The sequence below is a fragment of the Acinonyx jubatus genome, chromosome F2 (assembly GCF_027475565.1).
Source record: "Acinonyx jubatus isolate Ajub_Pintada_27869175 chromosome F2, VMU_Ajub_asm_v1.0, whole genome shotgun sequence".
Taxonomy (NCBI): domain Eukaryota; kingdom Metazoa; phylum Chordata; class Mammalia; order Carnivora; family Felidae; genus Acinonyx; species Acinonyx jubatus.
This window is the reverse complement of record NC_069394.1, coordinates 41,042,184-41,186,362: the sequence shown is the minus strand read 5'-3', so window position 1 is coordinate 41,186,362 and position 144,179 is coordinate 41,042,184. Positions and strand designations below refer to the sequence as shown.

Sequence of the window (144,179 nt, the reverse complement as noted above, 5' to 3'; positions counted from 1 at the left end):
TGGGTGGCTCAGTCGGTTAAGCAACTGACTTGGCCTCAAGTCAGTTGCTTGGGCTCAGGTCATGATCTTATGGTTTGTGAGTTTGAGCCCTCCGTTGGGCTCTATGCTGACAGCTCAGAGTCTGGATCCTGCTTTGGATTCTGTGTCTCCCTCTCTCTGACCCTCATCTGCTCTCTCTCTCTCTTGAAAATAAATAAACATTAAAAAAATTAAGATTTTCAGGTTTTTTAAAAATTAATTTATTTATTTTGAGAGACTGTGTGTGACTGAGGGATGGGCAGTAAGAGATAGAGAGAGAGAGAGAGAGAGAGAGAGAGAGAGAGAGAGAGAAAGAGTCCCAAGTAGGCTCTGGCCTATCAGCACAGAGCCCAATGTGGGGCTTGAACCCATGAACCGTGAGATCACAACCTGAGTTGAAGTCAAGAGTCAGATGCTTAACCGACTGAGCCACCCAGGTGCCCCAAGATTTTGAGTTTTAAATTTAACACTTGTGGGTGCCTGGGTGGCTCAGTCAGCTGAATGTCCAACTGTTGATTTTGGCTCAGGTCATGATCTCACAGTTTGTGAGTTTGAGCTCCACATCAGGCTTTATGCTAACAGCACAGAACCTGCTTGGGATTCTCTCTCTCCCTCTCTCTCTGCCCCTCCCTCCTGCTCTCTCTCTCACAATAAATAAACATTAAAAAATAATAAATTTAACACTTGTATTTTAAGTTACATCAAATAGCTGCTGCCTGAAGATAAAAATAATGGTTGGGCTATGAAACTATTCTGAATAGGGAGATCTCCCCATAGATTTTTTTTTTTTTTTAGTCTTTAATGAACTTTATTTTTTGAAGTGTTTTAGGTTCATAGAAACATTGAGTAGAAAGTACAGAGTTCCCATGTGTGCCCTCTCCCCACCACTCACAGTCTTCCCCATAGTAATCATGGGGCATCAGAGTGATACCTTTGTTATAATCAATGAGCCTACATTGGCTTTTTATTTTTTTAACTATACTATTTGCAAATATAAATTTTTCTGTAAAGTGGTCGTCCTGTCATCCCTGTGTTCCAGGAGCCCTCCTGAAGACACCCTTTATCTGGCATGTTAGGATAAGGTATCAGGTCAGTGGGGCCCAGCTGTGCATTAACTTTCATTAACTATTCAAGATGCGGGAGTTCCTTGGAATTGGAAGGACTGGTAAGAATAGTACACCCAGTGTGTCCTGTGTGACTGCCTCTTTTCTTGTCTCTTCTACTTCGTGAAGTTCTTTAAGGGCCTCAAAATGCAAAGGGCTCGCACCCAACCATGGGGTGAGAGACAAAGCCAGCTTCAGAGAAGCCAGGGTTTACGCTGAAGGGACGTGGGCAGAATCTGCCAACAAATAATAACACGAAGCCATTCAGACCGAGTTCTAGTGGGAGTGGTGAATAAGTAACGAGCATCCCCACCAGCCCTCTTCGTTCTGCCTGAGAGCACAGAATAAACGGTGCCCGGGTGGGCCGCTCCCCAACCTCCAGTGACTGTTTCCTCGGCTGGCTGCCCCAGCGCCTCTTCCCTTGCCAGCCTGCAGGCACAAGTTTGGGGAGCCAGGCAGGAAGATTTGGCTAAGCATTAATTTTCAAGTCAAGCTCTGCCCAGATTAAAGAGGGGACGAGGAGACAATAGTACGTGGCTCTGTGTCTGGATGGTTAGCACAGTTTTTTAAAGTTTATTTATTTTGAGAGAGAGAGAGAGAGAGAGAGAGAGAGAGAGAGAGAATGAGCAGGGGAAGGGCAGAGAGAGAAGGAGACAGAGGATCCGAAGTGGGCTCCAAACTGACAATGGACAGCCTGATGCAGAGCTTGAACTCATGATCCCTGAGACCATGACCTGAGCTGAAGTCAGACGTTTAACCAACTGAGCCACCCAGGTGTCCCTGGATGGTGAGCATATTTGATGCTGATTTCTTTTTTTACAAGGTCACCACACTTCAGTTGCAGAAATTATAATTTCTTCTCCCCAAACTACCGGGTGTCTTAAAAATTAATAGAAGTGGAATTTGAACCCAGGATGTGAAAGTGACTCAAGAACAAGTTCCCCGAGAGCCTTTTTTTTTTAAGTTCACTTATTTATTTATTTAGAAAGTGAGAGAGAGAGAGAGAGAGAGTGTGTGTGTGTATGTGTGCACGCACTAGTGCATGAGCAGAGAAAGGAGCAGAGAAAGAGGGAGAGAGAATCCCAAGCAGGTTCTGCTCTGTCAGTGAAGAGACAGATGAGGGGCTTGATCCCATGACTCGAGATCACGACCTGAGCCAACATCAAGAGTTGGTGGATCAACTGACTGAGCCACCCAGGCGTCCCCCAGAGAGCCTTCTGATAATCTTTGTCCATTAATTTACTAGAAGAGTAGAAAAACATCATAAAAGCAAAGGGTAAAGAGGAAATTTTTGTTTTTTCCAAAGTTTTCCATCTTAATGTCTATTGTCAAATGTTACATTTGTCGAGAAATGCATTATAACCTCATTTAAAAAATAATCTGAGAGGCGCCTGGTGGCTCAGTCAGTTGAGCATCCGATATCAGCTTGGGTCATGATCTTGCGGTTCGAGGGTTCAAGTCCCACATCGGGCTCTGTGCTGACAGCTCAGAGCCTGGAGCCTGCTTCGGATTCTGTGTCTTCCTCTCTCTGCCCCTCCCCTGCTCATGCTCTGTGTGTCTCTCTCTCAAAAATGAATAAACATTAAAAAAATTTTTTTTAAATAATCTGCTTAGTGAGCAATTCTCTTGGAGTAAATTGAATGACTTTTAGAGATGTCTAAAAAGACAGACTGGCAAGGACAGTGTTCTTGAAGGTCTGGTGTTGCTTTGTACTCAACCAGCAGAATAAAGCCCTGGCAGAAGATACCTCACCTTCTCTCTTTCACTTAGGCAAATTGGCTATCTGGTTCCCAGGACTTGGGAACCCCCGCCCCCATTTGGGGCTTAAATTATGGTGCCTGATCTACGAGCTCATCTAACCATGGATGTGAAGGGTTTGACTGAAAAGTTGATTTAAATGTAGGTTACCAAACTTCCCTGGTGCTACAAAAGCTCATAATTTGTTTAGTCCTTACATTCAGGGAAACTCTTTTAACAAGCCTCATTTCACGTTTACACACAATAGATGATCTTGGCTGTAAAGACAGGAAGCCCCTGTTCAGGCACCCTGCCTGTGTGGGGGGAGGGGTGGTTTGTCCAGCATAGGCCCTCTCTTTGGAAAACCCTCCTATTCTCTAACTACCAGGATCTGCTTTTTTCCCCATCAGCTTTCTCAGCTTTCTCTTACGATCCTTTATCTATGTTTAACTATGGCAGTAAATGGCTGTTAAATGTTAAACATGAATATATAAAGCTGTACCCTCACTCCAGTCTTTCCTACTCTTTTCCTGGTTATTTTTTTTCTTCCTTAGCATCTACTACCATCTAACACACTATTTATTTTGTTTACACACTGTGTTGTCCCTCTTGCAGAAGTTCAGCTTTATGAGGCCAGGGCTTTCTGTTTTGTTTATTGTGTTATCTCCAGCACTCGAAACAGTGCCTGGCACATAGTAAATGCTCAATAAATATTTGTGATGAACAAATAATGGCAGGCCATATCGCTCAAGCTCTGTTCACACCTCTTAGATCAGTGTCACTCAGAGTTGCTAAATATGAGACGAGAGGGGATATGGTTGTCATCACGGTCAGCTTCCTGGGTGTGCTCTGTGCAGTCGCATAGACCTGTGCTCAGAAGGGTCCTGTGCTGGATTTAACGCTCTGCTGTCACTGTGCCAAAATTCCTAATAACTGTTTTCTTTGAACTTCTGCTTCATAAGTGAAGTCCAGCGGGACAATGGAGGATGCACGTGAGAGACAGACTTACACAATATGAGGGTTCAATGCCATTCCTCACCATCCCATTTACATATAATGTTCATGATGCCCTCGGAGCACAGCGTTCTGGTGGACCCACGATGTACAGGAGTTCAGTGAGACTCAAGCAGGTGCCAGATTGGTAGGTGATCTCTGCCTGGGTGAGCGGGAGCTCTAACAGCCTGGGGGACTGTACATTTTTGTTTGAATCAGGACTTGCTTTGAACACATAAAGAAGGCGAGAAACACTAGTGAACAAAGGACTCTTATCGTATCCTTTGGCATTTCTGTTGGTACTCCGTTTTGTATTAAGTGAAATAATATTAGCTGAGTTAGTTTTGTACAACATTTCCACTGTTAAAAATGAAATACATATGCAAGTACCAACTCTGAAATAGAAACTTTGTAAAATGCTCTTATATTTGCGTTTAAAACTGGCATTGCACAATATAAAGATGAACAGTATAATTCATTCTAGTACTTTTCTTTTTAAAGTTTATTTTTTTTGAGAGAGAGAGAGCAAGCGAGCGTGTGCAAGCAGGGGAGGGGCAGAGAGACGGGGGTGAGGGAGAGAGAATCCCAAGCAGACTCCGTGCTGTCAGCCCAGAGCCTGAAGCAGAGCTCGATCCCACAAACTGTGAGACCATGACCTGAGTCGACCATGATCCAGCCGGGTTAACTGACTGAGCCACCCAGGCGCCCTAATTCATGCTAATACTTTAAAAGTTTACTTTTCCTTTGCTATTAACAATATTAAATAGCAAATTTAAAACACCCATGGAAGAAAGGGAAAAGTTTTATATTTCAGTACCTTTAACAGCACTTTTCCCTTGCTTTTTGAACAAGGGGCCCCAGAATTGGGGCCCACAAATTACGTGGCCGGATCTGTTTGTCATGGCTGCAGTTGAGCACTTCAATCCACACTGTCAAATTCTGGGACTATGTTTCTAAAATAAAATTGTAAGGACAGGAAGCCCAACTTACCAACAGATTGCATTCTACTTTATTTTATAAGCCAGCTGCTTGGAACTTGGCATGTATTTTCTCATAGGAACACTGTTTTGAAGAGTGGTCAGTCTGCCGAGCTAGCTCTCAAAAACCTACTGAAGCAGTAATACGGCAGATTGCTTTAGTATATTTGAATTATTGGATTAATGTAGCTGAAGACTATTAGTGCTGTTTGCCAAGTATTGCCCTGCAGGTTTGCACTGAACAGTTGGGTGGGAATTCTGGTTGGTTCTAGCCGTTAAGCTGTGAGTACTGACATGTGCCACTCAGGGCATGAGCATTTAATGGACAGGGTGAGGCCCTCTGAGGTGCTTTTTCCCGTCTGTTATAGTGACTGGCGATATTCCAGGGATGACTACTCCATCAGCCTGGGGCCCGGTGAGGGGATAACATGGAACAGAGCCCAGTTCCATGGCATGGAGCATTACCAGAGCATAACCTGACCTACTCTGATCGATAAAATCATTAATCAGAGTTCTTTGATTGCAAGCACTAGAAACCAATTACAGCTAATTAAGGCATAAAGGGATGTGTTAGATCCTGGGGCAGCTCAGAGGCTTGAAGAAACATCCAGGTCTTAGGCGGCAGAGCATCTCGAGGACTCTCAGTTATTTATGGGCACATACCAACATAATTCAGCTCCTGTGGTACTCCCCACAAGAATCAGATTTCAGGAAGAAAGGGCTGCATTGGTTTAGTCTGGGTCTGCCCCTCCGCCAGCCAGGAAGAGGGACCATAATGGACAGGCCTAGTAAGGACTGCCCCTAAAGAAACAAGGAGATGTTTGTTTCCAAAAGCAACAGATGTCCATCATAACCCCACATGGCCACTGTTGGAGCAGCCTTGGGGGATGGGTGGAGAGGAAAGAAATGTGCCTGGAACACTATTTCATAGGTTGGGGTCTGTAGTTTGGGGATGCTGAGACATGCTTCATGTCTGAACATCACCGTGGCTGCTATGGGCTTTCCTAGCTTTGAGGCCAGTGCTTCTCAACCCTGGCTGCACACCTGGCAGGGTTGGGAGGTAGGGTGGGGAGAGGAGAAGGTTCTGTAAAAATAACCAATGCCCAGGGACTTCTCCCTGAGGTTATGATTTAACTGTCTTGTGAGCCTGGACATCAGTTTATTGACAGCTCCCCCGGTTAAGCGAACATGTAACCAGGATTACAGAGTGGATCTTCTTTGAACCCTTAACCTGGCCAAGCCCCACCATAAACACTTGGCCACTACCTCCCAGGGGTAGGAGGGCTATGTGTGGGGGTGTTCCTCTCTCATGGGTTTATTGTCTGAAAAGTAGTCAAGCTGCTTATTCTTTCTCTAGAAGCTCAAGATAAGTTTTCTGCAGTGTCTTAGTCCCCCTTTATTTACCAAGTGAAATTTTAGGCTTGTTGCTGGAAAAAATATACTGAGCTACTCAGTACTCAGAGGAGGTGGAGAACAACCAGGAAGATTGGGCTGGAATTCCTTCATCCTTCTGTTATTTCTTCCCCTGCTGGGGCTGCCTGGTGACCCCTCTAGGGCTTCTCCTACCCCCAGTCCCTGCCTGGAAAGAAAAAGGAACAGATAAAAATACTTCAGCTGTATATCCCCAGGCCACAACTAAGTGGTGAAGTCACACCTCTGGCCCCTGGTTGCAAAGTCTTGCCAAGGTGCATGGATTCCTTCAGTGGCCTGAGCCAACCTCCCTTTGGCTGGAGCATGAGACACCCTGGGAGCAGGGACTTGTTTTATTTTTGAATTGCAATTATCATGAGATCAATCACTGCTGCATCGCTTCCTCTCTTTTATCTTGACTTAGTGTGTCTCATGTTGGTTCCACTGTCCCCTGTCATCCAGCAGAGTGCTGAGGAAGAAGTGGCCACCCAGCTTTGGGAGTCATTCCAGAGTGTGAGGCTCATAGTTCCTTGCAAGTTGTAGGTGGAGGCATGTGTGGGCACAACCACTTGGCAGAGGGCCTCTGTTGTGGGAAGGAGGAAGTGATAACTCTAGACCCTTCCGTGTGACTTAGGGTGCCACCTGGCACCAGCCGGCTGGAGAGGATGACAAGGAAAGCATCATCCTTTGGGTAGGAAGGAGTCACCCTCCAGGGGCTTACTGGTCACAGCAGCAGCCTGTGCTGCTCCTGTGGATACACTTGGGTATATGCCCAGTGTCCCTGGCATTTTCCCTTTGCTTGTTTGGCCTCTTGGGGACATTCTTAAAATATATTCATGAACCCTGAGGAAGTCGCACTCAGTCTGCTTTTCTTTTTCTTTTTTAATTTTTTTTCAAATTTATTTATTTATTTATTTTGAGAGGGGAGGAGCAGAGAGAGAGGGAGAGAAGAGGAGGGAGGAAGGGTGAGAGGGAGAGAGGGAGAGAGACAGAGAGAGAGACAGAGAGAGAGAGAAAATGAATCCCAAGCAGGCTTTGCCCTGTCAGTGCAGAGCTTGACACGGGGCTCTAACTCAGGAACTTTGAGATCATGACCTGAGCCAAAACCAAGAGTCAGATGCTTCACCAACTAAGCCACCCAGGCACCCCATCAGTCTGTTTTTCTTTTATTACATGAGGGGGATGCCCTCTGTTATTAAAATTCTGAGTTCCTGTACATTTTCTTAGAATCATTCCATTTCAGCAGTAGAAGGATGTTTGACATCATCTGATTCTCCCAAGGGAAATTTTCACCAGAAAAAGTTTGAAAACTCTATCTAGAAATCTCAGAATCAGCAGTGTAGGTCTTAACAGGGAAGTGGTATGGTATAGAAATAGATCTTTGATGAGGAGTAGCCAGGCTTCTGACTCCCATGCTGACTGTTGACCTTAGGCACTATCTCTGTGTTAACTTACCTATGACCTAGGAGAGGTGGGCAATCTGGTGGTGAAGGACATGGGCTTTGGAGTCAGACCTGCATGGGGTTAAGATTTGCTTCAACCAGTTATGAATATGAGTAACTTGCACGAGTAACTTGACTTTGTCCAGGCCTCAGTTCCCTCATTTGTATCAAGAGGACTTAAGAATTTGTGCAAATTGGGGGCATCTGGGTGGCTCAGTCGGTTAAGCATCCGACTTTGGCTCAGGTCATGACCTCGTGGTTTTTGAGTTCAAGCCCCACATCAGGCCCTGTGCTGACAGTCTCCCTCTCTCTCTGCCCCTTTCATGCTCATGCTCTGTCTCTGTCTCTCAATAATAAACATTAAGAAAAAAGAAGAAGGAATTTGTGCAAATTTGCATTTACTTAACTTCCTTAACTCTTCAGTTCCCTTGGCTGTAAACTGGGGGTAATAATTGTGCTTAACCTCAGGGTGTTGTTGGGAGGATTAAATGATACAAGGTTTTTGATACTTAGGCCAGTCCTGGCACCTAGTGGTCCCTGGCAAAATTAAAGCTGTTTACATCAGGAATGAGGGTATCTGCCTTGTCTTCATTGTAGGTGGTTTTTTTGGATCAAATTAAGCATTGTTTTCAAAAGCACTGGGAAACCTGGAGATGGACATACATACAAGAGGATTGTTTGGAAACACTGTTTTACTGTCTCTTTAAGGCTAAAATGTTTGCTTTCTGAAGGAGCATGACTTCCACTCAATATTCCGTTTGTTTTTCATGAACAATTTTGTGAGATATCATAAAAAATGTGAAATCAATAGTTTCTAAAAGCTTGTTTTTGAGAGCTTAAAAGGCAAGCTAGATTTCCAGGACATGCTCTATTAGTTCATTCCGTTCTATATTGTATTTTTAGCCAATCTATTTCTATTTATCTCTGTCTCTCTGTCTCTGTTTCTGTCTCCGCCCCCCCCCCCCCCACTTTTTTCCTCTTTCCCTCTCTTCCTCTCCCTCTGTATTTCTTTCTGTCTCTCCTGACTCTCATATAAATGCCCACAGGCATCTCTCATCTTAAAAAATTAAGAAAAGCATCAGCAAGGGGCACCTGGGTGGCTCAGTCGGTTAAGTGTCCAACTTTTGATTTCGGCTCAGGTCATGATCTCATGGTTTGTGAGCTCAAGCCCTGCTTTAGGCTCTGTGCTGACAGCTCGGAGTCTGCTTGGCCTGCTTGGGATTCTCTCTTCCCCCCCCCCCCCTCTGCCTCTCATCCCCCACTCTAAATAAATAAACTGAAAAAAAAAAAAGCATCAGCAAATAAAATCCTCCCTTTTTTCCCTCTCCATCTACGGCCCCATCTCTTCACATCCCTTCTGTCCAAATACCTGGGGAGATAATGGAGACTTTTTATTCCCTTATCAGTTCTATCCGAGGACATTACAGCTTTTCACATTGTACTATTTCTAAAATTGTGCTGTATCTTATGTGTGTTCCAATAAAATGTTTTTTATAGATGCTGAAATTTGAATTTCCCATAATTTTCACTTGTCATAAAGAGTTATTCTTTCAATTTTTTAAAACCATTTATTGATGTAGAAACTATTTTGGGCCCCTGGGCCAATCAGGAGCAGGAATTCAGCCCTAGTTTGCCAACCCTGGGGCTTTTAAACCTGTCAAAAGAAATTTGCCAGCCAGGCAGAGGACAAGCTCTATCATGAGTGTCTTAGCATCTGTACATATGAGAACTTGGACTGACGCATCTGCTTATCAGATGTGCACTTCACTGACTTATTTACTTAGATGGTACCTCACATGACTGAATTTTAACTTTAGATTCTTAATTATTACTTCACATCTTCAGAAAGATCACACAATGACATGGCATTGAAATGAAAGTTCAGAAGATGGCTTGTGCATGCCAGGTGATGGAAATGAAACAGTAGAAATGGCCAAGTCCCTCAGAATACATCCCCAAATTTTCAAAATTCCGAAAAGTTAGAGTAATGGACACTTTGTCAAAAACTTCTGGTTTGGCTTTCAGGTGAAGCCATTTAATTTCCATAATGTGGAATCCCATGAAAGAAAGCAGAAACACCAAGGGGACCTAGAAAATGCAAGCAATTCTATGATTTATCCACAGACCTTGAATTTATACTCTTAATTTTATAGGGATTATAGAAGTCAAAGTCACAAGTCCTGGTTATGGAAGGTGGGATGCCTTTGCATAATCTTGCAAAACTGCCAATGGCCAAAAATAATTTCCAAGGCTCTTCAGATGTTGAATACAAAGCAGGCTTTGACTTAATTATAACATAATATAATATAATATAATATAATATAATATAATATATCATTAATATAATGAAGAAAGTGACATGTTGGTATTTTGACCAATGTATGCTATTGATAGTTGAAAAATTTATGTAATTTAAGCAGAATTAGAGTGAGGGGAGCGGTGCCTAGGAAGAAATATACGGAGGAGCTCACTTTCGGGGTCTGGCACAAGTGAGAGTGAGTGCCTCCTTATATTTTGTGTCCTATGTACCTCACTTGTTCCACCCTAGATTGGCCCTGAGTTTAAATATAGCTTATTATTTCTTCCTCAATAGCTGAGAAATCCATGGTGTATCTTACAGTCCATGGTGCCTTAGAATCAAGGAAGCACAGTGGTTGAGGTTCTCCCAAGGGGCCGGGGTTCTGTACCTGCCTCCTTATGGGGCCTCCTTGGCCTGGCTGCCTTGATGTATCTTTTCAGCCTGGGAGGCCAGTAGGCGCCCTAACTCTGTGTTCTCATCACACCCTGTGTTTATTGTTCTATGGGTTCTGATCTCAATGTAATTGTGTTCTCAAAATCTGTCTCCCCTCTAGACTATGAGCTCTTTGGGAAGAAAAACTCTTCGTCTCTTTATTTTGCCATGGTCGATAGCCGTGTCTGGCAATAGTCAGCGAATGCCAGGGCTGTGAGTGCATAAAGAAAACTGTTGAATGAGTAAACATTTTTCATGATAGAGGTCAAATAACGTTTAATGCTTGGAAGACACAGAGAATGCAAAATCTGACCTCGCAGAGCAAGTTGTTTTTGAAAATAATCTTCTTTAGTCTGGCCAACTTGAAATTATATCATGACCCTGCATTGGAAAATCTGAACTTTGACCTTTTCAGGTGATGAATATGCATTATGATCTACCAACTCAGAGCAATGACCAAACTCTTGGCCTCCAAATGCTGTTGAGGGAGACAAGGGCAGCTTGAGATCAAGATTTGAGTAGTGGTGGTGTTATACCTTCTGTACGTGGCCCAGTGGCAGAGTTGGTAAGCTATGACATTCTTTGGGGATGGAAAGTAAAATGAACTTCTTTGCTGGCGGAACTACTAATTTTTCTACTCTAACAGTTTGTATAGTCCCCTGGTGGCCTGATAAAATGTCCTCAGGGGCTAGGGGACCCTGCTGGGCCAAGCCCTGCCCTTGCCTTCAGTCTAGAGCTAACCTGATCATCCAGATAAAGAGAATACATTTTTTTACTTTTTAAGACTCACACCTCCAGCAATTTTTTTTTTTTAACAGCTCAAGAAAGTTAGTCAAAATGGGTGCAGTACTTGAGAATCTTTGGAAGAAAGATGCCAGTATCTACATACTAGTGCATAATATAAGGCTGCAGGTATACTGTATAAGTCTGCAAGCTGTTTAAAATCCCTCTTGTCCCGGAATGCCTGGGTGGCCGAATTGGTTGAACACCTAACTCTTGATTTTGGCTCAGGTCATGATCTCATAGTTCGTGGGTTCCAGCCCTGTGTCAGGCTTTGCGCTGACAATGCAGAGCCCGCTTGGGATTCTCTCTCTCTCTCTCTCTCTCTCTCTTTCTCTGCCCCTCCCCCACTCACTCTCTCTGTCTCTCTCTCTCCAAATAAAGAAATAAACTTATAAAAATTAAAATAATAATAATAAAATCCCTCTTGTCCCATTAAAGTGAAGATGCTAACTTCCTAAAGGAAGCAGGACTTCCTAATTTTGCTGAGATCCCTAGACAAATTGTCTGATTTATATAAAAAGGCATAACTTATACCTGACTCCAGTTTCCAAAATGTGACATTCAGAGCTGATAGCCTTCTCTGACCTACCCTCTCTTAATAGCCACAGAATCTCCTGTCCATTTTGTCCTGAGAATACTTTATATCTGTTTATATTGGCTTCTTCTAATTTGAGAAGTCCTGAGTTGGTAGCACTTACAAAAGTAATTATGTAAGCATGTATATTTATATTTTTTGGTCAGCAGGGTAGAGGCCTGGACAGAAATGGGGAGGTGCTGATGGCTGGAGAGATTCACAGCAAGAGAGAGAAGATAAAAATCCTATCTCATTCCCCCTTCTAGAGATAACTGCTGGCAGAATGCCATTCAATCTCTTTTAAAGGCATGTATTTAGAACATTTTGTTATAAAAATAATACCCAATTAGCATAGAAAATGAAGGGAAAAACCCTGTAATCCCAGCATTTAGATAACCACTGTTACCATTATGCTGCCCTTTGTTTTTCTGCCCTGGATATGAAGGCAAACACTGAACATGCATTACAGCTTTTGTGTTTTCCCAAACAAAAAGCAGAGCACAAACTTTAATTGTTCAAGACAGAAACGATAGCACACAGCATATGCACACATATCCCACATTTCAAACTTATTTATAAACGTGGATGAAAAATATCAAATAAAATATTAGCAATAGAATATAACTTAAGAAATGTACTATGGCCAGGTGAAGTTCATCCAGGAGTGCAGAGATAACAATATTAGGAAATCTATTAATATAACTAGTCTTATATAAAAACTTCTTATGATCGTGATACTGAAAAGTCATATAAAAATTTATAATGTGATTTGTAAAAAATCTCAAACTGAATTATGCTTAATTAGACAGTCCTGTTAAAGTCAGAAAAAGAGGGGTGCCTGGGTGTCTCAGTGGGTTGAGCATCCCAACTTGGGCGCAGGTCATGATCTCATGGTTCATGAGTTCGAGTCCTGTGTAGTGCTCTGTGCTGTCAGCTCAGAGCCTGGAGCCTGCTTCCGATTCTGTGTCTCCCTCTCTCTCTGCCCCTCCCCTGCTCATGTTCTGTCTCTCTCTGTCAAAAATAAGTAAACATTCAAAAAAAAATTTTTTTTAAGTCAGAAAAGACATGTGTCACTGTCATCTCCTTGTTAAAAAGCGCTTGTCAACACAACGAACAAGATTGCTAAACAAGATGTCTAACTATTGGAGGTAAGGAGGCAAAATAATCTCCGTTTGAAGATGATGTGATTGCCTACTGTGAGAATCATTAAAATATTTTTTTGGAAGTAACACTCAACAAATGGTGGCCATCAGTACTAGTAATAAAACTATTGGGGTTTTTTTGGTGGTGGTGGGGATTAAAAGAAGTAATGGATATAAAGAGTTGTCACAATGCCTGGCGCATACTTATACCAATACATGAATACACTAGTATGTTGGTTAGTACATACACACTATTTACTGTCATCACAGCATTGTTATTATTTGTGTAGCATTCAAGCATTCCATGTATGATCTTAAACCACTGGGGTGCAAAGGCATCAGTTATGAACTGTGGGCAGGTGCCACTGGGGCATCCCTGCCTGCCTGTGTAGTGTTGCCCACAGGGACCCAGGTGAACTTGGTCTATGTGCCTGGGCTCCACTCTAAGAACTGAGTCTCCTGCCTGGGACCTGTCTTCTCTGACTATAATACTGTGGGACCCCCCCTCCCACTGCCCCCTATGGCTCAGGCCAGCCATAACCCTTTCTCACCCTGCAAACCCCAACCCACTAAAAAGTAGGGTGAGAGATCAAGGGCTGGAGGTTCCAGTACCACCCAATTTTCCTGAGCTGTGGTACATGAAGCAAATCAGGTTACTTCCCAAAGTATCCCTTTTCTCATCTGTACAATAAGGTCAATGTAACTTAATCATCGATTCCTCTCAGGGCTGAATGCGGATCAAATGAGAGAATATAGAGACAACTTCTGGTGTGCAGTAGGCCTTTGACTAGGGTCACTTGATAGAATATAGGACACCCAGTTAAATTTGAATTTCAGATAGACAGCAAATGAATTTTTTAGTATAAGTATATCCCAAATACTCATAGGATACACTTATACTAAAAAAATATTGGCTGTTTATCTGAAATTCAACTTTAACTGGGAATCCTATACTTTGATTTGCTAAGTGGCACCCTTACCCCCTAACAGATGTCAGTTCCCTTTCCTTCTTACCATCTGGAAGCATGATTTTGTAACTCTGGCTGCCTCCCAGGTCACTGTGAGGATCTCATTAATTCCCATGAATGGATTCAACCAACAAAGCATTGTTGGGCTGGTACAGAAAGGTTTGTGAAGGGAAAGGAATACAGATTAACCAGGTTTCTGGCTTGGGCATTATGAAATGCCCTGAGAAAAGTTAAGTGCCATTCAAACATGAGCCGTTGGTTATTGTAGTGACTTTCATTTTTTTTTGCAGGCCTCCTTTTGTTTATTTTATTTTTTATTTTTACTTTTTTAAAATAAGCTTCACACTCAACACAGAGCCCAACACAGGGTCTGAACTTGAAGTCAAGTTCTGAGCTGAGATCAAGAGTCAGACGCTGCTTAACCGACTAAGCAACCCAGGTGCCCCTACAGGCCTCCTTATTTTTTAAGTATTTTTTAATGTTTATTAATTTTTGAGAGAGAGAGAGACAGAGTGTGAGCAGGGGAGGGGCAGAGAGAGAGGGAGACACAGAATCGGAAGCAGGCTCCAGGCTCTGAGCTTTCAGCACAGAGCCCAACATGGGGATCGAACCCACGAACTGTGAGATCATGCACTGAGCTGAAGTCAGACACTTAACCAGTGGAGCCACCCAGGTGCCCCTGCAGGCCTCCTTTTAAACTGGAAACTCCAAAAGAATGGCATTTGATCTCTTTCAGGAGCTTAATGTGGTATCTTCCACCTCCCCTGGATCCCTAGGAAGCCTGACATCAGTGCAGAGGGAGGGCTCGGGTCATCAGAAGGTCAGGGGAGAAGCTGGGATTAGCACCTCCAGGCTAGTAAAGCCGCACCCCTCCAGCACCCCCTCCCTAGCTCTGCTCACACCTGTCCATGAGTCAGCACTTTATTCTAGGCCCTCTGAATGCATGAACCCTTCTGCCTGTCCCACGGTAGAGATTCCTTTCTGGGCTCTTGAGAACGATAAAATCAAAGAGCAGATTTTTGCCCTGGGCCACAACTTCAGATGTCCCCTGGGTGCTGTGTCGGCTACATCCCCTTCGCAGGGAGAGGCACAGTGGAGCCCAGGCCTTGTGCTGTCCACTCAACACCTCCCCAGTCCTGGTGGCCTGCTGAAGCCAAAAAAAAGGCCTCCCCGTGTGGCCAGGTCCCTGTTGGGTAGGTAAAGTGATGAGCCACCTACCAGCGTCAGAGGACAGGGCGGATAAGTGCAGTGGACTTTCCTTCTGCCTTTTGGGGGTGCTTGGGGTGTGGGTGAGGCAAAACCGGTCAGTCATTTTAGGGAGGGAAGCACACCAAGCTGGGAGCTCTGCACGGACCTGTATTGGGTCAGATGACTTGCAGGGAGCAGCTCTCGCCCAGGGGAGAACAGAGCCCTGTAGACTAGTGCTGAGCTCTTGTGCACATACCATAACCCCATATGAGCACTTCTTTGTGCCCAGTTCCTTGTGCAAATTAGGTACGATGAACTGCCAGCTTCACCGGGTTGTGTGAGAAGGAACCAAAGCACTTAGTCTAGCACCTCGCTAATAAGACAAGGAAAAGCAACTCTGCAGTTCAGTTTAAGTGGTTTTCCCTGAGTAAGCTGAAAAGATTCCCCCATACCCTGCTTTCTACAGGTGTCCTAGGGGATGGATGTCCTAGGAGACAGGTTCTTTCCGATCCCTCCAACTACCTCTGGGAAGTGGTGTATGTGTTGTATCCGTGTTCAGTATGGAGGGGGTGATTATCTCACGGGCTCATGGCAAAACCACCTAATTCTTATACCTGTCTCTTCAGGTATGAAAACCTGTCCCTTCAGAATGCCAACCGGAAAGACAATGCCAAAGGAATTTTGTCACACCCAAGATGGGCCATTGATGGATTTAATGTGTCTCTGTCCTTAGTCCCAGGTGGGTTTGCATCTATGTGATGCAGGAACTAAATGGTAAATACTGCTCCCAGTTTGTACACTCACCAACATATAGACATGGAGAGAAGGTAGACCGATCTTAGATGTGGAAAGAAGGAAGATAACACTTACTGGGTGCAAATGAGTGCTAGGTGTTCTGCAAACATCACTTCATTTAATCTTCATAAAATTCCATATCATAAATAGGTCTTTAGTACAGTATTTTGTTTCTAAATTTGTTTTGAGAGATAGAAAGAGAGAGCAAGTGGGGGAAGGGCAGAGAGAGAGAGAGGGAGAGAAAGAATCCCAAGCAGGCTCTGACCTGTCAGCACAGAGTCCAATGTGGGGCTTGATCCCACAAACTGTGGGATCATGACTGGAGCTGAGATAAGAGCTAGATGCTTCACTGACTGAGTCATCCAGGCACCCCTAATGGGTTTATTTTATTTTATTTATTTTATTTTTTATAATGTTCATTAATTTATTTTTGAGAGACAGTAAGCATGAGCAGGGGAGGGGCAGAGAGAGAGAGAGGGAGACAGAGAATCCGAAGCAGGCTCTGTGCTGTCAACACAGAGCCCAATGCAGGGCTTGAACTCATGAACTGTGATATCATGACCTGAGCTGAAACCAAAGAGTCTGAAGCTTACCTGACTGAGCCACCCAGGTGCCCCTAATATATTATTTGTTTAAGTTTACTTATTTATTTTTCAGAGAAAGAAAAAGAGCAGTGTGAGCTGGGGCAGGACAGAAAGAGAGGGAGAGAGAGAATCCCAAGCAGGCTCTGCTCTGACAGCTGCCCAGGTGCCCCTACCATAAATAGGTCTTATTAGTTTATAGAAGTGAGCTCCCGGGGCACCTGGATGGCTCAGTCAGTTGAGCATCCAACTCTTGGTTTTGGCTCAGGTCATGATCTTGTGGTTCATGGGATCAAGCCCTGCACTGGGCTCTGCGTTGATGGTGTGGAGTCAGCTTGGGATTCTCTCCCTTCCCCTCTCTCTCTGCCCCTCCCCCACTCGTTCTCTCTCTCTCTCTCTCTCTCTCTCTCTCTCTCTCTCTCTCTCTCAAAATAAATAAATAAAACAACAAAAAAAATGAAGCGAACTCCCAGAGTTTAAGCAGCAATGTCACATAACTTGTAAACACAACTTGTAAGTGAGAAGCCAGGATTCAACCCACTAAGGTGATTATGGCACACTCTCCCACTGAATCCAGGGCAGCCTCGGTACCCTTCCAAATACAGTGGGTGGCTGTTTACATGCAGGATGGGCATGTGGACCAAGACCATGAGCCATTCTAGTGCTATCCAAGCTGCTTTCAGATTGGTCACTATAAGCTATTTGGGCCAGCTCAGGTGAATCTTAGGGCCCAGCCTCCCCTGAAGAATACTGGTGCTGGGCTCAGGAAGGCAGCACCAGGTATGTAACAGGCTTCCTGTGAAAGTTTATCTTTGATGTGGACCATTTTTTCATTAGCAATGCATACCTTCAAGTCAATCATTGCCCTCTCCTCTGTTGAAACATCAGTACCAGTAAAATACCAGTAAAAAAATACCAGTCAAACATCTGGGATTAGGTGATAGCTGTACTTTCCTGTGAATTTATACTCTAGCTCACTTTTTTCTTTGTCTGGATGGATACGCTAGAGTTTTCTGGCTCTCTGGGATATTGGTTAAATCCCAAGTCTTAGAATAATAAGTGACTCCCACCCCTACCACTTTCACCTCTGCCAACACACATGTATTTTTAAGAGAGGTGCTAGACCATCCATGAAGAGCTTGCTAAGAAGTATCCAAACTGGTCCTGCAACTTCTGATCTTGGCACATCACCCACCTCCAGCCTAGTTCCAAGAAAAGGCTAAAGATTGTTTAGAGAGTCAAGGGTTTCTTTAATCAGAAAGAATGTGCAGGCCACTTGATGGTACTCCGTTAAATTGTTTCTTCGGAGTGGCATACACTTCTAGAATTTGTTGGGGCCTGGGCTGGAATGTTTCCTTGGGGTCCAATGTGACCTGACACCTTGGGTGGTAGCCAGGCTTGAAGGACTTGAAAGTACCCCACCCCAATTTCTGCCTGTTCAGGAGAGGAGAACCCAGCAGAAAGTACCTCTTGGGTTATACCTTCAAGCAGGCACTGAGGAATTTTTGTAGAAAGTTGGCTGGAGAGGGCATCACCCATGTTGCCTGGATCAGAAAATGCGGCAGCACTGGAGATCCCCCGATGGATCAGAGAGCCCACTAAAATACAAGAGAAAGGAAAACTTCCAAATTCATTCTATGAGGCCAGTATCACCCTCATACTAAAACCACATAAAAATACCACAAGCAAAGAGAACCATAGGCCAATATCTCTCATGAATATGCATGCAAAAATCCTCAACAATATATTAGCAGACTGAATCCAGCAATAGATCAAAAAAAAAAAATCATACATCACAATCAAGTGGGATTTATTCCTGGGATGTAAGAGGGGTTCAATACTCACAAAATGATCAATGTGATATGTCACATCAATAAATGAAAGGATAAAAACCATATCATCATTTCAATAGATGCAGAAAAAGCATTCAACAAAGTACAACATTCATTCATGATAAAAACCCTCAACAAAGTAAGTCTAGAGGGAACATACCACAACATAATAAAGGCCTTACATGAAAAACCCATGTCCAACATCATATTCAATGGTGAAAAACTGAGAGCTTTTCCCCTAAGGTCAGGAACAAAACAAAGATGTCCACTCTCACCACTTTTATTCAACATAGTCCTGGAAGTCCTAGCCACAGCAATTAGGCAACATAAAGAAATAAAAGGCATCCAAATTGGTAAGGAAGAAGTAAAACTCTTACTGTTTGCAAATGACATGGTACTATATATAGAAAACCCCAAAGACTCCACCAAAAAACTACTACAACTGATAAATGAATTCAGAAAGTCACAGGATGTAGAATCAATGCGCAGAAATATGTTGCATTCCCATACACTAATAAAGAAGCAGCGGAAAGTGAAATTAAGAAATCAATCCCATTTATAATTGCACCCAAAACAATGAGATACCTAGGAATAAACTTAACCAAAAATGTGAAAGACCTGTACTCTGAAAACTATAAAACACTGATGAAAGAAATTCAAGACGACACAAAGAAATGGAAAAACATTCCATGCTCGTGGGTTGGAAGAACAAATATTATTAAAATGTCTTTACTACCCAAAGCAATGTACACATTTAATGCAATCCCTATCAAAATACCAATGGCACTTTTTACAAAACTAGAACAATCTTAAAATCTGTATGGAACCACAAAAGACCTCGAATAGCTAAAACAATGTTGAAAAAGAAAAAACAAAACTAGAGGAATCACAATTTCTGACTTCAAGTTATATTACAAAGTGGTAGTAATTAAAACAGCATGGTATTGGCATAAAAATACACATAAACAGAAAACCTAGAAATAAACCCACAATTATATGGCCAATTAATCTTTGAAAAGGAGGAATAAATATACAGTGGGAAAAAGACAGTCTTCAACAAATGGTATTGGAAAAACTGGACAGCCATATGCAAAAGGAAGACACTGGACCACCTTCTTTTACCGTACATGAAAATAAACTGACAATGAATGAAAGACCTAAATGTGAGGCCTGAAACCATAAAAATCCTTGAAGAGAGCACAGGCAGTAATGTCTCTGACATCAGCCATAGCAACATTTTCCTAGCTATGTCTCCTGAGGCAAGGGGAATAAAAGCAAAAATAAACTATTAGGACTACATCAAAATAAAAAGTTTCTGCACAGCAAAGGAAACAATCAACAAAACTAAAAAGGCAACCCACTGAATGGGAGAAGATATTTGCAAATGACATATCCGATAAAGGGTTAATATCCAACATATATAAAGAACTGATACAACCTAATACCCAAAAAACAAATAATCCAATTTAAAAATGGGCAGAAGACACGAACAGACATTTATCCAAAGCAGACATACAGACGGCCAACAGACCCGTGAAAATATGCTCAATATCACTCATCATCAGGGGAATGCAAATCAAAACTACAATGAGATATCACCTCACACCTGTCAGAATGGCTACAATCAAAAACACAAGAAACAATGAGTATTGGTGAGGATGTGAAGAAGGAACCCTTGTGCACTGTTGGTGGGAATGCAAATTGGTGCAGCCATATTGGTGGAAAACAATATGGAGATTCCTCAGAAAGTTAAAAATAGAACTTCCTTATCATCCAGTAATCACAATCCTGGGTATTTACCCCCAAAATACAAAAATACCAATTCAAAGGGATACATGCACCACTGTTTATTGCAGCATGACTTACAATAGCCAAATTATGGAAGCAGCCCAAGTGTCCATCTATAGATGAACAGATAAAGAAGATGTGGTATATATATACAATGGAATATCATTCAGCCATAAAAAAGAATGAAATCTTGCCATTTGCAACAACATGGATGGAGCTAGAGAGTGTTATGCTAAGCAAAATAAGTCAGTCAGTAAAAGACAAATACCAAATGATCTCATTCATATGTGGAATTTAAGAAGCAAAACAAATGAGCAAAAGAAAAAAAGAGAAACAAACTAAGAAACAGAGTCATAACTATAAAGAAAAAACTGAGGAGGAGGTGGGTGGAAGATCGGTGAAATAGGGGATGGAGATTAAAGAATTCACTTCTCATGATGAAAAAAATAATTAAAAGAAAAAATATTGCAGAAATAAAAAAAAAAGCATAGGATTGTATCTGACAGAATCTGAGACACGTGCCTTCATCCAAGTTGCAAGAAAGGCTGGAATCTGATTTGAGTTTTCTAGGTTCTACATTGTAGAGGTGAAACGCACAGGTCTGAAGTTTCCCCAAACATAGCAAGGGTATTTGACAGGAGCTGAGACATCAGTAAAAGTGACTGATATTTGAAACACATGGTATACGAAGTCACAGAGTCGTGGCTATGCAGACAGTTCTCGGGTTGGGTAGATCTGGGTTCATTAGGTAGATGTTAATTTAGTTGCTGCTAGCAGCTGTAAGACCTTAAGCAAGCCACTCTCACAGCCTCAGTGATCGAGCCTATCTCCTTGGGTAAATATGAGAGTAAGTTAATTTCCTGGATACAGAAACGTATAATACAATATCGTGTCTATCTAAAAGGCACCCAATAAATGGTAGCCATTAATATTGGGCTCTGCCATTGACACGTTTTTCCCTAAAGGGTCAAAGGGAAGCTGAGGCACAAGGAGACCAAGGGACTTAAATAAAATTTGAGCAAGAACTAACATTAGGACGTGCTTCTGAGCTCACTGATTCTGGATCCAGCTCCTATCCCAGTTCCTGAGCTCCATCACCTCTGTGTGCAATCCAAAGGTGGCAGAGGTAGTGAAGAACTCAAAGACCCAGTAAAATTGGTTATTTTGGGGTGGGAAGGTTTAAGGTAAGTTTCACTTATTTTCTGTATTCTTTTCTCTGTTGTTTGAAAATTTCCTAATGAGTACAGGGTATTAAAAATTATTTTTAAGAAGTTAAAAAAAATAAAGAACTCAATAAAGATCCCCTTGAAGGATAGGGAAAGAGTCTTCCTGTAGACAACCACTAAATAACAGACCCCAGAAGATATCCACATGCTAACCTCAAAAAGAACTTTGCAGAAGTGATTAGGCTGAGAGTCTTGAAATGGAGAAATTATCCTGAATTACCCAAGTGGACCCAATGCAATCACAAGGGTTGCTACTAAAGTGAAGACGTAAGGATGGAAGCAGAAGTCAGAGAGGAGACAAGATGCTCTGCAGCTGGTTCTGAGTATGGGGGGGGGGGCGGGGGGGAAGGGAGGGGGGGTGGTACGGGTGGATGGGGGATGCTGTCTACATGCTAAGGAATGCCGGTGGCCTCCAGAAACTGAAAGAGTCAAGGAACCATATTCTCCTCTGGAGCCTTCAGAAGGAATGCAGCTCTGCCAACCCATTTTAGACTTCTGACCTGCAGAACCATGAGAAAATAGATGTGTGTTGTTTTAAGCCTCCAAGTTTGTGGTGGTTTGTTACAGCAGCAATGGGAAACTCATACACCTTCCATGACTTGGAGGCACTTAGCAGCCAGAGTATAGTTTCCAAATGAAACACAAGATGCCCAGATATGGCATGCCACTTTCTGTTACCAAAAAATTATTCCTTGTTTATCTGACATTCACATTTAACTGGGCATCTGGGTTTTTTTCCTTGCTGATTTTGGCCAGAGGGGAGTAGAAAGCCCTTTAATTAAAAGGACATTTTGCTCCTTTTAGAAATGTCTCTTCTCATTTCTCCTCCTTGCCCCAAACCCAGAGAGCCTGAAAGCAGGTGGTGAATGTGACAGAGGAGTAGAAATACTCAAAGGAAGAGAGAAAGAAGAGATGATAGCCCTTCTCATGGCAGGTTTCTGTGTCTGGGTCAGGTGTGGGGGTGGAAGATGGGGTGGGGGATGAAGGTGAAGGAATAAACTGGCTGAGACCTTCAAGATCTCACTGAGATTGGCTTGGCACTTTAAATCCCTGAAAATAAGGATCATTGGTTAATATCTGAAAATGGCCAAAATGTTTTGGGATCTTCCTAAGATACAGTCCCCCAGTGGGGAAGAGGGAACCAAGAGCACAGATTTGAAAGCCAGGGGAGGGAGAAAAAGTGAAGGTGATAGCCACTTGCCCAATGAGTCTGGCCTAGTCAGCAACCCCGTTCTGACCCCTTTACCCAATCACTGCTCTCCCTCTGCTGAATTGCACTTCTCACTTCTGGGAAGAGTGACACCCACATCTTACCAGGCTATAATTTTACTAGATTACTTTTCTTCCTGTGCCAGGAAGGAGGACAGGACACCGCAGTGAGGGGACCTCAGAGTCCTCAGAGGGGACAGCAGAGGTGCCAGAAAGAACCTCAGAAGTAAGGAGGGCCCATGTGGACTCGATCTCTTGGGAACTGGCTGTTTCTTGAGACTGGGCCTAAGCAGCTTTGGTGAACCAGTCCCAAATCCTATCATCAAAAAGGAAAATATGGTGAGGTTGCAGACTTATGTGCCTGGAGTTTGCTGGACAGGTCCTGTGAAAATTTCCCAAAACAGGGATCTCGCCAGATTTCCATGTGACAACAAAAGCGTTGGCTGCAGGGAACTACTTAGGACATTTCTCTATACCTGGGTTTTCTTGACCTAAGCAGATGTGAAGGGCTGCTGTCTGACTCACCCTTCATTTGACCTATTTTTGAAATGACTTCTTTACAAAAACCTGGAGATAAGTGCAGAGAATTACACATTTATAATCCTAGTATAGACAGGATTGTCTAACCCTCTCATTTTAGCTGCTCCCTGTCCTGCCAGTGGTAGGTGAATGCTGACCAAATGTTGGCAAGAGTCTAATGGCCTAAGCTATTTGCTCTAGCAGTAATTACCAGGAAGGTGAGGGTGGGATAGGAGATGGGGAGTGGGGGAAGGGCATACCAAGTGCCAGAGAGACAGGCTGGGGGAGGCTGTGAGGGCCCAGAAGTTCATTTGTAGTTCTGCCTTTGCTTCACAGTACCCCAGGAACCTCTCAAGTGGGTCACCAATGAGGTATCAGCACAATAGGGTGCTGGCTTGGTATGGTGAGAAGAGCTGGGACTTCAAATTCAAATCTGGGTTTGGATGTTTTTCTACCATTTTACTTGCCACACAATGTTGGCTTTCACCCCATCTTCCAGAACCTATTTCCTTGCCTAATAAATGGGTATAGTGATCTACCTTTCTTGCCTCTCAGATTTCATGTAAGAGTAAATAAATATCACCTGGGAAATGGGGTTATATACTGCAAAGTGCTCTCCAAAATTTACTGAAAGCACTTGAAGCACTTTAAACGGGGTTTCTGAAAAATTTCCCCTTTCATGGGTTGAAACGGGAGGTGGGTCTGAGTTAGAATTAACTCATTAAATGATGGCTGATGCTAACATGGTTTGGATGGGTTCAGCCAGCCTGAGACCCTCTAGTCGGCCCAGACTCCCTCCCACCTGACTCCCCTTCAGGGTTTTGGTGTGGGAGCCCAGTGGTTCCCAGGTCACTCTGGGCAATAACTAGAACCCCCACTAGTAATACTGAGAGCTGCTGGTCTAGTTCCCCTGAGAAAGTCTCTATTCCCATCTCTGTGCCCACAGACCAGAAGGAGGGAATGGTAGTAAAAGGTAGTAAAGCCGACAGCACCTTGCTGCGTTCTGCTATGGCCACCTGCTGGCTGCCTAGCGGCCACTGAACACGGAAACTTGAGGGGATGTTAGTGGTGGCTTTGGGTTCAGTTCAAATTCAATGACATGCTTGTTCCTACTGCTGAGAGCAGCTACCTATAAGGTCATGTATGAGCCTTTTCTAATGCAGAGTAGGGGATTCTATCACTCTCCTAAGGCTCCCTTAGGCTCCATCTCTGAAAAGAGAAGATGCGATATGGTGGCTGAGTCACATGCTTTAACTCTGGCTTGTTTCCTTGGAGATCTGACTTGTCACCATTGGAACCCTAGGCAGGGGTGGAGCTGGCCTCCTCTGCATCTGTTCTCCTCGACAACTGGTGTTAGCAGAATGTGTGGTTTCTAAAAACTTCCCAGGTCTAGCTAGGCCAGTTTAGACAATGCCAGGAATCTGCAATTAGGCCAGCAGTCTGGTCAGGGAATACACAGGCCCTGGAGGGCACGAGGTGAGGCGGGAGAAGGGGAGGCCCAGCCTTAGAAACCTTAGACACACTTCCTGCTGGGCTCTGCTACCTGTCCAAGCGGTGGCCAGCCTGGACCTGCAAATGAGCCGTTCTGGGGAGGTAGGAAATGGGGAGGTCAGCTGCACTGAGGAGCAGGGCCAGGGCAAGTTACATTTACTGACAAAAGCACCTCTCTACAGACTCAGAGAAGAGTCTTCTAGGATGGAGAAGCACCTTTGCTGTTGTCCAACATGCAAAACTGTAAAGCTGTTCTTATCTTTGTCTTTCACTGTGATCGTTAGCTGAAAACATCCCTAGCACCTGAACAGTATCAACGTAGTGTACTGGTTATTTAAAGATGCAAGGTTTAGACCCAGACTGCCTGGATTCAAACCCTAACTTTTCCCCTTACTTGCTGGGTGACTTTGGGCAAGTAACGTAACCTATCTGTGTCTCAGTTTTCTCATAGGGAAAATGGGGCTAACAATAGTATCAACCTCACAGGATTGCTGTGAAGGGGAAAAATGAGTTAATACATGTAAAGTGTTTAGAACAAGGATTTCTGGCACAAGATAAACACTCAAGGAGTGTGAGCTATTCTTGTTTTGTGTCCTTATCTCAAGAGTAGCACATTTCCCCTTTTCTTTTGGTTTGCCTGGCTCAGCTGGAAAATAAGTTTCAACTGTGTGTCAATCAATTGGTTGTAGCTACCTGGACAGTTGTGTTGAGAAGGATTCTGAGGCTGCATCCAATCTCAGCAAGGGGGAATTATAAGTGCCTCATTAGCAAGGTCAGCCACGGGTGAGGAGATAGGAAGTGGTGGCATGGGTGCCATATAGTTTCCTGTTCTGGGACTTATGTTTAAGGTGTTTTCCCTACCTCTGTCTCAGTCCTTCCTGCCTTTGCTTTTGCAAAGCACACTGGTTCTTGGGTGGGCTTTCCTGCCAATAGTCGCTCTGTAGAATCTGGAGTCCATTTCTAATAGCGACCTTCCAAGATTATTTTCTTTGGAGAAAGCAAAGCCCACGTGGCCTGGTATTGAGGATAATTCTAGCCTAGTGGGGCACCTGCAGTTTCCTCTGTGTGCAGACCATGGGGGTTCCTAGAGAAACCAGGAAGCTCTTCACCGATTAGTCTTCTGTGACCTCCATGGTTCTGGATTCCAAATACCAATGATTAGCACAGGAACTTCCTCATGGCCTTGCCTTGACAATCATTGATTTGTTAATCTCTGCAGGACCTTGTGCTGAATTATGTCTATTTCCATTCAGTGGTCAGTCTTCCTGCCTTAACACTGAAGGACCATTGTGGTGAGGTCATCTGGTGGCATCTCTGTTTGTACCTTTTTGTTTGCAAATGTGCCTTTCTGCCAGTTTTTGTGAGCTGTTCTATGTCTTAAACCAAAGAGAGCCAAATTTGAATTCCTTACTCTACCAATTACTAGCATTATAATTTGAATAAGTTGCTTAAATTCTCTAAGCCTCAATGGAACATGTTATGCTGAGTGAAATAAGTCAGGCAGAGAAAGGTAGATACCATATGTTTTCACTCATATGAGTGAAACTGAGAAACTCAACAGAAGGCCAGGGGGGAGGGGAAGGGGGGAAAAAAGTTACAGAGAAGGAAGGAGGCAAACCATAAGAGACTGTTAAATACTGAGAACAAACTGAGGGTTGATGGGGGGTGGGGAAAAGGGGAAAGTGGGTGATGGGCATTGAGGAGGGCACCTGTTGGGATGGGCACTGGGTGTTGTATGGAAACCAATCTGACAATAAATTTCATAAAAAAACAAAACAAAAACAACAACAGAAAACAAAAACATGAGCAAGCAAAGATGATAACACCTGGAACAGATATGAGCCATCCTAACTGAATCAAGCCCAAATTTCTGACCCACAGAATTGTGAATAAATAAATGGTTGTTGTCTTTAAAAAAAAAAAATTCTTGGGGCGCCTGGGTGGCGCAGTCGGTTAAGCGTCCGACTTCAGCCAGGTCACGATCTCGCAGTCTGTGAGTTCGAGCCCCTCGTCAGGCTCTGGGCTGATGGCTCAGAGCCTGGAGCCTGTTTCCGATTCTGTGTCTCCCTCTCTCTCTGCCCCTCCCCCGTTCATGCTCTGTCTCTCTCTGTCCCCCAAAAAATAAATAAACGTTGAAAAAAAAAATTCTCTAAGCCTCACTCTCCTTGTCTATAAAATGGGAATAACACACCCACCTGAGCAACTTGTACTGAGGCCTAAATGGATAGTGTATTGCAAGCATTTGGCATGGGCCTTGCCCAGATTAAGTGTGTCAAAAGCAGTAGCCATTATTTATTTTTTAAATGTTTATTTATTTTGAGAGAGAGAGAGAGCATGCGAGCAGGGGAGGGGCAGAGAGAGAGGGAGAGAGAAAACTCCAAGCAAGCTCCAAGCTGTCAGCACAGAGCCGGACGTGGGGCTCGATCTCAGGAACTGTGAGATCATGACCTGAGCCAAAATCAAGAATCAGGTGCTTATCTGACTGAGCCACCTAGGCACCCAGTGGCCATTATTTTCTTAACCAGAAAGCTCATCTTCATTAAGTGATATAATATAAAAATAATGACAATGTGATAATGTCAATTTGTATGACACACATTTATCATGCCTAGCCCAGAGCACATACATGCTCAATGTATATTAGCTGTTGTTGTTGTTGTTGTTGTTATTATCATTATTGACATAAGATCTATTTCAGCAGCTATGAAGGGTAACATTATCATCCAAGCCCCTGACCAGGATTCTTAATTTGGGGCCCATGGACCCCTTGATCGTCTGTGGGTAGAATTCATGGGGTCTATGACCTTGGATAGGAAAAAATTTTGACCTTTTCCTTTCACTAACCTCTAACTACAATTTAGAATCACCTTCAATTGTGAATGTAAGCGACAGAATACAATAGTGGTAACAAAACCTGTGACCTTGAAAGAAACACAAGTCTACATTTCTTCATAGTTGTTGCAGATAACTTGAAAGATGGGCCACTCGTGTCACTACTTCAAAACTAGGTATTAAATCTGCTACTAGAACTTGTCCTTTAACATGTTAATAAAGAAGCACATGTTTTGATACTTTGATTCCAACCTGAACTGGTTTTCTTTGAATATTTTTATATTTCATTTTATGCATTTAAGAACATCATCCTGGAAAAGGTCCACAGGCTTCTCCAGAAACCAGGTGAGTTAGTCCATGGCACAAAAATGGGTAAGAACTTAGAATGTGGAGGCAGCCCCTAAGATCACCCTCACTTCTGATGCCACTTGCAAGTCTGAGGGTCCCCAAGTTCACCCTCATTTTTGATAAGTTACTAGAAGGACTTACAGAATTTACTGAAAACTCTTATGGTTACAGTGTATTACAATGAAAGGAACTGGCCAAGGGAAGAGACCAGTGGAGCAGAAAGTTCAAGAGTGGAGTTTCTGGCTCTCCTTTCCCAGGGGAGTCATGGATAGCACCAATTTTTCCTGGCGACAATGTGTGACAATACTCTTGGAGGACTGCCAACCATGGAAGCTCACCTGAAGTTTGGTGTCTACAGTTTTTATTGAGGCTCAGTCAGAGAGCCATTCTGTACCACCCACTTGGCTGAACTTGAATCTCTTAGCCATTCTGGAGGTTAAGCTAATACCATGTGGCCAAAGCCCCCTCCATAAATCACATTGTGTGGTCCAAGGCCCCCAGGGAAACCCTGATCAGGCAGGACATTCCAAGGGCTTAGGGATACCTCAAAGGAGCCTAGGACTAAGGCCAGACATCTCTTTGGGTTAGGTTAATTCTTTATGACTCAGTGGTCCACTTGGGGAACTCTGGAGCTGTAAGCTTGGAAGTGGGTAATGAGGAAGGGGGTGAAGAATCAGCTAACACGTAGCTACTGAAACATAATTTAGAGGAAGATTTTTTTTTTTTTTTGTACCCTGCAAAGACAATGTAGAATTCATTGTTTGCAGAGGAAACTGAATAATGCCAATGATTAAAAATGTCACTGGGCCTTGGCTCCACACCTAATGCTTTTCCAAGTGCACTTCCATCTGTTGTCTTGTTTAGTCCTCAAAGGAGATGGAAAGAAGAGGGATTGTTAAATCTCTAAGATGCAGGAGGCCCAGGAGGTTGGGGCAGAATGAGGACCATCGCAGCCTCCTCCCTTGCCCTGCACTGCCCATTGCCTCTGCTCAGGTTATGCAGACAGAGCCCTGTGGCCAAGAAGATCAGCAAATATTTTGCAGAATCAGGTATCTGGTAATGCCAGGGTGATGCAAGGAGCAGAACCAGTTTGGGAGATGGCGTGTTTTGGAGTATACCACACGGGGTGATTACATGAGGTCACTGCCCGCCCGGTATAGCCAGCTTACGTGCAAGAAAGCACGCATTTGCAGGAGCATGGAGTCTCCTGGGCCAGACGTGTTCTGACTCATCTAAAGCAAGTCCAGAGTCGTGACCTCACTCCGAAGTTTGCTGTAAATTACATGCAGTCAATTTCAATGTGTTAACATTGAAAAGTCATTCTTTCAGGGCCCTTTCCACGGTATCTACCCAGGGTTAGGCCATTTCTATGGGCCTGTTGGTGTCTGGGGCCCACCTGCTCTGCAAGAGACTTCATTCTCTGAAGGGGGGAACGCAGTGGGCATGGGCCTCCTCTGACCAGCATTGTCCCCACTGGGACAGGAGGCTTTCGGGAATGCAGCTAGGATCTGGAGAGCTTTGTGTTTTCCCTGAAGAGCACATCTGTTCTCATAAGTATACTTGTATATAATTTGTCAAGTAATTGCCACTATTTTATAGAGGCCTAAGTGTTTTCTTTTTAAGTTACCTTTAAATAGGATCATTTAGCGGGTGCTGGGGTGGCTCAGTTTAGCATCCGACTTCGGCTCAGGTCATGATCTCACAGTTCGTGGGTTCGAGCCCCACATCAGGCTCACTGCTGTCAGTACAGAGCCTGGAGACTGCTTTGGATCCTCTGTCTCCCTCTCTGCCCCTTCCTCCATCTCTCTCTGTCTCTCTCTCTCTCTCTCAAAAATAAATAAACATTAAAAAAAAAGCTTTAGGGGCACCCGGGTGGCTCAGTCATTTAAGCATCTGACTTCAGCTCAGGTCATGATCTCTCAGTTTGTGGCTTCGAGGCCTGGGTTGGGCTCTGTGCTGATGGCTCAGTGTCTGCCCCTCCCTGCTCACGTTCTGTCTCTGTCTCTGCCCCCCCTCCAATAAACAAAAAAAAGTTTTAAAAAGGATTGTGTAAAATGACCATTCTCTCCTCTTCTGTGATGCTGCCGTAATTCTGAGCATGCTCTTTCCGAAGATCAACTGCATGCCTTTGGGTGCTCTGCTCACAGCTGGACTGCAGCTCTGTGGGGCAAGGCCTGCTCTGTCCTGTTCACAGCTGCCATTTCAGCACCTACAGCAGTGCTTGGCGTATAGTAGGCATTTGGTAAATGTTGACTGGAAAATAGAAATGGATCCTGTGAGGTCACTTGCTGTATTAACTTCCTGTGGCTCCTGTAACAAATTACCAGAAACTGGGCAGCTTTAAACAGCAGAGATTTGTTCTCTCACAACTCTGGAGGCCATAAGGGCTAAGTCAGTATCACTGGGCTGAAATCGAGGCCGCACTCCCTCTGGAGGCTCTACTGGAGAATTTGCTCCTTGTTTCTTCTAAGCCTCTGGTGGCTGCTACATTCCTTGGCTTGTGGCCACATTATTCCAGTCTCTGCCTCTTCTCTTCTAAGTGTGTGAAATGTCCCTGTGCCTCCCTCTTATAAGGATACATGTGATTGCATTTGGGGTCTGCCAGGAAATCCAGGATAATCTCCCCATCTCAAGATGTTTACTCATACCTGCAAAATTCCTCCCACCCACGCCCATCCCTGCCCTTTCCCGTATAAGGTAACACTCACAGGTTCCAGGATTAGGAAATAGAAATGTTTTGGGACCATCGTTCAGCTGACCATACCCACAAAGGGGATGTAAGCATGGAGAAGGCTGGGCAGTTTCTCTACCCAGGAGTCTGATGGGGGTGGGGGGAGGGGCACATGCTCCTAAACACTGCTAATTCAGACCAAGGATGGACAGAGGACTCTGGTTCATGAGGAGCCATGATGTGCATATGTTTAGGGACCTATATGACTACAGAAAAGGTAAGGACAGGAAAAACTGTCTTTTCTTGCCCTCAAAGTCTGAACTGTCAGCTGACCCATACTTGCTCTCCCCAGCAAGTTTCCCCAACTTGACCCTCAGGAGGCAGAAGCAGAAAATGCAACCCTTCCCACCACCCATCCTCAGGAGGGCCCTGGTCCTAGGGCTCCCTGGGGGGTTCCTATGAGGGACCTGCCTCTTTCTGATTTGCACAGGTAGTCACCTTCCTGATGGCCACAGCCTCAAGGCTCCTCTGTTCCATGGGTCGGTGGATGAGGGGTGGATGGAAGAAACAGATAAGAAAGTAGGTCATAATTTGGGAAGCCCAGATAAAGAAAGGTCAGATAAAGAGGACTGTACCTCAAGCTGGCTAGCTAAACCCACAGAGTTTTGCTTTATGTGCTCTCTGGGACCTGCAGATATGACTGCCACCCTCCCTCCCCAGACAGATTGTGAAAAAGACTGCCTGAATTTAGCACTCTACTCCACACCACCCTCCTACTGGACATCCCTGCCTCCAGTGATTCTGAATAATTCTGCAAACTGTTGTTCTAGGGGCCTGCATAACTGGGATCTCTTATTCTCCATTCTCCTGATTTTCTCTAAAATTGCCTTAATCTTGGCTTAGTCGGTTAAGCATCTGACTCTTGGTTTGTACTCAGGTCATGATCTCAAGGTTTGTGAGTTCAAGCCCCACGGTCAATCATCTGTGCTGATAGCTCAGAGCCTGCTTGGGATTCTCTCTCTCTCTCTCTCTCTCTCTCTCTCTCTCTCTCTCTCTCTCTTTCTGCCTCTCCCTTACTTGCACTGTATCTCTCTCTGCAAAATAAGTTAATTAATTTAAAAAATTAAAAAAAATAAAATTGCCTTAATCTTACTGTTGCTTTGCCTGGCTGCCCAGAGCAAATCCCCAAGTAAAGGTGAGAATAAGGGAGAGTATAACTCCAGGATCTCTTTGCTCAGGTCCCTTCTAGCACCCAGTCAGAGGGAGCTGGAGTGAGGGTAAGGTGGGCAAAGACTCACATTTTCTTTCTTGCAGGGGCTCCACAGTTCTCCGCCTGGATGGACCACCCTCTCTGGGCTCCTGGGAGCATTGCCTCTGATGAGCTCCGGGCAAAGTCTCCATCTGTCTTTACATAGCTGCCTTTTATCTGATTTGCCCCCTGTGGGCACTCAGAGCCACTGTGGGCCTCAGGCAGAGTCCTGCGTGGAGAATGAGGTGGACTCAAGTGTGCTTCTGCCCTGGATGGCTGAGTTTTTCCAGACAGGCTCTGGGTCTCTGTCTGCTGTTTAAAGCGGGACAGAGTGAAACAGGCTGATCAGTAAGTACTTCCCAGTAGTGCTACTCAGCCTCTGTAGTATTAAGATTGGCTCGAGGACCCAGGCTGGATCTTGAAGTCCAGGTTTTATTCTGCCTGTATCTGTAGCCTTCTTTCATAAGCAGGGATGAACACATTTAGTGGCACATGGCTCTGTGTCTGTCTGAATTTGTAGCCATTGCATTTTATTTGTACTAGGACCAGCCTAGGCCTTGCATTTTCAGAGAAGGGGGACCAGGCTCTCTGGGCACACTCAAGTGGGGCCAGGCTGGGCAGTGGAGCTGAGGAAGAAGGCATGGTTGGAAGCTGCCTGCATCCTCCCTTCTGCATACCCTTGCTGGGTGGGGAGAAAAGCCTGAAGGGTTAGGCCAGGAGGTGGCTGCTGTAACAAACTACTCAGAATGAGGGAGCTTAAACAACAGAAACTTACTTCTCACCATTCTGGAGGCCTGGAAGTCTGAGATCAGGGTGCCAGCACAGTCAGGGTCTGGTACAGGCTCTCTTCCTGACTCATAGATGGTCTCCTTTCCCTGTGTCCTTACATGGTGCAGAGAGATCATCTCTCCTGTCTCTTCTTATGAGGGCACTAATCCCACTTACGGAGGCTGTACCCTCATGACCTTGTCTGAACCTAATCACCTCCCTCAGTGCCCCCTCCAGATGCCACCACACTGGGCATTAGGCATCCACATATGAATTGGGGGATGGGGGGGACACAAACATAGCACTATTCTTGAGGGGTAGTGATGTCAGCATCACTCCTGCTGCCCATGGAACCAGGTACCTGCTGCAAGTCTGGGCGTGGACACAAGGGTGGGTCCAAGGGAGCTTCTACCCCCCAACCCCTTCCCTGGGGATAAGCTTGCCTGGACAAAGAGCCTCCTAGCTTACACATGACCCATTTGTCATGTCCATTCTCTCTCCACCTGCCTGAAATCCCCCAAGCTGCCCCCTGAGTGATGTGTCCTGCAGAAGGAAAAGGTGAAGGTCGGTTAGACCTGGAGTCTGCCCTCTGTACACTCTTCCCAGTAGGGAAGACCACCAGGTGAGCCTGGTGTGGGGGATCCAGCAAGAGAAGCCTGTACAAGATTTAGACTTGACAGCTCAATATTTCTTTTCTTTTAATTAAAAAAATGTTTAATGTTTATTTATTTTGAAAGGGAACGAGAGGAAGAGGCACAAAGAGAGAGGATCCCAAGAAGGCTCTGGGCTGTCATTGCAGACTCCAACGCAGGGCTGGAACCCATGAGCCATGAGATCATGATCTGAGCTGAGATCAAGTGTTGGATGCTTAACTGACTGAGCCACCCGGGCGCCCTGACATCTCTATGTGTCTGATGTGCTATGTTCATTCTTACCTCAAGGCTTTGACATGTGCTGTTTTCTCTGCCCGAACTACTCTCTCCCCTTCAACTGGTGAGCTCCAACTTATCTTTTGAATGCCCATGAAAACCTTCCCTGAGGCCCTTTTCTTCCTTATTTCACTTCCCTTTGACATCTCCTAGCTTTGTTTCCTTTTCCTCTCCCTCCTATAGGGCAGGAACTGTGTCATTCCTGTTCCTTGCTGCACCCTAGTGCCCAGCTGATGGTAAGTGCTCAGTAAATATCTGTTGGGCCATTGAAGAAAGCTGTTGCAAAGAAGAGGCATTGGTTAGTTTTATTAGAAAGGGATGAGGGATGGCTTTCTGGAGAAGGTGATGAGTAAGCAGGAGTTTGCTGGATGTTGCAGTGGGAACAGCATGTGCAAAGGTCCAGTGACATATGGAAGGTCAATGTTGTTAGGATGCAGAGTGAGGGGACAATGGGTGAGATGAAGGTACAGCAGAGTCCTGCTCATGGAAGACCCAGTGGGCCTATTCAGAAGCTGTATGGATAAGAAGGGGGACGACGTGATTGCTCTGTGAGGTGGATCGAAGGCTCCCCGACTGGACCTAGGGGGTGGCATCGTGGCACACAGGAGAGAGACCATGAGGCCTGAACCCAAGCAGTAGCTGTGAGGATGGGGAGGATGAACGCGTTTGAGCTATCAGGCTCGTGCCTAATCTGATGTAGTAGAAGGAGTAGCAGAGAGTGGTAGGTGAGTCCACTAACCCAAACCACAGGCATGAGAAGAAGAACAACTTTGAGGAAGTTGGGGAGAGAAGATCTAAATCGCTTCTCCTTTAGAAACGTTCAGTTTGGGAATTCCTTGGGACTGGAGGTAGCAAACAGTTTTGTATTTGGATCTAGAACCCAAGAGACCGTTCAGAGCGGAGGGTAGATATTTGGATTCCTGGGCATTTGTGTGGAAATTGAAATCACAGGGATGAATGAGACTGCTGGAGAAAGGGTGTAGAGCAGAACCAGAAGAGGTCTGGGCATAAAACCCTCAGGGAAGTGAACATTCAAGGGACCCTCAGAAAAGGGGACTGAGGAAGGGACACCAAGAAAGAGTGGCAGAGCAGCAGGAGAACCAGGAAGGGGAGTGTCACGGAATGTGCTGCAGGGACTCTGAGTTGTCTGAGCAACACAAATCCCTCTGTCCTCCTTGACATAAGCACGTGGAGCTTCCTGTTCCAGAGAGTGGATCATGATAGTGGAAGCCAGTAGTGGTAATTGCATTCCCTCTGTCAATGCTTAGCTTAGAAATAACGTGTGTGATCCATTCTGACCAATGAAAGATGGGCTGAAGAGTTCTAATGGTTTTCTGGGAAACGTTTTCTATTCTTAAGACAGAAGCGAGGATGAAATGCTTCTGTTTTCCCACTGAACTTTGGGGAGTCTGCATGTCCAGGCTGCATGCCTGGAGCAGTTGCAGTTCTGTGACCATAAGGATCAACAGCTTAGGGATCAAGTCGATACATCAAAGCCGACAGAGAGGAGAAATGAGAACTGTGGTCTTTGATGACACTAGCAATCTACCATAACAGCCATCCCTGGAATATACTCTTCCACCGAACCCTTTCCTATGTGATATAATAAATTGTATTTTTGTTTTAGCCAGTTTGGCCCAGGTTTTCTGTTACTTTCTTTTTTTAAAAAATTTTTTTAACGTTTATTTATTTTTGACAGAGAGAGAGAGAGAGACAGACCATGACTGGGGGAGGGGTAGAGAGAGAGGGAGACAGAATCTGAACCAGGCTCCAGGCTCTGAGCTGTCAGCACAGAGCCCGATGTAGGGCTCAAACCCACGAACTGTGAGATCACGACCTGAGCCAAAGTCGGACGCTTAACCAACTGAGCCACTCAGGCACCCCTGTGACTTTCTATTACAGTAAACCAAGGAAGAAAAATATCTCAGGAGAATTGCACTCTTCAGAAATTCGTTATAAAAAAAAAATCAAATAGTGTTGATTAGATTTGGCAATATGGTGGTACATTCAGTAGAGAGATGGGCTAGAAGGCTGACTGAAGAGACTGAGGGTGAATGTGACCTGTGGAAGTGAAGACCAGATGTTCAGACAATTCCTTTAAGAATCTTGGTTGAGATAGGATAATGGAAAAGTACCTAGTCAGAAGACCTCCATTTTTATTCAGTTAAGGTTAGGCTTTGCTGTGATAACAAGCAAACACCAAATTTCAGTGGCTCAACATACACATGTTTTGTATTTTGCTTTTGTTTTTTCCACTTGCATGAAGTCCTCTGTGGATCAGATGGCTCCTTCCTAGAGACGATTCTGGCATCTGGGTTGTTTTTGTATTGCAGTCATGACATCTCAGAGTGAGATCTTCCCTGCCTTATCCTGCTGGTGACACTTGGCACTTTGGATCTGAGGCCATTGGCCAGACTGGTCACAGACTAGACCCTCAAATATATCTATCTCTTAATCCTTGGAACCTGTGACTGTCACCTTATGTGGCAAAAAAAGGACTTTGCCATAATCCAGATGTGACTAAATTAAAATTAATCCAGATGTGGGTAAGGATGTCAAGATGGGAAGGTTATCCTGGATTACCCAGGTGGGTCCTAAATGCAATCACATGTATTCTTATAAGAGAGAGGAAGAGAAAGATTTAACACAGAGAGAAGAGGGGGTACCTGACTGGCTTATTCAGCAGAACTTGTAACTCTTGATCTCAGGGTCGTAAGTTCAAGCCCCACATTGGGTGCGGAGGCTACTTAAAAAAAATAATTAATTAAAAAAAAAAGAACAAAAAGCAGAAGAGGAGAAGGCGATGTGAGCACAGGTACAGAGATTGAAGTGATGTGGCCACAAGCCAAAGAATGCCCACAGCCACCGGAAGGTGGAAGAGGCAAGGAATGGATTCTTCCCTTCCCTAGAGCCTCTGGAGAGTGTGTGCCCTCCCCCACCCTCCTAATTCCTTGGTTTCAGCCCAGAGATACTGATTTCAGACTTCTGGCTTCCAGAACGGTGAGAGAACAAATTTCTATTGTTTCTAGTGAGCCAATTTACAGTGATTTGTTATGGCAGCCAAATGAAACTTATATACCAGGTTCTAGGGATGGCCCAGGAACACCTCAGTCTGCACTCCTCTGACCTTTCCCATCTGGGAGGTCAAGAAGGGTTTCCTGTGGGCTCAGTCGGTTAGGCGACCGACTTTGGCTCAGGTCATGATCTCACGGTTCGTGAGTTAAAGCCCCGCATCAGGCTCTGTGCTGACAGCCTGCTTTGGATTCTGTGTCTCCCTCTCTCTCTGCCCTTCCTCTGCTCACACACTGTCTCTCTCTCTCTCTCAAAAATAAATAGACATTAAAAAGTTTGTTGAGGAGTGCCTGGGTGGCTCAGTTGGTTGAGTGTCCGACTTTGGCTCAGGTCATGATCTCGCAGTCCGTGAGTTCGAGCCCCGCGTCGGGCTCCGTGCTGACAGCTCAGAGCCTGGAGCCTGTTTCAGATTCTGTGTCTCCCTCTCTCTCTACCCCTCCCCCACTCATGCTCTGTCTCTCTCTCTGTCAAAAATAAATAAACGTAAAAAAAATTAAAAAAAGAAGGGTTTCCTATGGTTCCCTGTGCCCATAGTAGAACTGGAAGAAGAGGCGAAGCCACACTGGTGTTGGACTGAAAGAAGAACTTTAGAATAATGGTCTATAGACACCCAAGAATCCTTCTTATGCACCTGCTATGGGGCAGACCTGCTGAGCATACAGATATAATAAGACTTGGAAGTGGGTGTGGTGGATTCCTGTTGTGGATTGAATCCTGTTGGATTCCAGGCTGAGGCTGGTCTGTCCTGAGGCTGGGCTATGGGCTGGAGCTGTTGGAGCACAGGATTTCCCAGGCCCATCCTACTGGCCTTGCCAAGGGGTCAGGCGCCTGGGCCGGAAGGGACTGGAATCTGAAATGTCCTCCACCCTGAAGCAGATGTGAGGAGGGTGCTGGTCCCAAGGACACATGTTTGGCTCAAGTTTCTCTGGGAGTCGGGACAAGAGCGGCAGAGTCCTGCCTGACCTGCAAGGAAGTTCACGGGGTGAAGTGTGGAGCTGCCAAACCCTAGGGGGCCTGGGAGGCCTGCAGCCCAGGTGTGGCATGCAGGGGCTGGACACAGGCATCCAGAGGTCTGCCAGCCATGGGAGATCACAGTGGCTCTGTCCAGGGACAGAGAAGGGGCTCGACTGGAGCTGTGGTCTGCGGTGACTTTTGTGTCTGCTTGGTCTGACAGAAGGGATGGGTGTCCCTGGAGGACAGAGGGGCCTCCGGGCCTTTCTACCACTGATGGGACTCTAAGCAACCCTAACCTTGGCCCTGAGGGTTTCTGGACCTCAGCTTTCATGTGACACTTCACCCTGGAGATGGGAATGTATGTAAGGCCATCCATGGGCATACTGGACTGGACTGGACTCTACCTACCTGACTCCCTGAGTCAACTGACTGGGGGATGTGACATCTTTTAATCAACTTTATGGAAGAAGCAGAGCTCAGGAAGAGGGAGTGGTCCTATCAAATCAGGGAGTGAAAGGAAGTTAGCCAGGAATGGGAGCTGGGGATGCTGGTCAGCACGCAGCAACCAGAACATGCCAGCACTTTCCGAAAAGAGAACCCCCTCAGATGGAGAAGTCAGTGTTCCATTCATTTTTCTGAGAGGAGCACTTTGAGAATCTGACATGATGAAGACAGTGGCAGCCTCTGTGACGCTTTGTGGCTCTCTCTTTCTTCTCTCCATTTCTCTTTCTTCCCTTCCCGTCTCTCCTCTCCTGGCTCCTCGTTTCTCCCTCTGTCCCTTGTTTTGTCTTCATATGTCTGCCTGACTCTTCCTGTATCTCTTTCTGTCCACCGCTGGGGTCTGTGTCTGTGATACAGACACACCCAGATCACTTTATTCAGATCACTTCCGCTAAAGGGGCAGGATGTCACAGGAAGCACCTGTGCTCTGACTCTGCCCAAGCACTTTTTCCTCTCATTTATACTTCCTCATTCATCCTTTCTTTTACAAACACTTGCTCACAGTGTCATCTGTGACTTTCTGGTCCCCTCACATATCTTCATCTATTTTTATTACCAAACAGCCAGAAATCTTGCTGGTGTCCTCCAACCCCCAACCCTTTGTCCTGGACCAGCCTGGCAGAGAAGTCTCAGCTACTCGGGGCCCAGGTTGGGTCAGGAGCCTGCGGGGGTGCTGGGCAGCAGGCAGGCATGTCCAGAAAGGTGTGGCTCCTCACCTTGATTCCTGGCAAGCTACTCAGATAGGAAGAGGAGAATACAGCCTCCCCTCAGCTCTTAACCCCCTGGAGCTGCCCCCTCCTGAAGCCCAGGAGCCCTTGCAGAGCAGAAGAGCACCTAGGTGAAGGCTACGGAGCTTCTCATTAGCACACGATGTAGAGCTGGGATGCTAGACCTCTGGTACAGTCACATAATCCCTCAGAGCCTCAGTATTTTTAATCTGGAAAATGGGCATTTTATTATCCCAGGTGCCTTGATGTATAAAGTCACTTAATTCTACCACAACCTTATGAGTAGGTGCTATCATTACCTCTGTTTCACAGGTGAGAAGACAGGGTGCAGAGAAGTTAGTCTACTTGTCTAAGTTTGCACAGCTGGTGAACAGCTGAGCTGCAATTCAAACCCAGCAGTCTCTCACCCTTATGAGTGAGTGTTTTCTTGATGGCCTGGGAAATATTCTTCTTTTCCTATACTTTGATGGCTGGGAAGAACAATGATGGTGCCCCTTTCCTGGTACCTCTGAGAAACTATTTACAGGCCTGGCTCTATGGACAAATGCTCAGGGAGAGGTGACCCAGTCTGCAGAAGTGATTGTCCAGGTCCTGAGGACATGTGGCCATCTCTGCCTTGGCTTTTCGGGGTTTTGGGGGGATCACTGGAAGGAAGAGAGGGGCTACTCCAGGGTTTCAGGAACCATCTGTGTTTTTCAGCAAGGTCTCTTCAGGCTTTTTTACCACAATACATTTATTTTTGGAGAATTACTATTCCCAGCTTGGCCCACCAGGCCTCTTTGTCAGCCACATTACTTTTGTTTCTGTGTAAATGTGTTGTGAATTGACTTTGCTGCTTCTAACTTTGCTTCTCTTCTAAAAACAGTATTCGTGTGGGAAGCAATGTGTATTCACTCACTTCTTCAACAAACATGATTTCTGTGTATAGGACATCGTGGTGATTGTTCTGGGGACATCAAAGATGAAACTGGGACAAACTGTAAGAGACTTAAATACAGAGAACAAACTGAGGGTTGCTGAAGGGTAGGTGGGGAGAGGGTGGGCTAAATGGGTGATGGGCATTAAGAAGGGCACTTGTGATGAGCACTGGGTGTTATATGTAAATGATGAATCACTAGATTCTACTGCTGAAACCAAGATTATACTATATGTTAATTAACTTGGATTTAAATAAAATTAAAAATAAAAAAGATGAAATCAGTGTGGCCTTTGCCCTCAAGAATCTTACAGCCCACTAGCAACAATAAAACATGTGGAGAGATCTCTATAAAGGCGCATGGATGCTGTATGGGCATTGCCTCCAAAGTCACAACAGGACTTCAGACAGAGCTCTCAGGGAAGCTTCCACAGAGGAGACCATACATAAATAAGTTATGGTGCAGAGACTCCAAAACAGTGTTGTCTACATAAGGTCAATCCTAAGATATAATTTTATTTCCTCCCCCTATAACTGTACAGATGTAGGTGGCAGTCTAGGCTGGTGCGACAGCTCAGCTCCACAAGGCCATTCAGGAACCCCGTTCTGCTCTATCCCATTGCTTTGCTCCACCGTCCTATTGGTCATTGTCTTCATCTACCTGGTTAAAGCGTGGTCATTGACACATCAATGTTCCACTTGTGGGAAGGGTGAAGAGAGGATGGAGGAACATGCAATAGATGCTTTGAAGCACATACCCAGAAGTGGCTCCCATATCCTGGTGGTGAGAACTTGGTCATTATGCCACATATAGTTACAAAGGAGGCTGGGAAATGTAGTCTATAGTCAAGTGGACAGCCAGAATATGGAAGAAAGGGATAATAGGGGGATAATCTCTATTACAACAATGTGGGCCTTGACCTGTAGATAGGATATGTTAGGTAGAACTCAGAGGGGGAGGATATTCCAGGCAGAGACAATGGCAGAGGTGTGGGAAGGTGCAGGATGGATCTGGGGGCAAGTGAGTATTAAACATAATTAGAGTTTAGGGTTTACACAGAAGAGGCTGTGACCCACCTGTGGATGGGGCTGGGGCAGGCTTCACCCCTTTAACAGGGATGGTTCCCATAGAAGGTGACCCTTGTCACCTGCTATCCCAAAACGAATCATCTTTGATCAACCACACAGAATGTGTGCACTTTTGGCCTGACTCCCGAAATTTAGTCTTGAACTGACAGTGATCTAGATCTTATCAAAATCTTGGCTGTGCAAGGATGTGCAACTTTCAACGGCGATTATTGTGTTAGATGCTGATGTCCATATAGTACAAATTCTATGAAGAACTACATTAGCAGAGTTGTCTAGCAAAAGACCTTCCCTGTGTTAAGCCCTTGGAAGAAATGGCCACATGAAGGAAATTTTAGTATATTTTGATAAAAAAAATTAAAGATGTTGCCCACTATTTTGTTCATTATATAATATGGTATTTTTCTTTGTATGAGAACCAATCGGTTGTCAATCGTAGTTCAACAGAACTGGAAAAAAACAAAATTAAATGTATTTATAGAGACCCTATGTACATATCACAGATCATATTCAGGATTTTTTTTGTTAAGCTTTTGATCTTTGGCATTGGAATCCATGCATTTTAATAATGATGTTTTTGTTTTAGCTCATACCTTGTTTTTTGTCTTGCTTTTCCAAAACGGCTATGCTGTCTCTCAGAGTTTTCATGATTTCTGGATTTCTGTGTGCTTTACTAAACAAAGGAATTTTTTTCCATGCAGAGATATTTCTCCTTCCAATACGAAATGCTAAAAACAAACAAACATCATGAAAAAATAATCAACCAGTTATCTCTCTTAATATCGCGCTGCTCTGTCCTTGGCATTCAACACTTCAACAAATGTTTATTAAGGCACTGAGTGTATTGGCAGGTACTGTGCCAGGTGCTAGAAATATAGAGAAAAGACACAGTCCCAAACTTCAGGGAACTCACAGTCTGGGGCAGGGTGCAGGGGTGTGTGGCTGTGGAATACACAAATAATAAGTATTTATGATATAATCATAAATTGCAAGAGATAAAGGACAAGATGGAAGTGAGCCGGAGAGGGAAGGCTGAAGAGGCCTTTGACAGGGCTGAGTCTGGAAGGTTGAATGAGGATTAATAATGTGAGGAATGAATAAAAGAATGTTCACAGCAAGAGGAACAGCTTATGCAAAGGCATGGAGAAATGGGAGTGGGTGGGGCAGAGGTGGCTGAGGAACTGCAGGGCTCTGGCTCAGGGGGCCCCGGGAGCTTGGCTGGGGAGCTAGCCAGGGCTGTCCACGTGGGCCTCACAGCCATGCTGAGGAGACTCGTCTCAGGCCCAAAGGTTCTGTGCAGTCCTGGCACGTGATTGGATCTGTGCCTTAGAAACATCAGCCTTGTCAACATAAACCGGGCAGGGAAGAGACTGAGAAGGGAAGCTGTTGCATTATTTCAGGTGGGAAATGATGTGGCTTTAAATGTGTGAAAACAAGGTAGACATAAAGAGGCAGAGAAAGATCTGGCAAATATTAAGAAAGAAGAAGCTATGGCATTCGGTGACTGATTTGGAGAAAAGGAGTGGTGCCTGTTAGATATCTGGATGGGGTGGTTGCTCACACAGATGAAATTACAGTAGGAAGAGCAGGTGAAGGGTGGAAGATGTGGAGTTTGACCATGGCCGCTTTGAGATTGTGTCAGGCAGTCACATATGCAGGAGGAAGATAGAGGTATAGGACTTACAAATGTGCGGGTGCTGGTTGAAGACAGGAGTATGTTTAAACCTGGTGAACATTGAATGGCATACCTGATGTATTGTGAGACACTTTCATTCAAAAAAAAAAAAAAAAAAAAAGCTTATGGCCTGCCTCTTTTAGCCCTCTGCATAAGCCTGCAAGGAAGGATTTATTTACTGATACCTGGCCTTGCTGGAGAAAGGATTTAAGTCTGTAGGTATTGTTATCAGTATGATTTTTAAAAAATGTTTGTTTTGAGAGAGAGAGAGATAGAGAGTGAGCAGAGGAGGTACAGAGTGAGAGAGAGAGGAGAGAGAGAATCCCAAGCAGACTTTGCACTGTCAGCCCAGAGCTCGAGGTAGTGCTCTAAATCATGAACCATGAGTTCGTGACCTGAGCCAAAACCAAGAGTCGGACATTTAACCGACTGAGCCACCCAGGCGCCCCTATCAGTCTGATTTTACAGTGAGATGCAGAGAAGTGCAATGAGCTGCTCAAGGTCAGACGGCACATGAGGTAGCAGAGGGGGATTTGGAGCAGGTCTTTTGCAGCCTGGTCTTTATCACAACTGCTTTTCATGATGTGGGTGAACTTTAAGCAGGAGGTGCTTAGATTGGGGTAGAAGGTGATGCTCACAGGAGGTTGTACAAGTCGGTGGGATGAGGGCAACCTGACCATGGCCTTGACTCACTTTCATGTACTGGGTTCTGCTTCTGGTACACCCTGGGCAAGACTCGGTGCAACAATCTGGTAATCTTCAGAAAAGGTCTGATACTCATTTTACTATCCTTGTTGGAGTAGGAGGCTTTCTGCCTCTTAATCCTCCACATCCCCTGCCATCCCAGCTGCTGGAGGGGAGGCCTGCAATGGGCCAAAACTGACACCAGGGCAGTCATGACTCTGGCAAAAGGGGTGGTTCACTAGCACCAGCTTTGAAAAGGTTTGCACAAGGGGGTGGGAGGTGGGAAACAAAGTAGGAGGGGGCATTTAATCACTGACATTTATTTAGCACAAGCCTGGTGCAGTGGGTTGAACTGTTTCCTACTCCCTAAAAATATGTCCAAGTCCTACCCTCTGGTACCTGTGAATGTATCCCTATTTGGAAAAGGGGTCTTTGCAGATGCAATTAAGTTAATAAGCGTGAGATGAGATCATCCTGGATTTGGGGTGGGTACTAAACCCAGTAACTGGGGTCCTCATAAGAGAAAGGTCAGGGAGGTCTAACCCAGGAAGATGGCCATGTGAGGCTAGAGGCAGAGACTGGAATCCCACTGGGGCCACTGAGAGCTGGAACAGGTGAGGAAGGATTCATCTAAGAGCATTTAGAGGAAAACGGTCCTACCAACCCCTGAATTTTGACCCAGTGAGACTAATTTCAGACTTCTGGCTTCCAAAACTGTGAGACAATAAATTTCTGCTGTTGTAAGCCACCCAGTTTGTGGTAATTAGTTGTAGTAGCCCCGGGAAAGTAATACAGCTGGCAAACACGTGGCAGGCAAGTGCCTCCTATGCCTGAGGCAGACATCACTAATCACTCTCTGCATTCTTTCCCATGGAAACCCACACCACCATCCTGTCCAGCTGCTGCCGCATGACTGGAGCTGGCAAGCCCCATGAAAACTATTGGCACCCTTGATTCAGTGCCTACCCCTGGGGAGGCACTGGTAGTTCAGGAAAGGGTCTGGCAGAACCACTATCCTCAAGAGGCTCAGAATCTTGGCCTGCATGAGGGTGTGGGGGTATCACCTCTGCAGCATTAACAGCTCTTGTTAGTGTTTGAACATCTGTTCAGGCCCACCTGGACTCTGTTCAGCAGCTGGGCCTCGTCCAGATCCCTGGCTGTCCAGCTGTAGCTCAGCAGACTGAGTCATGGCTTCACCTCTGCAAAGTGAATCAGTCACCTACAAAGCATTAAGCAGTGAAAACCACCACTTGAGACAATATGATAAATAAAATGCACCAATGCCTAGATTAAGGGTGATGAAATTCCCAAGGAAGCCTCCTAAATTCTTTCAGGAGCCATGGAAAGAGACAGCACAGAGGAGATGTGACCTGGGAGGTGGGTCTTGAAACAGTAGAAATTAACTAGGTTTGGAGAAAGGGACAAGACATCATTAAGGGTGCAGTCTCCCCTACCCATCACAGGGGTGCACTTCTTATCCTCTGTCAAGGGCTCTGATTGCCCGCTTAGTGCATTTTTTTCTTCCTTCTTTCCTTCTTCCCTTCCTTCCCTCCTTCTTTCCTTTCTCCCCTTCCTCCCCCCCCCCTTTTTTAAAATATAGCCCCCTCTGATTATTTCCATCAGAATCACTGGCTTATAAAAAAAGGCAGATTCCTTGGTTGCATCCCAGATGATGAGGGAGCATAAGGCAAGCTGAGGACAAAGCACAAGCTAACACACGCCCCCTCAACACTGTTGGGATGTATGTGATATTCTTCAGGCACTTCTGACTGCCCAAGAACCAAGTCAAAGAAAGAAAACAAATGGTTAACTGATAGAGAGCACAGTCATGTAAGACCTGAGTCTCCATCAGTTTATAAATATCTTAGCAAATTACAAGGAAAAGACAATCTTATTAATAGCCTAATATCCGGAAACCTATAGCCCCAACATCACCTTCCTTTCCATAGTGATGTGGAGAACAAAGACAAGAAGGAAATAGAGATCCAGCAACTCCCTACTCTTTTTTTTTTTAAGTTTAGTTATTTATTTTTTGAGAGAGAGAGAGAGCGCGTATGAGAGGGGGAGAGGCAGAGAGAGAGAGAGAATCTCAAACAAGTTCTGCACTGCCAGCATGAGGCTCAAATTCACAAATCATGAGATCATTACCTGAGCCAAAATCAAGAGTAAGATACTTAACCGACTGAGCCACCCTGGTACCCCTAGGAATTCCCTACTGTCTTAATGTTGATGCTTTGCTGGAGGGAAGGGCAGCCTTCACTCTACAATAGTGAAGCCTACAGTAATCTGTGTCTTTAGCATTGGAAAATCCCTTTAGAAACTTTGTCTTGACTTTCTCTCCCCCAACTCCATAGTATGTAAATCACTCTTCACAACTCCTGTGCAGCTCTTCCTGCCCACAGGTCCTGTCCCTGTGCTCTAATAAATTCACCTTTTTCTGCACCAAAGATGTCTCAAGAATTCTTTCTTGGCCTTTGCTCCGGACTCCACCAAAACCTCATTACCAGACATTAAGTGTTACAATCTCTAAGGATAGGATTTAGGTATCTGCATTTTTAACCTTCTCGCCAGATTATTTGGATACATCATCAGCTAGGAATTATTGACTCTACAGGTACTTCCAACATGGCCCACCATTGCTGGACTGATACAAAGCAAGTGTGTGGGCTTTGGGGCGGAGCCCCATTCTCTCCTTGGGAAACTGATAATGGAATATGGAGACTTCTTGGTTCAGAAGAACCCTGAGCTGTGGGCAAGCCTGGGCAGGCTGAGTGCAGGGGTTTAGTGGTTATAAGGTGGCTAGCCTGGGATTCAGTGGGAAAGGCTTTGCTACTTATTCCCTGGTTGGTCTTAAGCAAACTGTTTAACTTCTATCTCAATTTTCTCATCTGTCAAGTGGGGCTACCAATAGAACCAACCTCAAAGTTGTTGAGAGGACTAATGAGGGCATGTAGGCAGTGCCTCACCTGATGAGCTATACAGCTGAATAAAGCAGAATTTTTGTGTTTGTTTTTAAATAATGGTGATGAATAAAACTAAGTTATAGCCTATCTAGAAGAGAAAAAACTAGATTAAAATCACCATTACAAAGCGCAGTTGACATTTAGCTGTTTAGGAGCTAATGATCAAGTTGGTGAAAATAGGGTCAAGTATGCCTGAGGGTAAGCAATGATTCTCAATAGAGTGCACCTCAAACCCACTGTGTTCAAAAACATCAGTCTAACCTCGTCCCTGCCACCCCCATCCTGTTGAACTGTAATCTCTAGTGAGGAGGTATCTGCATTTAGAGAAAGAAAAAGAAAGACTTCCTATGATAAGAATCAAGTGAGAGCACTTGTAGAAATTACATGTTTCCCGACCTCTCCTGGAGAGTTTGCTTCAGGGCATTGGGGATGGGTTGTGGAATTTGCATTTTTTAAACCCGGGCTTCTGTTTAAAGCAAGTTTGACCTTCTCTAGCAGAGAGAATTTTGGTGTCATCTGACTAGTCTGGAGTCTCTTCCTTTACTACCCACATTGTGATGGTCCCACCCCCAGCCAGGACTCCAGCAACACTGTTTGTTGAGTGGAGACCTAAGAGTTGTCTGGAGGTTACAAATCAAAAACCTAAGTGCACGTATGTGTTTATAGAAACTAGTGCACATTCACACACACTTAGGAAAACTACCTAAGGAAACTACCTTAGGAAAACTACCTTTTTCTACCTACATTAGAAAAAGGAATTGGCTAAAATCATTGAATTAGGGCACAGAGACTGTGCTCAGATGAATATTATGTCTAATAAATGAAAACAAAAGGATGAAGAGATATTCTTATGGATAGTTGGGGAGAATTTGGGTCTCAGTCCTGAATGGAGGCTCTTGCCACTGAAACCCAATAGTCTCCACTTCTGTCACCTACCAAGATAGTGCAGCTTCACAGACTGTTCCCACCTGGGAATTCTGGGAGGGCTAACACCTGTGTGCTTTATGCCTAGAAAATACTAGAACCAGTCCTGCTAATGGTGGAACAAGGAAAGTCTTCCTAGCCAACCTCTCAGTGAGACATGAGCCAGGAGAGGGTAAGGCTCTTGCTCCCTTCCTCCCCATTGTAGAGGCCACTTTTAGGAAACAGGCTTGAGCAATAGAAACTAGCGAAGCAAAAGGGCCAACAGTGACCACTGAGCTGAATGCAAACAGGCTCACTGAGTGACCCACCTTGAAATAGCCATAGGCCCTAACTAACCAATGGGCTACTTATAACTAGGCACAGACCCTAAGATTACCAAAAAATGAAAATTCCATACGTCCCCATACTTCCTCACTCTGTCCTAAAACTGTGGCCCCTCACCACCGACTCGTGGCAGACGGTCTCTCCTTTGCTGTCCTGCCTGCTGCTCCCGTGCAGTGTATTCACTAAACTTCTATCTCTTTTGTTCTGCCTTGGGTGAATTCTTTTACAGCCTGAACCCCCCCCTCTGGCAGGCCCCTACCCACCTGACTGGAGCTTCCTACACCCACCTCTAAGGAACACTCTTCCCTGGGGAGCTATATGTGCGATTCCTCAGGCACTCCTGGCTGCCCAAGAACAAAGGAAAGGGGAAAACAACTGGTTGAAACTAATGGTCTTCATCAGTTTACTACCTTACTTATTTACTATCTTACTGTTATTGCTTTGCTAGAGGGAAAAACAACCTCACCTTGACAATAGCTAGGTCTCCAGTAATCTGTAAACCCTCTTTAGCATATGGAAATCCCTTTCAGAAACTTCCTCTTGACTTTACCTCCCCCAGCTCTACAGTATTTAAGCAACCACTCCTCACCGCACCTCCCCCGCCCCCCCCCCCGCCCCCCCGCGGTTCTCACTGCTCACAGGTCCTGTCCTCCGTGCTTTAATAAAATCACTTTTTTGCACCAAAGACATCCTCAAGAATTCTTTCTTGGCCGTTGGTTCTGAACCCCAAAGCCTCTTCAGTAGGGCTCGTAGTATCTGCATTTCACACATGAGAAAACTGAAGCACAGTTTCAGGAAACTGCCCAAAGTCACTCAGCTGGTAAATGGCTGGCCACAGTTCAGCCTCAGGTTCTAAACTTTGTTGCACATTGGAAACATCTGGAGAGCCTTGTAATTCACTGGTGCCTGGTTCCTGTCCCTGGAGGTTCTAATTTTATTGATTTGGGGTGTGGCCTGAGCATCAGACTTTTTTTGGTTTTGTTTATAGCACACCAGGTGATTTTTAAATTTTATTTTATTTTAGGATACAAGTGGGGTAGAGGGGCAGAGAGAGAGAGAGAGACAGAGACAGAGACAGAGAATCATAAGCAGGCCCACACTCAGCACGGAGCCCCACATGGGGCTTGATCCCACCACCCTGGGATCATGACCTGAGCAGAAATTAAGAGCCGGCCCCTCAACTGACTGAGCTGCCCAGGTGCCCCTATAGCACACCAGGTGATTCTAATAAGAACCTATCTCCAGAGTCTAAGGTCTACAAGATCAAGGCTGTTCACTCCTTGCAGGCACCACGCCCATGGCTTGGGCAGCTGTTACTGATAGTATGGCTGAATTCCTCCATTTGGGGTGAATACAGGGAAGAATACGAGTTTCAGGACAGTGACCATGTTTGCAGGCTCTGCATTATTTGTCAGGCTTTGTTTGATCCTTGACCTTTGTTAGCATCCCCTCCCCACAGCTGAAGACCATGATCTCACCCTGAAGTCCAGCCCCACTCTACCCCAAGCCCTCGGCCCTAGTCTGGGCCCTAGGTGGGGCGGGCAACTCTTCAGTTCAAGAGTGTGTATCAACAACAAGAATTCGTGATTGTTAACCCACCTAACCGTGTGCTAAGTTCCTATGAGCAGCTTCTGGACTCTGTCCCTGGTCTGCCCTTATAACCTAGTTAAGGCAACTGTGTATCTGCCCAGCTTCCTGCAAATGAATTCTGTGTTCCCTTATACATATGTGGCCTTTGCATTTCACCTAGCAAGAAGCAGGTCTCTCTTCAGCCTTTGACCCCATAGCTGGCCCCTTTACAATTACAGTCCTGAGTCCCTATCCTGTCTCCATTCCTGAGTGGATCTCCCTCTGTCTACTTTTGTGCTGGCTTCCTTCGGAGTCCTGGCAGGCAGCTGCCTAGGAAGTGGTCCTTTTTTTTTTTTTTTTTAATGTTTATTTTTGAGAGAGAGAGAGAGAGAGAGAGAGAGACAGAGCACAAACAGGGGAGGGGTGGAGAGAGAGAGAGGGAGACACAGAATCTGAAGCAGACTCCAGGCTCTGAGCTGTCAGCACAGAACCTGATGTGGGGCTCAAACTCACTGTGAGATCATGACTTGAGCCGAAGTTGGACGCTCAACCTACTGAGCCACCCAGGTGCCCCTGAAATGGTCCTCTTAAAGACCCACACATTTGCCCAGGATTTACATTTTCAATTGTTTATCAATCTGCCCTTCAAAAATAGAGATGTAGAGCCCTCTAAAGTTAGTATGGAAATTAAGTTAGAAACACATGATGAAATACTCGAGAAGACCAAGTGGGAAAGGAGCCTCAGAAAATGGTGACCCACCTCAGGACTTCTCTGCCCAGAGTGGGGTGGGGGACTCCTCCCCACCCCAACCCCATGCCTGGACTGGCCCTGGCTGCAGGAGGGGCAGTTTCCCTACCCAGCCCTCCAAACTCAAGGTGGCTTCCTGCCCACCTTTACCATTAGAAGGCAGCTGCTGCAAGGAAACTGAGTCTCTAAATTTGACATGTTCAGCAGGAAACTGGCTGAACTCAATTGAAAAATGTGAGACCCGGCGCACCTGGGTGGCTCAGTAGGTTGAGCATCTGACTTCAGCTCAGGTCATGATCTCTCCGTCTGTGAGTTCGAGCTCCGCGTTGGGCTCTGTGCTGACAGCTCAGAGCCTGGAGCCTGCTTTGGATTCTGTGTCTCCCTCTCTCCCTGCCCCTCCCCGGCTCATGCTCTGTCTCTCTCTGTCTCTCTCTCTCTCTCTCTCTCTCTCTCTCTCTGTCAAAAATGAATAAACATTAAAAAAATTAGAAAAGAAAAATGTGAGACCCTTGACTCTCATTGTTACTCTTTGTCCTGAATATGGACCCTCTTGTGGTCAACCACATGATGCTCCGACAGGCCAGCTCTTCGTCTTCTCACTGCTGAGCTCCCTCTCTCGGCTTTCAGGTTTGACTTTTAGAAACACTTCCTTAATGACACCCCACCCCCTCATGGCTTCTAGCTCTTTGCAGAACCTCCCTCCCCCTCCTCCTCACTTCAGCTAAGGAACACAACTGCCTAGAGCTCTTGTGAGTGGAGGCTGTTTGTTCTCACACCTCCGATTTACATTAGGCCTCGAAGCCACTGTTGACATTCTTGTAACTTCTTATTGCTGTTTATAGGCAAATAAGGTTCCGTCCTTTGAGAACTATGCCATCCTCCTACACCATCTGTAATATTTAGGCTTAGTTCTTCTGCTGACAGAAAACTAAAGTAGCAGTGTCTCAAACACATAAGACTTTATTTTTTAAGTTAGAGAAGTCTCAAAGGTAGATAGCCCAGAGCAATTAAGTTGGCTTCGTGAGGTCCTCAGGGAACCGATCTTCTTCCTGCTCACTTCTCTGCCATTCCTAGTTTGAGACCCTGGTCCTCATGGCCCAAGACACAGCTCAAGCTTCAGTTGTTACACAGGACTTCCAGGTTGGCCACGGAGGGAAGGAGATAAGAAGGCTTATAGAAGTACCAGAGAGCGGTCACCTGGCCACCCCAAGATGCCAGCTAGGTTGGGAAATGTGCTTTTAAAGAGCCTGGGTGATGGTGGTTCCAGCCAAAAATCAAACTCCTTATTGCAGAGGAAGAAAGGTCAGGTGGGTATTTGGCAGCAACTTTCAGTCTCTTCCATGCTCTTCTCTGTCATCCTTGTTGTGTCCTCCAGCTACTGCTTGGTTCTTCTTCACAAGCTCTGAGGACTTTAGTGCTTGCATCATCCTGGGAGACCTCAGCACCCCTGTCAACGACCGACTCTTTGACCTTCCTGTGCCAACAATCATTACCTCCATCCAGCCTGTCATCCCCATGGCCAAAGCGTGGAGCTAGTTGCCCCACCTCAGAGAGGGGTGGGGTGTTGTCTGACCACAACCGCTTATCCTTCAAGCTCCCTCCTCCCTCCTACTGAGGGATTCTGTTCCGAGACCTCCTTAGATCTTGAGTTCCTTGACTCCTGAATTTAGCATCCTCAGTTCACTCCCCAGGGCACATGATGTCCTGCCCGTCTCTTCCCCACACCCCCAGCTCCCTCCCTCCCTGACTAAACCAGCCCATGCCTCTATCTGCAAAGCCCACTCCTACAGATGCCATACAGTCCAGACTCATGGTGTCCAATGGCAGCTGCCTCCACACACTACTTTTAATGTCTCTTATGTGGACTTTGTCAGCTCCTTCTCCCAATTCTCTCTGCAGAGATTTCAAACCCTAATGCCTCCCTTAAGCCCTCCCTGCCCTCCAGTAATGACCCTGCTTCTGCTTTAGCAAAAGGGTCCTCCACCTCCTTCCCCCCGCTTGCAAGCTTCTTCAGTTTAGCCTTTTCCTTCTGCCCCCACCTCCAAGGAGGATGGGTCTCCTCACTGTGCCAAGGTTGAACCAGCTACAGGCAGTTATGCTTCTACTCTTCCTTTGAGTAGCCCCTCAATTCTTCTGTTCCTTCAACCTGTCTTCCTTGGCTTCTTCCTGCCTGAATAAGAATATGAAAAAGCCCTCGTGGGGGCTCCTGGCTGGCTCAGTCGGTTATGATCTCGCGGTTCATGGGTTTGAGCCTGGCATGGGGCCCTGTGCTGACAGCTCAGAACCTGGAGCCTGCTTTGGATTCTGTGTCTCTCTCTGTCTTTCCTTGGCTCATGTTCTCTGTCTCTCTCTCAAAATAAATAAACACTGAAAAAAAAAGCCCTCATGGATCTCACTCAATTGGCCTATAGAGATCCTTTCAGCCCAGTTTGCAGAAGAGTTGCCTACCTTCCCTTTCTCCACTTTCTCACCCCCTTCAGACTTCCACTCTTTCCTGCCTGGCTCCTACTCTTACTATTTGCTGGAAACTGGGCCAAGGTGCCTTTTCTTGGTGAGTCCCCTGGGGCAGGACTATCAGCCACTCCCTCCCTCCTTGGAAGTTCTCAGTCCCCTCACAGCTTTCCTGGCAACACCTTCTCTAGTTACCCTTTAAGGATCTCCTGTGTCAACTCCTTTTCCTCTGGCGTAGATAGGAGTAATTCATACACCCTGTGATATGGAGACTGCCCCCATGGCCTGAACCACATCACAAATCTAAATCAGCCCAACTGATGGAAATGCCTCACTGTTAAGAAAAGCTAACATGGACCAATCACAATCCTCGAACTCAGCTTTAGCTTACCTTTCCCTAGAAAATCGGACCCGATGGCCTTATAGGGAAATTCCTGACTTTGGCAATCATACCCTGTTCCCCAGTTGCTGCTTCTAAAGCTCTATATAACTTGCTATTGCCCAAACATCTCTCTGGAAGAGCGCTCCACTGCTTAAGGGGCACTGTATTCCCCATTCCACGGATTGTTTTCCCTTGCACAAAGGGCATCAGGCTCCTATTTTTGTCACCTGACAGAGTCTTGAGACGGTTGGGTTCTCCCCCCTGTTCCTCAGGCCCACTGCTCTTCTCAGGGTCCATATCCCCTGTGATCTCCTTCTTAACCGCATCCTGGCAGGACTCTCTGGTTTGAACTGAACTAAGTCCCCTGGCTCTCAGACATGTTTGGGCATGTCTGGGGGCCAGTTGGATGGGATTGGCTCAGGTCTGTTGAGTAGTGGACTAGAGGTCTCCTGGGGGAAAAACACGTTTAATGTTTCAACTTCCTCCATTGCAGATCAACAGATTGATCACAGAGTTAATCCAGTACACACTAACACTCATCTAGACACTGGTGGAGGGCACTGGGGGCTGGTCAGCAGGGAACAAAAAAGACAAAATCTTGTCTTCATGGACACAGGCATAAACAGCAAAATAAGGAAGATACATTGTGAGAAGTGCTAAGGAGAATAATCACACAAGGTGAAGGGATAGGAAGGGATAGGTGAAAGGATCGGAAGTGTGTGTGTACGTGTGTGTGTGTGTGTGTGTGTGTGTGTGTGTGTGTGTGTGTCGGCATTTGATATAGCATACTGAGATGGTGAGCCAAGACTGAAGGGGCAATGTGTGGCTGTATGAAGGGAGAGTATTCCAGGTGGAGGGAACAGGAAGTGTGAACGTCCTGAGAGGACAGAAAAGGTCCTTTGCTTGAGGACCAAAGGGAGCCAAGTGAATAAGGAAGAGCAGCTTAGAGATCAGGTCAGAACATTATGAGATGTGTGTGTGTGCGCGTGGCGGTGGGGCAGAAGGGGGCTGTGTTCAGGGCTTTGTAAAGACTTGGGTTTTATTTTGAGGTGGGAGGACAGGGGAGCTACATGGTCTGATGGGTTTAAAAGTTCACTCAGTTCCGTGTTAGGAATGGGTTAAAGGGCAGAAACAGGAAGACTAGTGAGGAGGCTGTTGCAATAATCCAAGTAAGACATAATGGTGTCTGGGTCTGGGCTGAGAACAATGGAGGTGGTTAAGTGGTTAGAATTTGGGTAGGCTTTGAGAGTAGTGCCAACAGAATTTGCTAATGGTGGACCCATAGACGATATTTAAGAATGAACGATCCAGACTCTGGGTTACTGATTATGGCCCACATGGACTATGCCTTTGGATTACACCATGTGAATGGGGTTAGGGATTTTTTTTTTCCCCTGAAGCAAATTGATGTTTCCAACATCGATCATTGTGGAAAGGTGCCAATCCTGGGGTGGGAAGGAAGCCAGGCTTGGACTGGGACCAGGCTGTGGAGATGCTAGGAGCATTCCTAGTGATGGTGGTGGTGGTTTAGGTGTTGGTGGCAGTGTGCGCTGAGTTAGTCCTGACCTAGGTGGGACCTGGCCTGCTAAGGGACTAGGGTATAATTGGGTTCTGTTGGTTTTCAGAGTAGCCACTTATAACAATGGTCATACTTGATTTGCTTGTTGCACATTTGTTCCTTTTTTTTCTTTCTTTTTTCTCTTTTTCTTTTGGTTTTTGTTTTTGTTTGAGAGGGAGAGAGAGAGAGAGAGAGCACGTGAGCAGGCATATGTTCTAGCGGGGGAGGGGCAGGGAAGAGAATTTGAAAATGGCTCTGCACCTAGCGCTAGAGCTCACAGCAGGCCTTGTTCTCAAGACTGTGAGATCATGACCTGAGCTGAAATCAAGAGTTGGATGCTTAACTGACTGAACCACCTAGGAGCCCCTCATTGGTTCCTTTTCATTGTAGACATCAGTGCCCTGGATGGAGGACACTGGCTCCAGCTGGGTCACGGCTAGTGTCATGGCTCTTAGAGAGCACTGGGCCCTAGGCATGGCTGAGCCCAGGTGGCCCTCAGTGAGCAGAACAGGGCGGGGGATGGGGGGAAACCATGGATACCATGTGGCAGCAGAGGACTAGTTCATGAAGTAAGTTCATGTAACATACACCTTCTTCACACAGCCAGAGGTCCCCAGATTTCCCTGGGATGTGTGTGAGAGGGGCTGGACTTTCCTAGGAGCAGGAGGAGATCCAGGCACAGAAAGACCATATTGGGTGACTCACTGTCATGCTATTTTCCATGCCAGGCTTCTGTTGTCTGGGAAATGTGCCTTCTCCTAGCTGGCTGACTCCTGGTCTCTGGGTCCAGGCTTGCTTTCTCTCCTGGTATCCATACCTCCCGGGCATCTTGGCTCTGGATATTCAGGAGCTCAAACCCAACATGTCCCATAGTGAGCTCTTCTTCCTCTGCCAACCTCTCTCTGTCCTTTCAGTCTCCAGAACAATACCATCACCCAGCCAGCTGCTGGCCAGACCCTGGAGTGAAACTTGACTCCCTCTTTCCTTTTGTCTGTCACACCCAATTAATCATCTGGCTCTATGTGCCACCTCCCAAACACCTCGATTCCCTCTCCTTGTTTCCATCCTTGCTGCCCGGGCAGAGTTCTAGGGTGACCCCTGGCAGATTACCCTCCCACCCTCCTCACTCCACAGTGCCCAGAGTGAACTTCCTAGTCTTCCTAGTGCTATCACCACCCTGCTCACCATTTTTCAGTGGCTCCCCATCACCTTCAGGGATGAAGCTCTCCCTCACTGCACACCATATGAGGCCTTTGAACACTACTGGGATGGGGTGGGCTGGAGTGGGGGCAGTTATTCCCAAGGTCTTCTGTTTCTATAGACTGGAAGGAGTTTCAGACTCCCCAGAGGGAATGGTTTAGAAGACTTACAGCCCTCCCCTCTGTTCTTCTGGGGCTGGGGTTGGGCCATTTGTTGACTTGGGAGAAAAACAACACTTTCAGCCAGGTATCTTCCCTTTCCTGTCCTGCAGAAAGGTGCATGTGGGCATGTTTTCCAATGTTTGTTGACTGAGGTGGGCTTTGCTTTGGGAAGGGGGAGGCCTGTGGTTTGGGGTGGGAGGAATTCACTTTATGGAGGACCCTTAGAAAGCCTACTCATTCCAGAGTGCTATTTATTATTCCCCTAAAACCCTTGCTAAATTAGGCACTCTCAAACCCTCATGCTTCAGCCTCTGCCCTTCCCTCCCTGAAAGGTCCTGTCCCTCTTCACTGTGAATTTCTTTCTTGTGTGTAATCTCACTCAGGTTCGGCATGAGCTGTGGTGGTCACCCCCAACCCCTTTCTCCAGGCCAACTCCAGGATCCTTCCTCTTGTTTCCACCATACTTTGTTAATCCTTCCATCCTTACAAGTTCCTAATTCTACTGCAATGTCTGTATGTCTAATGCAAGTTTTTAAAATTTCTTTGTTACCTCTTTTTCATCTTTGTAGCTCTTGTTCCTAGCACAAGCAAGGTCTGGCATGTTGTATTTTGCTTGGTAAAAGTTTGCTGAATAATTTAGTTCAATATTTGGTATAAATTATGTTCTAGGCAATCTAAGCATTGGGATACAAGAATGAATAAGATGGGGGCCCCTGGAGGTGTATGGTTCAGTGGAAAAAGCACCCATACTTGCAATTAAATAATTATCAAATACGCTAAATCCTAAACCAAATCTATGAAAGATGCAGTTCCTATATGGTTAAGTACTGGATCTGGAGTTATGACCCAGGTTTTTCTTTCTTTTTTTTTAAGTTTACGTATTTGTTTTTAAGAGGGAGAGCACAAGAACAAGAGCGTGCACACAGGGGATGGGCAGAGAGAGAGGGAGACACAGAATCTGAAGCAGGCTCCATAAGCACAAAGCCCAACAGGGGGCTCAAACCCAGGAACCACGAGATCATGACCTGAGCCAAAGTCAGATGCTTAACTGAGCTACCCAGGTGCCCCAGGACTCAGATTTAAATCCTAGCTCCACAATCTCTGTTTTCACAGCTGTGAAATGGGAGCAACAGTACCTCTCTCAATAGACTAAGGATAAAAGGAGATAAAATATGCAGAAACATCCTGAGGGGTTCCTGGGCCCATAACAGATGTCCAGTTAGAGTTTGCAGAATTGTCTCTGCTGCATGATGTGGGAGCCTAGTGTTGGGCAGACTTCATGGAGGAGTGACACTGGCACTGGTCTCAGAGACAGCGCTCTAAGTTGCATTTCTAGAGAGAAGTGTCTCTGTGAGGGGGGCTGTCACTCTGTGAAGCCTCAGGCAAGGCAGTTTCCAGGGGAGAAGTGAGTGCACAGGAACAGTAATGAGATCTGGGGTAATGTGTCCCCAGTCTGCCTCTGAAGTTGCTGAGTTAGGCCCAGGCCCAAAGGGCTCTGTTTTGCTCCGAGGGAACTTGTGGCTGAAGGGACAGGCCTGGGCAGGGCCGGGTGAAGGGACTTTGTGCCCAGTTGTTTCCTGGGAGCAGCTCAAAGTCCTGCCCTGCTAGGCCCCTCCCCTTCCTCCCACCCCTGCAGGCAGCAGCCTCCTCCCTCCCCATCACCCCGGGAGCCTCAGCCCAGATTCCTAAAGTGAGTTCCAGCTAGGATTTATGGTGGGGATGTTTTTGGCCTGGGTTTTTGCCTGGGTTTTTTTTTTTTGTTTTTTTGTTTTTGTTTTTTTGTTTTTTTGGTTTTTTGGTTTTTTTTTGATCCAGCCCCCGAAGCAAAGAATTCCTGACTGGAAAGGTGGTTTCAGCCCGGGGTGAAATCCCAGTTCTTTGAGTTTGTAGCCTCGAGCGAGTGCCTGGTTAAGCCCAGGCGCTAGTCTGTAAAATGGAGAGACTACCACCAACCTCCCAGGATTGTTACCAGAATTAAGTAAGAAAAGCTGTGTTTTCTTACTTTGCACAAAGACCTTCATACCGAACATTTATTATTCTCAGGGGTCATTTGTGAGAGTGAAAGAAATGAACTAGAGACTCACCTCTGATCTAATCAAGCTTGGAGTTGCACAGAAATCAGTTTCCCAAACGTTCATGCCATCCAGAGATCTGCACTATGGATTCTGATCCTGCAGGCCTGGGGTGGGAGCTGTATGTCTGTTTTTCTAACAAACTCCCAGCTAACAAGGGCTTCTCACCTCCTTCAGGGTTCTCTACCCTCTTCTCCTCATTGGCCTGGCTGTCTCCAGCCTTCCCCAACGCCCAAGTGGGCCACTCATGGTTGCCAGACAAATCTTACTGAGGCGAAGGAGGAAATTTCTGATGTACAGCCATGAACGATGGCAGAATTAGGGCATCTTTGTCTCAGGAGTGGATGGGCTTTTATCTAGCAAAACATTTCGGAGGCTGCTTGGGCGTGGGAGGTGAATCACCCAAGGCTTGTTTTTAAGGAGACCTTAAGTGGTGTGAGGCAGAGCAAGAAACGTGGCTATTTTTTTTTAATGTTTTATTTTTGGGAGGGGGGTGCGGACAGAGGATCTGAAGTGGGCTCTGTGCTGATAGCGGAGAGCCTGATGCAGGGCTGGAACTCATGAACCTCAAGATTATGACCTGAGCCGGAGTCAGATGCTTAGCCAACCAAGTTGCCCAGGTACCCTGAAAGGTGGCTATTTCAAATGTGACCTTTCTCCAAGTGGGGGATGGTTGCTGTTAGGCTTTTTGCTGGGACTCAGTTTCTCTGAGAAAAAGGCTGAACAGGTTTCTGGAATTCCTGGATGATTGGCAGTGAGGAAAACCTGTTCTAGGAGAAAGGCCAGATGCAAGGCCCAGAGTCAAATCTTTCTGCCCCCTCCCTGTTGAACTCCAGTGCCTCTCGGTGGGAGGAGGAGGAGAAAGCTTGGTTTAGTTCCTTAGCCTTTTAGAAACGATGATCACATAGGCATTCACACAGATCAAGGCCTGCATTAAAAAGCTGGCGGATGTGGGGCGCCTGGGTGGTGCAGTCGGTTAAGCGTCCGACTTCAGCCAGGTCACCATCTCGCGGTCCGTGAGTTCGAGCCCCGCGTCGGGCTCTGGGCTGATGGCTCAGAGCCTGGAGCCTGTTTCCGATTCTGTGTCTCCCTCTCTCTCTGCCCCTCCCCCGTTCATGCTCTGTCTCTCTCTGTCCCAAAAATAAACAAAAAACGTTGAAAAAAAAATTAAAAAAAAAAAAGCTGGCGGCCGTATCCACAGTGTGCTTGGAGATACTCTGGAGAAAAGAAGAAAATGGGCAGACAGGTGCTGGGGAATAGCGTAGGTGTCTCTGTGGTGTGGTTCCCAGCATTGCCAGGTTCTGGATCCCACACAGGCCTTCCCCTCAGCTGGGACGACTTCCCTGTTTTCTGGTATCTGTAGTGTCACCTAACAAGAAGAACTGTGCTGCCTTCACATAGTTCAAATGTCAAGAAATATAAAATTGAGATTTAGTAAACTGCACAACACTGAAGGAGGAGTTGTGCCTGGGCAAGGAGGGGGGTGGCGCCTGGAGTTGTAGCCAAAGATTCCGCCACCAGGGGTTGGAGTGGTTGATTTCTAAGGTCAGATTCTAAGAGCAGATCCGGAGGAACGTAATTTTCTAGCTGACGAATGAGAAAATGCAGATGGCAATTACTGCATATAAACTGCATTCAGGACACTGGGGCCCCTGTGAAGCTTTATGCACTTTTTTGGTCTCCTTGTATAAAAGAGATGATTGGCGTGAGCCTGGCTGCTCTGTTAGCTAAACACAGATGTGTGCTTGCAGCTGCAGCTAGACTTCCCGGGGCCGTCAGGAAGAAATTGCGTATTGTGCATTAGTAAGAGACTAATCGAGGAGAGGAAGCTGACGGTCCACCAGTGGTGGCTCTGATTCCACTCTAACAACATGGACATAAGATAAGGAAATGCTTTAAAACACGGGAGGGCCTGGAGTTAATCTGGCAAATTATTTTACACCCATGGTGGCTCTGTGAAAAAAACAAACGAACAAAAAACCAATACAAAACCCAACCAAACCCATTTCACAATCTTCTTCTTCCATTTATTTATTAATTTACTTCCAGAAGGTAATGGAGGCAACTTATAATTAAAAACACATATATAGCGGTGCCTGGGTGGCCCAGGTTTAGCATCCAACTTCGGCTCAGGTCATGATCTTATGGTCTGTGAGTGCAAGCCTCGTGTCGGGCTCTGTTCTGACAGCTCAGAGCCTGGAGCCTGTTTCAGATCCTGTGCCTCCCTCTCTCTCTCTGCCCCTCTCCTGCTTGTACTCTGTCTGCCTTTCTCTCTCTCAAAAATAAAATAAACATTAAAAAAAAAAAAAAACCCACATACATGAACTGGATAGCTTAAATAGAGAGGAAACAGGGAGAAAATTCTGCCCAGAACCTAAGGTAAGGATTTTAGGCATTACTTGCTTGTTTTCTCCACCTTATATATGTGACCCTGAAGAAGTTGCATTTCCCATGGCTCCCTCCCAAAAGAAGTTACGAAAAATTTCTCAAGGAGTTCAAACTGGAGCCTGGATCAGCTCTCAGGAGCTTTCAGAGCCCAGGGAGAGAGTTCAGGACCATCCTTTTTGATTCTGTGGCCCAATGCTGTGCTGCCTTCTCCTTGCCCGGAAAGGTCACTGCCCCATGTTTGTTCTTGACCACAGATCCTGTGAAAGTCCCTGTCCTGGTCTCAGCTCACAAGATGGAAGTCCATTTGAGAGGCAGCCTTGGCAAGTACAGGGAGGACAGGTGCTGCACCTGACAATAGGTCTTGAGGACAGGCCCTTGGCTGGTGCTTGCACCTGGACCAATTCCCCTCTGAATGCTCATCTGAGTTGGGGGTGTAGCACTAGCAACGCAGGGAGAAGCCAAGGTGGGAGAGACAGGAGGCTGGAGAGTGGACAGGGCACTGAAGGTCATGGTGAACATGGAACTCTGTGTTTTAAGCAGGGAATTGACCTGGGCAGATTTGATCCTCATACTCACATAGCACTGGGTCCCCAGGTACTGTGATGGATGACAGTCCTCAATGCTCCCGTGGTCCCTGTCATTCCTCAGGCCTGCTCTCTGAGATTCTGTCATATTGTACATCTTTAAGTTCCTCTAAGGGGCTTCATTCTTTCCCATCCCTAGGCCTTTCCATGGGTTTCCCCTCCTATGAATATGAACCCACAACCTTCACTTGGCTGATGACTTCTCCTTCCTTAGGGAACATGTCCTTGATGCTTTACCCTGGGACAGGTGACCCATGGCACCTTGTAGTTTCCCTTTGAAATATTCTCCTCACTTGAATTACATGGATAGGGTGGATAGTGCCCATTTTTGTGGTCTAGCAGCCTATTTTGCATGTGTAGCTACTGTACCTTTGTTTTATTTTGGGGTACCACCTCACCTCCACTCTCAACCTATGTGCTTTGGGTAATGTTGACCCCTACCCTGGGCTCTGAGAGTGGAGCATTTGACCTAGACTAGACCAATCACTATAGTCCATCCCCCTTGGTTTCAGTGATTGGCTCAGGAATGGGCAGGTGACCTAAATAAGCCTATCAGGGCTAAGGGCACTCAATTCCCGAATATTTGAGTTTTGGGGATCATTGACTCACTCACTTCTAATGGCCTAAGGTGGTAATCATATGAACCTCAGGTTGCCTGGGCCACCATTAATTGTCTGAGAATTGAACCAACTGAGAGGGAGCAGAGCCAAGATGGCTCCTAGTGATATCATTTAAGCTCTGAATCAAGCTGTTCCTAAAGCCAACTCTATCCTTCTAGGCTTCAGGTATAGGAGTCAGTCAATTCTCTTTTTAAAGATAAACCTGTTTGGGTTGGATTTACTGTCAGTTGCAGTTGAAATAATATAAATGAAAACTTTGGTCTGTGTTGTCTTCCTTTTGCCCTGAGTGCAGGTACTACATCTGTGTCTCCAGGGCCTAGTTTAGTGTTTGGCCCATAGGAATGTTCAACAAATGAATCAAAGAATAAAGAAAGGGGTCTCAGAGCTTCTCCAACTCCACTCCTCTTCCTTTCAGACTTGAAAATGAGGCAGTAGGTTGTGGTTCTCTCTGGGTGATGATCTTATTACAGACTCCCATTGGAACTAATTTTCATTAGAGCAGGGAACATGGACTACAAGAAAGCAGCTGCTTATAGGTCATGTCCAAAGCGGTTTTGGGGAAGATCTGTTGCTCAATGAGATTTTTAGAATGTGTCAAGTTCTACTGTCAAGATTTCTCTGGATTACAATTCTGAGAATTCTTTCTCCATTAACACATATCTGTATCTGCTTATATGAGTACAAAGAAACTCTGAAAAGGTATAGATATGGTTATCTGCAGAGTTGAGATGGGAATTGGCTCAATGGAAAGTAGGCATAGGAATGAAAATTTTTATATTGTTTGAATTTGAGCCATATGAATTGAGCCTTTCCAAAAACTAAGAAAAAAAAAAAAAAAAGAATATCCATGAGTGCAGAACCACTAGGAGCCATTATCAGCTTTTAACAGCTGGGATGGGTAACATTTATTTATCACTTGTTTTTCAAGTGGGAGAGCTGGTTTCGGTGGAGGAGGCCACGATAGTCTGGATAGGAGTGGTTTGTCTTGGTTGAGGGAGGGGAGGTAGAAAGAGGGATGAAGAACCTGGGGAACCATCTGGTGAGGTCCAACCTAAGCAGGCCGCCCATCTGACTAGGTGAGAGTTAGGAGAATTAGGTCAAAGGGAGGGGTAGGGCATCAAAAATACTCTTTCCTAGGGGCCTACCTGCCTCTGGCTGGACTTGATAATTTCCAAGACTCCTCTTATCTAAAAAAGTTCCTGATGCTATTATCTGTATGTCTGTAGGCATGTCCTCTCAACTTTCTGAGATTGTTAACTTATCTATAAAATGAAGGGGCTGGATGTCTGATGTCCTTTTCAGTTCTGATGCTCTCATTCTAAAATGCTGTCTTCTCTTCTAGCAATCTGTTCTAAAGCCCTGCCCCATCCAGAAAAGACACAGGTTATAATCAGGGAATAATACATGTATCTTCAGGACATGCTTATAAAGTGTTTTTTTAGCGTTTATTTATTTTGAGAGAGAGAGTGAGCTGGGGGAGGAGCAGAGAGCAAGGGAGAGAGAGAGTCCCAAGCAGGCTCTGCTCAAACTCACAAACGATGAGATCATGCATGACCTGAGCTGAAATCAAGAGTTGAACCCTTAAGTGACTGAGCCACCCAGGCAACCCTAGGACATGCCAAGCTTAACCACTGAAGAGAGTTTGGGATTTATAGTATCTAGCAAGGACATTCACAGTTCCTTCCTGTATGTAAATGTTGCTCATGGAGGTTAAGTGGATAAGTGAGCATGTGAGCTGACTGTGCTGTTGACATGCTGCCCGCCATGCTCACCCTGCACCTCTGAGTTTCGCTTGCAGACCCTCTAATGCCCTCCTGATGCAGCAGACTCCTTCATTGGCTAGCGGACTTTTGCAGAGCCAAAAACCTGTGCTGGTGACCATAACCCTAGAGAGGCTGCTGTCCCTCACCTCTGAGAGAATGGAGAAGGCCCTTACCTTAGAAGCATAGCAGAGATAGTTGCTATGGTTGTCTGTCAGTGGCCAGGGGGCACCAAAGAGGGTACAGGTAGCATTTGGGGATGACTGGAAGACTGATGTAGGGTGATGGTGGAAAACCCAGGCTGGTTTGTGAGACTGGAAGATGGATGTGGACCCTTTGGCACAAGGTCTGTTAAGGGATGGAAAGACAGGAGGTCCAGAGGGCACATTCACCAAGTGCTCAGGTTTATATTTCGTTATTACAGCCATAAATATAGACACAGAGATATAGGGACAGGACTGGAAGGTGTCTGGCAGCTTCTGGCCTCCAGCTCTTACGGTAAAGCAAGAACAGCAGTAGCTGTTCACAGGTAGGAGAACAGAGCAGGGGTAAAGATGTCAATCAAGGCATGTAGGACCTACTGCCTATAATGTGCTGTTAAAAATAAAAGGAGGGGTGCACCTGGGTCTCTCAGTTGGTTAAGCATCTGACTTCAGCTCAGGTCATGATCTCATAGTTCACAGGTTCGAGCCCTGTGTCAGGCTCCAACAGCTCAGAGCTCAGAGCTCAGAGCCTGCTTCAGATTCTGTGTCTTCCTCTCTCTCTCCCCTCTCCTGTTCGTGCTTTGTCTCTCTCTGTTTCTCAAAAATAAGTAAACGTTAAAAAGTATTTAAAAAAATTAAGAATCTGCAACTTACACTAAAAAATTAAATAAAAAACATAATTAAAAAGTATATACACACATACATTTTATATATCATATATAATATATATGTGATTAAATTCTGTAATAATCTTGTGTGGCTTGTACTTTTGTGTTAATATAGTAATTTGCTCAATGTAATAATTTAAATGATATCAGAATTTTTGTGACCTTGTTTTGAGCGTTCATTTTCTGACTGACTGGGAAGCATAGCATATACAGGCAGGCCAGGCTCTTCTCTGCCAGGAGGCCCTGTGGGGGAAACCGCTGTCCCCACTGAGCCCTCCTCTGCAGATGGTGGGCTTGAGTTTGCCCAGTCTGCTAATAGGACTCCATGTTTGTCTTTGTTAAAAAAAAAAAAAAAAAAAGTCAGTAAATATCCCTAATCATCCATCCATCCAGGAGGATGGGCACCAGATGAACAATGTTTACCTCTTGGAATGGTGGTGGGATGTCTGCATTTTTATACATTGTATTTCAATACCCAAAAACGTGAGAGTTACAAATGATTTTTTTTTCTTTTTTGTTTTTCTGTACATTTAAATAAGCAAAATTAAAAATAAAGCCAGATCCCGGTATTCTGGGAATATTTGTGCTGAATAATCATGCTCTAAGGTCATGAAGATAATGGTTTCCCAGTCTCAGAAGGCTAGTCAGCACAAACTTGTTCACCCCTGCAGTCTCCTCAATGGCCTCTGCCAAGCCTGTCATCTGGATTTCCCATCTTTTGTTGGTGATGAGGAATCATTTCATTGCTCCTCTCTAACTTTCGACCCACTTAGATTCCTTGAAGTACTTAAGGAGTCTTTTTTTTAATTAAAAAAAATTTTTTAATGTTTACTTATTTTTGAGAGAGAGAGAGAGAGAGCGCGCGCGCGCGCGCGCACAAGTGGGGGAGGGACAGAGAGAGAGGGAGACACAGAATCTGAAGCAGGCTCCAGGCTCTGAGCCCCAAGCTGTCAGCACAGAGCCTGACGTGGGGCTTGAACCCATGAACCTTGAGATCATAACCTGAGCTGAAGTTGGATGCTTAACTGACTGAGCCACCCAGATGCCCCAGGGAGTCCATTTTTTTAAGTGAATTATTTACATTGTTCCAATTTTCTTCTAGAGGTGGGGCCACAAGTTCAAGATGACAAGGGCTTCCATGTAGAGAGGGCTGTTAAACTTCCTTGGTAAAACATCTAGTGTTTAGTGCCCACTCTTTTCTCCTAAAAACAGACAGATGGTTTAGACTACAGAGGATTTCTAAATTCGGCCAGAGAAAAAACACTGAACTCCACCACTGCAGGATATCATTAACAACAGCAGGCAGACTGATGAAAAATGGAACGGATGATGTTTTAGAACAGTGTTATGGGTGCTTTTTCCAGACCACGGCCCAACAAAGAAATTTTATCCCATTCTCAGTGCAGGTCTGCCCCCTATTGGCTAGATTCTCAATTTATTAGTTTCATGGCTTTTCTTAAATCCCTAAGTCCCCAGAGTAAAATTTGTGTCTTTCTTCTCCACTGTAACTAGCTGTAGCTCCATAAAGACTTCTTCAGGACTGACCTCCTTCCTTTGCTGGGTTCTTCAGGCCTCAGGCATGGCCAGAGTTGGGTTCAGGATGTGACCCTATGACTCAACAGCTGACCTGAAATTACAGTAAGAATTTTAGACTATAAAAGGGGAAGTTTAAGCAAAGTGCTTTCCTTTCTCCTTGCCTGGGAGAAGTGTATGTTTCTAGAACAATTACTGGCACATAGATTAGCAGTTTCCATTTGGTCACATTATAACCAATGATGAACAAATGGCAGGGGGTGTCCTGTGCTGAATTTCACTAGGTTGTGAAATTGTCTATGTGTACCAAGTCTGCCTGTAGATGTCTGTATTTTGATGTTTGGTATTCACCAGTCAGACACTGACCATAAAAGAACTCATTATTACAGTTCCTTAAGAAATAACCCACTTTTGGGGCGCCTGGGTGGATCAGTTGGTTAAGCATCCAACTTCGGCTCAGGTCATGATCTCACGGTCCGTGAGTTTGAGCCCTGCGTCGGGCTCTGTGCTGACAGCTCAGAGCCTGGAGCCTGTTTCAGATTCTGTGTCTCCCTCTTTCTGACCCTCCCCTGTTCATGCTCTGTCTCTCTCTGTCTCAAAAATAAATAAACGTTAAAAAAAAAAAAAGAAATAACCCACTTTTTACCAACTCTACTCCTGGATATGACCAGCAACTCTGGGCCTGCTTGCTGCTGCTAACCCAGCATAGTGCAGGTGGGCACTTTAAGTTAAACACACGTGTGATTTGAGGCTTCCTTTAAGTGGGTCATTTTGGGTTTCCGTATAAGACGAAGCTTGGTGGTGGTGATACATATTTAAGGCAAAATAGGAAGAATGCCGAAGGAAAAATACCTATCTAGAATTGTGGCAGAAAGTAGTGTTTAAGGTATGCACTTTTACATTGACAGAACTCAGCAAAGAATTCACACTTACTAAGCACTTACTATGCGCCAGGTGCTAAAAGCTAAAAGCTTTCCATTGATTATTTCATTCGTTTCCTCCCACTAATTCTGTGAGGTAAGCATTCTTACAACCTCTGTTCCACTAAGTCAGGAAGAAGAGTCTCAGGGAGGATAAGTGACCTGCAGAACATCACATGCCCTGAAGTTGCACGTGACAAGATTCAAATCCAGGCAGTCTGACTACGGGTCTGTGCTCCTAACCTCACCTACTATAGCAGCTTATTTAGGGTTCAAGCTCCTGATTATCGGGGGCAAAGGCATAAGGGGCATCTGGCTCCTTCACTGAGGACATGGTGCATAGCTCCGTTCGTGGACACATCTATGCCTTTACAGGCGGGGTCATGCAAATCCTTTCCTTCTCAGTCCCTGGGTTTATCACTGGACCTGGCATATTTCTGAATAAATTTGTGCTTGTAATTAGATTAAATATCCAACATTCTTCCATAAAAGCCAAGTGCAAAGTAAGCGGTCGAGGGAAACCAAGGCCAGAGATAAGGGACTTGGAAGACATTTGCTGGATCCTTCCGGGCACCAGATGTTGAGGCTGAAAATGATCATAATATGATATGCCTCAATCTACTGGGAAAAAACCTTGTTTAATCACCCATCCCTCAATAAAAATGTAAAAATAAGGCAGTACATGCTTTGAGAGCAGATCTTTTATAATTCTCCCCACACATCTTGTGGATGTCAATTAAAAAAATCTTCAGTGTAAGAACTTACGATGGCTTCTAAGTTATGTAAAATTTCTCTATTGACATAAAATTCTTTGCTATCTACTTTCTAGACTCCCGGTTTCTACTTAATATTAGTAGCAAGGGCTGCTCTTTGCAGTGGAAGATGGTGCCAGTGACTCACTTTCTGGAGGGCCACATGCTCGGAGTGTCTTCTCCTCGTGGGAAGGATTTGCATCCTTTACATTTGGAGGTTGACGTTCTTCCCCATGTAAGGTGAATAGGTCATCGTGGGACTCAAACCTTAAACTCAGCATTGACACCACACTGTTTCCATGGACTAAGAAAAACACTAATGACAATATATGTTGAACCCTAAATGAAATACCTATTTTAGAATGATTATACCATGAAAAAGATTCATGAACATTTAATCCCAGAAGGGATGTTGAAAATCACCTACTGTAATCACCAGGGGCACCCAGGTGGCTCAGTTGGTTGAGCATTTGACTTCAGCTCAGGTCATGATCTCGTGGGTTCGTGAGTTTGAGCCCCACTTGGGGCTCGCTGCTCTCAGCCTGTCAGGGCAAAGCCTCTGTCCCCCTCACTCTGCCTCTCCCCTGCTTGTACTCTCCCCCCAAATAAATAAATATTAAAAAAAAATCACCTACTGTAAGCTTATATTTTTATACTGGCAGTAAGAGCTTTTAACAAATAACTCTTTTTTACTTTATTTACTTAAGGATTTTTTAAAAACATTTATTCATTTTTGAGGGACTGAGACAGAGCACGAGTGGGGGAGGGGCAGAGAGACAGAGGGAGACACAGAATCTGAAGCAGGTTCCAGGCTCCATGCTGTCAGCACAGAGCCCAACATGGGGCTCGAACTTGTGAACCGTGAGATCATGACCTGAGCTGAAGTCGGACACGCAACTGACTGAGCCACCCAAATACTTCTTTTTTTTTTTTTTAAATGGGTGAGAACAATAAGCACCCAGAGGAATGTGATGTGCCCAAGATCCTATTGCTACTAGTAATCAACCCTGACTGCACAATGGAGTAACTGGGAGAGTTCTTTAAAAATACTGATGCTTGGGCCACACTGTAGACAGATGAATCAGAATTTCTGGGCCTCCACCCTGGGTACTGGCACTTTTTAAAAAGCTCCCAGGTGTCTTACTCTGAAGCCAAGAGTTGAGAACCACTGAGCTAGGCAAGAACCTAGAGTAATCAAATCCACTGTAGTCTGTCATTCCTCATCCCTGAGCCCATGACAGACTTGCCTAGTGGATCATGGAATGCTTTCCTGCTGTGCCTCACCTGGCCTCCTCCTCATACTGTTCCTGGAAGCTACCACCTGCCCATCGGCATTGGGTGACAACCTGAGACCTAGCTATTTCTGGGCACTCACGTTATCTTGCTTCCTCTAAACAAAATTCTAGAAAATATCTGAAGGTATTATTCTGGTCAAACCAGGATCGTATATTCTCATAGTCCAGCGTGTTCATCTGTTTGTCCCTCAAGGCTCCGCTAGGGCATACCAGGGTGAAGGCCCTGGATTACTCAACTAAGGTTCTGCTCTAGCTCATCCTGTGGAAAACAATTTTCCCTTTCCCTCCACACACAGATGCAGTTGGGTTGATCTAGGTTTTTAAAAAATTATTTATTTTTTATTTATCTTAGGGAGAGAGAGAGAGAGCATGAGTCGGGGGGAGGTGCAGGGGGGAGAGAGAATCCTAAGCAGGCTCCATGCTCAGTGCAGAGCCCAATGCAGGCCTTGATTCCCATGACCCTGGGACCATGACCTGAGCAGAAATCAACAGTTGGATGTTCAATCGACTGAGCCACACAGGCACCCCAGGTTGATCGAGGTTTGAATCCTACTCTGCTATTTACAACCCATATGATTTTGGGCAAGTTCTTTATGTGTCAGTTTCCTCAACCCTTAGTAAGAATAATGATGAAACTGTCTCATGGGTTCATTCTTCTTGCCTCTCTTCTGGTATTGGTCTCTAGCAAATTGAGGCCTTCTTTATCTATCTGAACCCTCTGGGCTCCTTGATAACAGCTTGTTCTGACGAACATATTCTTGACAAGAAAGGATTGGTGCTTAGGCCTCACTCCCTAGTACTCCAAGAGCCTATAATGGCCTTCTGAAGACAATGACTATGTTTCAACACATTTTTTTCTTGGGGACTTTGTACTCCCCTAGCCAGAGATAAGCTTCGAAATTTCCTAACAATCTGGATTATTTGAATCGATTCTATTCAAAACTGAGAGCAAAGGATGCAGACTTTTGATCTGGATGCAGGAAACAGCAGTCCAGCAGCCTGGGTCACCACTCAGGGCCATGAGAGAGTCATGCAGACACTGCCTTGTTTCTAATTGGAACCAGAGTTTCATTTAGATCCTTGAGGCAGGCCAATCCCCCAGGGCTCTGATCCCTATTGTTTTTCGGTTGAAGTGTGAAGTTCCTTCCAGCCTCTGCTCCATTCTTGGCCAACTCTGTTCACCACGAGTTCTGGAACTCCCGTTCTATGGTAAACTCCACATGCTCTCCCTCTGCCTTCACTGAACATAGCTTTCCTGGGAATGCCTCCTTAAGGTTCTTTCATTGTCAGGGTGTGGGATATCATTCTTAACCCTCTGAGCTCAACAGGTGAGGATGTGCAGTCCTCTTGGAGGGAGGGGAAAGAGTAATTGTGAACAAGAGCACCACACACACTCATGTCCCTTAGAAAAAGTGTTTGTCAGCTTTCTCTCTCAGCTGCTTCTCCCTGTTAGTTCAATTTCTATTCCATGGGACTGTAATGGACAGGTTTCCTCATTCAACCCTACTTGCCTGGGTAGCCTCAGATCTTACTGCTGCATTCCTCCACCCACATTCACTACAAAAACATCAAACCATATCAATTTACTTGTAATTCTTCAAACATGTCAAGACAGCTTGAGAATAATCTTCTCCAAGGAGGAAGAACCTTCTTCTCTCCCAACCTGATTTAAATGCCTGTCCTCTGTAAGGACCCTGTTTACTTCTGAGAGCAGTCATGGTCTCTGTAGTAAGTGGTTCATTTGTTTCCCCCACTGACTGAAGGCTCTAAGAGGATGCATAGTGTCTTTTTGAAACCTATGTTTTTCTGACCCTAGAATCTGGGTACTTCTCCACTACAAGTACTGCACCTCTCAGTGTATGGATGGTACAACACTGGGTCCCCAAGTCCTTTTAAGAGGAACAGTATTCATACCATTTTCAAGCCAAAAGGAAACATGTTATTAAATCCAACTCTTATTTTATACATGGGCCAAAGACACAGTGGCTTCCCCATGGTGCCCCAGGAAGTTAGTGGCACAGCTGTCTCAGACAGTTCCTCATATACCAGTGAGAGATCATTCAAGACTTTAAAGAACTTGAAATCTAATCTTCAGGATGACTACAGTAAGCCACAAAAAATACAAGGTATTATATGAGAAAAAGAAAGTTTGAAAGCAGATGAAAGGGGGAGAAATCATATCTTTAGGCTGGCATGGGGTGTGGGTAAGGAGGATACAAAGGATTTGTAGAACAGCTCTCAACCTTTTTGGTCTCAAGACCCTTTTACACTCTTAAAAATTATGTGAACCCCAAAGAGCTTGTTTTTTGCAGTTATATCTATTGATATTTATATTAGAAATTAAAACTGAGAACATTATTAAAAACTATTTAAAAGTAACGAACAATTATGTTGTTATATTTTTATGAAAATAACTATATTTTACAAAACAAATATAGTTAGAAGAGTGGAATTTGGATTAATGGATGGCTCAGTTGGTTAAGCATTCGACTCTTAATTTTGGCTCAGGTCATGATCTCACAGTCATGGGTTCAAGCCCTGTGTCGGGCTCTGCACTGATAGCCCAAAGTCTACTTGGGATTCTGTCTCCCTCTCTCTTTTTCTCAAGATAAATAAACTTAAAAAAAAAAAAAAGTGGCATTTAATGTTTCTGCCAATCCCTTTAACTCTGACTTACTAGAAGACAGCTAGGGTCTCATATCTACCACTGCCTTCAGTCTCTTGAGATCTTGTTTTGGTTGAAGACTTAGACGAAAATTCAGCCTCATGTAGACATGTATTCGGAAAAGAGAAGAGTATTTTAAGAGCCTTTTCAGGTAACTGTGGCTCTTCTTCAATACTACATCAAAACTCGAAAAGTGCTAGTTTCTTAAAAGCCAGTTACCCTGTGGAAACGGAAATCCTATCGAACTTTTAGTACTCTCTTACATTAAAATCCATTGGTCTATCTTGTATCTTATTTGTATGTATGTATGTATATATGTATGTATGTATGTATGTATGTATGTGTGTGTGTATGTTTATCTTTGAGACAGAGAGACAGAGCATGAGCGGGGGAGGGGCAGAGAGAGAGGGAGACAGAATCCGAAGCAGGCTCCAGGCTCTGAGCTGTCAGCACAGAGCCCGACGCAGAGCTCAAACCTACTGTGAGATCATGACCTGAACCAAAGTCGGAGGCTTAACTGATTGAGCCACCCAGGTGCCCCATATCTTTCATTTTAAATGCATAGTTTTGTGATATCATGCGTTGGCCATTTAGCAATGTTGATTTGCTGAATTATACAGATTTTCTAAATATTTTCACATTTCATTACATAGTATGGGAAAAAAAAAATCACTTGTCTATATCACCACTAGTCTCGTCAGGAAAGTCTTTAAGTATTCAGGATGATGTCATACAGTGCTCAATACCTTTTCCAGAATTCTTATTTTTGCTTTGAAGACTTGAATTTTATCATTGGCAAGAAACACTGTCAGTTATTTTTTGGAGGTGACTCACTCAGTTTATTTTTGAGAAAACATATGCCAGATATTCAAGTCTGATTTTGCAGTGTTCTTTCACGCAAAAATGAATTTGATGGAAAAAGTGGTTTGTTCAGCTCACAACTCAATTGCACCAGTGCTTTTGGTGAACTCCCCATTTAGTCACACAGTGTATTAAAAAGATACGTTCTTGAAGACCAAGATTAATAATTTTTACTGCCTTTACCAAGGACATTCTTAAGTAAAACTGGCTTTTTCTACTGCATATGCCTGTGCCACTCACTACTTTATATCACGCTCAATAAGGTGTCAGGAGGTGGGCCTACATTTGCACCGTCAGTATGAATGTCAACACAGGGAAAAGGGAAGTTAATGTCTTTGCGTTATGAAAATAGGTTTGACCGTGTGGACCCTCCCCTGAGAGTGGACAAGGCTCTGACAACTATAAAAGGTACAGACTTTGAAAAATGAGTCAGATTTTGATAGGATAAGATGAAGGAGAGTAGGAACATCAAGAGGCTGTAAAACGTGAGGCGTATCTAAGGAATAGTGGGTAGGATATATGTCTGGTTGGAAGAGGAGGGAAGCAGAGGCAGATAAGCTGAGGAGACACCCTGAAAGGCCCAGATGCCTTCATGACAGTTATTTAGGTTTAAACCAGACAGGAAGAGGAGGCTAGGGTGAGTGGTTTTTTTCTTTTGTTTCTGAAAGCTTTAGTTTCAAGTTATGTAAAAATAAAGCTTGCCATGTTTACATTTGCTAGTTATGAAATAAAAATGAAAGCATAGTTGTTTTCCTCATAAGCAATGTTAGGGAATGAAAAATAAACATGTGGTCAAACGCTTTGCTGTACAAAACATGCTGCACTATTTGATTTAGACAGTATTATTTTCAGAAGGAAAAAGAATGAGAACATTTATTAAGCACTTATTGTGAACTAAACACAATGCTAGTCACTTTTTGTATAATTTAATCCTTACAACAAGCTTATAAAAGAGAGATCATTCATACAGATGAGGCAGAAAAACCCCAGAGAGTTGAGTAACTTTCCAAGGGACATGACTCAACTCTGATTTAGTAACATTTCATATTGTCACCTATTATTTCAACACATTTGGGGAGAGTTTGAAAACAAATTAACAACCACATACACATCAATATATCCATATATCCATTCAATCTTTCAAAATAGGGTATAAAATGGTGTCACAAACCCAAATAAAGACATTAAATCTTTAAAAAGATGCATATTTTGAATTTTTCTTCCCTTCAAAAACTATTTTTTAAACAATAGGTAAAGCTGTATTACTAGTAGTGTGTTGGCTGACGGAAGTTTTGTTAAAATGTAGCATACGAGGGGTGCCTGGCTGGTCAGTTGGTAGAGCATGCGACTCTTGACTCTTGACCTCTTGACTCTTGATCTCAGAGTTGTGAGTTTGAGCCCCATAGTGGGCGTGGGGATTGCTTAAAAATAAAATCTTAAAAAAATAAAAAAGTAACAACAGAGAAAAGTCAGCATTTGAAAGTTACTGCTAAGCTTTACCATAGGACTTACTGGATGCAAACACCTTTTTATTCCATATTTTAAAATATCACAGAGAAAAGGAGGGAAAGCAATTCAAAATCATAGTCTGATGCAATCTTCTTTGGCCCAAGAGAAAAAAGACGCCGAGTTCACAGACGTCAACAAGGGTGTAGACGTATACCACCATACCAACATGGCTCATTCTTGTACTTGGAACTGCTCCTTTGAATGTCAATGCTCCAGAAGCTCCCTGCACAGTGTGGTTGTGTTTGCAGCCTGTGTGAGGAGGCACTTTGGAACCAGTCTCCTGGTGAGCAGCACACAGAAACCTGGAGCCAGTGGAGCCCACACCTAACCTGGAGCCCAGAAGGCCGTGAAGACAGTACCATTTCCTCAGTGGTGGACTGCTGCAGTAAGAATGTCTTTCCCCTGTCATTTGAGCTGCCCTCCCATGGGAATCCCAGCACCCCCATCAGGGATCCCGCCCCTACAGTTCCTGGCTTTCCTCCACCTGTACCTCCAGGGACTCCAATGAGTCCTGTACCAATGAACATATGGCTGCTGCTGCTCCAAAGGTCTTAGTACCCACTGTGTCTATGGTTGGAAAGCATTTGGGAATAAGAAAGGATTATCCAGGCTTAAAGACTAAAGAAAATGATGAAAACTGTGATCCCACCACTACAGTTTTTTTGGTAACACTTCTGAGCAAGCCTTGGACATGCTTATAAGACAACTCCTTGCTACATGTGGCTTGGTTTTGAGCTGGAAGAGAGTACAAGGTGAATCTGGAAAACTTCAAGCCTTCAGATTCTGTGAGTATAAGGAGCCTGAATCTATCCCTATGGCATTCAGGTTATGGCATGATCTGCAGATTGGATGGTAGAAGCTACTTGTTAAAGTAGATGCAAAGACAAAGGCACAACTGGATGAGGGGAAAACAAAGAAGAAAGCTTCTGATGGAAATGCCAGGCCAGAAACTCACTAACGATAAGAAGCCCCAGATGAAGAAGCAAAGAGATCAAATGGGCCTTTGGGCGTTTGAACTTTTAATACTGAATACTCCAGTGAACTAAATGCCCCCCTCACAAGAATTTGACTCTCACCCCATGAAGAAGAAAAGAAGCACATTTTCCTCAGACTTCCAGCGGCTCCACTAATCCCTTACCCACTCACCACTAAGGAGGATATAAATGCTATAGAAATGTTAGAAGACAAGAGACCTGAAATCAGTAAATTCAGACACACACACAAGAAACTGGGAGAAAGGAAAAAAGGAAATGGAGAGACAGGAAATTGACAAAGGACAGAGAGAAGGAGAGAAGGAATGTGAAGGGGAGCAAGAAAGGTGAGAGTGGGCATGAAAAAGGGAGAGAACGTGAATGAGGAGAGGAGAAGGAATGGGCGAACAGGATAGGGACCGTGACTATGATTGGGAGAGGAGCTCACATAGGAATAAGCATTGGAGTTGATCAGGAGAAAAGAGCAGAGATCCTGAAAGGGAATGGGGAGAAAGAATGTAGAGAGAGAAAGGAAGTGGGAGTGCAGGGGGAGAAGACAAGAAGCAGGACTGTGAAGAGGGTGAAGATGCAGATGAATGAAGAAAACCTGAAAACTTTGAGAGAAAGAAGCTTCTTACCAAGAGTGCCTTAAGAATTGGGAATGCAGAGACTGGAAGAAAACCCAGGAGTATGAGAAAGAGGCTGAAAGAGAAGAGAGAAGAGAAATGGCAAAAGAAACTGAATGCCTAACGGAATTCTTGGAAGATTATGATGGTAAAGATGACCGAGTATTACAGAGGAGCTTCCTTCAGAAAAGGGTGCATGATAGGGAAAAGGAAATGGAAGCAGATGAACGGGATTGAGGAGAGAGAAGGAAGAACTAGAGGAAATCAGGCAGGGCCTTCTGGCTGAAGGGCGCCAGGATCCAGATGCAGAGCTCCAGAGGACGCAATGAGAGGGTGAGAGGGCGCAGACAAGTACAAGAAAACAAGAACCAGAACCAGAGGAAGGAGAAAAGCAAGAACAAGAAGAAAAATGAGAAGAACCCATGAAAGAGGAAGAGCCAGAGCAAAAGCCTGGTCTCAAACTCACTTTGAGGCCATCAGTTCTGCCCCATCTGTTCCCTCTGCCAGTGGCAATGCAACCCCCAAAAGTCTTGGGGATGAGTCTCCCTGTGATATTATTATTGCTCATGAAGACTCCCCAGATCAGCAACAACCTGAAGAACATAGGCCAAACAATAGGGCTAAGTCTTTTTTTTTTTAGTATTAATGTTTACTTATTTTTGGGGGGGGGAGGGGCAGAGAGAGAGGGAGACACAGAATCGAAAGCAGGTTCCAGGCTCTGAGCGGCCAGCACAGAGCCCCACGCGGGGCTCAAACTCACAAACCATGAGATAATGAAATAAGCTGAGGTTGGATGCCTACCCAACTGAGCCAGACAGGTACCCATGAGTAGGGCTAAGTCTTAAATGGGGTACTTCCAACAGTCTGGTCAGTCTAATTCTGTGAAGGGAGAGAAACTCCCCATAGATGGTGTCTTAAACAAATTTGAGGATGAAGTCAGTGATGATATACTATGAAAAAGGAAACTTGGATTACCGTGAGGATGACAAAATGCTGCCCAAAGGCATGGTAAACACTGAAGAAAAGCACAAACGTATAAGAGTCTCACTGAGAAGATCCTTACAACGAAACCTGAGCTCTCTGCGTATCTCCCAGGTTGGTCTATTGTGGATTCTCTATTGACAGAAGGACAGATTAGACCATTGATTAATAAGAAAATCATAGAAGGGGCACCTGGGTGGTTCACTCAGTTGAGTGTCTGGCTCTTGGTTTCGCCCCAGGTCATGATCCCAGTGTTGTAAGATCGAGTCCCGTGTTGGGCTCCTTGCTGAGCATGGAGCCTGCTTAAGATTCTCTCTCTCCCTCTGCCCCTCTCCCCTGATCACTCTTTCTCTCTTAAAAATAAATAAATAAATAAATGAAAATCATAGAATACATAGGTGAAAAAGGAGCTACATGAGTTGTTTTTGTCTGTTCCAACGTTATGGCTCACAGTTTACCTCCAAGTATTTTCGATGATGTTGCCATGGCACTTGATAAAGAAACAGGAAGTTTTTATATCAAAACGTGGAGATTACTGATATATGAAACAAAAAAATTGGTCCCGTGAAGTGAGACTCTTTTTCACATTAGAAAAAAAATACCACTGCTCTTTTATCATACATGTACACACACACACTTAAACTTATGTTCTCTTCTCCAATGTAAATAAATAAATTCTCTTCTCCAATGTAAATAAATAAATTCTCTGATCAACTAGATGGTTTGAAACTTGTTATCATTTTAAAAGAAATTACCGAAATTATTTCAAATTAATCCTCATATGAATATTTTACTATAAAATAAAACAACTAAATACAGAATAAAGCTATTTATTACTTATAGGCAGGATTTATTATTTACTTATTATTCTAGGCAGGATAAGGATCTGAGAGTATAATACAGCTCAAGGAAAGTAGCTACCTAGCTTGACAAAAAATAGGTAATTGCTAAAGTAGAAAATGAGAAATATTGAAAACAAATAGGCAAAACATCTTGAAAGTTTTATAGACTTTGCATTTTAAAATTATAACTTATCAGAAACTATACTTTTCTTATGCATTGTTACTAAAATAGTTGCATTTTGGCTTAAATTATTTATCCATCAGTATACAAACATAATATTCTTTCTACATTTTAGATTACAGATTGTACAACTGCCAACAACAATGTGAGCTCATATATATATTTCTGACATTGGGGAATTATGTTATGGAATGCCAAACATGAGCAATGTATCTAGGATATAGAATAGGTATGAAACAATAAAAAAGAAAAAAATTTTCAAATTAATGATTTAGTAAATTTGCACATTTGAATATAAAGAAAACGTCATCATTATGACCAATGGTTTCTCAATCAAATCCCCTTGTTTCTCATATAATTACACACAGATAAAATTTTAGGGAGTAAAAACTTTTTATTCAAAAATAAAGTAAGTAAGGTCTGTATACATTGTCAATACAAAAATGTAAGCATCTGCCACTATGAGTTCCATTGCAATGCTAGACCTACTAGAGTAAGTTTTACAGGTAAGCAAATGTGTCACGGCTAGGAAAAGGATTTTAATGGCTGATCCTTCTTACTTGAATCAGGTGACTGGAATGGATTCAGCTTAAGACTAAGCAATCACAACTTTGCTTCAATTACTCTCTTTCAGCATACCTTGTGTCATACATTTGAATGATATCTTAGACACATGCAATAAAGAGCTTATGGTAGATTGGAAAGCCCCCAAAATTTCTTGATGGTGCTGGGAACTGATAGTTTTTAGGTAACTGACTTCGTGAATGGGCTGCTATTGTAGGGTTTCTCAAGTCTCAGTGATGTAAAAGAGAAGCCTAACAGATCACCTGTTGGTTCAATTATGCTTTATTTCTCTTTCATGCACTCCTGTAGTAAATAATATATTAACCTGATCCTACCAAAAAATCAACAGGCTGCCTGAGAAAATATCTTACGTGATGTTCACTTGATGGAATTTTAGGCACTGAAGGCTAGAAAGTACTTGGAAAAAATCTAACAATGATCTATCTGTATTAGGATTTTTCCTTGTGATTTTAGGTGCATCAAAAAAAATTTTTTTTATATATAAATGGATTATTTGTTAAAATAGCAAACTAAGTAACTTTTGATATCTAAATCAACAAAAGAAGAAATAAGTTAAAACTAGTAATACATATTTATCATTATTATGCATATCACTGTGAGTTGTTGAGGTAAGGTCAGATATAGGCAGTGTTTTCATTTACAGCATACCAGTACTCCTAAAAATCCTTCAGTGAGCCACTGATCACATGGTTTCTGCCATGTATAAATTATGATTTTTGGCAATAATAGATTTGACCAGAGGAGATGATGTATACACCCCTCAGTGACCTCTCTACACTGGCTGGCTTTATCCCCTTTAAATATTATTCGTGAGGAATATTTAGCTAAATGTATTAGCAGTGACTAATACTGCAGTTGCTAATGAATGGCTATATGTTTGTATAAAACGTCATAATTAAACTTCCATTTAACAGGAGATAGGTTAGCAAAGAATTTGGATGAACTGCTATCTTATTTACTAAGTAAAATGCCCATATATCGAAAAGAAATAATTCCAAAATTATTGGACACATTATCTTCTCAAGTCCATTTGGTCTTTGAAAATCTGTGCTGTATCACCATTAAATGAAATTTCCTGTCTTTTTCCAAAGGGCATGATACTGCTATGTACCTTTACCTAAATATGATGATGATTAGTGGAGATTGCTCTCACGGATACATTTGTTTAAACACAAAAAGTTTGCATTCTTAATGTTTACCACAAACCCAACGAAGCTGATGTTCGGTCTGAAGGTCAGTCAGTTCTTCAATAGTTCTCCAGCTGCACTGGCAGGCATATGCCCGTGTTCCTTTCTTCTTTACCAACTTTGTTCTTAATTTGTGGAATTCTGGCATGTTGTTCCTATTAATAAAAAATGAAGATTTTAGCATAGTGGCTTTGTCTTATCAGAGATGACATGATATGAGAAGAGAGTAGGAGGGATGGTGGTTCATCTCCTACCTCAAATACTCACCTATACCATATTTTTAAAAGCCTGCAATATGGTCAGTGGAAGGCACATAAGAAGCATAAAGACAATAGGCTTCTGATGGGTTAACTATAGCAATTTCTCATTAATAGAGAAAAAGTGCCTGTTTTTTCTATTTGTGGAACTAATACTGTATCTTTCGTTTATCAGCAAGATATACTATTAGCAACAGAATAAATGTCTATGCTGCATTAATGTTTATTCATTTTTGAGAGAGAAAGAGAGACAGAGCATGAGCTGGGGGAGGAGCAGAGAGAGAGGGAGACACAGAACCTGAAGCAGGCTCCAGGCTCTGAGCTGTCAGCAGAGACTGACATGGGGCTCGAACTCACGAATTGTGAGATCATGACCTGAGCCAAAGTCACATGCTTAACTGACTGAGCCATCCAGGAGCCCCTGTCAGTAATGTTAAAACAATTAAATCAATGGGCAGAACCATTATAAAAAATGATAACTATCTGACTTGATGCTACTGTAAAAAAAAAGAAGTTAATTTAAGTTTAATTAACTGAAAATCAATTATGGTTTTCATGATAATCAATGTATCAAATTTATGTAACAGAAAAAAAGGAAAAATTCAAAATGAAGTGATGAAAAAGGTACAAAGCAAAATTATGAAACACAGTATAAATATTAAAAAAAGAGACAAAAAGTGCTATTACTTTTGAGGTCACTGCAATGGAAGGCAGGCTACAAAGTGCCCTCTGGTGGCCAGTGGGCACCATACTCAGTACTGTATTGTACTAAACCCAGGCATAATTTAGGTTTGAACCTAACAAAATCTAACAAAAACCAGAGATTTTCCTGGCCAACTTTGTTTTCAGGAAACTGACACTTTGACTAGGTAAGTGTTACAGCAAACTAGGGGAAGAAATGAATAATCTAAGTTTTATCAGAAAGGAAAAAACTCCACAAAACTGTGTTTAATGAAAACTAAGTGGTTAAATGAAGAAAACAAAGTTCTTTATTCAAGCTGTAATATATTGTGACAAATTTAACATTTGATACTTGACTGAATCCTTAATTGGAGATTTTATGAGCAGGAATCATGAGTAGCCAGGAAACCAATTAATGTATTCAGAATTTTTTTAAGGAAGCACATATCTTAAAAGCTTAGAGGGGTCCCTGTTGGGGGGGCTCAGTCAGTTAAGCATTCAACTCTGGCTCAGGTCATGATCTTATGGTTTGCGAGTTTGAGCCCTACGTTGGGCTCTCTGCTGTCAGCACAGAGCCTGCTTTGGATCCTCTGTCTCCTTCTCTCTCTGCTCCTCCTCCATGTGTTCTCTCTCTCTCTCTCTTTCTCAAAATAAACAAATAAAAAAAAGCTTAGAAATATAATTTTCTGTAAAGAAAATGATTTAGTAGAAAAACAAAAGCATTTTATTTAGCTATTATGGCAGGATGATCAAGTAGAGCTTATACTTCTCTTTGAAAATTCCAGAACTTGTCAAAGCTAGAATACACTATTTCTCTCATCTACAAAATAAGGACAATAAAACAAACCAAGGTACAGACTGACACCACTATAAATGGTTCCCTGTGTTGTCAGGCAATTAATGGCATCCTGCAAACGTTTTAACTTGCCTTCTTTGGTGACCACCTACTTGTGCTTTTCTTCAGCTGTGATTCCCTACCCTCCTCAAATGTTTCATCTTCCCTCCAGTCCTTTACTTTCTGTAGATCACATCCTCATTCAGACAGCTAGGCCATCAAATGTGAAAAATCTTCCATTTCCTAGCTTTCCCCCTGAATACATCACTATTTTACCTCCCTCTACTCAGTCACAGAGGGCTCATCCCAGCATTGATACTACATGCATTCTTTTATTCTACACTAGTTTTATAAAAGTTTATGGTTTATACTGGTGACATATGGGGGTTACTGACCACTCATTACATTAACCGGAAATTAGTATAGAGCAGAGGATTGAGAAAAGTCAGAAATGGCAAAACGGATCTGAAATCACAAGCTAAGTTTTCCAACTCTAGAATTAACAAGTGAGCTAACCTGATCTGGGATTTGGGGACTTCACTAGGCTTTATTTGGGTTGGGAAATGTGAAACCTCTCAAACTGTAATTTTTCCATGTACTTGTATATTTGAAGTTTTGTGAAGCGGATTCAAAGCTTTCATAAGATTTTGAAAGCGGTTTGATGTGAGACAGTTTAAAAATAATTCAAGTAGAGAAGATTCCTATGGATTTACATGAGAATGGCTGCCAAAAGAGGTGCAGAAGAAACTCTCACCTTTTTCCTTCTCTTCACTACTGGAGACAGCTGCAATATATTCTGATTACTTGTATCAGAAAATACAATTCTTATTCAGGCCCAGGTTTGGGCGGGGGAGAGGGGGTGCAAAATGCATGCCTTATGCGCTTTTATTAGTTTTTAGCTCTTAATTTTTATTTGAAATGTGAAGTACAATTCAGATACATTTTTATAACTTACATCATCTTAAAAATGTTAGGTATGGTGTAAGTATTCAAGAATTTACACACTGTGGGGCACCTGGGTGGCTCAGTTGGTTAAGGGTTTGACTTGATTTCAGCTCAGGTCATGATTTCACGGTTCATGAGTTTGAGCCCTGTATCGGGCTCTGCACTGACAGCGAGGAGCCTGCTTGGGATTCTCTCTGCCCTTCTGCCACTCGCACCAGTGCACCCTCTCTCTCAAAAGTAAATAAACATTAAAAAAAAAAAAAAGAATGTGCAAACTGCAAAATATGAGTAAGACACTATCCTGAGCACAAGGAGGAAGGCAGACGTATACCAACTAAGATTTTCAATCTTCTATTCCAGTGAGTGCTATGATAGGTACAAAGTGCTGTGGAGACACAGGAAAAAACGAAATTACTTCCAAGTTGACAGGAGTGGTGAGGGAATCATGGAAGACACGCAATGAACTGTACCCTGAGGGGCAGTTCAGGTTTAAGTAGATAAATGGTGGGATGGTGGGAAGGTGTCCCAGGACGGGAAGAGCTTGCACTGTCCGAAGAAATGGCAGTACTGAGTACTCTGACGCAGCAAAAATCTTGTGAAGGTGAGAAGTAAACTGGGGAAGGACAAGGTGGATGACAGACAGATGGGGGCTGGCTTGTGAAGGGTCTTGCTCTGTACTAAGGAACCTGGACATGCTTCCATAAGCAGAAGACTTTTGGGCAAGAGAATGGCACCCTCAGAGTTATGCTTTAATTCTCAGCAAGGAAAGGGTGGTCAGAAAGAAGAGAAGGTAGGCAGAAAAATCAGTGAGGAGGCTCTTTCTACACTCCTGCCAGAAGTAACAAATCGTCACATAGCCTGACAGCAGATGGAGAGATGAAATGGTCAAGAGGTGGAGGCTACATGATCTTCCAAGTCCACCAAGAGACGTTAGAGCAAAATAAGAAATAAAAAGGTATACTGGTACGTTTTTTCACAGAGGGAAGTTCTCTGGAAACATACCTGAAAAACAGATAATCGCATGATTTGTCCCACATAAAGTCGTCGTAGCTTACTACCCAGAAATCACATGCTACACAACGCAGATGGTCACAAGCTCTGTTCAGAGAAAAAGAACAGTACATTAAAGATTACTGGTAAAATTAAATAGGGAATTCTGGTGATTTATTAATAGGATATACCACATATTAGAGATGACTGAGTAAACAACAGAAAAGTAAAGATTAATGTGATTACATCTTATTTTTTAACTAAAGGACTGATTATTTTTCAGGTAAAAATTTTCAGGTTAAATTTCTGCACAAACTTGCAGGTTTGATTTCTGTACAAACCTACATATTTTACTAAGATCTTACATACTGATACAGACACACACATGCATACTGTACAGATATAAGTCAGACAAAAGGGATGTGCAGATCTTTTAGTTCAGTGGTTTTCAAATTGTGTCTGAGGGAGATCTTCACTTAGGATAACTTCTTTAAGTTGTTTCCCTTCCTATTGAAAATTCCAGGGGCGCCCCTATCACAGAATTTGCCACATTATATGGAAATGAATCTATCACCCCATAAGCTACTTAAATGCTGGGATACTTGCTTCAGTTGCCCCACTATTTGGCATTAATGTATTCATTCAGTCACTTAAAAGATATTTACCCAAAGAATACTATGTGCTGGTAACACTCTGTCTTCATGGAGCTTAGATTCTAATGAGAGAAGAAATAAACAATACTCATAATAACTAAATAATATAGTATGTTAGAAGGTGAAAAGTGCTTCCAGTTTTTGAAATGATAAGTAGAATAAATAAAATTGGGAGTATTGGGAGGGAGTGGATTGCAATTTTAAGTAGTCTGCACAGGCCTCACTGAGAAGTACATCTGAGCAGGTTCTTTAAAGGGAGTGAGAGGTGGTTAAGAAAACGGGTTAAGAGAAGGTTATATTTAAGAAGCCAGGAAAAAAAGCGTATTTTTATGTTGATGGTAAAGATGCAGAGAAAAGAGAAACACTGATGATACAGGAGAAAGAGGGTAGAATGATTGGAATGACACTTCACAGGTATACTAGGTACTTACTGAAAATGTGAGGAATTGAAATGTCACATGTTTCTCAAAACTCATACTACACAGTAAGTTTAGGAGTAAAATGACAATATGTGGAAATACTTATGAACTGCTGCTGCAAACAATTTGATTTGTATAGTGACTGTGATTTACTTTAAAAAAGAAGACATTTCCTCCACTGTTTGAAGTATTTAAAAACTAGAATCAATGTACGGGGTGCCTGTGTGGCTCAGTTGGTTAAGCGCCATACTTCAGCTCAGGGCATGATCTCACGCCTTTGTGGGTTCGAGCCCCGAGTCGGGCTCTGTGCTGACAGCTTGGAGCCTGGAGCCTGCTTTGGATTCTGTGTCTCCCTCTCTCTCTGCCCCTCCCCCGCTCATTCATTTTCTCTCTCTCTCTCTTAAAAATAAATAAACATTAAAAAAAAATTAAACAAACTAGAATCAATGTAGATACACATTTGATCATCTAAAAATTAAAAGGAAATAAAAAGAGGCTTTAAGATACTAAAAACAAAGTGAAAAGACCAGTGGTGATAGAGTGGAAGAAAATATTTTCAACACATTGCTGAATACTTAACGCTATAAAAGAGTGCTTACAAGTGACAACAACAACAAAAAACCCTTAAAAATATATTCAATCTCTCTAATACAGGCATCATAGTATAGACGTGGAGATAGACTGCCTAGCTTCAAATGTGATTCTACTATTTACTAGCTGTAGTCAAAAAACTTCATTGTGACTGTTTCCCATCTATAAAATGGGGGTAATAAGAATACTTCTATACCTCCTAGAATTATTATTGGGACCTAATGAGTTAATACCGGTAAAGTGCTAGTAACAGTGCCTGGCATAGTGTTTGTTAAATAGTTAAAAAATAACATAATTAAAATTTAAAGCAACCACAAATAAATGTTTTAATCTAGCACTTTCAGACATTCCTAGTGGGTATGTAAATTGCTATAACCTTTTGGGAAAAATCTTAGCACTATCTTAAAATCAAAATTACCGCTAGCTGTTGCACTAGCAATCCCATTTTTGGGCACCTATTACATATAAACAAAAACATCAGTATATAAGCATTTATCAGGAATCTGTACTGAACTGCAGCACTGCTGAAGTGGCAAAAACAGGATAGCACCTGGATACTTATTAAAAAGGGAAAAGACTGAACAACATGAAATATATTTATACTATGGAATATTAGGTAGCTGGATGATAAAGAGAATTAGATTTATCTATTGACCTAGAGGGATGTCTAAAGTAAGGTACACAGTTAACATATATGGCATGATCCTATTTTTGTAAAAACAACTGAAAAAATTTCCTATATAGGTGTTTGCAGGTTTGGAAGAACCTGGAGAAAAGTGTGGAAGGGTATATACTATGTAACTAACACTGGCTGCCTCAGGGGTAGTGGGAATGGAGGGGAGAGAAGATTATTACCTTTCTCTTCATACATTTTTAAATTTCGTTTTTATTTTTTAAAATAAGCATTCAAGACATCTGCAATTAAAAAATAATAAAAAAAAAACCCCGTCATTATATATATTTTTCACTTCTCTCTAAAATTCAGATATGGTAACTTCAAAATTGCGAATATTTTTTGTGCTGACAATTTCTTTGAAAATAAATGCTTTTATTTTAAAAATGATTACTCATAAAAAAAATAAACACTCAAAATCTATACAAGTTTCATAAACAATTCTGTATTTTCTTTCAAACTGTTAACAATTTATAGGGTTGTATTTGTACATATGGAAATTTAACACAATTACATACGTACGTATTTGAACTTGGAGTTTGAACATACAAGTCAGGAAATGCAAAATGATGATTCCCAAAGCTGCCGTAACTTGCTTTCTTATGCATATGTAGTTTATTACATGATTGCACAGAGTGTTAACTTTAATGCCTTAATACATATGTGCAATTTGGCTAAATTATTGCTGTTGCGGGAACTATAATTTAGAATCTCCTGACATTTTGTATGTGTAAAATCTCAACCATAATGTTAAATATAGCTTTTTAATTTAATTTAAAATTTAGTAGTTTATTCAAATCTACTCACACTACCACATTTTCCTACAAACACTGCCCTGTGAGAAAAATAAAACTAACTTGCAGCTAAGAAATCATTCTGCTGCTACGATTCACTCTATTAGATCATAATTAGTAGCAGCCTATGAAATAATCCAGTCTTACAAGTAGTTTAAAAAATAGGAGAGTAAAATTCGATCTGGCTTGAAAATAACACTTTGGTTTTATCTATACTTTACTAATGCCACCATGCTTCCTGCTACTACTCTTTCTCCTTTCCACCAACTGGGTAAAAGACTCAAATCTTTACACTCTAAATTCATTCAGCATTACTCCCAAACCAGAGCTTCAGCTAGAAATCAGACAAATAAAACATATGGAAAATTAGACTCAATTTCCTTTATGCCCTTGGCATGTAAATAAGTGCTTATTTTTAGGGCTTAAATACATTTCTCTCTCATAACTATGTACATATTAGAGCACCTCTAAAAAAAAAAAAAAGGCATGATTCTAATGAAAGATAAATTGTCAGGATTCTTCCTCCAAAATGTGGAGGGAACGCAAATACCAAGTTGTCACCATCAGCTTTGTCCTTTTGTCCAGCTAGTAAGTATAATCTTTACAATTTTAAAGATGTTCATGATGGGAATACCCAAAATACAGTCCAATATAGTCTTCTGCTTAGACTCTGGTTCTCAGTTAAATCCTGTCAGATATGCACAGTGGACTAGGAAGCCTTGATGTTCGGCAGTTGGAAAATGACAGTAGCAGCAATAGAAAAAACATCTAAGATTCATCCCTTTTGCATATATTACATGGTGTGCTGCAAACTGGTATACTAGAAAGCATCATAGGCCAAGAACACGTTACATATTTGAGTCCTCGATTTGTAATAATTTTTGTGACCTTGGCAAGGCACATTACTTGGGGTGCCATTCTTGACAATGTTCTCTCTTAATTCCCATAGCCATTTAAACACTGAGTTCTGTCAGTTCTAGATTCTAAATAGCATAGACATGACACCTTTTCCCTACAGCTACTGTCACTACTCAGGTTACAGCTACCATCACTGTCTCTTTCCTGGAGCACCATAACTACTACCTGCTGACTGGTCTCCCTGTGTCCTCACCAGTCTTGTCCCTCCAACTTCTTATCTATGTTCCATTCAGCAGCCAAAATGACTTCATCAATACAAATATGATTGTCACTCCATCTGCTAAAAACAAAATCCAGTCCTCCCTTCCCCAAACAAACAAAACAACTAATGGCTTCCACTGCATATATCAATACAGTTTCTAAAATCCTCCAGAGGGCTACAGGACCCCAAACAAAAATGTCCCTCAACTACCTTGCCAGCCCCATCAAGAGCCATTCTCTCCCCCACTCACTATGCTCCAGCTCACCTGGCTGTCCTGTGCTACTCCAAAACTCCTTCCCAGCTCAGGGATCATCTAACACCATGTGCCCTCTGGCTCTAATGGTCCTCTCTTTGCTAATTCATTTTTCATGCTGTAGTCTGGTTAAATGTTATTTGCTTAGGGAAGCATTCTCTAACCCTTCCTATTAACTGGGTGCTAATTATCTACGCTTATAGTACCCTGCACTTTCCCTTCAAATTGCACTTTCCCTTCAAATTATGTATTATATGGAAATTAAATACTTATTTGTGGAATTACCTATTTAAAGTCTCTCTCCTTATCTAGACTGATAACTCACTGAGGGCAGAGAAGTGTGCATTTATTTATCACTGACAACCTAGGACCTAGTAAACAGGTGGCTAATATGTGTTCAATGAATTTGACACCAGTGTCTCAATTTCCTTATTTATAAAATGGGGTTAAAAAATCTTGCTCTATTTGCATCCTGGTTTTTTTCCTGTGCAGTTGAACCAATAAGCATATTTAAAACAGTGCTCTGGACAGCATAAAGTACTTCACACATAAAATGTTTTACATGCATATGAACAGGTCTATCCTTACCCTCCTGTGGGTATAGATCTGTGTTATGAAGAGGATGGTCTATGAGGGTATCTTTGTAATGGTAAGGAAGAAAAGATCCACGAATATAAACATTTATCTATGCATATATATGCTAACAGTATGTGTTTTTTCCTTTTGTAGCTGTGCAGAAAGTAGGAAGGGGTTTGATGGATATTGGCATGCTCATGGGTCAATATTATCTAATAGGATCCCCCAGGTATAAAAATAGGCTGTTCTTTTGTCTACTTAAATTCCATCTGGAGCAAGACTCTTCTGTGCTAGAACCAAAGTACATGTAAAAAACACCATATAAGAGAAAATCTTCATGAAATATTTACTTTTTGGAAGTGAACCAGAATGTATTATCTTAGAGACCATTTGTAAAATCAGAAGACACCTGTAAGTAAACACTGATACATATTTCCTGAGATAAAATGGAAAAGTAGTAGGAGAATATAGGACTAGCAGCACTGCCATTTGAGAAAGACCCACAAATAATTGCAAACTATTACTCAAAGTATCTTAGCTATGTTTTGCACCATCGGCATACTCTAATGTACCATTGCATTTAATCCTCACGATATCTCCATGGATTATGTTCAGTTTTTACAGGTGAGGAAAATGAAGTTTTAGAAGATAGATCCCTTCTCTCAAGGCTTCCCATCTCGCAAGTGGCACAGTGAAGGATCTGAACTCAGGCATTCTGCCATCAGGGCCCTTTCTCTTCATGCTCTGCAGGGGTCATCATTTGCTTCTTTACCAGTTCCTCTCCTGGATAGGGTTGTATGTATGTATGTATGTATGTATGTATGTATTTATTATTTTTGGCATCTAGTATTTAGCATAAGGGCTGGGACATGATGGGCATTTTAAGAATATCATATAAAGAAAAGAAAAAAGAAGCTGAAATAGAATGAGAAAAAAATTTGTAGATAAGCAAAGACAGCAAGGACATACATTAGAAAGGACAGTCTTTCTAGAAAAAGGAATAAATGTGAAAAATATTCAGAGGCAGAAAAATGTAAGTGGAAAGTAGAGGATAACAAATGTTCTGGTGGAAGTGAAGTATCCTAACCCGGCTTTCACTGGAGGTGAAGCCAGGAAGAACACGATCTGGCAAAGCAAATAATGACTCTAGAGTTAATGTGAGATGAATAGTAGCTTTCATTTTCCCTCTGAACAGGGGAGATGTGCTCAAAAGAATATGTTAGGGATATTATCCTTCATGTTATATATGGGCGAAGCTAGAGAAGGAGTGGGTGGTAATGGGGAAACTACTGCAGTTCCTAGGTGATCTGAGAGAAGCTGGGGTTGGAGGGGGTGTGGTCTGGAAACACGGAGACAAGTCCCAGTGGCTCCACATGGGTAAGTAAGGACTGCCAGCAAGCAGACTGTACTCTTCTGTGAGGGCCAGCTTGTGTTTCTAATTCTTTGAATAGATGGCCCTCAACGCACAATGATTCAAGTGCTATTAATTGTTATTTACAGCCCTTACAGCAGACAGCACCCTGGGGGACTTCTAGTAGCCCATCTGAGCCATTCTGCTGCCTGTTGTTTCCAATACAGGGTTCCCCACACTCCCAACCTCCCTTCAGTCCCATGGCCTTTCTTTCTAGTCTTCCTAGGATCTAGGCCAGCACCACTACAAACCCTCCTACAATGACGTTTTAGATCCCACTTCTATTATTCAATATAACCATTATTCCTCCTAAAATGTGGTCAACATGCAATTATATATCTCATTCTTTTCTTTCTTAAAAAATTAACAGAAAGTAGAAAAGTGTTTTAGAAATGACTAGACAAAATATAATAATCTAGACAAACAGGCCTCTGCAAAAACAGAATCAGCAGTCTCAGGACAACAGAAAGATATGCTTAAACCAATTTGTTTCCCTACATTATGACAATGATAATGGACTATTCTAGCAGTAATGGGGTGGGTGGTATCAGGACCATAAGACTGTCCTGAAAGAAGTAATGAATAAGACAGTGGGTGTAAGGGGTGGGGAAGAGACAAAGAAAGGAGGGTTTCTGCTTTTTAAGCATGTAAAATCAAGTGACTATGTTTGAGAACTTTCTGGGTACTGAAGACCCAGCTTTCTTATGCTGTTTGGCCAAGACAGTGGGTAACACATCATGTAGCTGCACGGCCACATTTTCCTGTCTCATCCACTGGCTTCTACTGCCCAGAAGGCAAAAATGGCAAGGCAGAAGCTCTCTCTTGGTGTCCTGTGGAAAGCAGACTTGGATGGGAATGAACCAGGCACTTCACATGGGGCTTAGAAATGGGCATCAACACAATGAACAGCACACACCCAACATCACAGCTTTCAACAGCTATCGCCCAGAATAACAAACATTTCAGTACAGTGTTCTTAACCTGGCTAATAAAATACACCTCTCATTACAAAACAGATGGATGCCAAGATGATAAGAGCTACATTTTAAGGACAGGGTATCAACTGGGAAAAACCTAGTTAAGAAAGATAATCTATTTCTGACCTCCTACCTCTGTGAAGTATTTGTTCCAATTCCACATGGAGCAGTGCTTCCACCAAGGTACACTGGGCTGCAGCTAGACGTGTTCAATAGATGGGAGAAAAAATTACAATAAAAAAACATGAGAAGTGAGTTTGGCCTCATTGACTCTATATACTTGTAATCAATCAAACAGTATATTTTCCTGATCAGGCTAACTTTCAAAGAAGAGGTATTTATTCCAGGATCATTGTGTTATTGGATATAACCTGTACATTCCGGAACACTCAAGGAGTTAAAATGAGTCACAGAAAAATGTGTTTGCCAAATAATATAAGGGACAAAGTAAACACTGAAGAATATAACAGAACATTAATTTTGAGGAACTGTTCACACTTATTTTTTTTTCATGTGGCAGAAAATTATTTACAATGCAATAATCTTCCATTCAAGTTCTTTTACACTGTGGGGTCACAGACCGTAAGAACACCGAAGATATTGCTATTGGTCTTTCTCTTGAAAACCAACCAGTGCTTTGTTGTTCAATGTCACTGTTGTTTAAATGGTTACAAAATCTACTAGACTATGCTCATAGTGTTTGCTCACTAGTGTGTATAAGTCACTAAAGCAATCTCAACTTACCTTTTACCAAGGCCTTGAATGGGAGCTCTGACAGATGTGTTACCTGAAGATTTAGATTTTAATTTCTGTTAAAAAAACAAAACAATAAAGGCCAAGGGTAACTTGAAGAATTCTAACATAAAATCTAATATTCTTTATTTTATAACAAGAATATTTTTTAAATGACTTAAATACAAATTTTGTATAATTTTAAAGTTACTGAAATAAAAACAATGATCAAAACCTTTTAAAGGCAAAAGGGAAGTAGACCCCCCTAAGGAATTTGTAAATTACTCAGCTTTTAGTCTAGGAAACTGATATACTGCCATTATTAGCATGCTAAGATTTAGAGTCACTTTATAACTCTTCAGTTAATACTAAGTTCAATGATTTAATATGAAGGACCTGCTATTTAAAACTTCATCCTGGAAAAATTCAATTGAGGAGGAAAAAAAACCTCAGACTCATTTTTAAAGGCTGTAAATGGTACTCACCTGAACTGAAAATAAACTAACCAAACTCCTGGGTAACTTCAGAAATATTAATTTTGATCAAATGGAATGGTACCAACCAATAGACATTCAAGGAAATTGTAGAACTACCTAGTTACAACCATACAGTAGTTCCTATATGGTTACATAACATCATCATTATTAGCAAGCATTTATTAAGTGTTAACTGGTATATGGTACCAAACAACATAAACCAACCACATACCAGGACCACCGCCAAGGAAAGGAAGTAAGATGGAGAAAATGCAATTTAAACTATGCAGAGACAGGCCTTTATTTTACCTAGTAGGTGAGGAAATTTAACGGAGGCAGAAGTATTTTGTTTCACTATTTCTTTTTTATTTGATGTTAAACAGAACTGGAAAAATTTTTGATGCATGCCTAAAAGATAAAAACGTGGATGAGTCTTTTTTTTTTTTTTTATTGGGGGAACATGTTTCATGTACCATCCAGGCTTGCACGCACAGTATTTGTTGTTCTTGGGCTTTCTTGTGTGGGTCTGAGAACAGTTCAGAAATTCAACAGGAATGAGCAATGGGGGAGGAAGCAGTGCTCTCTTCTCTGGAAGATGAGCTGCTAAGATAAGAATAAGGTGGGCACAGATACCTCTTCAAAGACACCTCTCTTCCTCACCCAATCCATGTTTTACATAGATCTGCTCTCCTCCAGAAGTTTATTTAGATTGTTTTTTCCCCTCACGATCTGGAGAACTGAATACAATAACTAAAAAAAGGGAGTATCAGAAAAAATGCAAAGAAGTTCACCTACCCACAATTGTAGAAATTATTATTTCAATTTAGTGTATTTTAAAGCCAAAGCAGAGAAGTATTTCCGTCTCCTTCTGAACTGTCTTGAACTAAAGAGATAGTACCTCACATACAGATACATGCCCTATGGTACTTAGTAACAAATTGTTCAGATCCTTGAGTAACAAGAACATCATGCAGTTTTATCCTACTATTGATTAAATTAGCATTGCTATTTGGCATTTATGATGCATTCTTGTTTGCAGAGTACTCATCATTCTTACTATGTTGATATGTTAATCAACTGGGTCATCAGCCTATTAATTTACCATCTGCTTATGAACAGAAAATGTTAAATTTAGAGAAATAAAGATCTTAAGCTCTATACTAGTCATTTGATTTTTAGTCTGGCTACCAAAAATAAAAGTAGCTCTTATCTCTATCCTTACCACCACCACTGCCTAGTAATTTTCCCCCTTAAAAAAAAGCCTCTTTGAGGGGCGCTTGGGTGGCTCAGTTGGTTGAGCGTCTGACTTTGACTTTGGCCTGGGTCATGATCTCACAGTTTGTGAGTTCGAGCTCTGCACTGACAGCTCAGCGCCTGGAGCTGCTTCAGATTCTGTCTCCCTTTCTCTTCCTTCCTCAGCTTGTGCTCTCTCAAAAATAAATAAACATTAAAAAAGCCCTCTATGATAATATATTTTTCTTTCTTTTTTTTATGTTTATTTTTTGAGAGCAAGCAAGCGAGCGTGAGCACACAAGCAAGGGAATGGCAGAGAGAGGGACAGAAGATCTGAAGTGGACTCTGTGACTGATAACAGACAGCCTGATGTGGGGCTCCAACTTATGAACCATGAGATCATGACCTGAGCTGAAATCAGGAGTCAGATGCTTAACTGAGCCACCCAAGCGCCCCTGGTATTATATTTATCTCTTAGATTTTTTTTCCCTTCGTGGTCCCCGTAATTTAGACTTCCATCTGGCCTCCTTCTCTTAAATTTCACAAATGTATTTTCACCAAACCAGTAAAAATTAATGTATACAGACTCTCATCCACTGCTGGCCACAATAGAAATGGTATAGTCACTTTAGAAAACGTTTTGGCAATGGGTAGAAAAGTTGAAGATAAGCACACCTTATGACCTAGCAATTCCTCCTCTAGGTTTGTACACCCTAGAGAAACTCTCGTACGTGGATAAAAGAAGCCATGCAAAGAATATTTGAAGAAGCAATGTTCCTAAATGCAACAACTGGTCACAATCTAAAGGTCTATTACCAGGGAAGTGGGTAAACAAACTGTGGCAGAATTACATAATGGACTATTGTACATCAGTTAAAATGGTTTAGGATTATATAAGTATGTAATTAAAATATAAAAGTATAGATGGAAAGGATAGGTTACCTGTGGGAAGGAAGGCAGTAGAGTAGGATTTGGAGTTCTTAAACTATAATTTTTATTTCTTTAAAAATAAATCCAGAGAAGCAAATATGACAAAACATTAAGATATGTTCACTATGGGTGGTAAATATATAGCTGGCTGTTATATTATTTTATAAGCTTTTTATAAAGTTGATAGATACAAAAGCACTTAAACATTAAAATACAAACAATGTACTCATTGGTTCATGGGATAACAGCAATGTCATTGCATCTGAAACATTCAGCATATTTCTATAATTAAAGCTGTTTTCAATCTTTTATTTATTTTTATTTTGTTTTTAGAGAGACAGAGCACGGGTAGGGGAGAGGGGCAGGGAGACAGGGGTAGAGGGAGAGAGACAGACAATCTTAAGCGGGCTCCACATGGGGCTCAATCCCACAACCTCGGATCATGACCTGAGCAGAAATCAAGGATCTGATGCCCAGGTACCCGTTTTCAGTCTTTTAGAAAAGCGTTCTTAGAGTATACAAATAAATGTAAGAAACCTATTTCATCTGTGAGCTGACTTCTGCTCTAACAGCTTTTCTAGTTTCATTCTTGCTGAGAAATGAACAGCAAAACACATACTGAGAGTTTTTAATATTTTATTTTTTCTATAACTCTGAGTAGAATAATTCCTTTAAGATAATTGTATTTCTCAGAATTCAAAGGACTACAGATACTTGTGCATTCTATACATTTACAGACTATTCTAAACATGTCTTGAAATAATGAAAGAATTACTGCACATTTATAATACTTGACTTACAAAAGGTTTTTTGTCAAAGTTGGGCTCTTCAAATATTTCACTAATAAGACTGTCAAGATCATCTTCTTTTGCAAATGTTTCTGTTGATCTGAAAACAAAACAGCTGAAGCTTAAGTGCAGATAAAGTCAGTCAGTATCAGAAGAATTTTGTCTAATTGGTTTATTATTAGAGTTGATAACAGGAGGATAAATGTGATGTTAATTATTTTCCTTCTATAGACATAGTTGAAGACTGTTGACACAAAGATGCAGTTTATCAGGTACAAATTCATATATGTACTTTACTATTTCACACTTAAAATAAAACATTTAAAGCTATATTCAAGAGAAAGCTGGGCATTACCTTTCTAAATTACATCAACCACTTATTTAAAGAACACAAGATACGTACAATTATAAGTAGAACCTGAGAATTATAAACAAAGATAATTTTAATTAGTCTTTCTAATTGTTTCCCTAAGAGTTCCATTGTAAGTCAATAACCGTATCTCTTAACTACGGAGCTGAATGTTATATAATCAAATGATCTATCTATCTATCTATCTATCTATCTATCCATCTATCTATCTAACAAGAGCATTCACTTGACAGAATATCTCAACTATCTTTCTACTTTGTGCAGGGAAAGCCATCACAGGACTATTGATATGAACTGTTACTGCACAAAACTCTTTAATAGCTAACTAACATTTACTGAATACTTACTATATAGATGAAGAAGCAGGGACTGAGAGATTCAGAAACTCACCCAAGATCATACAACTAGTGGGAAGAGAGGTTTGGAATTCAATCTAGGGCAGTCTGCACACCTAATGCTAAACAAGAGGAACTCTTTTTAGAGTTTGTTATAGATGCTTTATATCAACTTCATAACTTAATTAGACCATTAAAGTATATATTTTAGAAGATAAGTTTAGTCAGACTGATTTCAGAAATGTATCTACTCTGAAAATTCATTCATTCATTCATTCATTTATTTATTTATTTATTTTAGAGAGAGAATCTTCAGCAGGTTTCACACTCAGCACAGAGCCTGATGTGGGGCTCAATCACATGACCTTGGGATCATGACCTGAACTGAAATCAGGAGTTGGATGCTCAACCAACTGAGCTACCCAAGTGCTCCTGAAAATTCTTAACTTCAGGATTATAATCCTTCTTTGTTATTGCCTGGAGTAATTAACCCAATGTAAGAAAATCCAGACACTGAATGTCTGATTCCATCTATCTCCAGGCTTTGCCTCTTCAGTTGTTCCCTCTATAACTTTTACCCTTAAATTCTTCCACTCTATACTGGCTCGTTCCCTTGACTTACAAGTATATACAGGACTCCAAAAATTCTCTTGAGCTGCCACCCTCTCACTCGCTCCTGAAGTCTATATCCATTATTTCTACTCTCTCACAAATATATGGGATGGTGATCTAGGTGAGAGTTTCTCAAACATAGAACTACTGACATTTGGGACCACATCATTCTTTGGTGTGTGTGTGTGTGTGTGTGTGTGGTGGTGGTGGTGGTGGTGGTGGTAGAAGCAGGGCTGTTGTGCACTGCAGGATGTTTTACAGCATCTCTAACTTCTACTCAATAGATGCCATAGCATACCCCTCCCCAGTTGTGACAAACATGCCAAGACATTGCCAAATGCCCTTGAGTGGTAAAATCATCACTGGTTGAGAGCTACTGACCTAGTTTAAACTTTTTAACCTCTCTGAACCTCAGATATTTTACCTGTAAAAATGAGATCTAGATAACTATTTAAGACTTTTTCCAGGTTTAATATACTATCTCTGGCCTCTACATTCCTCAACTGTAGTGAAACTTTTCTCTCAAATGTCAACACTGCCTACATCACTAAATTTAATGGCTGCTTTCAGTTCCACCCCCCTTTAATCTTTCGAAAATGCCCAAGGCTGTGAGGCACCAATTCCTTCAATTTCTTTTATGACAGCAGGTTGCTAAGTTGTTCTCCTGAAATTCTCTCCTCCTTTAGTTTTTAGGATATTCACAATTTCAAGAATCAGATGCATTCAAACTTTATGAACCCAATAGAACTATTAGGGATCCACACTTACATAAGATTCTGGTCTGTTAATACCATTTCATGATGCATACAATTGCCTATGCTTTATTATAGAAATGAAAAAAAGAAGAAAAGAATGCCATTATTTCAGTGAGAACTCATACAAATTTTAATGGACCCTATAATACTTTTTTTTGGTCTTTTGATGCTATAATAATCTTTTTTTTAGTTCATTTACTTATTTTTTTAGTAATCTCTACATCCAACATGGGGCTCGAATTCATGACCCCAAGATCAAGAGTTGCATGCTTTTCCAACTGAGCCACGAGGCATTCCTATAATACAATAATCTTAATCAAAGGTTAATAAACACTTATTGGTCCCCCCCAACTTGGCTTCTTATATTCTAATCTTGATTAAAGATACAGTTTTTGTCAAAAGTAAAAGGCATACTCTAAAATATATATACATATATATTTATATATATAGTATATATATATAGTATATATATAAAGTATATACACACACACACACACACACACACACACACATATAAACAGTTGAGACCCAAATTAAATGTAAACGGTATATATAAAAGCTTAAATCTAGATCTACAATATCCTGGTAGACCTGGAAATATGACCTTGGGCAAGTAACTTTTACTTAGTTTGGTCAGTGAAATGGGGATAATAATATTATTTACCTCACAGGGTTGTGGATATTAAATGATATGACACATACAAAGCACTTAGCATATAGAAATGACTCAATAAATGCTGGCTATTATTATAGCTATCATCTAGGAGGTTATGATATTATCTGTAAATATTCCCATCTGTATCATCCTGAACCACTTTAGTCCTATTGCAGTTCAATCCAGTTTTTTTTTTTTAAACTAACCAGTCCTTCTCTTTATCATTTTGAATACTTCAACAAATTGTATAGGTTTTGACCTCTTACATAAGCAGTTGTTCCTGGTATCCAGATGTAGCATGGTCATTTATTATTTGTGGAGCTATCATTTTAAGAGACAATTTCAGTATTTTAACTCTTGTAAGGGGAAGAGATACTGGCTACATTGCTATACAATTGACAGGTCATCTGTTAACAAATTCATAAAAAAATAGGTTCCTAATTTTTTTTAAACATTTAAAAAAAAATTTTATTTATTTTTGAGAGAGTGAGAGACAGAGTGAGAGCAGGAGAGGAACAGAGAGAGAGGGAGACACAGAATCTGAAGCAGGCTCCAGGCTCTGAGCGGTCAGCACAGAGCCTGACATGGGGCTCAAACTCACGGACTGTGAGATCATGACCTGAGCTGAAGTCGGACGCTCAATGACTGAGCCACCCAGGTGCCCCGGTTCCTAATTTTTAGTATCAGTTTTGGCTCATGATAAAATTTTAATGTTTGACCTCATATACCAGGTAGGGACTGTATTTGGTTTTAGGTTTAGGGCCTTTGCTGCTGTTTTTTGCATAATTTACCTTTACAAGTACATGGCCAAATGAAAAATTTTAACACACAAATAACAGCAGTACTGGTTTGCTACAGCTTTTATAAAAGTATTACTTAAAAATCTGATGTAGTAAGATGGGATGGGATGCTAGAAACATTATGGATGGATTTTAGTAGTGCAAGAACAGGCCATGGAGAGGCATAAAGGACCCGTTTTTAAAGAGGATCCACCTCAGCAGCCCTTTCTATTTTGAGCAGCATGCTCCAAGACATCCTATCCATCCGCATGCTAGCTCTCCTAAGATGAAGGCTTTGGAAAGCTCTTTGATAAATTCTCTCCATCCCCCCAAGGAACGAATAAAAAGAACCAAAGAAATTGTAAAATAACATTGCTGTGGAATGTGGACGGTGGGATGTACTGGGAATGAATACATAAGACCTCCAGCATACAAGGCAAAAATATATAAATTAATGAGTGATATTTGCATAACTGTTCAGTCAAATAAGTATTAGCTCCTTCAAAGTAGTCATTTTAGTTGGCTCTACATTTGTTTTTTTAGAATACTGCCCAGTACTTAACTAATTTTTAGAATTTGTTTCTGAACTTTAGAATCTTTTCAATGTTTTTTATCTTCTAATTTTTATAAACAAATGTCACTAGAGGTTAGGTCGGGTAATTTGGGTACCAATGTTGGGTAAATACTTCTGGGAAATCATGTACCTGTACATCAAGGCCAAACAAAACCAAACTACAGACTCAGTCATAAATTGACAAGAATGACTTTCTTGAGTTGTTCCAAAGCTGCCTCTGTGTAATTACACAAACATTTCCAACATAGTCACTACAGAGATTCCCAGGTCATCACTTTGAAGGGCAATATTCATTCTGACACAAAAATTTTGACTTTTTTGGGATTGAGGAAAAAGAAGTCTTATTATCTCATGATTATACAGAATCAAAAAGATGGACAAATTTGAAAGGTAGTTTTTAGGATCAAAACCCAGAATACTTAAGAAATCTCCTGAAATTTCAATTTGGATGCCTGAGATTCCCTGAGACCCTTACCTGGGGGCCACAGGGAGAAGATAGGTAGCTGTACTAACATTGTATTCACAATAATTAACTATCCAAAATTTAATATTACTCACTTCTCTGAGTTTAAAAAAAATTAGCTAATGATGACACAGTATAGAACGGAATCGTTTTCTCGAACAACCGGCCCAAGGATTATTCTGCCTGGGGAATTGGGTCAGAGGCGATAGGCTGAGGTTCTTTGTGCGAACGAATCTTACAGTGGGATGAGGACTCACGCTAAGGCAAAGACCCTGGTCAGAGTGGCCCTCTAGGGCGGGTCTCAGGAGAGGACCCCAAAGCTGCACCTCGCACTCCCCCGCCCCATTTGAGCCCCCGGGACCTGTCTAGGTGAAAGAGACTGGCTGAGGGCTCTCACGGGCGGATCGCTGGTCCTTGCTAAGAAATGCCCAAATCCTCCCGGACAGGGAGTTGACGTGTATGCTGCACTAGGAGTGGGAGCTCAGGATCTCGGCCCGACTAGGGAGAGGAGCTGGAGATCGTGGGCAGCGGGCGGCTTTAGGGCGTGTAGCAGGCTTTACCCAGGACAGCTCACCCCTCCCGCCTGTTAACCTGAGATTCTCTTTCGCTTCGGCTTGGTTCCGGTCGTTGCTGAGGATGCCGCCGACGCAGCCTCTGGGCCGCTCGACCATGCCCAGTCTGAGTGGGTCTGGTCTGCAAAACTTGGATTCGACCTCATCCAAGAGCTCGTCCAGGTCCTTCGCCATCTTGAATCGTTACGTCTTTCTCCCGTTCCCGTCGCGACAGCGCCGGGTGGTTTCCAGGGGCAACGCGAGGATATTACAGATCGCGCTCTCGCTCGCGGCCACTCCCGCGCATGCGCTTGTCGTCCCGTGGCCGCCCAGGCGTCCGAGAGGCCCGGACGCTGACGTGCTCGCGCAAAAGGGCGCAGGGGGTCCGCGAGTCCTGGCGGAGCTGGCCAGCCCGCGGGGCCGGAGGTCGGAGCTGTCCCTTTTTGCGCGACCTCGCGACGCTTTGCTTTTCTTCGCTCCATATTGGCGTGTTTTGTTCCGTCTCCCCCTCCTGGGCTCAGGTTGTAACCACAATCACGCGACACCCTAGCTCCCTCACGCGCTCTTTTTACGGTCCCATTGGGGTCCCCATTGTATTCCAACCGTTCAAAATTCCTTAAATAATCTGCGGGAAACATTGGGAAGAACTCTCCGAAACGAAAACAAGTATCGGCAGCAAAAGTTCACCTTCCCGTAGTCGGCAGGATTCGAACCTGCGCGGGGAGACCCCAATGGATTTCTAGTCCATCGCCTTAACCACTCGGCCACGACTACTGCTGCTGTTAATTTTGGCAGTGAGATCTATGTAGACTCTTCACACGAGTGTGTACAGTGTAACAGGTATGTTTGGATCAGGGAGAAAAACCATTCAAAGCTGTTCTGTCAGATAAAAGCGTATTTGAATGTTACGGTTCTAATTTATCTTTTTGAGGGATTCTTAGAGGATATCCCGTCCAACTCTTTTCTATCAGAAAAAACTGAGTTCTAGTCTGACTTCTTAAGTTAGAGTCAGAAAACAGGAGGGAGCTAGGAAAGCCTGGTACTAACAACGTACACCTGCTTTCTCAGTAATGGAGCCGTTTTCCGGGACGGAATCTGGAACCTAGGGGCTCTGGCCAGCTCTAGGCTTCCTTGCCTGGCTCCCAGTTCCTTCCTTACACTTCTCTCTTGTATGGATAGCTCCCAGGAATTTCTTTTCATGCACCAGACACTAAAATGCTATTATTACTCACCGATTTAAATTCACTACGCAGGATCAGACTGTCCCATCGTGCCCTAAACTTGAAGAGTGTAATGCGTGATACAAATGTAAGGTGTTGTCATTTAATGGTATCCCTGTAAATACTACCCACAGTGTAACCCTTGGAATCCCTGAAAATAGTTTGATCCAGGTGATTTAGTAGCTTCATTTATTTGGTTTGTTGTTTGTTTAAAATGTCTTTAATGTCCCTGAAGAACAAAATGCAGTGGTGTGCTGGAGCCAATGGTACCTGCTCACTAGAGCCCACCTTTATATTTTTATGAATTTTGGGAGCCAATTGTTAAATGCAACCATTAATTAGAACTAAATTATATGAACTTACAATTAAAATAACGACACTAAAAACAACAGTAATGCTCAAAATTCACCATAGTCTAGTTATTTCCCCACATTTTATTGTAATTTATGCTGTTGAGATTAGTTATGTCTTTGTGTCTGAAATATACAGAGGTTGTTATGGTGAATTTCATGCAGGGATATCACTTTGGGTAGTTTGAAATCAGCCTTCATGGGTGTAATAACACCAGGGAAATTGCAAATGCTATAAAACATGGCTTTTTCTCCATAAGAGCTGATTGTCAAGCATCTACCAGCAACTACTAATGTTACTATCAGACCAACTGAATATTCCCAGCAAGGCAACACTCCTCTTATCTGTAGGGCTGCCCTGCTTATTCTCCCTGCAGCTTTGTTTTAGCCATAAGAATCCTGACATACTGTCTGATTTCCTACTCAGTTCTTTAAAGTTCCCCTCCCTTGCCCCCCCTCCAAGTTGCCTTACTGGGTGATTGTACTCGGAAATGGCCTCCAGCAGAAAGACAGGAGTAAGCCATTTGATACTGAAGTTGCCCTTGCTACGTGGGTTCCAGGGGGAGTAATGCACAGTCCCCATCCAGTTTAACAGGCTTAAATTAATGATTTGATTTTTCTCTAGAAATGATGACATCTGAGGTGGTATGGCCAATAGTTGAAAGATCTATTAGCATGTAGAAGATTTGCATGAAGGACCGTGAAAAGTTAAAAGTGGAAATGCTTGTAGTTGTGTGTTTTGTTTGTTATGAATATTAGAAAAAATTGGAGCTTGTTTCCATCTTCTTCCACTCACATCCTCATTTTAATAAAATACCACGTATGGATAGATCATCCAGAGGTTGGTGTTTTCAGAATTTTGCTTACAGCTCATTCAACTCTCCATTGGGTCTCTTGACTTTAGTCATGTTGTCTTTCTGGTTTGCCTTAGAGAAAAGTTCAGTGTTTACAAGGAGAAATGTCACATGTCACATATGTGTGTGGCTATGTGATAAACTGTAAATCATAGAGACTAGACTATTAAAAATCTCTAGGTGTCAGGAGTGATACCAGGTGTGCTTCAGTGGACTGTAAACAATGGAAGTGGATGTACATGATGAATGTATACGTAATTTTAGAAGATTCTACATTCATGCAAATCATATTAGATTAAAAAAAACTATTATATATATTTTTTTGGTATTTTCTTTTTGTTTTCCAAAGTGAGGAATCTTATTTATTATTTCTATAGTTGTTAATATGTGTAGACAGTTATGTAAATCCTTGTCCCCTAAGTCTTTCCCAGTTTTGGAAAGCGTAGTGTCAGATGTGTCATAAGGGAGAATAGCCAAGTGTCTTCAGATGATACAATTATTAAACATGGTAAAAGGAGCATGCTGTGTATTATTACATTACTTAGTATTCCAAGGAAGTATTTTAGGAGAAAAGTGTCCAAAATAAGAAAATAAAGCCCTGTTGGCTTTTCCAAGTAACTGAAGAAAGCTCTGAGCCTGCCTTCTTGCTAGCACTGTTCTAAATGAGTTAGGGGTGGTGATACAGCTGGTTCTGTTGTCCCACACAGCTCCAGGCCAACCTCTTCAGTTACAAGGTGTTTTATAATCCTCCTGGCCATTCACATAATGAATTGCAAGGCCTCTTTAAATTCCCATGTACTTGAGTTTAATTTCCCCAGCCCTGCTTTTCACCCACACACCCCAGACCTTCTAAATGAACATCCACTGTTGCCCAATGACAGTGGTGCGAGGGGAGGCATCCTCCCAGAACATTTGCCAGCCCCCCAGCAGCTGATGCTGTGGAAGAAACAGAACAGCACTGAGGCAGCTCCGGTTCTTTTAAGTGGTCCCTGAGTTAGGCCTCGATGTCGTGTAGGTAAATTCAGTCCAGAACACGCAGGATCTTTATTGGAATTTGCCCATTCTACTCTCACAGCTGTGGAGAGTTTAGACTAATCACAACCCTCACTGGGATACTATCATCTTCATAATTTGAAAAAGGATCAGGAGCCTGCAGGCTTGGAACATCTTGAGAAAACTCTGGCCCCAAAATACATCATCACACGTGGGGGACACTACTCACAGCATCATCGCAGAGGGCTTAAGAATGCTGAAATCAAGTATTTCTCTGGCGTGATTTCAAATGGCCTGAGAAATCTGAGAACTGCTTTTTTTTTTTATCTTTAAATCTTTTTTTACTGCAAAACAGATTCTTTCCTCTTCCATCAACCCTGTTGCTGTCAATGTGTCCGATGTTAGGTGCCAGAAATGAGCATAGCCTCTTAATGATAACAATGCCAAGGTTAACATGGCCGCCAGGGGCTCTCTCAGAAATCTGTTAGGGTGTATTTTGATCCACAGACACGTTCGGAAGGCGTGCACCTCCTTAGTCTTTCCAGTCTCAGTACATTTCTCTTCAGCAGCCTGGATAAAACCTGTCACTTTTTGCCAGACCTTCTCATGCTTGGGGGCCCTTGGACACTATTTTTCATTGACCCCATGTGTCCGTATGGCAGAGCTAGGTTCAAAGTTGGTATTTGGGAAGCAGCCTCTGACAGCACAGAAGCCTGGTGAACTATGGTCATTTGTTCAAAAGGCCAGTATTCACAGATGTGCTCTAAGAGTGTAATACAATTTTTGACCCCACCCAAATAGATATTTTATCACCCTCCATATAGCAACCAACCAACAGATCAGTCTGAGGAAGCCAGTGCTAATGTATGTGGCTCAAACCACTTGGCCCTCTGAGGAGTCAGTAGTCCAGCCTTTCTTTTGAGGCTTAAACATTAAAATGTTCCTTTCAGTTCTACAGTTCTCTGAGTACAGCTCCCTTTCCCCCAATTCCTTGTTTCATACTAGTTTTTTCTTTATGATTTTCAACCTTCAGAAAGTTAAACCTGACTCAAGAAAAAAAAAAAAAGGATCGATTGGAGAACTATGTGGGAGGGGGAGTAGGGATTACAGCTGGGTGTTAGAATGAAAGCAAAGTGAGAACCAAACTGACCGAGGCAATCAGAAATGTCTCAAGGCCAGGGCTTAAGTTTTGTGTCTCTCAGTCTTCCATTCCCTGATTGGCCATATTGCCTTTTAGGGAGGAACCCAGAGTTTTAAGCAGACCTGTCTGCTCTGTTTTCTCAGTCACATTTCCACATGTCAGCCATTCTATGGCCTTAAAAAAAAGATGTCTGTAGGTTTCTGAAAATCCAAAAGTTCTCCACATCCACAAAAAACTCGTGGAAGTCCCTAAGGATAAAGCCAAAAGGGCTATCTCTCTTATGGTAAACTGCCCAAAGAATATTTGGAAGCTGGAAAAGACTTTGGTGATTATGTATAAAACTCCTCCATTTTATAGAAGGAGCAATCAAGGCCAGAGAATTGAAACAATCAAAAAAAATTTTTTTGATTAAAATTTTGATTTTTTTAAATGTTTATTTATTTTTGAGACAGAGACAGAGCATGAATGGGGGGAGGGTCAGAGAGAGAGGGAGACACAGAGTCTGAAGCAGGCTCCAGGCTCTGAGCTGTCAGCCCAGAGCCCGACGTGGGGCTTGAACTCATGGACCAAGAGATCATGACCTGAGCTGAAGTCAGACACTTAACTGACTGAGCCACCCAGGCGCCCCTTAAAAAAATTTTTTTAACATTTATTTATTTTTTTGAGAGACAGATAGAGGCAGAGCATGAGCGGGGAGGGGGAGAGAGATACAGAATCTGAAGCAGGCTCCAGGCTCTGAGCTGTTTGTTAGCACAGAGACTGACGTGGGGCTCGAATTCATGAACTGCAAGACCGTGACCTGAGCTGAAGTTGGACACTCAACCGACTGAGCCACCCAGGCACCCCGAGAATTGAAATAATTTAGAAATTCTTTGATTATTAAGAGTTTTTCATTGCAGCCATTACATTGTCTTATTTCATTATCATGCTGGGTTATTCTGGATAAGACTCTTTCTGGTGGCCATGAATGATGATACAAGTTTAATATCAGATTGCCACATTTAGGAACCCTTTCATGCCTGCGTTGATATATCAATAAAAACATCTCTTATCCTTTCAAGTTCTTTAATCTCTGATTGTCTGTGTCACTCTAATGTACCCACTGCTTTATAGTTTAGTGGTTATGTGTAGACCTCTTACTACATATGAGAGCACAGGCTCCTTCAAGTACAGGGATGCATATCTGTTTGTATGCAGATGTAACTGATGCATATCTGTTTCTTTTGTAGTGCCTAGGAGGGAGAAGTATGGCTTTTGAGAAAATCTAAGCTGAAATCCTATTATAATGGTACTTTTAGGGGTCAGGGAATCCTGCTGTCTTCTAACAATAAGACAGATTCTGTGACTTGTGACTTGGAAGCCTATAGAGATGGTCAGTTATTCCTTTCCCTGATTCTTCTTTCTTGCTAACATGGGCATAAAATGCCACAGAAACTTTTGGCTGACTGAAGGAGAATGAGTCTTGTCGCACATGCAGGGAGGTTTTGTTCTAAGAGAGACTGGGGGGCACTGACCGGAGGTGGAGCTCCGGAGGGCAAAGCCTGGCTTCAGCTCTGTGCCTCTAGTGCTGACATGTGCCTAGCATGTGACTTCTCCATTGTAGGAGAAGCATGTTTTGTGGCTTTTTTATCCCTCCGCCGAAACCAACTCATCTTAGACTGCATATGAGCAGGTTCTACAAGATATTTATCATTTATTAGCAGAACATCACTGATTGCTCTGTCCATTCCTGTTTGCCTGCTCTCCTGTGGGTACTGAAATATCTCACCTGAAGGATGAACTCCACCAGCCTCTGAGTCAGCTCAGCACTTGCTGACTCTTCTCCATCAGGGTTCAATCTGGAATTGGTCTGGATAGCCTAACTCTGGTATCTGGTAAGTGAAAGGCCATGCTGCTGTCTGCCCCATGAACTCCTGTGTGATGGACTTCTCTTCTACCATTAGATTGAACTCTGTTTCTATTCTTGGGCTTGAACTTCACCCAAACCTCAAACCACTGTCCAGGGCTGCAGTAGTTTGCTAGTGCTGCCAATAACAAATTGCCACAAACTTGGTGGTTTAAAAGAACAGAAATTATTCTCTCAGTTCTGGAGGCCAGATGTCTGAAATCAAGTTGTGGGCAAGACCACACTCTGTCTGAAGGTTCAAGGAACAATCTATTCCTTGCCTCTTCCAGCTTCCCATGGCTATTAGCATTCCTTGGCTTATAGGCTCATCACTCCAATCTCTGCCTCTGTCTTCACACTGCCTTCTCCTCTGTGTGTCTTCTCCTGTGTGTCAGTTTTAAAGGAGACATGTGATTGCCTTTAGGCACTCCCAGATAATCCAGGATGAGCTCCTTCTTTCAGGATCCTTAACTTAATTACATCTGCAGAGATCCCCCCGCCCCCCTTTTCTAAATAAGGTAACATTTATAGAGTCCAGGGGTTTAACATGGATAGGTTTTTGGGGGCCATTTCTTTTTTTTTTTTAATTTTTAAAAATGTTTTTATTTATTTTTGAGACAGAGAGAGACAGAGCATGAGCAGGGGAGGGGCAGAGAGAGAGGGAGACACAGAATCTGAAGCAGGCTCCAGGCTCTGAGCTGTCAGCACAGAGCCTGACTTGGGGCTCAAACTCACAGACTGTGAGATAATGACCTGAGCTGAAGTTGGACGCTCAACCGACTGAGCCACCCAGGCACCCCTTTGGGGGCCATTTCTTAGCTTACCACAAGGACCCTGACAAACTCCTGGCCCATGCTGACCTCTTGTCTCTTGTGGTTATGACATTCAACATGAATGAGTCTGTCTGGAATCAAATTCTGTCATCCACTTAACTATGAATATCTCCACAGCTCACACATTCTTACTGCCTTTCCAGGCCTCCACTTCCATCCTCTTGGGTATCAGTGTCAGGCTGGATCAGATCCAAGCTTGCCTTTGAATACTATGATTTTTTCCTGGTGGACTCCTTTTCTACAAATAAGTCCAGAGTCAGGTCAGTTCTTTTAGCCTCAGCCAAACTGCAATGGTTTTTATCCTCTTGTCAGCCTGGCAGTGAGGTGTCCACATGCCTCAGGGCAGTGATCATTTGGGTGTAGTAGTCTCATGTCTATAATATAATTTATTGTACGTACACTTACCATTTTCTGATATCTTTCTATAACTTATTTTATTTAATTGTCACAGCTGAAGAACTAGGGACAGAGAGGTAGAGTTACTTGCCCAAAGTCATATAGCTTGGGTTTTGAAATTAGGTCTAAGTCATATTCATTTTACCATGTCATACTATAGTTTACATGTTTTCATTATTTATTTTAAGGTTATTTTTTCTCCTCCCCATTAAAAAAAGAAACTGAGGCAAGGGTAGGAATTTGCTTTCTTTTTTTGTTTTCAAAGTTTATTTATTTATTTTGAGAGGGAGAGAGAGAGACCATGCACGGGCCAGTGAGGGAAAGGGCAAAGAGAGAAAATCCCAAGCAGGCTCTGAACTGTCAGTGGGGCTTGAACTCACAAACCATGAGATCATGACCTGAGCCAAAATCAAGAATCAGATGTGTAACCGACAAAGCCACCCAGGTGCTCCAGATAACTTAATTCTTAAAAATTTTTTTTTTAACATTTATTTATTTTTGAGAGAGAGAGACAGAGCGCAAACAGGGAAGAGGCAGACAGAGAGGGAGACAGAGAATCCAAAGCAGGCTCCATGCTCCCAACTGTCAGCACAGAGCCTGACGTGGAGCTCAAACTCATGAACTGAGAAATCATGACCTGAGCTGAAGTCAGACGCTTACCTGACTGAGCCACCCAGGCGCCCCAGACAACTTAATTCTTAAATTTTGTCTGTGGGAGATCTTTTTAGTTCAGGGTCTTTGAGAGTATATAAGTTCATACGTTTCTTCCTAGTTGACATTATTCCACAGTTATTGCGATTCCCCACTGTGTGTAGAATCTGTCTGTACCCTCTTAACATTCTCCAGCAACCATCCTGTGTACACGGAGAGGATGAGATGTAGTGTAAAGGAAAATGCTAACAAGTTCAATCAGCCAGAAAGAGTTTAAAAGTGTATTTCAGGGAAGAAGTTGTGCAATGAATTTATACACTGGCTTCTGACAAATTCAGACCAATGTCTATGCTCTGAGTACAGTTAGATTAAAATTCTTTGAACCAACAGCTGTTTGTCACTTAGCCCTGCTAGCCTTGGTCTTGGATCTAGCTCTGTCACTGGCTTATGTCTTAGACGAGACATTGAAACTTCTTGTTTTTTAGTCTTCCGATTGAATACCCAATATGCTTCCATACCTTAGCTTTCTGTGGTACAGTACAGTAAAATCAATCTTAAAAAATTTAAGCTTTCCTAATATAAAGGAAACATAATCTAATGAAAGGCAGTGTGTCAATGGTAGTAAACACGTGACCTTAGAAGTCACATGGACCTGGGTTGCAATCTCATTTCTCCTCTTTACTAGCTGAGGGTGGTGGGTACTTGAAGACATTGCTTATCTTCTCTGTCAGTTTCTTCATCTGTTAAAAAATGGAGTTACTAATATAGTACTTATGTGGCAAGGATGCTGTGAGGGCCGAATGGGAGCCCAGGGTGGAGGCAACAGAAGTGCAGAGCTACTGAGAGAGTCAGGAAGGCCTCTAATGATGAGCCCAGGAGGAAAAGACCATCTTCAGGGCCATCCACCTCTCTGGGCTTGTCTAATGTTTTGTCCCCAAAGCCAGGATACATTTTGTAACAGACAGGTTACTGGACCAACGAGAGAGAAGTTACTTTCATTATTTTAAAACAACCCTACACATCAGTGACTGCTTTGCTTGAGCTCTGGGGAGGGGTGCAACGTGGAAGTTAAGTCTTCTGCTAGGAAATAGGCAGGCAAGTCAGAAGGGGCCTTCAAAGGACCCCTGTAGAGGGCACAGAGAACAGGAGAATGAGGTCGAGTGTAGATGAAGTCAGAGAAAACATGCATGTATTACACAAAACCCTTTCTGTTGAATTCAGCTGCTATCACCCAATTCAGTCTTCTCCATGACTAAAATATCTACAAATATCCTCTCACTGGTTTCCCTGCCCTCAGACACTCTTCCTCTAATCAGATCAGTTTGCTCGCACTCCTGGCAATCTTCTTAGAGCTGATGGCTTCCCACTTTTGGACCCTGACCTACAGTAAGAAGGATGGATCTGTCTATCCATCCATCCATCCATCCATCCATCCATCCATCCATCCAATCACTTACTTACCTGTATGTTACCTATCTAAAGTGAGACAGAAGTTTTATAAAATTGTATTTTAGTCAACAAGAGATGCATTCTAATATTTTCTATTTCAATCTGTTCTTTTTATTAAAAAAAGGTGCTAGTTAAAACCCACTTAAATAGATCCCATGATGTACTAATAAATAGTAACCCACAGTTTGAAGTATTCTGTTCTTAGAGCATTGCTCTGATTATGTCCTTAGTTTCTTACTGAATCTTTGATGTCCTTACTTTGCCTGCCATATGAAGTCCAGGCATCTAGTACCCCCTCAGATCCATTTCCCATTACTCCTGGCAGGTGACATTAGAGTGTAGTGGGGCCTTTAGAGTCAGATGGGCTGCAACTGAAGGCTGGTCAGTGACACTTACCAGTGCTGTGGCCTTGAACAAGTTAACTTAATTTTTTATATCCCTGTACCCTTACCTGTAAGGGAATAATGGTGTGTACCTCGTCAGGCTGTTGTGAGGATCAGATGAGAATGTACACACTAAATACTGAGTAAATGTTAATGGTGTCGTTATTCTGCTCAGTATATGCTCCAGTTTCTAACATACTCCATTATTGGCTATTTTCCAGAAGCATTTGGTGTTTTCCATGACTCCTTCCCTGACCATACTGTCTTTTTTGGGAAATCTTATCAATCTTTTATTATTCAGCTAAAAGAGACCACTACTTTAGTCTTCCCTGACCAGTCGATGAGAAGTATTTCACTCCTCTCTTGAGTATCTGTACCCCTATAACTACATTGTGGCACTTATTATTGTTGTCTGTCATCGTTATTTCTTTTTTTTTTAATGTTTATTTTTGAGAGAGACAGAATGTGAGTGGGGGAGGGGCAGAGAGAGAGGGAGATAGACTCTGAAGCAGGCTCCAGCCTGATACAGGGCTCCAACCCTTGAACCGTGAAATCATGACCTGAGTCAAAGTCAGACGCTTAACCAACTGAGCCATCCACGCACCCCTGTCATTGTTACTTCTGATATCACAGGGATGTGAGATCCATGAGGATGGGGAATGTTTTCATCCCATGTGTGCTTCCCTAGTGTACACCCCCTCAAAACAGCTAGCACAGATAATATGGTGAACGATCATATAGAATTGCCACTTGCTATAGGAGGCTGAGGTGAGCATGGCTCCAAGTTTTCCAGTTAAAATAGAATGTCTGATACTGTGTATCTGAGGATGTCTTGCTTACCCTGTATTTTTAATTCCACTAGAAATAAAGTAAAAATAATCTTTGGTTGTCTGAACTTTTCATATAGACACAAACTACCCAGGTAAATGACCAGCTTGTGGCTGGTTTTATATCAATGATATCAATACTGTCAATACTGATTGTCATTCCTAGAACTGTCTTGTGTGCATGTGTATATATGTGCTCTAACTCTTGTAACAATGCATGGTGGGGGAAATGAGTTAGCAAAACAACAGAATGGCACAGTTCTGGAATGAATCCTGGCTTAAGAACACAGGGTGGTGGTTATGGGTTAGGCTCTGGGCCTAAACCTCCTGAATTTAAACCCTATTTTAAGGGACATCTGGGTGGCTCAGTCCCTTCAGCATCTGACTTTGGCTCAGGTCCTGATCTCTTGGTTTGTGGGTTTGAGCCTGTGTTGGGCTCTGCCTGGAGCCTGGAGCCTGCTTCGGATTCTCTGTCTCCTTCTCTCTCTGCCCTTCCCCCACTTGTGTGTGTGCGCTCCCCCTCTCTCTCAAATAGGTAAACATTTAAAAAATAAACCATATTTAAATAGAATTCATCTATTTACTGGCTGTGTTATTTAACGTATTTAATTTTCAGTGCTTCTATTTCCGCTTCTGTAAAAATGGGGACCAATGATATCACTCTCACTGTTAGGACTGTTACGAGGATTCAGTGAATTAATACATGTGAAGCACTTAAACCGTATTTGGTTAGTGTCTGCTAGTGGAACAATGCATATCGTATGTCCTGGCAATTCCACTTCTAGGTGTATATATAATAATATGAATACATGTATTTACCAAAAGACATGTTCTAGAATGTTCACAGTTGCAGGATTTATAATAGCCTCAAACTGGAAGCTACCAAATGCCCATCAACAGTGGAATGGATAAATAAACGGCAGTGTATTTATGTAATAGAATATTATATGGCAACAATAATGAATAAACTGTATGTACTTGCAAAAAGATAAATGAATCTTGGGGTACCTGGGTGGCTCAGTCGCTTAAGCATCTGACTCTGGATTTCGGCTCAGGTCATGATCTCATGTTTAATGAGTTTGAGGCCTGAGTCAGGCTCTGTGCTGACAGTGCAGATCCTGCTTGGGATTTTCTCTCTCTCTCCCTCTTTCTCTGCCCCTCCCTAGCTTGTGCTTTCTCTCTCAAAATAAATAAATAAACTTAAAAAAAAATTAAAAAACATGGATGAATCTCACAATGTATTGTAGAATAAAAGAACCAGATACAAAAGGTAAATGCAGTGTGATTTTATTTATATGAAGATCAGAAACAGGCAAAACTAGAAAATAGGATAGTGACTACCCTAGTTGGGGAGAATGACTAGCTAGTGGCATGAGGAGGGTTTCTGGGGGTGCTAGAAATGTTGTGTTCCCTGTTGTGGTACTGACTATGTGGGTGTGCTCAGTTTTTGAAAATTCACCAAGCCGCATATTTGTGATTTGTGTACTTTTCTGTATGTACATTAATTAAAAAAATGTTTTTAAAGTACATGGTGATATAAAGTGCTTAATGCTCATTAGATATTATTATTATCAGCCAAAAAGCCCAAGTTTCGAGTGCTGACTTTGTGGTTATTGAGATGGCCCAATTTTTTATTTAAATTTAAATTAAATTTAAATTTTTAAATATAATTTATTGTCAAGTTAGCTAACATACAGTGTGTACAGTGTGTTCTTGGTTTCGGGAGTAGATTTCCATGATTCATCGCTTACATATAATACCCAGAGCTCATCCCAACAAGTGCCCTCCTCAATGCCCATCATCCATTTTCTCTCCCCAACCCCCCCACCCCCGCCTTGTTATACGAATCTTTTATGGTTTGATTCCCTCTCTGTTTGAAACTATTTTCTCCCCTTCCCTTCCCCCATGGTCTTCTGTTAAGTTTCTCAACTTCCACATATGAATGAAAACATTTGATATCTGTCTTTCTCTGACTGACTTATTTCACCTAGCATAATACCCTCCAGTTCCATCCACATTGCTGCAAATGGCAAGATTTCATTCTTTCTCATTGCCAAGTAGTATTTCATTGTATCTATAAACCACATCTTTATCTATTCATCAGTTGATGGACATTTGGAGACAGCCCCATTTTTTAATTCTTCCTTTTTAAAACTCCTCCTTTAAAATTCTTTTAAATTCTTCCCTTCTAAAACAATAAACAGAAATCATGATGCCTGTCTTGAGGAGATTTAGGTGCTATTGAGAACTAGTGAGATGAGATTTTTACACACTTTTAAAAAAAGTTTTATTTATTTTGAGAGAGAGAGCGAGAGAGAGAGGGAAAGAGAGAGATAGTAAGCACACATGCAAGCAGGGGAGGGGTAGAGAGAGAGAGAGAGGGAGAGAGAGAATCCCAAACAGGCTCTGCACTATCAGTGCAGAATCCAACAGGTGGGGCTCAAGCTCATGAACCGAGAGATCATGAGCTGAAATCAAGAGTCAGACCCGTAATTGACTGAACCACCAAGGTGCCCTGGTGAGATGAAATTTTTAAAATGGAACCAGCCTCTAACGTCCACCAGCAGCCGTAGAGCCAATTTTTATTATAATAGGAAAAGTCATGTGAGTGCCTCCCTTAGTTGTGAAAAAGTAAGGCCAGTAACCTCTTAACCGTGAGGTAATACTATTAAGGGATTTTTGTTTATGGTTTGACAAAGGTAGCCCCCTCACCACAGAACTTGGTAAACAGAACTGATCTTGAGTAGAAGTTGGTGATTTTGCCAATGTTTAGTATGCCCATGATATAGCCACGAAAGCAATGGTACCTGGTGAGCTAGTAGAACATTCTAGTTATTTCTCTCATCTGGCATTTGGAAGTATGATTGACCTTTTATTTTACTTATTTTATTTATTTTAAGTGTTTATTATTTATTTATTTATTTATTTAACGTTTATTTTTATTTTTGAGACAGAGAGAGACAGAGCGTGAATGGGGGAGGGTCAGAGAAAGAGGGAGACACAGAATCCTAAACAGGCTCCAGGCTCTGAGCGGTCAGCACAGAGCCCGACACGGGGCTCGAACTCACCGACCGCGAGATCGTGACCTGAGCTGAAGTCGGACGCTTAACCAACTGAGCCACCCAGGCGCCCCTAAATGTTTATTTTTGAGAGAGACAGAGACAGAGTGGGGGAGGGGCAGGAGGAGGGGGAGGGGCAGAGAGAGAGGGAGACACAGAATCCCAAGCAGCCTCCAGGCTGTCAGCACAGAGCCCGAAGCAGGGCTTGAATTCATGAATGGTGAGATCATGACCTGAGCTGAAGTCAGACACTCAACCAACTGAACCAACCAGATGCCGCTGATTGACCTTTTAGAACTGAAAAAGGCCCTAGGATGTTGAGCCATGTAAGGATGGAGGAATGGGGAAGGCCCTAAGGAAGGAGTTCCAGACTTCCTGCTGATCTCAAGCAGTTCTTTGGGTCTACAGCAGTTCACTAGAAGGGTAAAATGTATTCTGAGCTAGTAAAGCATACATACTGGTTAAGAATAATAGCTCTGGGGCACCTGGATGGCTCAGTGGGTTAAGCATCTGACTTTGGCTCAGGTCATGATCTTGTGGTCCATGAGTTCAAGCCCTGTATTGGGTTCTGTGCTGACACCTCAGAGCCTGGAACCTGTTTTGAGTTCTGTGTCTCCCCATCTCTGCCCTTCCCTGCTCGCTCTCTGTCTGTCTCAAAAATAAGTGAACATTAAAAAAAATAATTATAGCTCTACTAAAAGCTATCATTTATTGAACACTTACTGTGTGTCCAGCATGGAGACTGATTTTTGTTCACCACAATTTGTCCTCTCCTCCTTCCTAGACATGTGACTAGACTAACTTTCTCAACATCCTTTGAGTTACCTGTCATTCTGTGACTAATTTCAGAGGAGCAACATTGTATAGTACTTCTGGTGTTAGACCTCAGGGCAATTGAAGGTTCTTCTCTGGTGCTCTCTTCTCCTGCTGCTGTTTGGACTCCATAGTTATCCAGGCAGTAGTTAGCAATGTCCTAGGGATGACAACATAAAGGAAAGAAGCTGGGTCCCTGAATGACTGTGTGGAGTTAGGCTTCCCTGCTACTCTGCACAGGAACTGTTATGAGAGGAAAAGTAAATTTCTTTGATTTCTGAGCTTGCATTTCCCAGCTTTAAGGGGCACAAAAATTACTTGGGGATCTTGTTAAAGTGCAAATCCTGATTCAGTAGGTCTTGACTGGGGGTTTGAGAGTCTGCATTTCTAATGAGTTCCTAAGTGATATTAGTGATATTAATGATGTTGGTAGTCCATGTGTACTTTAAATCCTTCCCCTGGGAATTCGGATTTAATTCGCTGGGGTGGGGTTCAGGGACATATGGTACTAATTGCCTTCCACCCCCACCCTTCCCCAGGTGATTCTAATTTACGGACAGGATTAAAACCCACTGGATGGGAGGAATATTTTCTGAGGGTTCAGGAATCCTTTTCCGTTCCTGGTGCCCTTCAGAGGAGGAGATTATTCCTTATAGCTCTTGTAAGCAACCTTGTCATCCTATCTTTTTATTAACCACTTATGGGTAATGCTTCTGGTTACTTGTCTGCACTGTTGGGAGTACTTGTCTTCCTAAACTTCATTTCAGCCAGAAACTTCTTTTTTTTTGACATCTTCTTGTTTGACATCTTGTTTTGGATGCTCAGCCTTGTCTTTGAACAAAATAATTCAAGATGGTGATGTACAGAGAAGCTGATTGTTGGCTGTTCCCAAAACCTGCCTTTAGGGACCACATATTGAGCACTGAGTCTTAAACCCTGCAGCAACAGTCTAACCTGGGATCTCAGTGCTGAGACAGACACTCTCCATTACGGAGATGGATGATGTAATAATTAAACTACTATTTTGTGCAATCAGTTTCACCTGAAGGTTCTAAAGCCTTAAGAACATCTGGTGGCAATTTGTAGTTAACACAACATTATTTTGCATTTATTAAGTGTTGATAATGCCCTAGGTGTTGTTACAGAATACAATCCCTGTTCAGAGGTCAAGACAGAGGGCAAATATGTCCCATAAGAAAGGAGGTGAGGCTCATAATAGTTAAGGACTTTTCCTAAAAACCCCTCTATCTAGGTTAGTTGAAACTTTATAATTTTGGAAAAGGCTGCCATTTGTATAAATTTTCTGCAGTTTATAAAATGTTTTTACATAGATTATCTAATTTTAGGTAATGTCTATTTCATAGGGGAGTGGGAGGGTGGAGGGGTGACCTACAGTGACAGGCTTGGGTGCCTGAACCAATTACTGGCAAGGAAGGATGGGATTATTATGATTGGCATAGACTATTCAGGATCCACTCTTGGAGCTGAGCATGGAGTTCATTACCCTTGGGTCACATGGAGCAGGGGAGATGAATGAATAAAGTCAGGGTACTGATAGGAAATAAGCAGGGGGGAATGGTTGCTGGTAACTCTCAATGGGGTGTAGTCCAAGTATTTGGTGTCACTTTATAGAGGAAAAACACCTGGGGTTATGGAAGTTGAGTGACTGCCCAAGTTAGGTGGGTGGCAGAACAGAGACTTATTACAAACTGTTGTCCACCTTAATGGTAGAACCAACACAAGGTGCTCCTCAAAGCGGAGGTTTGTCTGAAGTGCCTCTTTTCCTCCTACTCTCTCAACCTGTTTCCCTTACAGTTTAGGGGGAAAAAGCATTTACTGGCATTGTTGTGTCCTCCCAGCCTATACAGTGATGCTCTCAGCTAAAAATGCCTGAGGCATTTGCCAAGCCCAGCTGGTATTATTTGTAGGAAGCCCCTGCAGACATTTCCCTAGCCTGGGCCAATGTTGTGGCTGTACTGGCCCTTGTGGTTTTTATTATGATTATGGCATGCACTCAGAAAACCATCAGGGAATTTTGAGGATCAGGGTTTATTACTCATGAGTCCTGAAGGGTACACGGCACACCCAAAGGCCACAGTGAAATGAAAAGCAAGAGGGTGAGGTGGAGAGAGAGAGAAAGAGGGTGGCAGGGGTGCAGGGAGGGGAGAGGAAATGAACCTGGGATTTTGTTTTGGTTAGGGTCTGAGGGTAGGATGTCCAAGGTTTGCAAGTTCACTTTTTATTGGCTAATTTAGAGCACAAGAGCAGGAATTAGGGTGTGGGAAGGATGAAGCAAGGTTACTCGGGTGGTCAGTTATTTGGGTTACACAGGGCTTTCTGAAAGATCAAACTTCATGGTGGGGGCAGCCTAATTCCTTATCTGGTTGTTTTGCTGGTACCTGTTTCACACAGCTGATAATATATTTATTTAAGATGGATGTCTTTTAAAATGGATGCCTTGGCAATCAAAAACTTAATGTTAGGCACTCACAGTATAGGCATGAAGATACCAGTATCTGCACTGTCATGAACCCTAGACCTTTGGGCACATTATTTTGATTCTTTGGGTTTCCATTCTTCAAGGAGAGCATTAGAACTATTGTAGCATTTGCTGAGAATTCCAGTTTTCATGCATTTTATAATTCTTTCCTCCCTCATCCCCCATTTCCCCTGAAGCCTCTATTTATGAGTGGTTTCAGACTTTCTTGGTAAATACACATGGTCAGGTGTGTATTTTATAGGAAGACTTAGTGCATGTGTGGACACACACATATACACAAACGCCCCTGAATTAAAAACTTCATTGAACAATATTTATTCTTAGTATAGAATGTAATTCACTCTTCTAGTATAGTCTATTTTAGTTTACTTTATATCTTACCCTGTCTTAACCTATTCTATTCCATCTTATCTTATTACTGTTTTTTTTTTTTTTTAATTCTGGAGAAAAATGGACTACATTGATTTCATGACCCTTCCATGGATCTCAAGCTGTAGTAAATCTTTCAGGGTCAACCTTTGACTCTTTGGGCCTTAGACTTGGCAAGTCTACTCTCTCAGTCTCCCTATCCAGTACCTGACACTTGACACCAAATTTCTCAATCTTGCATTTTATTTCCTTGCCATTATGGCTCCTGCTTTGCCCTGTGACAATTTGTTAGATACACTGGCTCACCATTGTGCTCTAACAATCTTTATTCTGCCCAACCCTCTCTGGCCCAAAGTATTATGGAAGCCACTGGTTAGATCTGGTTGAGTTCTCACAGGGCATTTAGTTACAGTTGGGTCTCTCTTGACTTCTGATAACTATAAGTCATAAATGAGACAGAAAGAAACTTCTTTTTTAGAAGAGATAAAAGACTAAAGCATTAAGAAAAGTGAACCACTTCTTTCCTCAGAATTCTGTAAAATCAGCTCCTCTCTTTCTTCTTTTTCTACTTCACTCCATGCCCTTCATCTTTTCTTCTCCTCAGAGTGAGGTGGTCAAGTCTAAGACTTAGTAATGGTTTATCCCACCTAAATATTGAACGTCATCGCCATGAAACTTTGATGTTTGGTTTGCCTGTAGAACTGTAGCTCTGCCTAGAATTCCTGCAGAAATGCTGGATTCGTGCAGGTTCACCAGCAACTTTCACCCCCAGAAATCAAGTCCAGTCTAGCTATTCGTAAGTACATAAATCATTTTAGGGAAGGTGAAAGTTCATCTGGCCCAATATTTCTCCTCTGTTTTTGGTTTATCTTAATCCCGTTTCGCTATTTTTTCACCACGCCCTCAATCTTCTCTGTCTCCAAAAGAAGCATAACTGCCCCTCCTCAACTTTTACAAACTCTGTTAGAGCCACTTTCTTCAGTAACTTATTCCATATGTTGCATCCGCGAGCTCCATCAGGATCCTCCCTCCCCCGCTCTGCTTCCCTATTTTGGTATGGCATCCCTCAGTGTTTGAATCATTACAAGTAAGGGTAGAAAATACTCTCCAATCCCACAGCAATGGGACCTTTCTCTTTGGTGTGTTCAGTCATTTAAAAGGCTTTGTGGAAATTTTTCTTTTTTTATTTAAATGTTTATTATTTATTTTGAGATAGAGACAGTGTGAGGGAGAGTGGGAGTGCACACGGGGGAGGGGCAGAGAGAGGCTCCACCCTCAGTGAGGAGCTGTATGTAGGGCTCTATGCAGGGCTTGATCTCATGACCAGGAAATCACTACCTGAGTAGTGATATCAAGAGTCAGAAGCTTAACCGACTGAGCCACCCAGGTGTCTTCACTGTCCTCCTTCTTCCCTTAAAAGCCACATGTGGCTTGGGTGGTGCTGCTCCCTGCTCAGGACACTGTGCTTCCTAGGATAAAGGACAGAATAGGCCTCCCTCTTCCTTACAGGGGTCCAATAAGAACTCTGAGCAGACACAGGACACCTCTCTGGTATTCCAGTCAATTCCTTTTGTAAACATACTTCCAGATTTTAGCTGTTTTTCAGAGCAACTGGGTATGGGACTGATGATTTTTTAAAACAGATTTTTTTTCTTTTTCTAAATAGCTACACTTCTTTCCTTTTGGTTCTTTTTCTGATCTGTGCCCAGATTTAACTGTTCCAGGAGAGACATGCTCTGTTGTCTCTCTGCTCCCAGAGTATTCCATTTTCTTCTAGTAATAATTACTTTTCCCTTTCAGGTAGATATAGTTTCTGCTTGTGATGAGATCTTTTCTGTGCACAGCAGGCTTTATCACCCTTTATCTCCTTCCAAATCTCTCTGAAACAGGGCTTTGCCCACCCTGCCCTGAGGCCAGGGCCCCACAGGTGCCAGGAGCTGCCAACAGTTCACAGGGCCTGGCAGGGCTGCAGGCAGAGAGTTGCACTTCATTATTGTTGATTTGTAAGTCTGACCTTTCTTCTATACTGCCAGGAAGCTACTTTAGAGTATTTGCCATGCCTCAGAGGCATGGCACCCTGTGGATGTGGTCAGCCTATAGAGGCTGTACCAAGGTTTATGAAAGGGAGAGTGATGAGTGGTATTTTTTCACAGTACCAAATTCTTCCTTCCTTTTCCCCTCAGTCTTCTATTTTTTAATTTTTAAATGTTTATTTATTTTGGGAGAGAGAACTCGTGAGCAGGGGAGGGGCAGAGAGAGGAGAGAGAGTATCTGAAGCAGGATCTACACTTTTAGCACAGAGCCTGACACAGGTCTCGATCCCATGAACTGAGAGATCATGACCTGAGCCTGAGCTGAAATCAAGAGTTGAATGCTCAACCCACTAGCCACCCATGTGCCCTGCCCCTTTTCAGTTTTGGTTTGTTCCACAGGTCCAAATGACTAACCTCTTTACAAACACTGCGCTTATATGTGCTGATGCTCATTGTTGGAGGCACTTTAAAGGCAAAGGGGATTTGATAGATTGCTTTCTCGTTTGACCCCATAGTGCATTTATTTAAGTGGATTCTTTTGTTTAGCCCCCTAATATAGTATTTAAATAAATAAACTCTGACACCATACTGCCTAGATAAAATATCCCAGCTCTGCTACTTACTGTGGATCTTGGGGAAGTTACTTAATTTTTCTGGATCTCAGTTTCCTCACCTGTAAGATGAGGCTGATTACACTACTCTCCTGAGAAGTAAAGGGGTTAATGTATGAGAGTGCTTAGAAGAGGGCCTGGCACACAGTAGGCATCCAGCACATCTTGGCTATTGTTATTTGGCATTTCTGAGTTCTAGCTCCATTCTCCAGCCCATCCCTCCAACCCCCCGGCATATTCATGAATGGACAGTTAGGAGAGCTCTGTTAGGTCACAGTGGTCCCTGGAAATGTATTATTTTTTCCTATCTCTGGTTTTATTTTGCTAACTTCTGAGGTTCTAGACTTATGCATAGTTTGGACACAGGATTTTTGCATTTGTGACTCCCTGTAGGGAAAACAAAAGAAGTGTTCAGCCAGTCTCTGTCTCTCCAGGGAGGCAGTTATATCATTTCCCCAATTGACTCAAGGGAATCAGTTCCATCCAGGTGTCTCTGCCTAATTACCCTTATTACCTGCTCTGATTCAGCTGTAACTTTGGTATTTATTAATTATGCTGTGACCAGTATGTCTTTTGTTTATGCAACTTAGCCAGGATCATGTTTTGGGGTGGTAATGATAAACAGCTGCTATAGCTTGACTCTCTAAGCTCTTTCCATACCTAACTTTTAGTTTATGTTGGTAATTTATGAAATAATGTAATCACTTTCTAACCCTTGTGTATTTCCCTGGGTGAACTGCCATTTTAATTGGCAAGTGAGCCATAGGTAAAATCTGTGGTTATCACAAAGCGTGTCGAATACCTTTGACTGAATTGAACACAAAGTTAACTGAATCTTTTACTAAATTGGCAAGTTAATTGAATGAGTTAATTGATTTATTAGTTTCTGCGGTCAACTTTCTTGAGTAGTTGGTTTGTTATCATATACATAGAACCTGCACTAGTTTTACTTCCCCTAGCTTCTTGTAAACACAAGTATTGATTCGCTGTAGTTTCTCAAGCAGCACTTCTCAAAACCCTGCTTCAGGGGATATTTTCAGATACCATTACATGGATTGTCTTTGGAACTCTTCTTACTCCATGTGTGAATCAGTTCATCAGAATAACAGATTTGTCTGAACCACCAGGCAGTTTCTCTGACTTGAATCATTTGTCAAGTCATTTTGACCTTGAAGGGCAAAACTTAGCATTGGCATGTGTCCTTTCTTTATCACCAAGCAGACCAATTCTATAGGCACTTGGGGGCAAGAGAAGTCTCTGAAGATGGCTTATTTCTTAGCTTGGGTATGCTATTGTGTCAGTGTTTGTGGGTAACTCAGTTCTTATGGTTATAGGGTCTGCCTTCTAGCTTTATGGACCTCAATATTTGTTAATTTCCAGGCAGTGATAATAACTACAACATAACCCTTACTATGTAGGCACAGCTCTAAGTACTTTAGATGTGTTTCTCCTTTTTCAACAGCCCTATGTTTTCAACAGCCCTATGAGGTAAGTTCTATTATTATACCCACTTCACAGATGAGGAAACAGAAAGTGCCTCAGAGAGATGAGATTCTGCCTGAGGTCCTATAGCAAGTGAATGGTAAAATCCAAGGTTTCAGAGCTAGTGAGGGTAGTGCTAGGATTTAAACTCAAGCAGTCTGGGTCTGAGTCATATATACTATACTGAGGGGCTGATTTAACTCCTGCTGAAACCAGAATGGAAGTTGATTTATTTGCAACAGAAGATGTAATAAGTGGTTATTTTCTCTGGTCACTTCCTTCCATTGAGAAAATCCACTTGAAAGTCCAAGTCATGATCAACTGTTGCAAGATGAGCATAAAATCAGAACAAAGACATTAAAAAAATGAATTGGATTGGATGGATATGGAACCAGGGACCTTCGTTGGTCCCTCTGGACTCCAGGTCACAGGGCCTCAGCCTTCTTTCTTAGAGACATCAGTGTTTGGAGCTGAGAGGTGATATCTGGGTCTTACTTCACAAAGTCTTAGGTCAGTGCCAAGAGTTTGGGGCACTGTTACCAGCTCCACCCTGAGAAATAAGCAGAGGGGGAGCCAAGGTGAGAAACCAAGAGAACTGAGAACCATGTGTGATGTGTGAGAAGGCTCCAGGCAGGCTATGTGGAGGCATTCTGGAAGAATTTCCTGAGGCCGAGTCCAGTGTTTGCCATGGCTTTTTATGTGTGCCTCTGGTGTGGGTATCCTGGGAAGAGCTAAAGGAGCTGCCAAGGAGGAGGCTTGACTTCTAGGACTCTGAGGAAACTGCATGGATCAACCTTCTTCCTTCTAGGGATGTGCTTAGAACTCTGATGATGGTCCCAGAATCAGACCATCTTCTATCTTGGGTAGATCAAACTCACAAAAACACTCTTATTCTCAAATCCCTTTCCAAAAATCTTTTTATTTTGAAATAATTATAGATTCATAGGAAGTTGTAAAAATAGTACAGTGAGGTCCTTCACTCCATTTTCCCAATGGTAACATCTTACCTAATTAGAGTACAGTATCAACCAGGGAGTTGACACTGGTACAATCCACAGAACTTTTTCAGACTTTACCTGTTTTACATGCACTTATTTGTGTGTGTGAATTGCTCTTTTCAGTTTTACCACATTTGTAGCTTTATGTAAACACCATAATCAAGATACAGAACTCTTTCATTACTGCAAAGACCCCCAGATTCCCTTTAAAGAGGAAGAATCCACTCCTGAAATCAGTAGCTCATGTGGCTGTAATACAATTGAAAGGTTGGAGTTTCCTTTATATCCTTTACATTTCATTAATGTTTTTGTGTAGATATATCCTGTTCACCTCTAAGGACCTAAAAACCCTTGGATCTTTTTGACTGGATTGGGAAATTGAGTCCCATTATCATCATAACCTTAGGCAAGCCACCTAAGGAGGCAGGCATTTGGTCTGTCTTTACCACTCTTTCCAGAAGCACTTAGGACAGGGCAGAACACACAGGAGGCACCCAATAAACATTTCTGAGATGAATTAACTCATTCTGTCTTGATTCTTACTAACTAATGCTCTTAGTGAGGGGACCTCCCTCAAACCCGTATAGTTCTGTCCCAGAACCTTGGTTGACCTTGATTTTGGGTCTGATTCCATCCTACAACTTTTACTACATGCTATTGTAATGGATTCTTGTCTCTAATGGACTACTATGCACTTTTAACAACATTTTAATAAATTTTTTATAAAATTAAAGGATTTTTATTTAAAAAATTTTAAAAAATATATATATTTTTGAGAGAGAGAGAGAGAGAGACAGAGTGTAAGTTGGTGAGGAGTAGAGAGAGAGGGAGACACAGAATTTGAAGCAGGCTCCATCCAGGCTCTGAGCTGTCAGGACAGAGCTCGACATGGGGCTCAAACTCATAGAACACGAGATCATGACTGAGCCGAAGTCAGATGTTTAACCGACTGAGCCACCCAGGCGCCCCCAAAATTAAAGAAATTTTAAACAAAATTGCTGTTAAAAATTGTTAAGCTGAGAGTAAATTTGTTTGACAAATATAAATGGGCACTGCTTGTATGCCTGTCCATCTCCCTTCTCATCTGCCCGCTAGCCTGTTTCTTCTTACAGCTCTTTATTTTTTTATTTTTTAAAATTTTTTTAACGCTTATTTATTTTTGAGACAGAGAGAGACAGAGCATGAACGGGGGAGGGTCAGAGTGAGGGAGACACAGAATCTGAAACAGGCTTCAGGCTCTGAGCTGTCAGCACAGAGCCCGACGTGGGGCTCGAACTCACGGGCCACGAGATCATGACCTGAGCCAAAGTCAGCCGCTTAACGGACTGAGCCACCCAGGCGCCCCTATAGCTCTTGATTTCATTGAGCTAAAACATCTACCAATTCAATGATATCCATGCTCCCCTCTCCCCCAATATAAGTTCTAATGAAAAATCTCATTAGCAGAGAGGGTGGAGCAAATTACATTTTTTTTTTTTAAGTTCCAATGGTTTGAGTTTCACGATACCTGCTCTTGCTAAGGTGATGCACATCCAGTCACTGGACAAATGGATCAGAACTTGTTTTCATGACTGGACTAGAGTTATTTTATAGTTATTGAATGTCCCAGGCTGAGTGACTGCTGGTTGCGAAGGGAAACCTGTAGGTGGAATGAGGAGAGGTGGAAGGCCAGAATGGAAAATCACTAATAGAAGGGCAAAGATACTCTTTAACCATGGAGATATATACCTGACTTCTCTCACTGATACTGAAAATACAGACAATTTGTTCATGGTTCAACAAAGTGCAGGCCTCAGGTATTCAAATATACATTGGTTAAACCTGCCATTTAAGCTAGCTTTTCTTTCCAGTATTCTCAGTTTGGACAGAGGCTTTTTTTCCTGCTCTGATTTTGATATCTGATTGAAATTCTCTATGCTTAGTATATTAGTTCCCATTGGTTCTTCCTCTGACACTGCCTTCACCTAATGTCCAGACTCTTGAAACTGTGTGTCTAAATGGTATCCTGACTTCAGAAACCACCCCTCCCTGCTTTCATACCCATAGGTACTGCCCATTATTTCCAGCTTAACCTTTAAAAAACCCAGCTTTAATCAAGAGCCTTGGACGATTGGACTTCCCATTGGACCAAGTCAAGTCAAAATTCCTGTCATTCACAGCTCTCCTCTTTAACCTGACCCCCTACCCTATGTCCCTGAAGTCTGTATGCTCCTTTGATGGTCCTCTTCACACAGCATCTCACTCCTGTTAATATACACACCAAAGTGATGCACAATAGGTAGTAAATTTATAGTATTAATTTCCTAGGACTGCTATAACAAATTACCCAAACTTGGTGGCTTCAAACAATACATATTTATTCTTTTCACAGTTTTGGAGCCCACAGGTCAAAAATCAAGGTATCTGAAGGGCTGTGTTCCCTCTGAAGGCTCTAGGGGAGATTCCTTCCTTCCCTCTTTCAGTTTCTGATGGCTGCATGTGTTCCTTGACTTGTGACTATTTTGCTCCATGGCCTTCTCTTTTCTCTGTCTCCCCTGAGTGTCTCTGATAAGGACATTTGTTATTAAATTTAGAGCCCACCCAAGTAATCCATGATGATCTCAAGATCTTTATAAATTAAATATATCTGCAAAGAGCCTTTTTTTCACATAAGTTCACATGCACATGTTTTAGGGACTAGGATGGGGATATCTCTTTTTTGGCATTGCTATTCAACTGGCTGTAATAAATAAACTCAAAGAACATTGATTCTGAGGTATCAACCAATGCAATTAAAATATTAGTAGCAATTTGGACAAAAATATAAAACATGCTTGTTAAATTTGTGGTTAAGATAAAGCTGGGTTGGGTAGTTATACACTTGGAAACAGAAGGAAGAGATTTTTATAGGTTATAAGAATGAATTAAAATTAACAAAACGGACTTTTACTTTGTACTTATCTCTATTATATTCTTATGTGGTTCTGCTCACCCATCTGACTGGAAGTTACTTGATGGTGTGTCTCATGCCTAGCGTATCTGTTAAAAAAATTAATAAAGGAAGAAATGTGAAGTCTCAAATTGGGTTCAAATAATGAACCATAGAGGTATGGGCTATGGGGAAATCCAGCTTTTTAGGAATTTACATGGAGAATTATTCAGTAGACTTCAAGCTCAAAATAACAAAATAATGTGACATGGCTGCTAAAAAATGTTGCACAATCTTAGGGTGTATTATTTGAAGTCCAGAGTCCAGCTCATAGAGGTAATAATTATTTATAGTTTACGGAGGCTAGAAGACATGTGAAAAGTCTTCTGAACCACACATGGTAAGGACCCTTTAAGTTTTTTATAAGTTGATAGCCCCTTTTAGAGAAAGTGAAGATTTGTGTTGCCTTCTTATTGGGATTTCTGAGCACCTAGGGAAAGGGAAGTCAATGATGAAAGTTGAAGGAGGCAGAGCTAATCACTTGTCACACAACTCCTATTTTCATCAGTGCTCAGGTAAAGATGTATTGATCTGCTGTCTGCTCCAGTTGAGCATAAAAGGGAAGGTGCTAGCTGTGGGCTCTATTACTAAGTCAAACATTCTCCGTGGTTGCAGTGGTTGGTTTTATGTGTTTTATGTGTCAATCTTGTACCTTGGTGTTGCTATGGAGGTGTTTTGTGGATGTGATTAAGGCCCATGTCAGTTGACTTTAAGGGAGATTATCCCAGAAAATCTGAGTGGGCCTGATTTAATCCACTGAAATGTCTTAAAAAGGCAAGGCCAAAGTTTCCCTGAGAGAGGAAATTTTTTCTAGGATAGTGTCTTTAGCTATGTAGCCTTCTCTTCCTGATGGCCTGTCCTATGGATTTAGGACTTGCCTAAGCAGCCCCACAATCTTGGAAGCCAGTTCCTTACAATAAATCTCTTATAATATCTTTTTACCAGTTTTGTTTCTCTGGTTGAAACCGATACAGTGATTTCCAGGATCCCTGGTAATGGGCTGAGTGGCTGGAGAGGAACTGGGAGGCAGTAGAGTGTTTATCAGTGTTCCTTAAACTTTAAAGCAGTATGACTCATCTGGGGGATCTTGTGAGTCAACAGGCCTGAGTGGACCCAGGTGATGTTGTTGCTGCCTGTGGATTGTGCCTTGAGTGGAAAGGATGTACCTGTAGTTCTCAACTCAGGCTACATGTTAGAATCATCTGAAGGGCTTTTGAAAAATACTGATGCCTAGGCTGCCCCTCTAATGATTAATTTAATTGACCTGTTTTAAATGCAGACAACAGTATAGAAGCAAGAGTTCTCGAAGTGCAGTTCCCAGACAACAACATCACTTGGGAACTGTTAGAAATGCAAATGATCAGACCTCATGCTAAGCCTTCTGAATCTGAAACTCTGGGATTTGGTCCTGGTAAGCTCGTGATTCCCTACAGGTGATTCTGATGCCCACTTAATGTCTGAGAACCACTGGCGCAGATGATAAGAATCTAGGTTATATAATCAGGCTTTCTTCTTGGGGCAGGCAGTTCAAGCTCACTGTACCTGTTTCTCATGTCTGTAAAACAGGCCCTTCTGCCCTGCTGGAGCTGAATCAGGGAATTGACCCGGAGATCATGATCAGGGAGGCCAAGGTTCAAATGCCAGAAGAGCATAGGTAAGTGTTAAACCTGGAGGAGGTTTAGGGATAGGGATAGAGGCAAGGTTTATGGTAAGTGAGACAAGAGTGAGAGAAAGTAGTTCATGCCTCCTACTGGGGTACAGAACCAAGGTTCAGAACACTGAAGCTGAGGGAAAGAAACCAGGCTCTAACAGGACAGAGATGGGAGGACTAGAAAGTGAGCTAGTTTGGGGTTTACTTTTTAGAGCCAATGGGAGGGAAATGCCTAAACCCCAAGGTTTAGGGACCGTTGATGTGGCAGACAAGCCCACCAGTCCAAACTCTAGCCCTTCTGAGGCTTATATGGTGCCAGAGCTGTTCTGAGGTCCCAGGCCAAGCCAGGATAGGAACTCTTGTCTACTTTCCTAAGGTCAGTGGTGGGAATGTAGGGGTGGAGGCAACGTCAGTGAATCCTGCCTCTCCATTTGTCCTACCGCATGGCCTTTTTAAAGTTGCAAATTGATTTCTTGGCTCCCCTCTTGGACAATAAAGTACCTTGGCTGTAAGCACATTGTGAGTCTAGTTTACTGCTAAGAAGTTAGAAGTTGGTGTAACTAAGAATGAAACAACTGTATCTGGAGTGGTTGCCATGATAAAGGAAAAGGCAGGAGAGAGGCTTCTGTCTGTGAAGCAAGGGGCTGCCAGAAAGTGAAGACTAGTTTCTCTTGTGATGTGTGAGGGGCAAGGAGAGAAGAGCTGCTGTTCTACCCACCCGAGTTTGGTACCCCAGGAGAATGGATGAATGTTAAACCTCCTTCCTGCCTTGAATTTATTTTTCTGTATTATTGCTTTGGGCTGTTTCTGTATTATTGCATTGGGCTTTTCTTCCTCTTTGTCCTTTCCTTCTCTTCCATCTTTTTGATAAAAGAGAAGGGGGGGGTGCTGGCCAATAATCTGAATTAATAAAACCTGCCATGCTGTTTGAGAAAATGTGAATGCTGTATCCCAGACCTAAATAATTAAAAATCATTTACAACGTTAAACTAGTTGTTATGGAAACAACACGTGTTGGGATTTGTTAGTGTGGGAAAAAAAAACCCTATTTCAGCTTTGAGGAACAAGCAAAGCTTATTGTGGGTTCTAGAGAAACACAGCTCACCGGAAAGCCTATATGCCTGGGCAATGAGATGGTCTGGAGACTGGGGCAGGCTGTGAGAAACCATAAAATGATCTAGCGGTCCAGAGCTTGACAGTGTAAAAAGGACCTCCTAACTATCTTTCAGTAACTGACGATGATCAGTTTTCAGGAGTATTTTAAGGATTTTATGAAGGCACAGGAAAATGAGTGGTCGTCTTGAAGGGACATTTATTGGCTGGTAGGCTTGGCTTCTGGTATTTAGCCAGTGGATCACATTAATGGATTAGTAGCTAGGAAGTAAAGCACCAAATCCTTTGTATCCATTGAAGCTTTCAGAATTTTTCCAGAGAAGCTGAAAGTTGAGTTTTACAAATGGTGCTCTCAGTACCCTGGAGTCAGGCTAGGTTCCAGTTCAGTTACAGGTGCACTTGCTCCCAGGGTGAGTTATTTCTCGGAACCTTGTTTTTTTTTTTTTCATCTTTGAAATGGGGATGATAATGGGAATGAAATAGAGTAATAACATGTGACTGTGGTTTGGAAAGTGCTATTCAGTACTACTTGTTATCCTTCCCAAGTCTTGTTTCTTAGACTAGAAGATTAAAAGAGACACCTTGAGAGGTCTCAGGTGTTTGTGTTTTCCTTGCACTTAGAGGCATACACAGAATGTATTCCAGCATCATCACCCCAACTGCAGTGGAACTCCTTGTCTTTCTTCCTTATCTATTAATGAATAAAGGAATAATTGCCGTCATTGCAAAGTTTTGTTAAAGCAAGTTTTCCTCTCCTCCACATCAGGCTCTTTGAGTTGTGAGCCTGTGTGGAGAGAAGGGAAGGGCTTGGCTGGCTCCTCTGTTCCTCTCCTTGTTCTTCTACCTCAGCATCACTCCTTGGACTGCACTGGGTGGCAGTGGGAGGACATGAGCAAGAGCTGGAAGGTCTTATTTGACAGAACAGTTGTTATCTGGCATTGGGGTGCCTGGGTGGGTTGGATGCTACAGTGCTAGTATTTACTCCTGGGGAGAGGGAGGCTTTCAGTGAGTTTTCAGGGCTTCCAGTCATAGCATTTTGTCACCCACAGCTCCCCTGCTATGGGCAGTGGACATTTGTGCTTCTCAGTTCCTGACTCCTTGTGATGTCCTTATGTTGGGATCACTTTGACCTTCTAGGGGATCTATTTAAGATAAACCAAGTCTTTATTTATTTATTTTTCTTCCATGCGGGTTTATGGTTGCCCAACAGGAAAGTCCTGAACATCTTTACCACACCAAACTCTGGAAAGGCTGGCTGTTCCTTTGTTGTCCTTGTCAGCAGGCAGGATATTTCAGCTAGTTTCTTACCTTTTAACACTTGAGGGACAAGTCAGGTGTCAGTCCTGCAGTCTCCAGGGAACAAAGGACAAACTCTAAGTTCTTTTGAAGAATCCCTCACTTCACAGAAAGTAGGGGTTGGGTGGGGGAGGCACCGCTTCCTCCTTGTCCATGATGAGGAGGACTCTTGGAGCACCAGCTCTCTTAAAGTATCTTCTACCTCCTAGCTCTGTTCTCTTCCAATGAATACATTGCTTTTTATATTGTCAGGACGTGGGTGATGAGCTCTCTTTGGAAAAATAATTTCTTTGGTGACCCCCTTGCAAATCCTGTGGGGATGGCCTTGGCATCTATTTTCTAAGCTTTGGGACATGGCCCACATTTGGAGATGGGAGTGGTACCATCTGAACACCTTGCTACACTAGGGAAAATTTAAGTGTTCACAGATTCCTTCAGGGTCCTTCTGCTGCCCTTGGGTACCTAAAGGCCCCTGGAACCCAGGCCTCTGGGCCTCCCTTCTTGAACCTGCTCCAGATTCCTTAATGCAAGTCTTAAAACTTTCAGTCCCAGTTAACCCCAAACCCAGTTGTTAGTCAAAGCCAATCTGTTTCAAGGAAATTCCACTAAAGCAAATGTAAAACCAATGCATTTAACTTTCCCAGAGTTATTTGCATGTTGAAAGATAAAGAAAATTCATAAGGGGAAAAAAAATCGGAGAATTTCAGCATAGGGTTTTTGGCAGATGAAATCAATGTTCTGTCCTATTATGACCACCCTTTCTGGGTTGGGGGCCAGGATGGGGCAGCCCTTAAGATTTGAGGCACTTTGTTCCCCCCACTTGTGGGGTTCTCTTTTTTGTCTGTAGTTTGGAGTTCTTTCCCTTCTACTGACACTGGATCCTCACCAATGTGACTTAGAGGTATTTTCTGTAAGCTTGTAACTAGGGGAGTGTAGGTACCAAAATAACCCAACTCGAAGGGCATAGAGGGGGGGGAAAATCCCAGGCCCACAGAATGAATCTCTTAGCACCCTTTAGAAAGTCCCTACCATTCCCTCCATTCCTTCAACCTCTTCTTAAAATGACCAGTAGGGGGCACTGCAGGGTGAGATTCCCAGCACTTCCTCCCACCTCTTACCCATGAAAAGTTATTGGAGCACCAAGTATCAAATATAATACACCTATTTTAGTGAGAATAGTACAGTTTTGGCTGCAGTGCTTGCTGAGAGATTATAAATTTAAGGTCTCAGTTGCTCTTGGGATGTGATTAACTGAAGAAGGAAGTTTTAGCTTGACATGGGATACACTTCGGACATCAGAAGGATGTGAAGCACTGGGCCCTAATTGTCCCTGGAAGAACGGTTCCGACACCACCACGGTGGGACCATGATGCATTTGGCTAGAGCACTGAAAGAAGGATCTGGCAGCCTTAGGTTGGAGGATGTGAGGGAGCCAGAGATGTGAAAGCTGAGTGTTTTAAAACTTCAGGAAGCAGCTATCTTCTCTGCCCGACTTTATTGGATGCTGTGAGCTCGGGCAATTGAACTTAGAGCCAGCAGCAAGTTTATCATAAAATCAAATGGAGGGACAAATAGTTCTTTTTCTCAGGGAAGGGAAATTGAGGTACCCATGGAGAGTAAAGAGAAAATAAATCATAGATTTTAAGAGTCGTATACTAAAACAAAATTGAAGGCAGATTTTGAAACTGGGTTTTTTTTTTTTTTTTTAAACAAAACTGTTTTTCAATCAGAATACATTTGAACTGTTACTCAAGTCAAAAGGTACAAAGAGGTTGATGAAAAAGTCTCCCACCCCTTTCTACTGGGCATAAATTTCCCCTCCCCATGGCTCTCTAGATATATTTCATGTATATATATATATAAATTATTCTCCTGGTTTTATGTTTTTAGTAGGACTATCACTTGGAGAGAATATTTTTAGTACTGAAGGTGTTTCCTCATTCTTTTTAAGTAATAAAAATGTTTAATGTCTAATACAATGTTTCCAGCAACAACTGAAATTAAAAAACTTAAAACACAGCTATAGAACCTATAATCTAGTTCTTGAGTATGCTGAAATAAAGTTGAACAATAAATAAAAATGAATAAGCATTTGTAGCTAAGCTGTCATGGATGCTTCATATACTCTGGTGATAAGGAGCACATGTGTCAAATTGTGTCTAAGTTCACATGTTCATGGTTTTAGAGCAAGGAAACTTTTTGGTAAGACTCAATTGAGATATATCAAAATGCAATTTCAATAAAACACTTATGACAATGTTCAGGTTCTTTGCCAGATTTTACACCTTGAACTACAGGTAAACTGAAATTTATTTCAGCAATACATAGGTCTGCATAGATCTACTTGCACACAGCCCTCTGTGTCCTGGGAAGTATTAAATATGCAATCAGCATTCCACAAATACTGATGCCATGGCATAGAAGAATATGTATTTTCTTTTCCAGGAATCTTCATGCTTTCCTGTGCTGGATTGCCGGCTTGGATAAGCTGGGAATTAAATTTCTTAGACTCTCCTTCCCTATATAGTTCTGGGTTAAAATCATCCCAAAGCAGGGTTTAATTTATCCAGTAAAACGTCAAAACTGGCTACATAATTTTCAGGGACTAGTGCAAAATGAAGATATGGGGCTCTACATTAATTTGCAAGGGCTAACGTAACAAAATCCCTCAGACTGGGTGGCTTGAATGACAAATTGTTTTCCCACAATTCGGGAGAGACTGGAAGTGCCAAGATTAAGGCGTCAGCAGGATTGGTCTTTACAGAAGCTTTTCTCCTTGGCTTGCAAAGGCTCACTTTCTCCATGTCCTCACACGGTCAGTCTTCCGTGTGATGTCTCTTTGTCCAATGTCTTCTCATAAAGCTATCAGTCCTATTGGGTTAGTACTCCTCCTAAGGACCTGATTTTAACATAATTGCCTGTGTAAAGACCTTTTCTCCAAATACAGCCCTAGTCTGAAGGTACTGGTGATTAGGGCGTTAGCATATAAAATCATGCAGGACATAGTTCAGCTCATAACAGATCCCTTGTTCAGATAACAGGAAAATAGTGCTGTTAAAGGCACTAAAATTAGAAAATGTTTCGCTTCTGCTGTCTTTCTCTTGACTTATAATGTTTACTTTGCTATTTAAGATCTCACTTTCAGGAATGTAGTGATAGTCTCTGGTCTCAGTCAGAGATTCTGCCCCGTGACTCAGTTTGCACACACACATGTACCTGCCAGCTGCTGGACCAACACACTAAATCCTGGCTGGGTGCAGAGAAGTCAGTTGACCCAGAGATCCCCTCCAGGTCCCTGTGCACAGGTCACTGCTGGGGGTGGAGAGCATGGAGGTCACTTGGTAGGGTGAGGGTAGGAAGGCCAGTCAAAGCCCAGAGCCATAGTACTTACCTTCTGAAGGTCTTTTGTCCTCATTCTTTATTACTATAAAATATTCCATTGTCCATGGATAGACCCCTGGGTTATTTTCAGACATTCCCTATTAGGACTTGTGGGACATCTTAAAGAAGCTGGAGCTCTGGAGGGCATACTAAAGGTCTCCACAGTAGCCAACTCTGTCTGGCTGCTTTGAGGGGGCTGTCCTGGGGGGAATATGTTCACAGGGGGAGACCAGGACTCCAAAAAATGTTTATAAGCCCACCAACTTAAGGTTGTAAAGGTCTATAGACGTCAGCTCTGATCCCAGACTAAATCTTCATAAAGTTTTACCTATACCATCGTGTTGCTCTATGGATCCCAAGGAACTTTCTGCTTTAATTCTCTTCCTTTGTTTGCTCTGGCCTCAGTATATCCATCTGTAAGACCCGAAAATTGGAGTATAAGATGTTCTCAACCTTTTTCTTAAGGTATAGTACTTTTTATTTTCTTCATCAGATGAAATATAGGAGGAACTCTAATAAGTGCTCTAGATGGAAGCAAGGAACAGTATGCTTTCATAGTTGCCTTATTTTTTTGGTGAACGGTTTTCTGTGCCAAAATACCTCTGAGAAGCTATGGGAATCTATGGAGGATTGGATGGAAAAATAAAAAGACACCAGGTTGAAGGCTTTCTGTTCATGTCTGTGACTACATTATAATGATGTCTGCCTAACTTTATTCATAGTGGCACAGGGGTCTGTTGAGTTTGTACCTTCCACCAGCTTCTATATAAATCATAATTATTAGATTGTCCAGTATGGAAAAGGCCAGAGACTTGGAATGTGAGAAGTATATCTGGGTGGTTATGGTGGGGAGGTGGGTGGGAAGGAAAGAAAGAAAAGGTAAGAACTAGAGAAATAAGAGACATTCATGTGACCTTTAGATTCTTCAGGTGTTGAGCAGTAAGTACAGTTTTCCCCACTTATCTGGGGTTTCGCTTTCTGCAGTTTCAATTCCCCTGTGGTCAACTGCAGTCTGGAAGCACATAGTCTTCCTCCTGATGAATCATCTGAAGGTCAGTAGTAGCCTAACTCAATGTCACAGTGCCTATGTCCCTCAGCCTCCTTTCATCTCCTCACATAGGCATTTTATCTCCCATCATCACAAGAAGAGTGAGTACTATAAAATAAGATACTTTGAGAGGGCCCACATTCATATAACTTTTATTACAGTATATCATAATTGTTAGTCTCTTACCCTGCCTAACTCATAAATTAAACTTTATCCTACGTACGTATGTAAAGGAAAACCATATATATGGTTTAGTACAATCTGTGGTTTCAGGCATCCACTGGGGAGGGTCTTGGAACGTATCCCCCATGGGTAAGTGGGGTTTACTGTATCTTTGTGTGCTGATTCCTGCATATGGGAAGCTCGAGATGGAAAGGATGCTACACAGGTTGCACAAAGATTGAGATGCTTATAGTTGAGATTTTAAAAACCTAATGTTTATTTTTCAGCAACATAAATGACTTCCATCTATGGACTTTTAGTTGGACACATTGTAAACGTGATATGGTTATATAGCCTGGTGGAAGCCTATTTCAACCATGTTCCATCTTGAGGAATCATAATGGGGGTGTGTTTTTGTTATATTGTAGGCAGATTGAACCATCCGTACTTGCCTGGGGCCTTGGCACCATTCACCCCTTACAAGTGTCCTCTGTGGGTCTGTGGTACCTGGGGAAATTGGGCTGAGTCAGGCAGAGTTCAGTGGAGATTTAGCCTTAAAACACTCCAGAATGCATACATGGGGCCTTGGCGCTTTGAACGATCACCCAGGAATTGGAAAAGGGATTTGACTTGTGAGTCCTGTCTAAAAGTCCCTGAGCAGCTTCATTTTACTCCTCAATCATAAAAATTATCCCCCACATCCAAGTTAAGAAAGACTGCCAGCATTGAAAAGCTAAATATCCACATTTCTAAAAAAAAACTTAGGAAATGTGAATATAGTAACTAAGAATAAGATCGGTGTTCTGAGCTCTTTTAATATTATGCTACCATTGCCACCACCTCCCCCTTCCTATAAGGTTTGCTGTCTGAGTTCTCTATCTGAATTTAACTTCAATCAGAAGAGGGAATGGGAAGTGCAAGGTGTGTGTGTGGGTGGGGAGGGGGCGTGTGTGTAGGAGGGAGGTGCGTGGTACAGTAGGCAAAAGAGTTAGGGCTTCAAACTTTATTCAGAGTTTCCTGAATGTATCAGGATAGCAGCAACGAAGTTTGGTCCAAATAATGTCTTTCTTGACCTTTTAGTACTGTGTGGGATTATGAGAGATAATGGGATTTTTTTCCCCTGCAGCTATCTGGGAGGTTGTATGGATCTTCAAGGTAGGATTTAAAACTTTCTATGCAGCCTGTCATCTGTAAGCCATCCTGTCCAAGAAATGCTTTATCACAGTACAGGGGAATTGTGAAGTCTTTTGATTAAAATGCATTTGCATAGACAAATAGCAAATAGCAGGAGAGTGCAGGAGATGAACCTGCCCTGAAAGGTCCTAGATTGGCTGATCAGCCTCTAAACTTGGGAGTAGAGAACTGACCAGGACAAGAATAGGGGTCTGATCTCCTCAGAGGCTGTTGAGGGATTTGCCAACCCCAGAACGAGCTTGCTGCTACTGTTCACAGAAGGGTAGGTTCAGAGAGTATCTTCGAACAGCCATTGAAAATCTAGTTCAAAATTGTTACTAATGTTCGGTTGATGATATCTCTGTACAACGAGGAGAAAATGTTGTTGTTGAAGAGACATAGCTAATCAAATGGCTTATTTACTATCTCCTTGGAGAAGTCTCTTAGAATGGTTATAATAATTGTGAATGAGCTAATCAAGCATTTTTTGACCTGATCCCTGTTGAACTATGCATCCTGACCATTGGCAAAGGCAGGATTGCTATCCACCTATGGCTAATAAAGGATACTAATCCACACATGAATTCCTTATGAGCAAAGAAGAGAGTAACTTTTTTTCCCCTTGAGGATAGTGAAAAATCTATTTTATTTTTTTTTAAGTTTATTCATTTTGAGAGAGCAAGGGCATGAGCTGGGGTGGGGCAGAGAGAGAATCCCAAGCAGGCTCTGCACTGTCTGTGCAGAGCCTGACTTGGGTCTCAAACCCATGAACTGTGAGATCATGACCTGGGCCAAAATCAAGAGTGTGATGTTTAACTGATTGAGCCACCAAGGCGCCCCCAAGATCTTTATTTTTAAAAGGAGTTCTTTGAAGAGATTGAAGCATCTAAAAGAGTAGGGACATTACATATAATTTTTATCATGTCCCCTCTTCCCATGCCTTCTGGTGTGGTTTTGGGCAGAGTGCACACTTTTATTTTTTTAAATTTTTGTATGTTTGAAAGAGAGGGAGAAAGTACATGTGTGCTAGCAGGGGAGAGGCAGAGAGAGAGGGGACAGAGGATCTGAGGCAGGCTCTGCTGACAGCAGAGAGCCTGATATGGATTCTTTGCTGAGAGAGCTCAGACTCCCAAACTGTGAGATTATGACGTGAGTGTTACAGACAGAACAACGTTATAGCTTTCACTATTTGAAGCCATTCCTTTTCAAAGATCTGGAGAGAGGTTGTGATGATGGAGGGCAGTCTTATGAAGGTGATATGGAATTTGGAAGGAGATAGAAAAACTGGAGAGTTTATAGGAAGAGGCAAAATCTTCTTAGAAATGCTGGAAAAAAGATCCTAGACCAATCTGACCTCACTGAGCTGTCTTCATCCCCCCAGCTGTGTGACTGTGGGAAAGTTGCTAAAACTCCCAATGCTTGCATTTCCTCATTTATAAAACTGGAAGAATACTTTATGTACAACATAGGGCTGTTTCAGGAATTAAATGAACTAACATATTAGAACTTGGAGCAATGATTGGCAATAGTAATTTCTCAATAAATGTTAACTATTATCACATTCATTAAAGATCTTAGGGAAAGGATTAGTTTCTTTCCTCTCCCCTAAATGTAAAAGGTTTGGCTATTCTACTTTAAAAATAACATTTTAATTATAGGAAGAGATTTTTGTGAACCTTCTAGCATAGTAATTCACAAGTGTGGAGTCTGTCATGCTTTTCCCTCATTTTGAGCTTTTTGGTGTCTCTGAAACATCTTGGGAAATGGGTCTTTCTTTGGTGCTCTCTGGAGGGAAGACCCGTGAGGCAGTGAAGCCTTGTGGAAGGGGCCTCGCAGGTGGAGCAGACACCTGTTTCCACTTCTGCCTCTATTTACTGGCCCTGGGAGCTGTGGGAGTCACTTAACTTCTTATATATCGGTGGTACTTAGTGAGGCGGATGTGAGAAACCTCTGTATGGTTTTAAGAAAAAAAAAACATAGGGGATTGTAAGAAGATTGGTAATATAACAAGTGTTACTTTTTACACATGTAAAGGAGTTTTTTTTGTTGTTTGTTTGTAAAATGTATTCACCTTGAGAGGCAAATGACACCCATAATACGGTACTCCTTTCAGAGTCTTCAGACTCATGGGTGAAAACCAGTCCTTCAACTTTATATCGAACCTTAAAACTTCTTTAATTAAAAAAATTTAACTTAAAATTTCAGATTCAAAGTGGTAAAAATTGGTTCCACATACCCTTCATCTGAATTCCCCAAATATCAACATCTTATATAACTATAGTATAATCACCAAAAGCAATACTATGTAATTACAAACTGTCCCACTGATGTCTGTTTTCTGGTCCCGAATCCAGTTAAGAAACACTGCATCTTGTTGTATCCCCTTTGTTTCCTTTAACCTGGAACATTTCCTTGGTCTCTTTGATGATCTTGGCACTTTTGGTGAGGATCAGCCAGTTATTTTGTTTTTTAAATTTTTTTTAAACATTTATTTATTTTTGAGACAGAGACAGAGCATGAGCAGGGGAGGGTCAGAGAGAGAGGGAGACACAGAATCCGAAACAGGCTCCAGGCTCTGAGCTGTCAGCCCAGAGCCCGATGCGGGGCTCGAACTCCTGGACCGCGAGATCATGACCTGAGCCGAAGTCGGACGCCCAACCGACTGAGCCACCCAGGCGCCCCTCAGCCAGTTATTTTGTAGATTCTCAATTTAGTTGGTCTGATGTTTTCTCATAAAGTTGTGCATTTTTGGCAAGGATACCATAGACATGGTAGCCTTCTCAGTACACATTATATTAAGATGCACATGATATTAATCTGTCTTATTATGGAGATATTAACTTTGCTTACTAGGTTAAGGTAGTGTCTGCTAGGCTTCTCCACTAAAGTTAGTACTTTCCCCTCTGTAAGTAAGTTCCTTGGCGGGGAGATAGTTTGAGACTATGGAAATGTCCTCTTTCATCATATTCTTTTTTTTTTTTTTATTTTTTTTAAATGTTTGTTTATTTTTGAGAGAGACAGAGTTTGAGTGGGAGAGGGACAGAGAGAGAGGGAGACACAGAATGGGAAACAGGCTCCAGGCTCTGAGCTGTCATCACAGAGCCCGACGCGGGGCTGGAACTCATGGACTGTGAGATCATGACCTGAGCCGAAGTCGGACGCCCAACGACTGAGCCACCCAGGTGCACCCCCCCTTTTTTTTTTTAAGTTTATTTATTTTGAGAGCGAGAGAGAGAGAGAGAGAGAGAGGAGGAAGGGGAGATTCAGAATCCCAGGCAGGCTCTGAACTGGCAGTGCAGAACCTGATGCAGGGCTCAAACTCTGAAACTGTGAGATCATGACCTGAGCTGAAACCAAGAGTCAGACACTTAACCGACTGAGCCACTCAGGCACCCCTCTCATATTCTAATTTTTGCATTAGAGTTCTCCACAAAACCAGAAAAAATTGTATGTGTATTTATATTATGAGGAATTGGCCAACATTATGAAGGCAGAGGAGTTCCATGATCTGTCATCTTTAAGTTGAAGATCCAAGAAGGCAGGTGGTATAGTTTGAGTCTGAGTCCAAAGGCCTAAGAAACAGAGGAGCTAGTGATGTAAATCCCAGTCTAAGAGCAGGAGAAGATCAATGTTTCAGCTCTGGTAGGTAGGCAGGCAGGAAGAAAAAGGGGTGAATCTCTCCTTTTCTCTACCTTTCTTGTTCTATTCAGGCCCTCAAGGGATTGGATGATGCCCACCCACACTGTGTGTGTGTGTTGGTGGGGGGCAGTCTGCTTCAATGAGTCCACTGGTCCAAATGCTAATCTCATCTGGAAACCTATAGATACAGCCAAAAATACTGTTTAATTTGGGCACCTCCTGTTATGGTCAAATTGACATATAAAATTAACCTTCACAAGCATCTAAAATTCTTTCCCAGAACCATTATTACCTAGGCATTTGGCAAATAATCATGTTTGTTTTTAAAACTCCAAACCTGTATGTCCAAATGGATGGTTCAGTTGACACATTGGGCTCAGGATGACTATGGGTTATTCCTCACATTGGAATCCAGTGCCAGTTAGAGCTATTCTGCTTTCTTATTCCCTTCCTCTCGGTCTTGTCCTATTTTTCACTGCCTAAAGGGGGATTATCAGACTGAGGAAATCACATGTTCTTTGGAAGCAAACAGCTCTGGATTTCAGTCCTATACTCACCATATATTAGGTGGGTGACCCATTCAAGTAACTTAATCTCTTTGCATTTCAGGTGCCTCATAAAGAAAAAGAGGATTCTACTTCATGGATTGATTTTTTTTTTTTTTTAACAGTATATAAGCTACCATGTATAAAAAGCTATCCATCAAGCATGATGTGAATCTCTTTGAATGTTGGCTCTTTTTATCTTTTTTCTTTCCAATGGAAACAGCTACAGTAAATACAAAGGCTGAATTTGTATTTCATTGGTCTGGATTGGAGTCAGGTTTAAAAACACTTCAGGTGATTCTAAAGTGTATCCACAGTTGAGAACCACAGATTTGAGCTCACTTAAGGTCTTACTGATTTAAACTGTAAGGTATCAATCAGAAGGACAACATGTAATTTCACTCATGCAGAATTTAAGAAATAAAACATAGGGGAAGGGAAGGAGAAATAAAACAAAAACTAATAAAATAAAATAAAACCGGGGCGGCAAACCATGAGAGACTCTTAACTATAGAGAACAAACTAAGGGTTGTTGGAGGAGAGGTGGGTGGAGGCATGAGCTAAATTGGGTGGTGGGTATTAAGAGGCACTTGTTGGGATAAACACTGGTTAATACATAAGTGATGAATCACTAAATTCTACTCTTGAAACCAATACTACATGTATGGTTTCAACTAACCATTCAACTAACATGAATTTCAATAAAAGACAAACATCTAAGATTAAAAATGAATATCTGGTTATTTTAGCATGGTTACAATAAAAATAATGTAATACTGCATGTAGGGGGAAATTTTGTGAGAGGGGAATTTGAGGTATCGGTTCATTCATCCATTGAGGTAATCATTGTGGTTGGTTTCTTTTTTTGAGCCCTGCATTAGGCATTGTTAAGCACTGGCCATGTAAAGGTGAAATTGGCACAGTCAGGCAGCTACAACACAGTACAATGTGATGCAAGCTGAAGGCAGTTATAATAGTCTAGTACCATGGTTACTAGGTGTTTGCCATGCAAATGCACTAATTTTATTTTATTAGGTATTTGACAATGTATGAAGAATATTGAGTGGATGGGAATCATTAAATATTATGTTAGAAATATAGCTCTGGTGTGCTTGGAATGGGTGAGGTAGGATAGGCAGGGGAGTAGAAGAAAGACTGAGGGCTTAATGCTGGGTTATGGCAGTGGGGATGAAAACGAGGCGCTGGACCTGAGATAGGTTGGAGATGGAATGGCAGGACTTGAAGACCAATTATGTGAGAGGGAGGTTTTGATGACTTCCAGATGCCTGAGTAGGTTGTAGCATCATTCACTGAACTAGTGGAAGGGCAAGGTTGTGGGTGGGGATCTTAGTTCAGTTTTGAGCCTGTTACAGTTGAGGCTTTTAGGAACATAGAATATGATAAATGATTGCTATCTGGATCTGGAACTTGGGAGTGGAACCTCCATTAGAGATAAAGATGAGGGACTCTGCAGTTGGTATTTGTAGCCACAGGTATGGATAAAATTGTCCAGACATGACGTGTAGGAGAATAAGTGAAAAGCCAAGGACAGAGAAGGAGTTGTTAGCATTGAGCAGGGGAGGAAAAGGAACAGCTGGAGAGGAGAGTCTGAGAAGGAGAGGCAGAGGGCCTGAAGAGAACCAGGAGAGGGGAGTCTCAGGGGCATCAAGGAAGGACAGATTTGAAGAAAGGCAAACTGGTAAGCAGTGCAAAAGCAACAGAAGAGTTAAAGTAAGTTCTGAACTGCAAGAACTGGATTTGGCCTGTAGGTGGGCATAAGAGAGTCTGTTGAATGTGTGTAACAAAATTTGTGGAGTCCAAGAAGCACAGGTTGAGAATTTCCCCTCTTGCGAGAAACCTTCCCTAAATCCACACCACTTGTTGACTCAATGCATTAAAAACTTTGAATGACCTCCTCTCTGGGATGGAAGTCACCTTGTTGGTCATTTAACTCAGGTCTCATTGAACAGGTGGGGAAATTAAGGCCCAGAAAAGTCCTTACTTGTGTGAGGATAAGTGGCACACTTAAGCCCTTAATCCAGACTATTCTCACACACGCATTGGTGCAGCTAGTTTACTCTCCTTTCCTATGTGTTCACATGTTGTTTATTTACACTCTGGTTGTCTTGTATTTCTGTAGTTTGTAGGTTTTGCTGTTTTGAAGGAATTTAGAGGATGGTAACTCCATCTCTACTATCTTATTACTTTCTTACTATTGATCTTTTGACTTCACAGGCTATTTTAAAGAATAAGCTATGATCTTGGACAGAAAGACCCTACAAAGCAACTCCCATAATTTAGGAGAAATGTCATGGAACAAACTGTTTCTTAGGAGCTCACTAGCAGAGTGTCAGAACCTGACACTCCAGGCTGGTTTGTCTGTTCATATCCTTTTATTGCAGAAAATCAAGCTCTGGCCATCAAATACTTTTTTTCCTTCTATTTTTAATTTAAATTTTAGTTAACATACAGTGCAATATTGGTTTCAGGAGTAGAATTCAGTGACTCATCCATTCTATACAACACCCAGTGCTCCTCACAACAAGTGCCCTTCCTAGTACCCATCACCTATCTCCCTCCATCAACTCTCAGTTAACCCTCAGTTCTCTATCATAAAGAATCTCTTGGGTTTATTTCCCTCTATTCTTTCCCCCGCCTTCTATGTCCATCTGTTTTGTTTCTTAAATCAGACTGAAATCATATAGTGCTTGTCTTCCTCTGATTGACTTCACTTTGCAAGTCCATTCTAGCTCCATGAATGTCATTGCAAAGGGCAAGATTTCATTCTTTTTGATTGCTGAGCAACATTCCACTGTATATATGTACACCACATCTTTATCCATTCATCAGTCGATGGACATTTGGGCTCTCTCCATAGTTTGGCTATGACTGATAATGCTGCTATAACATTGGGGTGCATGTACCTCTTTGAATATGTATTCTTGTATCCTTTGGGTAAGCACCTAATAGTGTAATTGCTGGGTGGTAGAGCAGTTCTATTTTTAGTTTCTTGAGGTACCTTGATACTGTTCTCCAGAGTGGCTGCACCAGTTTGCGTTCCCACCAACAGTGCAAGAGCGTTCCCCTTTCTCTGAATCCTCAGCAACACCTGTTGTTTCCTGAGTTGTTAATTTTAGCCATTCTGTCAGGTGTGAGGTGGTGTGTCATTGTGGTTTTGATTTTTATTTCCTTGATTAGGAGTGATAATCTATTAGCTATCTGGATGTCTTTGGAAAAGTGTCTATTCATGTCTTCTGCCAATGTCTTAACTGGGTTTTTTGTTTTTTGGGTGTTGAGTTTGAGAAGATCTTTATAGATTTTGGATACTAACCCTTTATCAGATACGGTGTTTGCATATATCTTCTCCCATTCTGTTGGTTGCTTTTAGTTTTTTTGATGGTTTCCTTCTCTGTGCAGAAGCTTTTTATCTTGAAGTCCCAGTAGTTCATGTTTGCTTTTGTTCCACCTGCCTTTAGTGACGTGTCTAGTAAGAAGTTGCTGTGGCTGAGGGGCGCCTGGGTGGCTGAGTCAGTTAGGCATCCGACTTCAGCTCAGGTCATGATCTCACAGTCCGTGGGTTCGAGCCCTGCGTCAGACTCTGTACTGACAGCGCAGAGCCTGGAGTCTGCTTCGGATGCTGTGTCTCCCTCTTTCTCTGCCCCTCCCATGCTCCTGCTGTGTTTCTCTCTCAAAAATAAACATTAAAAAAGTTGCTGGGCCAAGGTCAAAGAGGTTGCTGCCTGTGTTCTTCTCTAGAGTTTTGATGGTTTTTTATCTCACATTTGGGTCTTCCATCCATTTTGAATTTATTTTTGTGTATGGTGTAAGATAGTGGTCCAGGTTCATTCTGCATGTCGCTGTTCAGTTTTCCCAACACCATTTGTTGAGGGGACCATATTTTTTTCAGTGGGTATTCTTTCCTGCTTTGTCAAAAATGAGTTGACCATATAGTTATGGGTCCATTTCTGGGTTTTCTATTCTGTTCTATAAATCTACGTGCCTGTTTTTGTGCTAGTACCATACTATCCTAATGACTAGAACTTTGTAATATAGCTTGAAATCTGGGATCATGATGCCTCCAGTTTTTTTTTCTTTGTCAGGATTGCTTTGACCATTTCAGGTCTTTTGTGGTTCTATACCAATTTGAGGATTGTTCGAGCTCTGAAAGAAATAGTGTTGGTGTTTTGATAGGGATTGCATTAAATTTATAGATGGCTTTGGGTAGTATAGACATTTATGACAATGTTTGCTCTTCTAATCCATGAGCATGGAATGCTTTTCCATTTCCTTGTGTCCTCTTCAATTTCTTTCATAAGTATTCTGTAATTTTCAGAGTATAGATCTTTTACCCCTTTAGTTAGGTTTATTTGTAGGTATTTTAAGGTTTTTGGTGCAGTTGCAAATGGGATCAATTCCTTGACTTTTCTGCTGCTTCACTATTGGTGTATAGAAATGCAACAGGTTCTGTATGTTGATTTTTACATCCTGCGACTTTGATGAATTCATGTATTCTAGCAATGGCCATCAAATGTTTTGATGTTTGATACAGGGGATCGTTTAGCAAAGCTTTGAGATTCTGTCTCCTCCCCAATACCATTATCTTGGCTGAATGGCATTGGGGACTGTGGGGAGGTTAGGAGAGGAGTGCCCAAATCACTTGGACTTTTGAGACTCAGAGCCTAGTGTATGAGAGAGCCTGGTGTCTGAGAAAGTTCATCTAGAGACCTCCTGGTCTTCTAGAAGCATTTATTCATTCATAACATTGTAGGTGAGTTTTTATGACCCCTATCTCAACCATTTTTATTTTCTTACACTTATTTCTATCTTTTCAGGCTCTCTTTTCTCTGTGTCTCATTCAGGTTTTTTTTTCCTGCTTTTTAAAAACTTTAAGTTCAAGTTAGTTAACATACAGTGTAGTATTGGTTTCAAGAGTAGAACCCAGTGATTTGTCACTTAATGCAACACCGAGTGCTCATCCCAACAGGTGCCTTCCTTAATGCCCATCCCCCATTTAACCCATCCCCCCTTACCCACCTCCCCTCTAGCAACCCTCAGTTTCTTTTCTGTATTTAAGAGTCTATAGGGGCGCCTGAGTGGCTCAGTCACTTGAACCACCGACTTTGGTTCAGGTCATGATCTCACGGTTTGTGAGTTGGAGCCATGCATCAGGCTCTGTGCTGACAGCTCAGAGCCTAGAGCCTGCTTTGGATTCTGTGTCTCCCTCTCTCTCTGCCCTTCCCCCACTCATGCTCTGTCTCTCTCTGTCTCAGACATAAATAAACATTAAAAAAATTTAAAAAAAGAGTCTCTTTGTGTCTTTGTCTAGCTATAGATCTGTTTATATTGCTCGTCTCTATACATCTTTTTCTGTCTGTTGTGGGGAAAATGCCCCCTGGATAAAACTCTTTGCAAAAACAGTGATACATTGCTGTTCAATAAATATTGTAATTGGGTGTTCATGGAACTAATGTGATGGGACCATGGAACTGATGAGTGAATAAAGTATATAGTAATCAATAACTTAT

General features: G+C 42.6%; 1 protein-coding gene, 2 long non-coding RNA genes and 1 other non-coding gene across 6 annotated transcripts; 2 read left to right on the top strand and 2 right to left on the bottom strand.

Annotated features, from left to right (window-relative positions):
- The first annotated feature begins 10,768 nt into the window (after positions 1–10,768).
- Positions 10,769–23,546, top strand: LOC128312819 (uncharacterized). Its single transcript, XR_008292599.1, has 3 exons — positions 10,769–10,976; positions 15,693–15,805; positions 22,644–23,546. It is a non-coding gene; the product is annotated as an uncharacterized LOC128312819 (long non-coding RNA).
- Positions 23,547–76,588: 53,042 nt separating this feature from the next.
- CFAP418 (cilia and flagella associated protein 418) lies at positions 76,589–99,136 on the bottom strand. Of its 2 annotated transcripts, XM_015082484.3 has the most exons (6): positions 98,872–99,105; positions 93,750–93,837; positions 90,323–90,387; positions 89,712–89,777; positions 82,124–82,219; positions 76,589–78,558 (listed from the first exon to the last, which is right to left on the bottom strand). In XM_015082484.3, exons 1-6 carry the CDS (start codon positions 99,024–99,026, stop codon positions 78,405–78,407), a joined length of 624 nt encoding a protein of 207 aa, XP_014937970.2. In that variant the 5' UTR covers positions 99,027–99,105; the 3' UTR covers positions 76,589–78,404. The 2 variants fall into 2 exon arrangements, with proteins under 2 accessions (XP_014937970.2, XP_026919994.1); XM_027064193.2 differs by lacking the exon at positions 82,124–82,219 and having other exon boundaries at positions 98,872–99,136.
- LOC128312785 (uncharacterized) lies at positions 98,927–136,780 on the top strand. 2 transcript variants are annotated; one of them, XR_008292520.1, is made up of 4 exons: positions 98,927–99,671; positions 105,090–105,263; positions 126,213–126,300; positions 133,072–136,780. It is a non-coding gene; the product is annotated as an uncharacterized LOC128312785 (long non-coding RNA). The 2 variants fall into 2 exon arrangements; XR_008292519.1 differs by lacking the exon at positions 133,072–136,780 and having other exon boundaries at positions 126,213–127,618.
- On the bottom strand, positions 99,524–99,605 carry TRNAS-AGA (transfer RNA serine (anticodon AGA)). Its single transcript has one exon. It is a non-coding gene; the product is annotated as a tRNA-Ser (tRNA).
- Positions 136,781–144,179: the final 7,399 nt, after the last annotated feature.

Coding starts and splice junctions, on each gene's coding strand:
- CFAP418 (XM_015082484.3), bottom strand. CDS start 99,026: ATGGCGAAGGACCTGGACGAGCTCTTGGATGAGGTCGAATCCAAGTTT. Junction 82,220..89,711: donor GGAACAAATACTTCACAGAG/GTAGGAGGTCAG, acceptor TTCTCTGAACAG/AGCTTGTGACCATCTGCGTT. Junction 78,559..82,123: donor TGCGATTATCTGTTTTTCAG/GTATGTTTCCAG, acceptor TTTTATTAATAG/GAACAACATGCCAGAATTCC.